The sequence below is a fragment of the Rhinolophus ferrumequinum genome, chromosome 9 (assembly GCF_004115265.2).
Source record: "Rhinolophus ferrumequinum isolate MPI-CBG mRhiFer1 chromosome 9, mRhiFer1_v1.p, whole genome shotgun sequence".
Classification (NCBI taxonomy): Eukaryota; Metazoa; Chordata; class Mammalia; order Chiroptera; family Rhinolophidae; genus Rhinolophus; species Rhinolophus ferrumequinum.
In genome coordinates this window covers 63,641,800-63,757,697 of record NC_046292.1, presented here as the reverse complement: position 1 = coordinate 63,757,697, position 115,898 = coordinate 63,641,800, and the positions used below count along the sequence as shown (strand labels likewise).

The 115,898-nt window shown below is 40.7% G+C and overlaps 1 protein-coding gene across 3 annotated transcripts; it reads left to right on the top strand.

The window, feature by feature from the left end:
- The first annotated feature begins 19,695 nt into the window (after positions 1-19,695).
- Positions 19,696-92,607, top strand: LPAR3 (lysophosphatidic acid receptor 3). 3 transcript variants are annotated; one of them, XM_033113275.1, is made up of 4 exons: positions 19,696-19,915; positions 24,629-24,741; positions 45,674-46,430; positions 90,857-92,607. In XM_033113275.1, the coding sequence occupies exons 1-4, from the start codon at positions 19,858-19,860 to the stop codon at positions 91,183-91,185; spliced, it is 1,257 nt and encodes a 418-aa protein (XP_032969166.1). In that variant the 5' UTR covers positions 19,696-19,857; the 3' UTR covers positions 91,186-92,607. The 3 variants fall into 3 exon arrangements, with proteins under 3 accessions (XP_032969166.1, XP_032969167.1, XP_032969168.1); XM_033113276.1 differs by lacking the exon at positions 24,629-24,741 and having other exon boundaries at positions 90,857-92,606; XM_033113277.1 differs by lacking the exons at positions 19,696-19,915; positions 24,629-24,741 and adding an exon at positions 19,978-20,086.
- The last annotated feature ends 23,291 nt before the right edge of the window (positions 92,608-115,898 follow it).

Below are 115,898 nucleotides of genomic sequence, written 5' to 3'. Positions count from 1 at the left end.
GGTAAGAATAATGGCAAATGTTTCTCTTGCCATCTGTCTTTGCCAGAGCACCAGGGAGTGAATGAGAAGCTAAGTGAGTTACATATGAACATTTGCTCACCACCTCACATAACAAGGACAGCGAAACTCTGACTTCTTAAAGACCCTTGGGAGCTGTTGGTTGTGGTGAATGGGAGAGACAATTTATTAGCGTGATGTATGTTTCTTCATTTCTAATGATACATAAATTATCCCATGAGCCATGATACATATGGTTTAAAGAGAATTTTAAATGAAAGCAATTCTTTTTTCTAGCAACACTAATTGCCTAGCAGCAGTAAATTACTCATCCCCCACTGACTGTGGGCTGTGGTCATTACTCTCTCCTTGAGGTTGAGCGGATGCCCCCCAAGAGGCATGTTTGCTCTGACAAAGTGAATTTACATCCTCACTTGTGAGCCTGCCATGCTAGGTCTGCGGGAGGAGAGGGAGAGAGATGGCTGTGCCTCCCAGATCTAGCACCGTGTGTTCGTGCCATCCTGCATGTGTTATACATGATAACAGGACAGTGAGTTGGTAGCTCCTGCCTACCGGAAGTGTAAATCAAGGCCTCTTGAGGAGAACTAGACAATGCTAGAAGTGAGACTTGAATAATACCAGGTGACCAGTTGTATTTGACCAGGTGACCTCCACAAGGTGTGAGGTGGAGGTAGGGCTTTCTGGTAAAGGGGCTAGTACAGCAAAGCCTTGGACATCTGAGAGAAAACCAGTCAGCTAGCAAAACTATGTTTTGGGATGGCCAGAATACAGGTTATATGTTAGGGAAAATGATAGAACACTAGAGAAGAGATAAGGGAGGGCTGACCACAAAGACTGGGAATCTTATAGGAGGGCTTTAAGACCTGGGTGCTGCATGACCAGAAAAGGCAGAACCAGGAAGGATGGAGTGGGGGCAGTGAGATAAGCAGGGAAATCAGTTAACAAAACTGCTGCAATCACTCAGATTAAAAGACAGAGAGAGCAAGAGAGAGAGAGAGATGTTATAACCCTGTAATGAAACACAATAACAAACACTGAGAAATTTGCCTGAAAAGTGTCTCTAAGGAATATACCAGATCTCATATATATGTTTTATCTGTCTGTACATATATATTTTCCTTCCTCAAGATTTCTCCTAAATACACTGTCATTTTCTTGGGAGTTCAGGCTTTTGGCCTATACATTTAGAAATGAGGGTCTCTTTTAAAAACTTTTATTGAGAAATAAATGTAAGAGGATGCCTGGGTTGAGTATGTATTTCTATCACATGAGTGTTACTCCTTCCCACATATTTAAAACAAGCTTATCGCAGACTTTCTGTTTCCGTATCATCCCTCCCCACCTACCCTACATGAACACATACTAAAGTCCTCTTACCTCGGCCAGCCACAATTTGTGTCTATAACTGTGGCAAGACTGTGGGTATAACGGCTAACAAAGCCAGCCTGACATCTGAGGCTTGTAGATTGCACAGAGACTTCAGGAAGAGTCCATCCTCCCTGCCCCCAACCCATGACCACCCTCAAGATTTGGGTAAGGGATCACAAAGGTTCAGAACTGAGTGTGGCTGCCTGGGAAAGGAGGGCGTTACAAGTCAGTGCATGGGGTACTGTGTCGATGTGTCTCCCTGAGGCTGGGGCAGTGTGTGGGGGGGTATATGTGGGGAGAGGTTGGGGGCTAGGGGACTGGGAGGTGAACGTATCAAGGGACTCTGAGAAAGCCTTGATACGGAGGGTGGTAGTGAAGGTGGTCGTGTTAGAGGAATATTCCTGGGCCCAAGTAGACTGAGATGGGGGGACGGGGCAGAGAGGGTGACACATGGCCCCTGCCTCACAAATGAAGAAAACATGAAGTTGTACAAGTGCCCGAGTGCACGTGAGCCGATCTGCCTATTTCCTTCCAGACCTCTGCAGAGAAGGTCAGCAGCTTGCACCAGAGACCAACCCCAGGGATGCCTTCTTTCAAGTTCTGTCTGCCTCCACGAACTCACCCCTTGAGGATTCGAAATGGTAAATCTAAACACTCCCTTAATGCAGGGAACATATGAGGGGCAGCTTGGCAGGAAATCTCATCAGGGGGTCCGGGGAGTCAGGCTGGGTGTCAGTGGTGAGGCAGAACTCTGGAAGCTCTTCAGGCTGACCATGGAGCAGGGCACCGATCTGCACCCCAAGGAGCACAGTGGGCAGCCTGGCACAGTCCACTGGGGGTTCGTCCTCTCAGTGTACTCAGAGCGCCATGCCATGGCCTTAGGGCAATCTACTCTAGCACCATGACCCTGGACCAGGAAGACACAATGTGGGGAAACTGTCATGTCCGCAATCATTTCTGGACAGTGAGACTGCCCAGCTTCATCTCTTATCTCCTATCTCCCAGAGTCCTATCTCTGGAGAAAATGCAGGTGAGCTTCCAGCCTGCATGGACTAACATGGACACTGCTTCCCGTATCTTTTCTGGAGTAGGTCATGCTCTTGGGACAGCTTTTAGGGAACCACAGTAATGGACTGAAGATGGGGTGAGTGGATCAGGGATGATTCTTGTACTAGACTTTTATCTCCCTCCCTTGCATAAATGGCTTCATAGTCCACCTGGGGAAGATGAGCAGAAGGCAGATGAGGGAGGTTTGGGTATGGGCATGGCTGTGGTTAATAGAGTGATGACCTGACGTCACCTCTCTCACACTGTTCTCTAGGCTTAGGGAGGCCCTGACCTTTAGCCCTTACACAAAATATTCTAAGTTTTCACATTTATATGATTGAGACAAAAGAACTGACATTTATTGTTCTGCATTAAAAATGTAGCAGCTCAATAGGACAAAGCCCATAGATACATAGTTCTACTCCATTGGCCTTTGTAAAGAACGGCAATTCATGTTCACAGCAGGCAGCTCTGAGAATAAGTTATGACAGAGATGGGTACAAGCCAAATGAGCTAATATCATCAACCAGTATCATCAAGAAGGTGTGTTAAAAAGATAACTATCCAGCACCTTACAACAATGTGGCCAAATAAATTCCAGATGGATTAAAAATGTGAATGTGAGAAACTAAGCCTGTAAAAGAACTAGAAAAACATGTAAGTGAATACTGATATGATCCAAGAAGTAGAGAAGGGCTTTCTGAGTTTATAGCTGCAAATAAACCATAAAAGAAAAAAATCAGATTTACTACATAAAAATGAAAATGAAAAATTTCAGAGAATTAAGAATGTAAACAAATTTTTAAATGTGCACTGGGAAAAAATAATTATAACATATATGACTGGCTTAATATCCTTACTACATAAAAAAAACAAAAAACATTACAAGTTCTTGGCGGGTGAGCCAATGGCAAGGCTAAATTTTCTGTGTTTCTGTATTTCATTCATGTACATAGCAATGTTCCTGGCAAGTAGCAAGCACTCAAAAAATAGTGTATATTTTTAAAGCTATGTTTGGTTGAATGCCTACTATGTATGTGTGTTATTGCTACTCATCTCAACAAATTTACAGCTTATGTATCAGGATTTCCATTTTACCAAAGAGGAAACTGAGCACAGAGTAGGTGGCAGAGCCTGGCTTCAAATCCAAAGCTTGTGACCCCAAAGCCCTCTCCCATCTTCCCTTTCTGCTGCCTGCCTTCTAAATAATGCTTACTGCATAGAATTGAAAGGCAGAAAAAAAAAGTGTTTAACCTACTTAATGAGAAATGTGACTTCTAATTTCAAACAGCACCTTGTAATGCCACATTCCTTGAACTCACACAATGCTGGTGCTAATGGAAAAGAATCCGTATCTTGGTGGGGGAGTTGAAAGCTCCACAGAAGGTCCCAGCTCTAATAATAAATTGCCAAGTGATTTAGACAAGCTGTTAAGCTGCTCCAAGCCTCAGAATCTTTATCTGTATACAGGGCTAATAAAATTGAGAGTACAGAGAGGTTAAGTAACTTTTACAAGGTCATACAATAGTAACCACCAGAGCTGGGACTCAGACCGAGGCAGCCCATCTTTACAGCTGGGTAGTTCACAACGCTGATGTAATGTCTAGGAGATAATGGCTGTACACAAGCTTTGAAAAGGATGAACTGGACATATTGGTGAATGGAGATAAAACTTAACATTATAAGCCTGTTTTTGTGTGTGTGCAAAATTGTGAAAATCAGAGCTTGATAGGGACAGCTCAGATGTCTGGGCGTGCCATTCTTGACCTAGTATCTATTTTTAATTTCTGTAGCTTCAAATATATGATGGCAGACTGATTATCCCCTCCCTTCCATCCCCTTTAGGTAACCCAGCATGGTAATACTGATTAATGGATCAAAGTCCACAATCCCCCAATTAGAATCTACCCAACTAGCTCCTGTAAAAAAGAAAGAAAAGAAAATGAAACTAAAACAGATAATTGCATCAACTGGGGTGGAGTTCCTGGCATGTGCAATAATGAATCACCAAATAATTGTGACTAAAAAGAGATAGCTACCCATGAAACCTTGACCCGGCATCTCTGTCATCTCACTGGCGGGAAGCCAGGAGAGTGGGTGTTAATAACGCGTTGTAATATTGCTCACGTACCTTCTGTGCCTCAGTGCAGTATTTGATCATGGACAAAGTCAGCAGTTGTATATGCATCTCAATTAGTGTACCTTTCTGGCAATGCCCTTTAAATTCTGTGTCTTTCTAACTTACATAATTTATTTTTCTGAACCGTTTGAGAGAAGGTTGACTATATTATGCCCCTTAATGCCTTAATACTTCAGTTTGTATTTCTTAGGATTAAGAATAGTCTCAGGAAATCAGGGAATTTAACATTGATGCAATGCTTTTATCAGAGCTGCAGTTCATAGTTCAATTTCTTCAATTGTCTCAATAATAATTCTCTTTATAGCATTCTTTCCCCTCTGGTACAGGATCCAATCCAGGGTCACCGCTGAATTTAGTTGTCATACCTCCTTAGGTTCCTTTCATCTGGAATATTTCCTCAGCCTTTCTTTGTCTTTATGACACTGAGATTTTTGAAAAATACTTGTCATTATTTTACACATAGCCCCTTAATTTGAATTTGTTGATCATTCCTTATGATTAGACTAATTCAGGTTATGCATTTTTGGCTGGAATACCACAGAAACATTGTGGTGTCCTCCTCAGGGTATCATATCCAGAGGCACATGATATTGGTCTGCCCCTGATGGGTGATCGCCCAGTCAAGATATTGTTTGGTTTCTCTATCACTGTGGTGGCCATAAACATGCACAGCTCAGATCTTCTGAGAGGAGGAGCACAACTGATGGCTGCCCCAGCTGCTAAGCTCAGAATCCTTCTGTGTGGAGACTTCCCACTGGCTGCTCCCAGCCAATGAGTGAATGCAACAGCAATCCTAAAGCAGACCCATTCCTGCCAGACACGGGGACCTCTCTGCTGGCCTCCCCATTAGCCTAGCTGAATCCCTGTTAGTGCTGCATCTAAGACAGGAGGTCCCGATCTCCTGCAGAGCAAGAGCAGACAGACCGAGCAGTAGACTGAAGACTCTGGTTAGTAGACTTTCTTACCCTTTCTTCAGATGAGAAGATGGAGGCTCAGTGCGATAAAATAACTTGCCTTTATTCATTCAGCTTTTTGCTAGGTCTGCCTATATTCAAAAGCCTTTATTCCTCTTGCAGTTACATTTGTGTGGGTCCATGGATTCGACAGAACAAGGCCAGGGCCTTGGGAAGGAACATTGCTGTGTCATGTCCACGGCATATTCCATGTCATCCCCATTTCACTACAATTTTGACTTTTTTTTTTTTTTTTTTGCCAGATTCATGTTCTCTACCTCAATATTTCAGGGTTACCCCAGTAAGAGTAATGGCTTAAGCTAGAGCAAGGCAAGGCAAGACCCTCTAATCATGCTGACAAGAGCTACAAAAACCCATTACTAAGAAAATACATTTCTTTAAATTAAACACTGAAACGAGTTTTCCTTCTCTTTGGGTATACACATAGCCTCTAGTTGCTGTCTCTAGTGAAAGAAAGGTGAATGGTAAGAACCATTACTGGGCTAGGATTTGCTTATATTTGTGTAAATATATAAATGGGAATAGTTTTACTCTTAAAGATTAGATAAAGTACAGTAACAGATCATTGAGACTTTATTACAGGCCTGTTCAAGAAATGGTGGGAAAAGCTTTTTAATACTCACAATCCATCTTAGGACCATGGATGCATAATAATCCTTTACATTAGTACTAAAAGGTTGGCAAACAGTTTTCACGTGTATTATTTAGTTTTATTCTCACAATAACCCTGCACTAGGTAGAGCAAGTTTTATTATCCCTATTTTACATATGGTAGTTTATATTCTTTCAAAAACAAACAAAAATTAAATAAAGAAAGTTAATTGAAGTGCCCATGCATTATAAGAGATGTATCTGAAACCTGGCATAAGAGGAACTCAGTTTCTGAAATTACCTACTGGTCTGCCTGGAAACTGTCATTTCTTTTATAATATTTAATATTTAATATAATTGCTAATATACTGGCGTCAGTGCTTCCAGCCTGCAGAGAACCCTCACTTAAATCTGTAATTCCTTTTGCTGCTCTTTGCATTCAGGATTTAATAAATAAAATAACACGAGCACTCAACATGAATCCTTTTCCTTTGATATTGCTAACAGTTTTGAGCAGCTTTAAACCCTTTAGCTTGCTATGGGGTTAATTGAAAAGGGGAGAGAAAAGAACCAAACTCACTAATTCTAAATCTGATCTATTTGGGAGGTGGGATATAGGAAGGTCTTATTATTTTCCAGTGGGAATGCTTCTCTAAAGGTTGCAATTGAAGTTGTGAGAAAATAGTTTTATAGACAAAACTGCTTTTTGGCAAAGTAGCTTCTTGGAGTGTTACTTCTTTTATATATGTGGTGGTTCTCTTTATCCCAAATAACACTTTGTGCCTTACAGTCTCTTTTGTTTAATATTAATAGAGTTACACAGGCTTTCTTTAGGTAAGTATTTGCTTAGTCTATCTTCCTTATCATTACGAGTAAATATATCTCATTCGCATAGCGTATAGCTGGAGATTTTGGTTCAATTTTAGTAGAGTATCCCTATTTGAATTGAATCATTTATTTTGTTTACATTGTTGTGATAACAGATATATTTGGACTTATTTCTACAGTCCTAATTTGTGTTTTCCATATATCATGCTCTTTTTTTCTTATTTACCCCCTCCCTTACTTCTGTTGCAGTAATGGAGTTTTTCTTTATTCTCTTCTATCTATTTTTCTTCAGTATATATTCTTAACTTTTTACCTGCGTTAGAAAAACCTAAAGTTAATCAAAATCTCTATGCTACTCTTCAATAATATAAGAACCTTAGATCTTTTGCCTCAGGTACCCTCATTCTCCATTTACTCTGTCTTACATGTTTTTCTTGTCTAGTATTTTAGATCCTTTTTCCACCTTCCTTCCCTCATTAATTTATTTTTACTTATTGTCTGGTACAGGCAATGTTTATTCAGATTTACTCATGTTTTTACCACTTACCTTAGTAAAAGTGCTTTTTTGCAAACCACTTCTTTCTGTGTTCAATTTCCTTTTTCCTTTTGTAGCTCTTTTGAGTCTCAGTCTTCATTTGAAAAACGGCTTTATTTCACCCTCAGTTTTCAATAATTCTTTAGCTGGAAATTAAATCCTAGGATGTGCACTATGTTCCTTCAACACTTCGGTAATGATATTCCATTTTCTACTGTTCTCTACTGTTCTTGAGAAGCGTCATCAGCCTAAGGGATCTTATCCTATCCTACCTCCCTATCTGTCCTCACTGCTTGCTTTTAAAATTTATTCATCTTTAACACTTCATTGTGTGTATTTTAAAATTTTAATTGTTTGAGTTCATTGTGGTTCTTGAATCAAAATATACATGTCTTTCTCCAATTCTGAAAAATACTGAATCATTTGTTTTTCAAAAATATTATTTCCTTCTGCCATTCTCTCTTGTATTGCTTTCTGAAACTCTGATTAGAAATATACAGATGTATGTTTAAACAGTCAAATAGGTTTTCAAAATTATTGTGCCGTTTTATACTCCTATTCGCAACCAACTCCTACTTGGTTCACTTTTTGCCAACATTTGGTATTATTAGTCTTTTTAATTTTAGTCATTATAGTGTGTGTGAAGTGGTATCTCATAGCAGTTTTAATTTATATTTCCCCAAAAGACTTGTGATCTTTTCATGCGCTTACTAGCCATTCATTTATATACTTTGGTGAAGTATCTGTTCAAGTATTTTATTCATTTTTAAATCGGGTTTTCTTTTTATTATTGATACGTAGGAGATCTTTGTATATTCCAGACACAAGTCCTTTGTCAAATACATGTGGAACAAACATTTTTTTTCCCAGTCTACGGATTGCATTTTCATTTTCTTAATGATATATTTTGAGAAGCAAGTCCAATTTATTAATGTTTTTCTTTACTATTAGAGCTCTTTGTTTCCAGTCTAATAAATTTTTTGCCTATATTATTATTGTCTCCTATATTTTCTTCTAGAAGCTTTATAATTTTAGCTTTTATTCATAGGTCTGTGATTCATTTCAAGACAATTTTTGGCATGAGGTTCATTTTTTAGGTGTGAAAGTACTTTTTTATTAATTTATTTTTAGTTATAATTGATATACAGTATTGTATTAGTTTCAAGTGTACAACATAGCAATTCAACATTTATATGCCTTACAAAGTGATCACCACAGTAAGTCTAGTAACCAGCTGTCAGTATACATAGTTATTATGATGTTATTGATTCTCTTCCTTATACTGTACATGACATCCCATGACTTATTTTATAACTGTTAAGTTTTTACTTCCTAATTCTTTCCCCTTTTTCCATCCCTCCCTGGAGGTTCATTTTTCTTTTCCATAAAAATATCTAGTTTTTCTGGTGCCATTTGTTGAAAGACTATGCTTTCTCCATTGAATTATCTTGGCTCCTTTGTTGAAAACCAATTGACTATGTATGTGGAGGCCTATTTCTGGACTCTGTGCCATTGATCTATTTATCTAATCCTGCATCAATATCAATATCTCAATTATTGTAATTTTGTAGCCTTAAAATCAAGTAATATAACTCCTCCAACTTTAAGCTTTTTAAAAACTGTTTTGGCAATTTTAGGTCCTTTGCTTTCTCATATGAACTTAGAATCAACTTGTCAATTTCTACAAAAAAGCCTGGTAAGATTTTGATTGGGATAGCTTGATTATAGAGATTGAATTGGGGTGAATTAAAATCTTAACAATCCATCAACATGATACATATAGCTCTCCATTTATTTCCAATCCAGATAGCGTTTTATTTTGTTTACTTGCCTTTTTGCACAGCTGGAATTTCCTACAGAATATCGAGTCGAGGTAATGAAAATGAATATCCTTGCTTTGTTCCTGATCTCAGGGGAAAGTGTTCAATATTTTGTCATTAAGTAGGATGTTAGCAGTAGGTTTTTCACAGATGCCCATTATAGTTTAAGGAAATTCCTTTTTATTTCTAGTTTGCTGAGAATTTTGTTAAAGTCATAAATGGGCGTTAACTTTTGTCAAGTACATTTCCTGCATTAATTGAAATGATCACATATTTTTTCTTCTTATTTTGGTAATGTGAATTACTTTGATTGATTTTTCAAATGTTGAACCAACCTTGCATTCAGGAGATAAATCTCAGGTGGTCATGATTTGTTATTGGTATATGCTGCTAGATTTCATTTGCTAATTTTTTTGAGAATTTCTTTTATATGTTAATGAATGATATTGGACTGTAATTTTTCTTTCTTGTAAACTTTTTGTCAGGTTTCACTATTAAAGCTAAAGCTTCATAAAATAAGTAAGGAAGTTTTTCTTCCTTCTCTACTTTCTCAAAAAACTTATGTAAGATGAATATTATTTTCTTCTTAAATATTTGATATAATTCACCAGTGAAATCATCTGGACCTGGAGTCCTCTTTGTGAGAAGGTTTTAAATTATGTATTCATTTTCTTTAATGGGATAGCACTAGTCAGACTTTCTACTGCTTTTTCTGTCAATTTTGGTAAGTCATTTTTTAAAGGAATTTTGTCCTTTTTATCTAAGTTGTCAAATTTATTAGCAGTTGTTCTAATATTATTTTATTATCTTTCTGATGTGTGCTGGATTGATAATGACCGTTTTTTAGTCTTGATATTGCAATTTGTGTTTTTTCCCTCTTTTCTTGACCAATCTACAATGGGGTTATCAGTTTTATTAATCTTTTCAACAGATCAGCTTTATTTTCCTTGATTTCTACATTGTTTTTTTCTATGTTATTGCTTTCCCTTATTATTATTTCCTTTTCCTACTTACTTTAGGTTTACTTTGCTTTGCTTTTCCTAGTTTCTTAAGTTAAACATTAAATCATTGCTTTTTAAACTTTATTTCTTTCTAATATAAGCATTTAAAACTATAAACATCCCGCTAAGTACTGCATACATTTTGATATGAAATGTTTTCATTATCATTCAGTTAAAATATTTTCTGAATCCTCTTATGATTTTTTCTTAGACCCACAGCTTATTTTTTATGTATGCTCCTTAATTTCCAAATATTTGCGGGTTCTATGGATACCTTTTTGCTCTTGGCTTCTAACTTACTACCATCTGGCCAGAGAATAGTTTCTGTCCTCTTAGATTTATTGAAACTTGTTTTATGATTCATAATATGGTCTATCTTGGTGATTGCTAATGTGCACTTAAAAATATATGTGTTTGGTAGTTGATGGATATAATGTTTCATAAATGCCAATTAGGTCAAGTTCATTAATAATGTTGTTCAAATAATCTATAACCTAATTTTTTGTCTATCTATCCTATACATTATGAGAAACAGATGTAAAATCTCCAGCTTTTAGTGTGGCTTTGTCTATTTCTCCCTTTTGTTCTGTTAAATTTTATTTAATATATTTGGAAGGACTGTTATTTGAGGAGTTGACTCTTCTTGTTATGAAACAACCCTAATTATGTTTCTGGTAATAAACTCATTTTAAAAATTACTCTAGCATACTATCTCTAATTTTTACTTCATTTGGAGGTAGGTACCTTTATTCCATTTATAATTGTAGAGACTGAGTAAATCTGGCCAAGTTTGCACAGCTAGTAAATGTGGCAGAGCATACTAAAGTTTTTGAACTTGACAGCAAATCTTAGAAGTCATCAGTACTTTAATTAATACAATCTTCTATGATACAGTCTATAACATGTCTTAATTGTATCCTTTTTGTTTTTATAACTTTTTACTTGTATGCTTATTCTTACACACATGGGCCATATTCTTTTTACAAATAGTTACACTTTCCTCCTCGTTATTTGCCTCCACATTATCTGTTCCCATCACAACAACATAATCAAAGCAAACCACATCCCAGTAATTAAAAGGAAACTAAGATTTGACCCTCCTAGAAAATCTTCTATTATAGCAAGAGAATTTATCATGACATGTTTTTTTGCTTGTAAGTAAAATATGCATTAAAGTTTGCAAAACCAAGTATAAAGTTATGTGATGTAATTATTATGATGTGCTTCTTTCATAAAATGATAGAATCCTATTTTACTTTATATTATTTATTTTGGTTTCAAACTTGAGTACGTTAAAAAGAGGACTGATCAAATATATGGTGATGGAAGGAGAACTGACTCTGGGTGGTGAACACACAATGTAATTTATAGATGATGGGATACAGAATTGCACACCTGAAATCTATGTAATTTTACTAACAATTGTCACCCCAATAAATTAAAAAAAAAAAAAAGAGGACTGAGAACTTCTTAGCTCTTGATCTTCTATTTTAAATGAATCAACCTTCTGTTTTACATGTATTAAAGGTTAACAGCTCAGATAGTTTGTATACTGCATTTGTGTCTTGGTCTATTGTGTATGTTATTCAAAATACAAAAGACATTAAATATTAATCTAGCCAGTATCCATCAAATCCAATTGGAAAAAAATCAATCCTAGAGATGAGAATGTTAGTGTCGGATTACAGCTTTCTTTTGCAAAACAAGGAAAAAAGTTTAGTGCATAGAATGCAGAAAATTCTAACAAGATTTATTTACAACTATTTTCTTTTTCTTTATCAGGTTTACCAGAATAAATATTTGTGCAGCTGAAAGTGTTGCTGGTAGCAGGTTCTTGGTGATTGCCTCAGGCGAGGTAAATATCTAGTTATAGCTGGAGCACCAGTTTTGGGAGAAGTCAGCGTATTATTATATAAGGTGTTATTATTGTCCACACGTGCTTTCAGCTTTGCCTGAGCAGATCCTCAGCACCCCATGCTGTTGACGATATGCAACCTCTATAATACTCTCTTGAAGTATTTTTTGTAGTATGTACACGTTTCTCAGACTGCAAACTTTGCCGGCAAACATATAACCATTTTTCTAAAAGTGGACCCAAATGCAATTCAATTTTGAACGTCCTATTTCTATCTGACAGAGAATTTAATTGTGTTATTTTCCAAGTAAACTCGGGCAAATGTAGCAGTCTTGATCATTTGATACGCATACTTAGGCTTCTGCCCTCACATTTTCTTCCTGTTGTGAGATCTAAGTTCTGAATGGATGGACTTTATAGTGTTCAGGTGTTGGGGTGGGGAGGGTGGGTAATGCCTCCCAGCTTCATTACATCCTTTTGAGAAGTGGCTCCCCCTCCTAATCATGCTGTTCTCTGTTTCTGCGGCATCCACTGCCGGTATTTCCCTTTAGGGACTTTTCCACAAAGAACTGACCTGAGTGCTGTTCCCATCACTCTGAAGCTCATAGAAAACAGGATTCAGTTCCTCCTATGTCTAGCTATGTCATGTCACCACTTCAATATTGCTGTTCTCATATCCCCGTGGCATGGAGCACAGATACATGAGTGTTTCCTATCCAAGTCTCCTGTGGACAGCTGGGTATAGTACTTATGGATGGAAAAAAAAGGGGTTCTATGGAAAGTAACCTCACAGGGTGATCTGATCATAAATTCCTAACTGGGCAGGTCATGGTGGACAGTCATGCCCCAGGCACATAACCTCTTTAGTAAAAGGTTTATCTTTGCCTTAAGTAAGCCCTGTCCATTGTTTCTGCCCATCCAGGTTAACGCCTTCAAGCTGTAACCACGCTCAGAGAGCACATAATCTTGTTAACTATGCTGTAATCCAATCCACACCTTGCTTTCTCTCCTCTCCTTGTAATCTTCCTTATGTTCCTTCCTTAATTTCAAGTGCATACAAGAAACTTGCTAAACTGTTATTCTCGGGAGCGAGCATTGAAATCCTGCTCACGCGTGTATGCTGTCAGTTGGGCTCAAATAAACTCTTATAAGAACTATCTACAGGTTTGGACGTTTCTTCCATCCACGTGCTCTATCTGTGTAAGTCAGGATAAGCTATGTTACTCTGTGGTGACAAATGCTCCCCAAACTTCAGCGGTTTAGGATGGACAAAGGTTTAATTCTCACTTGCACGTCATTCCTTGGTGCTGCTCCATGACCCCTCTTTACTCCTGGATCCAGGCTGAGGGCTGCCGCTGTCTGGGACATTGCTGATAATCAGGGTGGGGGAAAAGAGAACAGAGTGAACTTTGTGCTAGCTAGTACAGCTCACACTTTATTGGCCAAATGAATAAGCAGAGAAGTATAATTCTTCCCAAGGAAGGGTCAGCTTGTGTTTTTAAATAATACAATCTACCACACTGTTCCTGGGTTTTTAGCTTAAGGGAGGGTCCATGTTTCTCTAGGAACTTAGCCTGAGGAGTGGTGAAGGGTCAGAAACCTCTTGCTCATGGCCATTGTTGCTTCTTCTCCAGCTCAAGTTCTCCTCTCCAGTTAGGAAAACTTACCTCCTCTTCAGAGAGGGTGGTCTGGTTCTTCACCTGTTTTCTTCTAGTTGATTGTTTGTGGGAAAATAAAGTTTACATTCAGCTTCTTGCAGTGTTTAGCCCAAAGAAGCTCATGAGAACCTACCTTTTGCAAATCAAAAACCTTAGTGTTTAGATAATGTTTTTGTTGTTGTTGTTGTTGTTGTTGTTCTGTTATGAGTTTAAGAAAATCTATTTAGGAACCCAGGAGCTGAAAACTGATTTCTTTTATTCTTTCAGGCTTATTTCTCTTAAAGATTTGTTGTTTGTTTTGTGTCCTCCTTTATTAAATGCTCCCAGAAACAATGAATGCTGAGGGGTCAGAGGGGGAAAATAAGGAAAGGTAGTAGGAGAAACCTTCAATTACCTCCAAATGAAATTTTATCACAGTTGTAAAAGAAGTGAAATTGTTGCTAAAACAGAGTCTTCCCCGGGAGAGGAGAGATTTAGAACATTGTTATCCTGAGTGAATATCTAAAGGATGCTTTCCTTGGTGGTAGTCGATTTCCATTTCCCGTTCCATTATCTCCAAGACTCATTGTAAAGGATTTTTGTAAACAATGTGCAATTCTGGCTTCCTAGCTTTTGCTTAGGACCTTCCCTTTGAGAAATACAAATGTTTGCCCAGTGGTAGCTCACTAGCCAAGGCAACAAGTGTGAGAAATCAATATTCAAATAATTTACACGAAAATGAGTTAAGCAGAAAATGAGGAAAACTGGAAGCTAATCCTCTAAACTTGGATTCTGGTTTCTTGGACCCTATAAAATTGAACAAACCCTCAAATCTCAATTTAACTGTATGTGTTTTTCTTTATCTGTAATTATTTATGTTTGAAAAGTCATGTGATCCACATGACCATTCACAGGAGTTCACCATTTAAAATATTACTTTTAGAAAATTTGGGTTATAAATGTTATACATGTTCACTGGAGAAAATTTTGAAAAATATTGAAAAGTATATGCAAAATAAAAATATGCATAATCTCACCTCATAATAGCTACAGTTAACATTTAGGGGTATTTATTTGTGGAATTTTTCTTTCATACAAATAAATAAAGGTTTATAAAAGAGAAACAGATTTAGTTATATAATTTTATATTCTACTTTTTATAAAAATTTAATATGAAATGATGAATATGTTCCTATGTCATTATATATTCTCCAAAAACATGATTGTTAAGGCTGCATAATATTCCTTGCTATAGATGCAGGATAATTTATTTGATCAATTTTCTGTTGGATTTTTAGGTTGGACTTATAGATTGTTTTTAACATTTCAGTTATATAAATTATACTGAAATGTTGATATTTGTATTAAAATCTATATGTGCCTCTCATGGCACCTTATGGATAACTTTCTACATGTGAATTTACTGGGTCAAATAGTATGAACATTTTTAAGGTTTTTCATATATCATAGTACATTATACCCTAGATCTCATAAATTGTAAGGTACACCACTATTTTATGTAACACTAACAAAGGATATGATGCCAACTAAACATAATGCTTCCTTTGTTTGCAATTATTGAAAGAGCTTTCTGGGCTTATTTTAACATAAAATTAGCTTATATTTTATTCTTGTATATTCATAAAGGAGAAACAAAAACTCTGGCTAAGGTATTCACTCCTATTCTTTGGGGTCACTTTTTGACAATGTGGTCCTTGGCCTGGGTGCCACCAGGAGCATTTGGATGCAGCATTATTAAAAAAAAAAAAAAAAAAAAAAAAAGAAATGCTGTTTTTGCTCCAGGATTTTCTTCCAACAGCTGACATCCATTTTTCAAAATTTGGTGCATATGGGCAGGCAATGACAACTAAATCACAACTGTTGCCTGGCTGACAGTGATCATAATGCACATCTCAATTTAGAGATATTAACATGTAAAAAAAATTATTTCTGAGAATGAATGAAATATGCCATATCGCAAATTGTCCACCAGAAAAGTTTTACCAGTGTGTATTCCCATCAGCACCCCATGAAGTTACCCATTTCCCTTAAACTGTAGTCACTTTGGGGAATTTCTAGAATCAAAAACTTTGCCAATTTGATAGGTGACAAATAGTATCTCATTTTAATTTACACTTATTTTACTATTAGATCATTTGACATTTATTTTCATATATTGTTGGTCATTTATATTTCTTCTTTTGCTAATTTTTCATATACTTGATTTAGTTTTCTATTTTGATGTTAATCTCTTAACTATTAAAAGTTCTCTACACGACTCTCAATAAGTAATATACAAAGGGTGTTCATCTTTTCTGTATAATACATTGCAAATAGTTTTCTCCCTAAGTTCTAGTTTGATATTTTTCTTTTTTTAATTTCTTTTTGTTTTTTAATTTAATTAAAATTTTAAATTTTTATTTAAATTTACAGGATTATTTTTATTATGTACAGAAGTATCTAATTTACATGCAGTCAAGTTAGTTAATATTTTCTCTGATTTCTTCCATTGCTCTTATGTTTAAAAATGTTCACCCCAGACTTAACATGAAGTAAATATTAATCTTTATTTTCTTTTAATTGTTTTATGGTTCTTACTCCGTTTTAACAAATTAACTCTTTAATGCATATGAAAATTACTTTGGTAAGCATCTAACCTTATTTCTTCCCAAAAGTCAATGAATTGTATCAGGGCCACTGACTGAATAAGCCTTCCCTCTTTCCTGCTGATTTAAGATGCCAACTTCTTAAAACATAGACATTTTTTATACTTACTGTGATATGTATATGGGATAGCATTTGTGTTCTAATGTTTTTGTCTCTCTAGTTTTGCCCCAGTGTCATATTGTTTTAATTCTGAATTAAATTCACAATATAATGTATCAACCAAATTAGGATGCTTTTACAAGTGAATTATGCCTGGATGATAGGTACAAATCTGGGTCCTGGGGCACCCTGGTTATTGTGGTTTTATAATGAATTTTCATATCTGGTAGAACAAGATTCTTATCATGACATTTATTTTCAAAATTGGTCACTTTTCTCAAGCACAAAAATATGCAGAATTAAGAAGTGATGGGATGAATAGCTAAGAAGTATTTCTGAATGATTCACACACATCATATCAGATGGTTTGCTCAATTTAAATGAAATTAAGTTGGTTTTGACTTATTTATTTATTTATTGGTATTTGTTGACTCTTTCTGTGACTTCCTGTTGCCTTCCACTTGAAGTTACATGCAGTTAAGAGACTCTATAGGGCCATCACTTAGCTTATGCCATCTCTCTTTACCTTTGGTTTCTATAGAGTTAATCTTTTGCTCAGTCTTTTCTTAGAACCGGCTAGCTAACTAACTAACGGGTTATTTCAGGTGCCACTTACATTCTTACTTAATAGCTGCCATTCCCTTTTCTCACACTATTCACCTGCTGCAGGCATCCTCATTGCTAATTGGCACAGATGAACAAAAAGGAACAGAGATTCAGTTCAGATACTTCCCAAAGTTAACGCAAAATCTATGAATTCCTGCCTATAGGATTAGAGGTCCAGGTCAAGCCGGGCATGGAGGAACATGGGCGTCTTTCCACAAACCCAGAAAAGAAGAGGTCTGGCCCAAGTTCTACATTTCTTCTCACTGTGGCAGGAGGTGGGCCTGTTTCAATATAATTTGTTTATTTATTTATTTTGCAGCATTTATTCCCTGCAAAGTAAAATGCTGACTGACACACGTTCTCCAAGGCCATCACAATTTCTTTCCATCAAGCACTGTGGAAAGCCCCTTTTTTCCCCTTACAGAAACAATGGTATAAATCTCTGTGTCTCCAGGAACACAAAACACATGGCTTTGTATACAGGAAGCTGATCTGCAAATGTTTGTTAAAAAAGTTTTGAATGACTTTCCAGCCAGTGATCTTTAAGGCAAAGTGTACCCTTGGGCTTTGTGTTTACCATTTTTATGTTAATTTTAACTTGGTTTTACTAATACAAAACATTTGTTAGAGAAGTGAGACATCACAGACCCTAAAATGACTCGAAGAAGGTTCTGGTGTATAATCCTTGAGCTTCTTTCTAAAAACTAGGATTTGGGGCCCCACCTTTATTTGTGCTTGTCCTTTGCCTCTTGTCCCTTTTTTCCAGTCCCAACCTGTAGGTCTATAAGCTGGATGTTCCCCCTTCCCTCTCCCTTCTGCATCTCTTTCCTAGATTACTTTCCTGCCTTCTGCTCAGATCCGACCCACGTTTGTTAAAAACCATCTAGCTAGGATGTCTTTTTGTTTTGCAACACAGCTCACCATGTCCCCGTTTCCTTTCTCCAATCCCTGCCCCTGCTTTTTTAGGGTTCGTATGTTAACGGTAATCACATCTGGCTTTATAGACACCCTGTTCTGCTTTGCAATGCTCAAGTTCAGGAAGTCCCCAAGTTACAACATAATGTGTTTTGAAGTGCCTTTGCTAATAAGTTGTTTGGAACTTGGAATACATTTTTCCAGCAAAAGTCAGCTCTAACTGGTGTTTATAGTTCTCAGTCCAGCCTACAACTTACTCACTTGACATAGTACACATTCGTTGAGTCAAGCATTTGCTAAGTGCTGGTGGGTTGAGAATTCTTGTGTTCACCAAGTTGCCCTTTATCAATGTGCTGTTTGAGTTGAGCTGTTCATTCCCCTGACCTACTTTTCATGTATCATCTGCAAGGTTTTTGCTTGTTCCAGTAAACACGCTCTTTAATCTTTAGCACTAGTTTTGCAAGTTGTAGCCCTCTCTACACAGTTCATCTGTAAGACATCACAGTCACTTTCTGAACACCCAGGTGAAGCAACAATAATTTGTACATGTTGATCAAAATTTAGCCACATTGCTCTAAAGGTTTGAGGCACACCAGGCTGTCATGGCCTATGGGATGAGGTCCATTGCATAAGGAATGAAACATTATTAAAACACGATCTTCAGAAAGAGCAGAATTTCTTTGATGCTAGGGGGCAGGTTATTGTTCAGATTGTTTCCTGGGATATGGTTCCTAGTTGGCATACAGAAGGGTCCAATATTGACGTTTAATGAACGATGAATGAATGAACCAATGGATGGCAAAGGGAAGCTATCTGTGCATGTGCTCTGAGTGTTTCCCAAGGTTTTCAAGCATGAATAGGAAGGACCTCACATTGCAGTATTTCCTTCCTGTAGGATCACCAGGAAGGCCCGACTTTCAGCATTTCTGTGACCTATTTTTGCTTTGCAGAGTTCAGCGAGAACAGTCTTCATAACATTGTTTTACTTTTCATCTTTCTTCTTTACCAAAGGTGGGTCAGCTTTATATTTCAGCTTTGAAAAACCAAAATATCCGGGTCTATTTACCCCAGAAGGCCAAGAGGCCTCTCACAAGAACTTTATTTTCTGTTTCCTGTTTCAATGAAAAGGTGCCTGCCTAGCAAAGGCCCCAAGACAGATAAACGTGACCATCCTTGGCATCTGGCGGGCTGCCTGCACCCTTGCGTAGTTTTGGGGTTCAAGTTTTGGAACAAGCTTTTGACTTGGAAGTGAGCCGGCTTTCTACGGGGGTTAGGGATGGGTGGGTGTGGGCTGCTCGTCTCTGCTGCCTCTTCAAATAAATCTGTCCCCACTGAGTGAGGAGAGAGGGACAGAAGGACAGTGCTTTAATACACAGCTCTGAGGTATGGCTCTGTAAAGCCCGGGATGATAGCGGTCTTTTAGTGACCTCTGTCTCCTCCAGACACCCTCCCGGGATCAGCCCCAGGCAGCAGGGCATCTGCAGTAGAGCCCGATCCGTGCCTCGCCGGTGGGGGGCGCTCTCCCGTGGGAACGGTCGGACGCCAGGGGCAGGGCGGGGCAGAGCAGGGAAGCGGCCCCTCCGCCCCCCTCGGCGCCACCCCTCGCTCCGCCAAACTTTCCTTGGGCTCCGGGCGCGTCGCAGCTGCAGCTCGAAAGGAGGCGCGCCCCGGCCGCCCGCCCGCCGTGCCCTCCGCTGCTTCTCGCGCCCGGCTGCAGCCCGACACTTGGTCGCCCCGTCGCGCACGGCCCGAGGGCATGCGGCAGCCGCAGGGGATCCCGCTCCCGGGCTCGGCGGCGCGGGCGAGCGTGAGCGGTGAGTGGGGTGCCGGGCGCGGGGACGATTCCCGGAGCCGCGGCCGGACGGGGCGCGCGTGGGGAGGCCAGCGTGCAAGGGCCTCCGCCGGGCCCAGCTTTTCAGGGTTACCTGACGTCGGGCCCGGGTCCCAAACCCACTCCAAGTATCTGGGACAGGACTCTCCGGGAGGTGTGTGGCACATCTTACTCTTTCCCACTTCTTTTCTGGGAGTTAAAAAATGCAATGGGAATGTCAAAGCCGCGATGCGTCCGCCCCAGCTGTGGGCTGGCAGGCTGGGCACAGGGCGCGGAGAGCGCGGCGAGGCTCCGTCCCCTCTGCTTTGGCGCAGGTGCTTCTTTGCCAAACTTGATCTTACCGCGGTGCGTAGGGAGCAGAGGTTCTCCCGAGGAGCCTAGGGATATAACATTTTTCAGTCTCCAGTTATGCCTGGTACGGTGCTGTGTCAGGGAACAGCTCGAACCTTGCAAGGCATCTAAAAATTCGGGAAATAATTATTATTAACTAGTAACACTGTTGAGGGGTTGTGCTTTGTGAGTGACTGTCCCCGCGGCAAACAAAAGTGCTTTGTTCTGTAGCAGTGTTACTTTATTGCTTTCCCTCAGCAAGTTGAGACTACCCAAAGTTGCTTCGAAATTTCTCAAGCATGTAATTTGAGGAGTGACTGTGAATATTGGAAACAATTTAGTCTTATTAAGGTAATCATTAAAACGGCCCTCAGAAGCATTTGTAGGTCAATTTTTAAGTCAGTAATTTCCACGAAATGTTTCCCCGGTAATTTGTTGTCAATGTAACACATTTCCCTCCTCACTCCTTGGATTACCTGGTCTTGGAATGTGACCTTAGAAATTAAGGGCTGCTTAGCTTCTCATGGTTCCTACTTGATTTTTTATAATTTGGAGCCACAAATAGCCACAAACAGATGATACCTTTACAAGTAGGTTATTATTCTGTGCACTGTAAGGCATTTTATTAATGCATGGACTTTTGTATTGCTAAGGAGGGTTGTTGAGCTTTCCAGTGAACTAGCAATAGTTGTTAACCCTATTTCCAATGAGACACTGGATCCACTTCTGTGTGGTCTGAATCCAGTGAGTAGAATTTTCCTTTTTTCCCCAACCAGAAGTGATACAGTTAGAAACACACAACCTTGGCTGTTAACACCATGCTTGTCTAAACAAACTGGGCTATTCTAGAAAGACCAGCAAACAAACCCTGCCAATGAAGCTTACGTATTTGAGATAAGCTTCCAGAATCTTTTGTGCCTTGAGACTGTATGGACCCAGTGTCATGACCCAGTTTCTGGACATCTAACCTTATGGACATAACTTATATTGATTGTCACTATCATATAACTAGGAAAATAGATCATTTGGGCAGTTTTCTTCTTCTTTTTTTTTTTTTTGGTCTTTAGAATTCAAAACTTTGTAGCTTTAACTACAAATAACGCATCCTCTTTTCTAAATCTGACAAATGCATAAATCAACTACCAGGCTCTTTCTATTAGATTAGATCTATTTTAGATATCTGGGTGTTTTACAAGATGTTGGATAGAACAGATCCTTATATGTTCTCTGTGAATGAAGACTGAAATGAAAACAATAAAATGTGTGATTATTTTTCATGTATGTTCATCACAACCTGTTTGAGAGTATACAACATGTTCATTCTCATTTTTCCAAAATGCGCGCGCACACACACACACACACAAACAAATGCACACACAGCATTGTAGCCAGGCCGCAACTAAGGCATACTCTCAAAGTCAAGCACACACGCCTAAGGCTGGCTACTTCTCTCCCAGGTTTTCCATCTTCCTGCTGAAGAGCAGAAATCCAGCATAACTTAAGTCCAACCTCTTATTTCTTTGGGTTGGGGCAAGGGGGATCACTGTAACTCAAATGGGAATTACTATAACTCAAATTACCCATTAGCCTCTCTCCTGGGAGTATACATTAGTTCAAAATGTGTACTGGCCTGTGATTATACCCAGCAGAGTGGTTAAGTCTGATTGCAAGCTTCTAAATGGCGGAGCACAGGCCCAGGGCATTATGAACGTGGTATAAGGAGAAGAGCAAGGCTTTGCAGTCAGACCATCCTTTGTTCTAGGCCAGGCTTTGTGACCTCAGATACACTGCTTCGCCTCTCTAAGCCTTCATTTCGTTGTCTGCAAAAATGAAGATTATATCCACCTCCCAAGATTAAAAGAGAAAAACACTTAGCAGGGTCTTTGATATACAGGAAGTACTATTTAAATGCCAGTTGCCTTCTCTTCCTTCTAGATAAACATTAAAGTATTGACATTTCTGGAAATGGGGGTGCACATGTACATTGTTCCAGCAAGAGGGCAAAGATAGAGCCCCAACTGTCGGTGACTTTGGGATGTTCCGCACATGTTCCTTACTTGCCTACTCCTTTCCTGGTCATGGCCTTGGGCTCTTGCCTCCATCACGCGTCCTGCAGGAACTCAGCCATCTCCTCTCTGGCCTTGCTGATCCTTTGTCCCTCATCCTAGATTCTCTATGTATATGGAGGCCGAGGACTTAGTCCTGCCATGGATGGGAGAGGTGAGGTGCAGATGAGAGGTGGGGAGGTGTCTTCAGAAGCCCTGAGAGTTTATACTTTTATAATGCTGGGTTAAAGAGGCAGTAGGAGTACAGGGGTCTGGGTTGTAATCCCAGCCCCATTTTTGTAAGTTCTTGTATCATTCAATAAATCACTTGTCATCCTGGAATCAGTCTTCTCATTTACACAATGGGGATAATAATCCTTCTTTTTTTTCCTACCTGCATGATTTATTGTTGGGTCCCATTAAGTTGTATATGTGAAATTTAATTCCATGTATAAACATTGGAATTAAAAAGGAGGGGCCTCAGATCTGGGACACCCAGGCAGGCTCTGTAGGGGTGCTCAGATCTCCATGTGGGTGTCGGGTGTGCTAAGTGGATGCTACTGTGGTCCCTCCACATACATCTCTCCTGCTCTCTGATGTTAAATGAGACTTCAAGGAGGAAATCCTGCCAAAGGTTGAGAAACTGCTCTGTGAGGAATCCGAAAGGAAGATACATTTCAGGACTGAAATTACCTAACACTGCATGATCAAAGGTACAGGGCAAAGTTCCAAGGAAGCTTTAATTACCCCTTCGAATGACCTGTACTGTCTGCTCATCTCAGGTCTTCGTGGACAAAAACAAAGAGCTAACTAACCAACCAATGTGTTAGAGGAGACTGGTGATGGCGGTCATCAGACGTGGAAGTGGGGTGCCCTATACCCTCCTCACTGCCCTGTGCCTTCTTGTTAACTTGGCTCTTTAAGGTTCACTCTGCAAAGTACTAAACGAACTCAAAGCATCCCCTGACCCCAAACAGTTAAGCTAATTATTCCATTCATTCTGAAAGATGTGTGTTGCTGTCTGCCTAGCCTTCCTGGTGAGCCAGGTGAGTAGGACCCAGTGAGCGCAAGGTCCTGACTTCCTGGGTTGTACCCACCTGCTCCACTCTCCAGGCTGATGTCCTCCTCCTTATTCTTCTCCATCTCCTGGCCCGGCCTCCGCAGCGCCTGACCCCTTGCTTCTTGTCCTGTCTCCTTGCTGCCTTGAACTCCTCCTTTGCCTGTGACTCTGACACCGTTCTGCCCCGTTGACCATGCCTCTCCTCAGATGTGAATCGTTCATAAAACTCAGCCTGGGCTAGACTGGGTGTCGTTCTGGAAAACGATCTGCCCAGTACAGCCTGCCCCACCCTTTCCAAAAGATGTTCGTCAGCCCTGCTCGTTACTCATCGTTCAGTTGCTGTCTTCATTGTTCCCTGGAACTTTAGGCTGTAGGTTTTACTAGCCCTGGCCTTGACTCAGCCATGTGTAAATTCAGTGGTATCATGGCGGGTGGCTTGGCAGGTGGCAGGGTGGGGTCGAGGGCACTTTAACCCCTCCATAAACACTACCAGTTTGCTCAAAGGCCCTCCAAACCAACATGCCATGTAAATAAAAACCGTGTGCTGCTTTGTAAATGCAGCTTTAAGGCAAGGTCCCTAGGGTCCCCTTTTACCTAGGCTGCCCCAAAGCCCCTCCTCTACAGAAATTCTGGAGCTGCCCCAAGAGAAACTGAGATCAGGTAAGTCAAAGGTGGGCTGTGGCGTCAGAGAGGCATTCATTCCTCAACGAAGCTAGAAATCCACAGTTAAGGCTCAGGGTCATTGGGAATAACTAGTTGTTGAAGACCAAAGCAAGGGATCAGGTATAGAATGTCGTGTGTATCAGTTGCCTCCTGCCCTGGTTCATTTTTTAATAGATTGGTCCTTTGAATGGGGTTTTTTCCCTGGACTAAATTGTCACTCAGATCTAGCAAGAGAAAATAAGTATGATCTTATTCTATATCCCCATGGCATTTGGATTAGTCAGCGTTCTAGAAACAATAGGATGGATATATATATGTATGTATGTATGTATGTATGTGTATATATATATGTGCATATATGTGTGTATATATGTATGAGGATATTTATTGTAGGAATTGGCTCATGGGATCACAGAGGCCAGGAAGTCTCACAATCTGTCATCTGTAAGCTGGAGAACCTGGAAAGCTGGTGCTATAGTTTAGTCTGAGCCTGATGGCCTGAGAAGCAGAAGCACTGATGCCCAAGGGAAGGAGAAAATACAGGACCCAGCTCAAGCAACAGCACAAATTCACCCTTCTGCCTTTTTGTTTTATTCAGGCCCTCAGTGTATCACACGATGCCCATCCACACTGGTGAGGGTGGTCTTCTTTACTCAGTTTACTGATTCAGATGCTAATCTCTTCCAGAAACATCATCACAGACCTACCCAGGTAATGTGTTACCAGCTAACTGGGTATCTTTAACCCAGTCAAGTTGATGCATAAAATTAATTATTGCACCACAAGATCAGGAGATTGGCACTGACACCAACACTACCGTCCAATCCACAGAACCCATTCAGATTTCATCATTTGGCTCCCAGATGTCTTTTTTCCCTGTCTGATCTAGGATCCATTTTAAATGTATTTGTCATGTCTCTTCTGGAATGGTTCCTCAGACGTTCCCTGTTCCCTTGCAGTTGTACAGATCTTACATCCTGCAGGATGACTCAACCTGAGTCCAGCAGGCATTTCTTCAGATCCAGACTCAGGTTATGTGTGCTTGGCAGGAATACATACTCTGCTCTTCTTAGCTCATCACTTTAGACTACAAGATGTCAACCTGTCCCACCACTGGAATGTTGGCCTTGGTCACCTGGCTATGTTGGTGTCCATGAGAACGTCCCATCTTGAATGTATCATTTTTCCCTTTGAAATTTATTGCTGTTTGTGGGGAAGTATTCTGTTATGCTAATAGCCTCTTCCTGTATTAAACCTCCACCTACAGCCTTATTATTTATCAATGACTTCTGCCTGAAGCAGCCACCTCTATGAAGGCTGCCAAATGGTGATTCTTTATTTCTATCACTCCTACATTTATTGGTTGGCATTCTATAAGGAAGAACTTTTACTCTCCCTCAAGTATTTATTAATTTATATTAGGAAGTATTCATGGAGTTCTTTTGTATACAGTATGTTGAAATCTGTTACTATCACTATTTATTTTGATGCTCAAATTGTCCTATTTAGCCAGTGGGAATCCCTTTGAGGTGGTTCCTGTGTCCTTTTGACATAATTTCTGGCACCACATGATATTATTCCAGTCTCTTCTTGTAGTTTCCCTGACTTAGTCCTCCCTGTTGGTAGAGAAAAACTTTTAAAAACCAAGATAGGGAAGGTTGATGTGCTAATTTTTACAGGGCGTCATTTGCTCTGTATCTCTGAGAGTACAGAGCTAGGAAATAATATGTATATAAACATACACATTTATAAATTTTTCTACATTAAGCCATGTATTATAAAATCATGCATTCATACTGATACCTTCAATTCCAATCCAATACCCAGGGATCAGTCTATTCTTTTCCCTTGATTTCTTTGTACGTATCTTCTCTTGTAGTTAGAAACTTGACTCCCATTATCTTTAATATTTTTACTCATTAGCTCAAAATAGCCCAACCCCCTACCACAACAGCCATCCTCTCCCTTCTGTGCCACCCTCCCGTCCCACTGCCTCTTGTCCTTGGCTGCCTAGCTCCTGTGTCTTTGCAGCTTCATTGTTAGCCTCCGGTCCCTCCAACTCACTACTCTGTGTGGCTTCCCAACCCCAGCCCAAGCCTCTATGCAACACCCCAAACTCTGTTTCATATGGCATTGTCAGCCCCGTGCTCATCCCTCAGTCCTGGGGAGGGAAGGAAAAAAGAAGGCAAAGGAAGAGAGAAGATGGGGATGGAAAGCGCTCCCAAAAAGTTGTCCTAATTCATATTCTCACCAGCATGTGATGAGGGTGCCATTTTCCCTATACTCTTGCCAACACGGAATTTTCTCCTTGTGTTTAAATGTTGTCAGTCTGATAGCACTCCACTTTTGTCTCTATTACAGCTCATGCCACAGTCAACTCTGTATTATACTTCTTCTCATGGTCTCATCTTACCCTTTAGATCAGGGTTTCCCAGCCTTGGCACCGCTGACATTTGGGCTGGATAATTCTTTGTTGTGGGGCCGTCCTGTGCCATTGTAGCATGTGTAGCCACATCGCTGGCCACTACCCACTACATGCCAGCAGCAGCCCCCTGTTACGTCTACCACAAATACCTCCAGATATTGGGAGATGTCTCCAGGGAAGTGGAGGACTGGTCTGGCTGAGCACCTGCCTCTCTAAGATCATGAGCTTCCCGAGTGCACTTCACATCTTTACACATGTTTTTGTACATCTGTCTTTCTCCTGAATATGGTGAACAGTGGGGAAATGTTACCTGAACAGGCATGAGAGGAACCAGTGGTTGGGTAGAATCCACTATCGGGACCAGTGCGACTTGCCCATGACATGTGTGCAACTTTCCACATATGCAAATTCCATGAACGGCCAACAGAGGAAAAGGAAAAGGAATGTCAGCATGGTTAAATGTCCATGGATTGCTGCCAGGTCATCACTAGTGTTTCTCAGTTAATCTCCAGTCTGATTCCTTATAGGTACATAATTGAAGTCGGTGGCCTTCTTCAACTGGAAGACTCTTATTGGGTTGATGGAGAAAATAAAATGCTTTAGGAGAAGGTGTTTCTTCAGTTCCATTGTTCACTGTGTTAGAAGTAAACTGGGTTGCTTGCTCTTCTGAGCTTTCTCCAAAATAGGCAAACTAACTAATCATCGCTATTTTCTATCCTGTATTTAGAGTTTTATTTTGTCGTTTTCATTTGATTATATGGACTTTTCTCCCATAAACTCTTGTCAAAAAATTCTAAGTAGAGATGCACTTACAAATTTTTATTGACATTTACCATAATCAAATTATATTTCTTCTAGAATCAGTAAATGTTTGTAAGAGGCATTAATGTCATTATAGAGGACAAATCTGCATATTTCATCTCTCATGGAGACAAACACTTTATCCATTGAAAAAAGGCTCCACTACTCAGTCTGGTGAAAAGAGACCTGGGCCAGAATGACGAGAGCTGATCAGAGTAAATCAGTCTCTCCCAGTTCTAGTTTTCTCCTCTGTAAAATGGAAAATGTTACACTGCCCATTCATCATGAGAGCAAATGGAAAAAGAGATGTGAACTCACTTTGAAAACTGTTCAGTGGTATATCAGTGAGTGTATTTTAATGGATTACTCTAAGTTCCAGATAGAGTAAGTGGTCTAGAGGAAGTATGATAATAGAATTAGAAGGTTTTCAACCCAGCTGGCTAAACTTCTCTTACACATATTCATCTGGTACTAAATGTTTTCGATGGTAGTGAGAAACACCACTGGAGAGGGTGGTAGAGGAGAGAAGGTCTTGGCTTTGGGGTTGTTATGCCACGACCAACCCAACCTGAGGCAGTGTTCTCCCCCTGTGGTCTCCTGATAATCTCTGTTAGGACCCCTTCTCTCCCACCTGGTGGGAACACGCTTGCCCTGTTGTTTACTGGACTTGTCTGACTCCTCTGGACCTAGAAGTAGGTGGAGGGCGTTACATTGGCTATGTCATTCACTTTGTCTGAATAACCCAACAAGTTAGAGTTTGTCTCCCTTTTACAACAGAGGTAATTGAATCTCAAAAAGGTTAAGTAACTTTCCTCAGGCCCAACTGATAATAGTAATAATGAAATTAACATGGTGTCAGAGGCTATTCTAAGCGCCTTATTTAAGTCTCCCAACAGACTTAGGAAGAAGGTACTGTTATTCTCCCATTTTATAGATGACATTAAGGCACAGAAACAGAGACGTTAACTAACTTGATGATAAGCAAACCTCCAAACGTAGGCTAGCTATCTCCAGAGGCCATGCTTTTTCACGTGTAAATATCCAGTTTCCCCAACACCATTTGTTAAAGAAACTTTCTTTTCTCTATTGTATATTTTTGGCACCCTTGCTAATGATCAATTGACTGTATATGCATGGGTTTTTTTCTGGGCTCGCTATTTGGTTCCATTTGTCTATATGTCTGTCTTTATGCCTCTACCATACTGTTTTTATTACTGTGGATTTGTAATATGTTTTGAAATCAGGAAGTATGAGACCTCCAAATTTTTGCTTCTTTTTCAAAATTATTTTGGCTATTTGGGATCCTTTGTGGTTCTATATGAATTTTAGGGTTTTTTTTTCCATTTCTGTAAAACAAAAATGCCATTGGGATTTTGATAGGGATTGCTCTGAACCTGTAAATCATTTTGGGTCGTATGGACATTTTAACAATATTAAGTCTTCCAATCTATGAACACAGCATGTCTTTCCATTTATTTGTGTCTCTTAAAATTTCTTTCATCAATGTTTTGTAGTTTTCAGTGTACAGTTCACCTTTTTGGTTAAGTTTATTCCTAGGTTTGTTTGTTTGTTTGTTTTTGATACTGTTGTATATAGGGCTTTCTTAATTTCCTTTTTGAATTGTTTTTGTTCGTATATAGAAATGCAACTGATTTTTGTATGTTAATTTTGTATCCTGAAACTTTTGTATACCGAATTCATTTATTAGTTCTAACAGGGTTTTTTTGTTGTCGTTGCTCAGTCTTCAGGGTTTTCTGCATATAAGATCATGTCATCCGTGAACAGATGTAGTTTTACTTTTTCCTTTCTGATTTGGATGCCTTTTGTATCTTTGTCTTGCCTAATTGTTCTGGGTAGGAGTTCCAGTATTATGTTGACTAGACGTAGCCAGACTGGGTGTCCTGGCCTTGCTCCCGGTCTTAGAGGAAAAGCTTCCAGCGTTGAGTATGATCTAGTCGTGGGGGACGTGTTCTTTAACCACTCTGCTCACCTGCTGATCTGCTAATATTTGAACGCAGAACCTGAAGCCTGTGTTCTGCTGTTCCACGTGTCTGTCGTCTCTCTCCTCACCCCTTTCTCCGCTCCTGCCTCCCTGCTCTGTTTCAAGCAGCAGAAGAGGGAAGTGGCGGTACCTTAGCTTAGTCACTGTGGCCCTGGGCCCAAACTCAGGCAGGGGGAAATTCATTCCTGGACTGTGGTTATTTTAGTGGAGGTGTAGGAGGACTTTGTCATTGATCCTTGTTAAAGTAAGGCATTAAGACACGAGCCGTGAAACTTCCCGAATGGCAGCTGTATATTCCACTGACTTTTTAAAAAGAAATTTTGAGTTATTTAACTTTCTTGGGAAATACTGTCTACCATTTATTGAGTACTTCCTAGGTCCTATGCATCTTGCTAAGTCCTATAAACATAAATTTAGTGTAATCCTTTCAACCATCCTATATGGTAGTCATAGTTACTGTGCCATTTTTTTGAGAGGAAGGAAAAGGCTCTGGCTGGGTCAGCAATGTGCCAGGTGAGAGCCATTGCTGAAGGCGATGAACTGCCCTCTGACTCAGGTGACTCAGGTGGCTCCTTTCCCTTCACTGCCGTGCCCTTCCTGTGTGTCACAGCCCTCCATGCTTTCCTTGAAAGGGTTTAGTTTACCAGAACTCCACAGGTCTGGCTTTCCCTTCTCTAACCTCTGTTGTAAATACTCGTGCTAAAATGTTCATTTACTTTTTTTGTTCTGACCGAGAAACATTCATTATACAAGACAGGAGTACAAACATGAAACACACGCGCACACACACACACACCCCCCCACCCATTCAGAAGAATGGGAGATGTGTAGCAGCAGGAGGTACCTAAAAATAATGAAGCCCCACTGAGTAGGAATGATTCCGACCTCCCTGCCCTGGTGTGGAGTCAGGTCTGTGGTTGGTCCCTGCTTCTGCTCATAGGGGGAGGACTCCCAGGGGCACTGACTTTGACTCTCTCCTCCTGTCCGTTACCCTCTGGGGTCATATCTGAAATGGGTGTTGGAACGTGAGTGCTCCTTGGAGGGAGAATAAACATGGGCCTTTCAGGCTAAGGTGTGGGCGGCTTCCATGGCAATGTAATTCCTTAAAAAGTTCATGGGTTTCTTTCTGGTCTGTTTGCTTCTAGTCCCTTCCACTTGCCAAATACCACATCCAAATTCTGCTCTGGACCAAGTTCCTGAACATGCCTTATTTCCCAGCTGCTGTGCTTGGCCCACTTCTCTCCCCGTCTTTAGTAGTCTCTGCCTTCAGGTCCTCTAAAGTGTGGATTTGGGTGGGAAGCTATACCCTTCCTCTCATCTCGACTGTAGGCCGGTATTTGTTCCACTGCAACTTCTCACTGAGAGGTCTTTGAGAGGCTGTGAGCCTCTATTTTCTCTCTCTGTAGTTACAGAAGCACTTAAGTTTTCTAATCTTCCAAGGCCCCCAGTTTCTGGTTGCTGTCTGTTCTTTTCCACCCTTGCTTACAGACTTACAAACAATTCTCGCCTGAGCCCATCTCTTTCTTATAAAAGCTGCATGGAGCAACCAATACACACTCGTATTCTGTGTCTTTCCAACACCTTCACCTAGAGCTACAGGCTTCTTAGGCAAAGAGGTCCCCAAACACGACTTGAAGAAAACAGAAGTTTATTTTTCTCTTGTTGACAGTCCTGAGATGAGTGGTTCAGGTTTGAAGGGTTTCTTACATCTTGTTTCTCCACCACCCACAAGGGCAGTGCTTCTCAAACTTTCATTGTTTAAAGACTGGTTTTCTTTATTTCCAGTGTGCCAAAGACCCACACTTCTGGTTTATACTCTATGGATCAGACACTTGTATTTCACACAATGTCAAATTACCGTAAGCATTTCTAAGTGCTTATTTGCATTTTCTGTACTTATCTCCTCATTGATGGAAACTAGTTTGTGCACTATTTTGACTCATGCTTCTAGGGCTTTGCCTGGTCTGAATGATCAACGCTGGATCACAGGCCTGTTTGTGTTCCAACTTGCAGGAAGACGAAAGAGCAAGGAGCAGCACATTCAATGTTTTAGAGCTAACCCGAAAGTCAGAAGCTTCATGTATGTTCACATTCCATTGGCAAGGACTAAGTCACATGGCCACCCTAGCTACAAGGAAGCTGGGCAAAGGAGTTTATTACTCTATGGGAAAAGGAAAACACAATTTAGCAGTCGGTGCCATAGAACACAAAGCTAAATAATGATACAAACAATAATCAGAGGAGAAGTCGCAGGACAATGTACCATTTTTAATGCATTACAAGAATGGCTGTGTGTTCAGTGCCATACCACACAGAACAGGACTTTTTCGAAAATGGAGTCTGGGGTCCGGCTGGACCTTTTATTCAGCCTGAGGTTCAGAGGCTGGTTGTGTGGTGAGGTCTACAAGGGGAAGTTCCCATGAATAGAGGCCGAGAACCATTCTCAAGAGGAAGTCCAGGTACACAAATACCCAGGTTTGGAGCCGAGTTAGAATCCAAAAGGCTATATGCAGAGTACTGGGGCAGGAGCATCTGCAAAGGCCTGGGCCACTGCAGTAGTCAGGACCCAGTGGGGCACCGGGAAAGGGGGCCCCAGTAGTCTACCCTGAGCCCAGGCAAAGCACCAGAGATAGGGGGAACTAAAGGTCCTGGCCGTGTGAGTGGGACACAGCCTCTCCAATTCCAAACCTCTCTGCCAGATGGTGAATGCTGCACTACAAACAACGGGGGAGGCCTGAGGCCAGCGTCATCTCAGTCCCCTGCATTAAAAACCTGATGTTTAAAATTGAAACTTCATTCCTTACTGTGGCCTCATCATCTCCAACAGCTGACCTGAGGGAGACTGAGTGTTCCAACCTGCATGCATGCTACCCTCTTGGAGACTTTTTTCTTATTTATCTTGACAGCAGCTTGGGAGCTTCGCATGAGGGAGAGAGGACGTGAGAGGTGTCAGGACTTGAGATAATTGTTAGGGAGTCATCCACATAGAGGAAACAATTTTAGCAATAGTAGTGCTAGTGGAAGAGAGTCTAAAGGGAGAAAAAGAGAGGGCTGGGAACTGAGTATGGGAGTGTGTACATCTCAAGACTGATGGAAGAACAGGGAACAGAAATACTGAGCACCCGTGCGATAAGAACCAGGAGAGGGTAGAGTCACAGAGGCTTGGGAGGGGAGTTTCAAGAAAGGTATAACTATTTGTCAACTTCCACAGTGAAAGTAATGAAAAAGAGGACTGGAAACAGGATTGGGGGAATTATTCAAACAAATTGGACACATTTTTATTGTGTGCCAATTACAAGCAAGGTTTTGTGTTTTATGCTTTAAAGAACAGGGAAACAGAGGGATACCAGCTCTGCTCTTGACAAATTTAGAAGTGAGCTTGTGACAAATAAATGTTTAATAAAGTATGTTGAATACCATAAGAGAGGTCCCAAGAACTCGTCAGCCAAATTTCTTGAAAGAGTAGCTTATACTTTCTTTCTACTTCCATATCACCCAAACATTGTTCAATCCAGTGTGATCAGGTTTCTGTCTCATATTTCCAACCAGCTAACTTCTAACAAGCCAACCAACCCATGAACCAAATATTGGTTGCACATGGACTACATACATGCCCCTATATTGGGCACCAGGTACATGAACATGAGTAAGAAAGTCTTCTAGCCCTTAGGAAATTCACGATCTGGTGGTAAAGGCAGACACTGAGGCAGAGAATGTTTTACCACGCACAAACATGGGACCCCACCCCCCTCCAGTGGCTGAAAGAGAGTCTGAATCTAGTAAATAAAAAGCCACTTTAGGAGAATCCATGTATGCATGTGTGAAAGTTCTAATTGTATAGATTTGTATATGATAGGTTCCAGATCAAGGATTGCTCTGATCTCCCCAAGCAGGTTTGTACTCGTATTGGAAGGAGCAGGTGAAAAAAGCAGAGGTGAAGAATGCTAGAATAAAAATTTAAAAAGCTCTTGATGGAATAAGGACGAGCTTATTCGTGAGCCCTCCTCTCAGTAGTCGGAGCCTCCGAGCCTCTTTGTCTACTCAGGGACTTTGTCTACTTAGGGACTATGTCTGGCTCATGTTCCCATTGTCTAAAGATCATCTGTGCTTGTAACATCTCTACTAGGGCTGCAGGCTACAGAGCTTCTGGGAGAGCAGCACTTAGGCAGCGTCATCCCCGACAGCTATCCCTGCCACTGGAAATGCCACCGAGGGGCATGGATCAGTGATGCCCACTGAAGTGCAGCCCTGGTAGCTGTGTTGGTATTGCTGTTGCCTCACCTCAGGCTGCAGTGTCCCCTTGAGTCAGGCTGTCATTTTACCCTTCCCCTCGCCCTCCTCACAGGCATCGTAAAGAAAAATCTGCTTCCTTTTCTGCAGTGTCTTGTTTCAAGCCTGGCTAATCCTTGGGCCCAAATTAACACTTAAATCCATGTCATTTGCTTCCATGGCGCACAAGACTAGGAACGCAGAGAGACTTGGAACTAACTGATCCTGGATTACACTGGACATCTGAGGTAGACTCTCTATGCAGGGACCTGCTGGAATCGGATGCAGTCATCTTTGTTTTATATAACCATGTAACTGCGGGTAGAGTAATGTCTTAGGGTTCTGCTACGTGTAAGGGGACATTGAGGGCATCAAAAGAATTGTGCTACTGGCCCATGCCCTTGGGAATGTGGTTTATTCAATTTATTCCTCTTTCCTTCTCTGAGAGTTGTTTTATATATATGTTTGTGTTTTCCCTTGCCCCAATCCCGTCCCCCACCCCACTCCGAGTCAAGCCATTGTTGTTCTCAGTCTAGTTGTGGAGGGCACAGCTCACAGGCCCATGTGGGAATAGAACTGGTGACCTTGGTGTTAGGAGCACAGCACTCCAACCACCTGAGCCACCTGGCCACCCCGAGTTGTTATATTTATAACTAGAAAATGTTACATGTACTAGATCTTAGTAAAAGATTTAAGAAAATCCACAACACAGTAAAACCTTGCAAATAACACTTGTTGTTGTATTACAATACATTTTAAATGACATCTGGATTACTCCGAGTTCCATAGGAAACAGAGAATCAGTCAAACTGGTAATTGGAGGGAAGATGGTAACCTGGTGGCTGGGGAAGGGCAGAGATCATGGCAACCAACAAGCGACTTGCAGCGCCCAGAGCTAGAGACAGCAGAGCAGTTAACACCCTTCACTCAACTTGCAAGTTGAGGGGAGGGAGAGACAAGGCTGCAGTATGGAAATGCTGCTTGACGGGAGCTAACTCAGCCAACCCACAGCAATCTGGCCGGGAGGGAGCAGGGGAAATCATTATCTCAGCCTCCTCCCTCCACCAGATCTCTTGCTGCACCTCCCATTGGCAGGCGTTAGAAGGCAAGGAAACCTCTTGATGCGGTCCACAGAGCATGTGGAGAAGGTTGGAGACAGGAGCTGGCGGGGCCAGCGGATGGGGTCAGGCACAGACAGCATTGAAGTGCCTGTGACATGCATTTCCATGAGTTGACTGTCTGTACAGGGATGTGCTATTTTACTACCAGACTGGCCTGGGGTGGGAGAGTGAGGCAGCGTGGGGAGGGCTGTATGAGCCTCCTGCTTTAGTGATGCACCTGCTTCCTAACCAAAGTGTAGAATCCCTGCCAGGGAGCCCTCTGACTTGTTCGTTTAGCAATAGCAGCGCTCTCCTTTCAAACTTCTGAAGCCTTAATTAAAACAACTGTTTCCCACTCCAGCCACATGGTTTGAAAATATGATTTTCCTTGCTATGTAGAGTTTCAGGAGTCAGTCAGGCATTAACCTGGGCTGGTGTGGTCTCCAGAAGCATGGAAGGGGTCTCTGAAGATCACTATTGACCTTTTGCTGGTAACAGTGGGGGATTATTTGGAACAAACCATGTAGAGCAAGACACTCTTGAATACCTTTCTCAGGACTGGAGGCAGGAGATGGGGCCCTGCAATGGAGTAAACAAGGGAATGCAGTATCACGGTTAAGTCAGGACAAATAGTTTGGACCAAAACTTTGTCTATTGGGAATTTTACAACATAAAGAAATCTAATTTTCTTCTCGTGGGAAGTTATTTGCTGTGAGCAAATAACTTTGAAATTTCCCAGAATATGTTTTCACAGAGTGACAACGTCCTTTGCACGAGAAAATCTCTTTCAGCTAGGAAGAGCCACACTTTATATTTTAGCATTCTCTTCTTCAAAGCTACTGACATGAGATTACACAACGGTCTCAGGATTATTTGCTATATACTAGAACAGGTGGCGTTGCATTCTCTATAGATATTATTAATTTTGAGTCTTTTGATTGGCATCTTTACTTGTAAGAGGGTCAAAGGACAAAATGTATCTGTCATCTTTCTAGCCCAATGAATTAGATGAGACCAAAACTATATAACAGAGAAATGAAACACGGTGAAAGATTTACATTTGGATAAACTAAGCCAGGGAATTTCTGATCCACATAAAATCTGTGCGTCACCTCTTTGGTTAGTTCTGCATGTTTTCAAGTTTGCTTTCCTGTTTAACCAATAGGTTTAAGATAGTCTTCAGTCATCATTGACATCTAGGGAACAATAAATTTGATTATAGTTGTTTATTAAACAAGTCCCAGGGTAGAAGCTGCGTGTGTATACCGTGGCCTCCTGTAAATCCGCCCACTCAGTGGAAAGAGGAAAAGCGCTAGTTGAAGCAGCTGACATACGGCAGACGGTCCTCCCTACCTAACGGGCTCATTGACGTCCACTGGCACAATAACCTGTTTATTTTGCTAAGCACAGGCTGCAGTGTTCCTCTGTGTGCCACCACCTCTCAGCTAAAGCTGACTCGAAGCACAAAGTTTCTCATTTCCCGGCCGCCCCCAGGGGGTGCCTGCCCTTCCTCTTTGTGGCTGCTGTCTTGGGACCTTTGCTACCAAGTCGAGGCACTCAGTGTATTGTGGAGACCGGCTCCTACCTATGTAGAGAACCGAGGATCTAAATCCTCTGTTTCATGTGCCTGAGTCTACGATTTGTTCTTAAAACACAGAGTAACGAAACTCGAGCAAAGTCGAGTTTAGCTTTCTCCAGAGAAATGCTCTAGTGTATTAAGGTAGGGTGGCCTATTTGTGACAGCCTCACACTTAACAGGCACCTCTAAAGTGAACATGTTCGCCTTCCCCAAGATCATCAGAGGCTTCCAGTACTCTATTACAGACAATATCCGTTTAAATTGAATCTCAAATTGCTACTCCTCTGTGTGTTTTCCCATAGCAAAGAGTAAAGTAACCACATATGAAACATACAAGCTTTATTTCTTTTGAAACTACTGCAGTACAGAGTTGATAACATCTTCTCCCCCCGCATATTTTTAAAATGAAAAAAAAAAGATTTATAGAACAATGTTATAGTTACAGAAAAACTGAGCAGACGGTATAGAGAGTTCCCACAGTGTGCCCCTACCCTTGCACACAATTTTCCCTATTATTAACATTTTACATTAATATGGTACATTCGTTACAATTAATGAACCAACATAGACCTGTTATTATTAACTAACACCCATACTTTATTCAGATTTCCTCAGTTTTTACCTAATGTCCTTTTTCTGTTCCAAGATCTAGGATGCACATTGTATTTAGATGTTATATGTCTTTAGCTTCCTCTTAGCTGTGACATTGTCTCAGATTTCCCTTGTTTTTGATGATCTTGACAATTTTTGAGGAGTCCTGGTCAGGAATTTTGTAGAATATATCCCAGTTGGGATTCGTCTGAGGTTTTTCTCGTGATCAGACTGGGGTTATGGGTTTTGGGAGGAAGACAGCAGAGTAAAGTACCATTCTTAACTTAGCCTATTAAGATTACAAACTAACAACATGACCTATCCCTGTTGAAACTGACTTTGATCACCTTGCTGAAGTCGTGTTTGTCAAGTCTCTCCGTTGAAAAATGACTCATCCTTGCCCCACCTTTTCATACTGTCCTCTTTGGGAAGAAGTCACTGCGTAGCCCATACGTAAGGAGTGAGAGTTATGTTCCCCTCCTTTAGGGTGCAATAGCTACATAATTTATTTGGAATTCTTCTGCAGGGGAGATTTGCCTCTTCTTTCTTATTTATTGTTTTACTCAGTCACTTGTATTAGTATGGACTCATGGATGTTTATTTTATACTTTGGGTAATAATTCGATACTTTTTGGGTAATAATTGTATTTTGTTGCTTGAATGGTTCTAGCTCTGGCCATTGAGTTCCCCTCTCTTTTGAAGTTATGTTCCAAAGAGGAGCCATAGTTTCTGATGTCCACACTGGCAAGAGCGAGGTCTCCGTGTGCCACTGCCCTTCGGACCACTCTGTCTTGACTGCTCTGGTGAAGCCGCTGTTGAAACACCATTCTTCACGCCTCTCAGCCAGCGGGGCTTTGAGCCAAGACTGTAGAGGGAAATGAAAGAGTTGCGAGACCCAAATTAGAAAATACGCAGAAGAAGACACTAATGATGCTCAGTGTGGGTAAAAGGTTAGGGTGCATGAGGGCACAGGTACACAAAGATACACTGCATTTAATTCTCCATTTAACAAGCGTTTACCAAGTGCCTGCTACGTGTTGAGCAGCGTTCCAGGTACAGGGATGCACCATAACAACACAAAGTCCCTGATGTCTCAGCCCACGGGGAGATGGACCATCACCCCAAGGAGATAGCATCAGGCAGTGAGAGATGCTGTGAGGGAAAAAAAAAAGCACTAAAGGCAAAAGTGCAGCAGGGTGGGGCGAGGTGCTCTTTTAAAGAGTGGCAGGGAGGGGCTGTCTGATGAAGTGACATTTGAGCAGGAACAAGGTGTAGAAATGAGTCCTGTGGGTATCTGGGGGAAGAGGCTTCTGGGAAGAGAGGACAGCAAAGCCAAAGGCCTTGAAACTAATGGCTCAAATAAACCGCAGGGGTCATATGTGGATTTAAACCTCCCAGGCTATCCTGATTTTTCCATTAACATGAATTATTAAAGAGGAATTTAGTGAGCAAATGTGATTGCTTTTATGCAGGAGTATTCTCTTTTCTGGCTGTCAGCGTATCCACTAACCATAGCTTCCATCTCCCATCTGGCTGGGGTTTCCAGAGGGGAGAGGACTGTTCCGCATTTGTGGACCACAGGAAAAGAAAATATGCGCAGCACCAAGTGACCCTGTTTTGGCTACACCCTGACTCTCGCTAGGAGGGAGAGGACCGTGTTACTGAAAGCCAGCTGAAAGACCAGCAGCAACTTGTCTTCTACGATGTCGCTAGAAATAAAAGCTGCTTGAGTGGTTTTCAGATGTCTTAATTTTCATAATTGTTTCCACATTATGGTCTGGCTGGGCATTTTTTTTAGAGACTCAAGTTTGGGAGAGTCTAAATGAAAGCTTTGCTCATAAAGTTTTCATTTGGGTTCCACATATAGACTTTCTAAACCAACATTTTATGAAGTCTTAAATTACTCAAGTTTGAAGTTGTGGTAATAGCTCCAAAGTTTAGCATCCTTTGTTGCTGGCTCAGAACTATTCAAGCCCTCTATACTTTTAGTATAAAAGAAAAGACAAGAAAAAGAAAGAAAAAAGAAAAGAAAAGAGGAAAACAGCTTGGGATTTGGCAGAATTAAAGTTTAGCAATGTTAAAGTAGTCTTGAAATTGAGCATATTGTGTGGCCTAGTACTGTAAAATTTGCAAACATTAAAGTGCCTTTTCTATGCTTTTCAGGGCTATTAAAACAAAAGAAACAATCAAAAACCCCAAAGTCTATTTAGAATGCAACCATCCCCCCCCCGTTTTTGTTTTGTTTGTTTTAATTTTTATTGGGGAATATTGGGGAACAGTGTGTGTCTCCAGGGCCCATCAGCTCCAAGTCATTGTCCTTCAGTCTAGTTGTGGAGGGCGCAGCTCAGCTCCAAGTCCAGTTGCCATTCTCAATCTTTAGTTGCAGGGGGCGCAGCCCACCATGCCATGGGGGAATTGAACCGGCAACCTTGTTGTTGAGAGCTTGCACTCTAACCAACTGAGCCATGCGGCCGCCCAACCCAACATTTTTTAATGCAAGACAGTCTTTGAGTGTGATTTGATTGGGTCATTCTAATTTGGTCATTGTCTAATTATTGTAAGCGTGCCTCTTGGTCTGTCTGAGGTTTTGTTTGTCTGTAGACAGATAGTGTAGAGTTGTAGATAAGCATGTGGCACAGCTGTGTGAGTGGAACCCAAGGCCTTGCACTCACTAGTGTGTGACGTTGGCAAGGGAGCTTCAGTTTCCTCATCTGCACAATGGCTATGGTAATAGCATCCACGTCATTGCTGGGAGGATTCAATGAAATGACTCCTACAAAATGCTTAGTCAAGCACTAAGCACAAAGTAATCACTTAAATATTAGCAATTAAAAATACAGTATTACTACTGTAAGAATGAAGTGGAGATAGTAAATGACTAACTAACCCAAGAACACATAATAGTAAGTGAAGGAGTTCTCTGATTGGCATATTTAGTGGTGATGCATCAGTCAGCATAGGTGTTTAACTAAACCTTTTCATTTTACTGGGGGAAGAGAGAGTGTAGGACAGAAATTCATTCATTCATTCATTCATTCCATAAATGTGGATTCTATAGACAGGGGCATGAAAGGCAAGGTGCCTCCTTATCAGCTGGAGTAGACTGGTCTAGTGGTAGGGGATGGACTACAAATGTGTAAATACGAAAGAAAATACGTAGCAGGTGACAGGTGCTCTGGTGAAGGTCACACAGGGATCTCTGAATGTGAGAGCTGTGGGGCTGCTTTTTTCCTTCTTTTTTTATTCCCATCTTTTCACCCCTTTCCCCTTTGGTCACTATGAGCTTGTTCTTCATATCAATGGATCTGTTTCTGTTTTGTTTTGTTTATTCATTTGTTTTGTTTTTTTTTAGATTCCACATATAAGTGCAATCATATGAAATTAGTCTTTCTCTGTCTGACTTATTTCACTTAGCACTATACTCTGTAGGTCCATTCATGTTGTAGCAAATGGTAAGATTTCATTCTTTTTTGTTGTTTAATAATATTCCATTGTGTATGTGTGTGTATATAGAGGGTGCCAAAAAATGTACACACATTTTAAGAAAGGAAAAAACTATTAAAATTGTAATATTCAATATATACCGATAACAAAAGATGAATACAAGTCACATTTGACTTCTGCAATTACAAGAGGTTTTCATTAGCATCCAAATACTTCTGATTATGGCGAACTACTGCTTGAGCAACATTGACCAGAATGTCCACCTGTATATATTTTTTTTGGCACCCTAGTGTATATATTATACATACACACACACATACACACACTGGGCGCCAAAAGAATGTATACACATTTTAAGAGATGTTATCTATGTATTACTTTTCAAAGTTGAATTGAATCACATTAACAATGTGTAGTATGACGTTCGCTCAAAAGATGGCGTTAATCAAATGACTGCTAGCATCACCATGCATCAGGCAGGACAGTCAAAGAAAATGGCAGAAGCCCGGTTGTCGTTCGTGGAGCGCAAGATCATTTTGAAGTGATGTTTGAAATTCGAGAACGTTGTGGAAGTACAACAACAATGGAGACGTGCATATGCAACAGAACCTCCAACACGCCTAACAATTGCATGCATTTGTGATAAGTTTAAGACACATGGCACTTTGTGTGATGAGCACAAGGGAAGGTCCGGGAGGCCTCGCTCAGCAGCACGTCCTGCTGCTTCTGCTGTGGTGCTGGAACAGTTTACATGCTCGCCACAGAAGTCTACCAAACAATGTGCGCTGTAATCAGAAGTGTCTGGACACTGATGGTAACCACTTAGAGCACCTCTTGTAACTGCAGAAGTCAAACATGACTTGTATTCATCTTTTGTTATCGGTATATAATGAGTGTTACAATTTTAATACAGTTTTCCCTTGCTTAAAATGTGTATACATTTGTTTTTGGCACTGTGTGTGTGTGTGTGTGTGTGTGTGTGTGTGACATCATCTTTATTCATTCAACTATTGTCGGACATCTAGGTGGCTTCCATATCTTGGCTATTACTAGCAATGTTGCAATGAACATAGGGGTGCATATGTCATTTTGAATTAGTGTTTTTGTTTTCTTTGAATAAACATCCAGAAATTGAATTGTTGGATCATATGGCAGCTCTATTTTTAATTTTTTGAGGAACCTCCTATTGTTTTCCATGTGGTTGCACCGATCTGCAATCCCACCAACAGTACATGAGGGCTCCCTTTTCTCCACATCCTTGCCAACACTTGTTGTTTATTGATTTATATATGACAGCCATTCTGACAGGAGTGAGGTGGTATCTCATTGTAGTTTTTATTTGCATTTCTCTGATGATTAGTGATGTTCAGCATCTTTTCATATGTCTGTTGGGCATCTTATGTCCTCTTTGGAGAAATGTCTATTCAGGTCCTCTGCCCATTTTTTAATTGCATTGTTTGTTTTTTTGGTGTTAAGTTGTATGAGTTCCTCATATATTTTGGATGTTAACATACACATATTTATATGTGTTTACGTATGTGTATAAGTATAGGTATGTGTATATAAATATATTGGATATAGAATTTGTGAGTATCTCCTCCCATTTTGTAGGTTGTTTTTTCCTTTTGTTGATGGTTTCCTTCACTGTACAAAAACGTTTTAGTTTGATGCAGTCCCATTTGTATATTTTTTCTTTTGTTGCCAGAGGAGATGTATCCAAAAAGTGCTAAGAACAATGTCAAAGAGTTTACTGCGTATGTTTTCTTTTAGGAGTTTTATAGTTTCAGGTGTGTGGGGTTACTTTGGATTGGTTACAGAAGGTATCTATCTCTATGAAAGGGATATTAAAAGCTAGGGTCACAGAATCATATTCTAAGGTTTGAGAGCAGTCAAAAGACGATAAATCGATCATTTGTTGTAAGCGCACCAAAGTTTTTGGTAATTTCCAGCTAAGAAAATATGATGATCTGTAGTTTATATGTACTGGGGACTGTCAACAAGCTTGGCAGCATATGGCAAAGAAGAAAAAAATCAAAAGTACTAATTCACAAAAACTTCCAGTTATTCATTTTTGGAATTCTGGGGTGATTGCGTTAGGAAATGTTTTATAGGAGAGCTGAGGAAAATGGTGTCCTGATTTGGTTAGTTGTCAGCATATAAAATTTTATGGTTACATGAAGTTTTAAGTAGAAAACCATTTCATTTTCATTATCACTGAAAAACTCTAAAGTGTGCGTTGCTGGTGAGAGTAGTAACAATGAACATAAGCAAATCCTTGAGGCTTTTCTTTTGAACACTAATTTTGATTTTTCAGAGCTGTAGATATCAAAGAAAGGTAGAATACATTAAGTAGAATGTGTGCTCCAAATTCTATTTGCGTACAAAATTTGTAAACAAAGACAGAATTTGTAAACTAGCATTTAAAAGTCTATTTATTACAGAAAATGTAGAAATAGAAAAAGACTGGAATTTAAAAAAATGACCCATAATTCCACTATTTTTAATTTTACACTTTGAGATTTTTTTCTTTTTCCTTATCTTTTAAAAATTGTCAAGACATATACATACTTATATGTGTTTATATATGTATATAAATATATATGTGTATACACACATATAATTATTTTTAATTAAAATAATGGCATATGCTTTTTCTCATATTACCACAGCTTCATGGTAAATATGATTTTCAATGGGTGCATAATATTCTACCCTGTGGGAATCTCTTTCACCAATTCTCTGTATGAATTTTCTTTGCTCTTATTGTCTGTTTCTCTCAAAAAATAGGATTTAAGACCGAGAGGTAGGGAGCTGCTTGGTGGATGTTCCGGTTAATCATGGTTTTTCTGTGGTTTCTCAACTTTGTAAGACAAAACTACTTCTCAATCTGAGGACAATTTTTTTTTTAAATATGTCTAAAAATGTGCCATTTTGGTTTTGATGGGGGAAAGCTGAATTTGAAGATTTTTGAAGGAAAGTTCATTGAGGTTTTAGGGTATCATACAATTACAAATTCAACCAAATTGGTGAACCAAGACTACAATGTTAAGAACTCTTCAAAAGGAAATTAGGAAAATTAAAATATTTTTGGTAGTATAATGATTCCAACATCTTTCTGACATATTATCTTGCTATTGCTGATGAGTTAATCAAGGATAATATTTTAAATTAGAAATGTGTTTCTCTTAGCTATCTAGAACATACAGCAAAATAAAATACATTATTTTTCATTAGTTAAAGGACACATAATAATTGCATTATTAAAATTTCTCATGTGATTCTTAGATTGTTAGTCTTGAATTTTTATATATTTTCAACACTATTGAAAGCTGAATTTTCTTCTTAGATATTTAAATTAAATTTCACTAGGTTAATATCTTCTATTCAACTCTCATATGCTACTAGTAGTATTAGAACTACAGTCTGTTCCCAGGGCAGTTTGATAATATGTATCAGAAACCTTTAAGTAAATTTATGTCCTTTACTTCATCAAATTAAAATCTATGGGTTAATCTTAAGGAAATAATTGGCCAAGTATGTAAAGATTAATGTACAAGAATGTAGCCTCTTTATAAAAGCAAAATATTGGAAACAACCTAAATTTTAGGGGTTAGTTAAGTAAAGTGGTACATTTATTCACATGCTGGAATATTATGGAGATATTAAAATTATTACATATATCTATATGTTTAATTTGGGAAAATTATCATAATATATTATAGATATATTGGCCTATTGCATGGAGCTATCTGATATTAGCAATTCAATATTGGTGAATGTCTTCAAAAGATAGTAATTTTTATTTTGTCATTATTAAAATTGAGTCCTTCTTCCTTGTAATTGAAAGGCACTAGAACCATTTGTCTCTTGAGACCACTCCCAGTTTATTTGTTTTAAGCATGTAGAGTGATATTCTTATGCTTCTATTTGCTATGGCAGAGAGACATGTGTCTAATTCATTTAAAAGTATTATCATACCATTAAAATATGAATTAAAAAGAGGACACTCTGAGATATATTTCTCTTTTGTACTACTTCAAATTGATATCTGATCTGCTTAATCTGATTCTGAATGTGGTATTGGATTGCAAAATTTATAAGAACCTTAAACCTGGGGATTTCTTTTAAGCTTTCGCTGTTAGAACCAACTCATTTCCTCCAGTGGACTGCTCAGTGACTGGGCCTCCTGGATATCCAGCGGATATATTGCAGCATTGTGAGGGAGCCCATGGTTATCGTCCCTAGAAGCCTGAATTCCTCGCCTTCAGCCACAGTCTCCTTTGATTGGAACTTTCCTGGCTATGGCCAGACCTGTGAGGCAGAACCCCTTACCTTCCCACCAAGCATAGATGGATGGGCACTCTTAGAGCCCCTGCCTAGCCCTTCCTTGGCCAGAATCCCTCATCCCTTGGATCTCTTGGGGGTCCAAGAGATCTTGTCCTGAGATTAGTGTCTTCTCTGTTTGTCTGCTTGATTCCCCAATTTGGGGTTTACTTTCAGACATGTGTTATGAGAACTTGCCCTCACGTGGCAGATATGTTCCCATATCCTTGGCCATCTGCCCAAACTCCAGCTCTCAGTCTTGACCATGGAGGCCCACCCTTCAACACCTGCTGTGTTGAAGAGAGCCCAGGAAAGGAAACTGACATGAAGTGATTGAGTTGGAAAATCCAGTCAACACATTCACATTAGTACCATTTGGATTAGGAGAATAAGGAAGCAGTGAACAGAAAGGTAAGGAAGGAATATGGAGACCAGTCTCCAGCCCTGCACTACATGCTTAACAAGTGAGTGTCGTCACTGTAGCTTGAAACCAAAAGATGGCCAAAGGAGCATCGGGAGTAGAATCACAGTGTGGAAAAATGATCTGTTGGGTAAATCATTTGGTCATGTGAAAAGAAATTCAACACCCATTATCTTGGCAAGAATGTGCCTGGCATTGCCAACCTGTTTTGATTAATGAGCAGGACCCATAAATAAGAAATGAGCTGGAAACCACCAGGAGAAAGCGTTCATGTGCTGTACTGTAATCGTTGCCAACGCAGAGTGAATATTGCGGGGCTCCCGATATTTAACTATTGTTACCTCCATGACTCATTCATTCATTCAGCCAACATTCAGCAAATACCTGTCGTGAGGCAGCCAGGGCAAATGGGTCCTGGGGTTATAATGGTGAACAAAATAGACACATACCCTCCCTCAGCGAGCTTGTAGATAGCCTGGGAAACAGACATCAATTATTGATATGAGATAAATGCTGTGACAGGAGGTCACGGGCTGGGGTCCTGGAGTAAGGGACCTTTACTAAAATCTGAAGGATTGACAGGAGTTGGCCGACAAGGGGTTTAGCAGTGGAGGTGCAGGTAGTGTGGTGGTTTAGTGATTGATTTTGCAAAGAGTGATATTTGTTTCTTCTTCAAATTTCTTTCTAGGATGTTCAGTTCTTCTCCACAATGAATGAGTGTCATTATGATAAGCAGATGGACTTTTTTTATAATAGGAGCAACACTGATACTGCCGATGACTGGACAGGAGCGACGCTTGTGATTGTTTTGTGTGTTGGAACATTTTTCTGCCTGTTTATATTTTTTTCTAATTCTCTGGTCATCGCAGCAGTGATCAAAAACAGAAAGTTTCATTTCCCCTTCTACTACCTGTTGGCTAACCTGGCAGCTGCAGATTTCTTTGCTGGAATCGCCTATGTATACCTGATGTTTAACACTGGCCCTGTTTCAAAAACTTTGACTGTCAACCGCTGGTTTCTCCGCCAGGGGCTTCTGGACACTAGTTTGACTGCCTCCCTGACCAATTTGCTGGTTATTGCTGTGGAGAGGCACATGTCAATCATGAAGATGCGGGTCCACAGCAACCTGACCAAAAAGAGGGTGATACTCCTCATTTTGTTCGTCTGGGCCATTGCGATCTTTATGGGGGCAGTCCCCACGCTGGGCTGGAATTGCCTCTGTGACATCTCTGCCTGCTCTTCCTTGGCCCCCATTTACAGCAGGAGTTACCTCATTTTCTGGACTGTATCCAACCTCGTGGCCTTCTTCATCATGGTTGTGGTGTACCTGCGGATCTACATGTACGTCAAGAGGAAAACCAACGTCTTGTCTCCACATACAAGTGGGTCCATCAGCCGCCGAAAGACGCCCATGAAGCTAATGAAGACGGTGATGACTGTCTTAGGTAAGAGGAACCGGGTGAGCCATTATTCCCATTCATTCAGCAAATACTTATTGAGCACCTACTGTATACAAGGCACTTACTAGGTTGTAGGAATGCGCCAGTGAACAAAAACAGACATAAATCCCCACCTGCCTGGAGTTTATGCTCTAGTAGGGAAAGACAAAATAAGTATTCTAATGGGGAGAAACAAAATAATTTTATAATACATTTTATTACTGTAAGATTTATAAACTAAGAGGTTGGTGAGTCTTATTGGGAAAAATAAAGCAGGGAAGGGAGAAAAGGAGTGCTAAACAGATATAGTTTGCAATTTTCAAAAGTGTTGTGACACCTTCCTTTAGAAGACGACTTTTGCGCAGAGATGTGAAGGTGGTGAGGGAGTGAAGCCAGTGTCTGAGGAAGCGTGTTCCAGGCTGGAGACGCAGTAAGCATAGGGGCTCTGAACAGAAGGAGGCCCATGTGGCTGGAGTGGAGGGAGCAAGGGGAGCGGACGGGGAGATGAGGGCAGAGAACTAAGGGGGTAGGATGGGGCGATCAGATTATATAGGGCTGTGCGGGTATCGTAAGGACATTGGCTTTTCTGGGTGAGATGAGAAGCCATTGGAAGGTTCTGAATAAGGGAGTGACATGATCTGACTTCCATTTTAGTGACATCTCTCTGGCTGCTGTTTGGAGAAAATACTGTAGTGGGGCAAGGGCAAAAGCAAGAGAATTGGTTACGAGAATATTTTACTACTCAGGAGAGATGATAGTGACGAGGACCAGAGGGCAGTTTGTTGAGGTGTCACTGGATTCTGGACCTTTCTTAAAGGATTTGCTTACTGGTAAGGAGGAGGAGAAGGTGGGGAGTGTCCTTTACAGAGATGGGGAAGACAGAAGAGGAGGAGATTCGGGGGGAAGGTCAGGGCTTTAGTTTTGGACAAGCTAAGTTTAGGATCCTATTTGCCATCCCAGTAGAGTTACTGAGAAGGGAGTTGGATGTATGAATCAGGAGTTCAGGATTTAGGTCCAGGCTGGAGATCTATATTTGAGCATCACTGGGGTAAGAAATGGTATTTTAAACCACACTAGAGGATGAGCTCGCCGTGGAGGAGAGAAGACAACCAAGGAATGAGCCTGCAGCACTCCAGTGTGAGGAGGGGGGAAGGCAGGAGGTAACAAGTAAAGGATCCCCAGAAGTAGCCAGGACCCCTGGATATGGTGGCCTAGAAGCCAAGAGAGAGAAGCCGTTGAAGGAAAGTGAGTATCAGCTTTGGTAATCCTCCTGAGAGGTGGAGTCAGGCAACCTTACTGGGTTTAGCAGAGTGGTAGTTTTTTGGTGACTTTGAGAAGACCAGATTTAGTGTGGCCAACAGCACCATCAGAATAAAGTGAGGAAAGAAAAGGAAGAGAGGACAGCGAGTCTGAGCAGCTCTGAGGAGTTGGCTTTGCCCTGTGAGCCGTGTACCAAGAAGACACATTGGGTGTGAAGAATTTTCCCTGAGTTCTGTTTTCACTATTGTAGGTATCCTGTTGTCCCCCAATTCCAGTTCTGGGTTACAGGTAGAATTTGTGATGAGTGGGCAGACAAGAACTTTTGTGGTTTCACAGGCCTTGTGTTTTCCATTGCAGGCCTTTCCTCCCCCTGTGTGGTGGCTACAGCAATGGGGACTGTTATTGAGAGACATAGGGGTAGTTTTCCTGTCAAGTCCCAGGGAAGGAATTATAAAATGAATTCTTGGGGAACAATTCATATTAAAAGATGCAGGGAATATATGATATGGTATGGGAACCATCATCATGTCTCTAGGTCCTGAAATTGCTGGTAAGATTTAGAGGTCAGCAGACACACAGCATGATTGTTAAAATAATTTCAAACTCAAGGTTTATTTTAGTTAACAAATACATATATTGTATTTAGTGTGTGTCAAGCATTGTCCAGAGTAACTTATATATGTGTGTGTGTGTATGTGTGTGTGTGTACATATATATATATATATATATATATATATGTATATATATGTATATATATATGCTTATTTAATCCCCATGGCAACCCTGTGAGGTTAGTACTACTATTACCCTATTTACCAGAGGAAGAAACTGAGCAGAGAGTTTAAGCTGTTTGCTCAGGTCACTCAGTTACTCAGCTACGACTGGTGGAACCAAGACTGACCAGTTGGCCTTGGTTGTCCACATGTTGAACCCCACACTCTGCAGCTAGTTTTGATTTGTTTGGACTTTTTACTGGTCTCCTCTTTGTTCTATGTTCTGCTTTGACCACCTCCTTCCTCTTTGAATGCCTTCACAAGAACATGGACAAGAATAAGAAAAGGAAGGGGTCACACTAATCAGTTTTTTCCACTCTTGATCTAAAGAGGATACTTTTGGTAGAAAATAAAGTATGGTATTTATTGGTAGTGTCAATGAACTTGACTACTCTTCTTGTTTAACTTGCAAACATAATTGTTTGCTTAGCTATGTGTCTTGAGAAATTACCTGTCTGATTAGGGAGAAAACTTTTTTTTTTTTTTAGCATATTATATAACATATACAGCGTGAGATAAAGAAGGCTTCTGTAATCCTAGGTGGAGAGAATAGGCCTCTTTGAGAGATAGTCATGGTCACTCGCTTCAGTTTCGTATGTAACTTTGTCTGGAACATACGGAAGGGTTTAAAACAAAGGAGCCGTGTGGTTTTGGTCAGTGTGGTATTGGATAACGGAAAAACTGGAATAAACAGTGAAATTGCCAAGTAGGATAAGAGAAGTCGTGGCCTTGAGATGGAACAACATCAGGGAGTTGGTTAATGACAGGAAGACAGTTTGGTGTTGAGAATTTGGGGAAGTTCCTCCGTGGTGAGACAGAGGGATCTGGTGGAAGACAGGAAGTTTGGGCACAGGGGAAATGAAACTGAAGAGCTAGGTGGTCTGAGGTTGTTAGACTTCTAGTTTCCGATTTCTTTGGATAACAGAAGGTTTGGGTTTTAGCCCAAACTCTATCATTTTCTACAAGGGTGACTTGAACCACATTAGCTCACCTTTTCTTGGTTAAACTTTCTCTTCTGAGGTGGACTAAAAATATTCTTTAAATTCTTTCAAAGTTATAAAATTCAGTGGTCCTATTATAACAATAAGTAACCAAAGCCAACACAGAGTTCTGTGGATTGATTGGTATGAAAGCAGAGCGTCTCCTTCCATGAAAGCATCTACCATAGTATCTCCTTAGGGAGGAAGCCCCTCAGTTGCTCTGAAGCATGTCAGAATTCAGTTGCCTAAGACAAGTGTCTCCTATATGTGATAGTATATCAGAAAAATCAACAGTGCTGGCATCTACCATCATTGTTGTCACTGGTTCTGAGTATATGGAAATAAATAGCTTAATACCTATTTCTGTAATGATTTCCTGATTTAAATATCTTCATGATAAAATGCTAAACCTTTCTATTTATTCCTTGATATGTATGTTGTTGGAAACGTTAATTTAAGATTAAAGGTTCTTATAAACACACCTTCTTTTAAATATTAGAAAGTCAATCAATAAATATATATTAACTGTTGGTTAAACAGCATCTAAGAGATAAAAGGTTGCATGAATTCAGTGAGCTTAATCACATTCCAGGGAAGGAAGAAAGGATGGACAGAGGCTAGAGAGCTTGAGATGTGATCTGAAAAGATGGGTGGGATTTGCATGGCTAGGAGGGGAAAACAGTCTAAATAGGAGAAATAGTATAATCAAAAGTGTGCTGGTAAAAACATCTGAAGTTTTTGCAGTACCACAAGGAAGGTCCTACAGAGCACAGATGCATGTGGTGGTACAAAGGGAAATAGTCCAACTGTGAGCCAGAAAAGTTTAGTTGGCCATCGTCTTTGGAAGAGAGAGGTAGACCAGATGACCCTTTCCAGCTTTAGGATTTTGTTTGAACACAAAAGTATGTGGAGCTGGATGGGGAGCAGAATCTTTCCTTGTTGAGAGAGGTGGTGGTAGTGATGGTGGTGGTGTGAATTTTAAATCTGTGCATGATTGGAAAGGCATCTAGTCATTGTGTTCCCATTTCAGTAGCCCTGAGGCAGAATACTTGCTCACTTCTGGGTTATGATGTGTGATGAGCCTTTTACGTGAAAGAAGTTGTTTATTGAATGTTCTCATCGAAAAGACATTGGAGACATATAATCCTACTTTCCACAGAGCACCAAGTTCCTGCTTAAGAGAGAGCCCTGTATTTTGAAAGTGTGCTTGTCAACATGTCTAATCAAGTGCAACCACCAAACACACAAGAAACTCCACATGGAAACCTCTCATTTATTGTCCAACAACACACCATGTAAACTGTGCACCCACAGATGTTTTGTTTCCTAGGAAATGGGCTGGACTTCCTTCTATTTTGCAATGGCTTGAAATGCAAAAGAAAAGAAAGGTTGAAGGGATTTGTGAACCACGCTTTTGAAATCTTCTGTGAACCTTCCTGAGTCGTAGGGTGTTTTTCAAGCTGCAGGTTGTGACCCACTAGCAAGCAATGAAATCAATTATGAGATCGTAACTTGACACTTGTTTTAATGACAAAATAGAAAAGAAGAAAAAATATCTGAGTGCACTGAATGTAGTAGGTATAAGTATTGTTTTAAGCATTGTTTTATAATGTGTGTGTGTGTGTGTGTGTGTGTGTTTACTAAATTATGGTATAAAATGCATTTCTTTCTGTGGATTATGGTCAACAACGTTTGAAAAGCCATGGTCTTAGGGTCAAAGTTTCTTTCTTGGCCAGTAAGAACTGAACTCTTTTCAAATACGAGAAACATTATAATTAAGGGACTTTGAAAAGGTTTGTGGCAATTGAAACAAGGAGCTGAATGCTCCCGTTTCTTTCCTCCACCTCTCCACTTAGATCAATGCTAAATCTTCCTGGCCTTCTCCAGGGAGAGAGGAAGGAAGCAGGGTGGTAGTGGTAAGAGGAAAAATAATACCTTGAGTTCTCATGCTAGGAAATAGGTGAAAATTAAGTACTCTAATGAGCCTTGCTAGAATACTACTAATAGTCAGTCATACCTGTAATTTCTGCAACACTAGGTCTTTTTTATTGTTTTAATATATTGTTTTCATTCAGTCTCATAGAACGCCTGCAAGGTAAGTGGGGAAGATACTATTCTATTTTCCTGCCACTCCCCTAGATGTACCCTGTACTCAGCTATAATTAATTATTTACAGTTCTTCATTTTGCATCCATAAGCCTTTGCACTTGCTGGAATACCTTTCCTCTCGTCTGCCTGGGAAACTCCCATTCATCTTGTAAGTCTCAACTCAAGGGCCTATCGTCTTGCCCTACGTAGGTAAACCCAATACTACCTCCTTTGGGTCACCTCTACCCTGTCTATACCTCAATCAACACTTAATTGTTCTCATGACTTTATTTCGAACTAGAATGTGTACTCTTTGAGATTAGGGACTGTACCTTATCTCTCTTTGCACATCTAACATGTAGCACGCTGTCTGGAACACACTTGTTGATATTATAATAAATGAGGAAATCAAGGTTTAGGGAAGTTAAATGGGTTTTTCAAAGCTGGAACTACACGTAGGACCCAAGTTCCCTCACATCCAGCCTGACCTTTGGCAGGCATTGGCTGGGACGTGCCTGTGAGGTCACAATGGCTGGGGAATGAGTGGGTATCCCATTTTATAATACGGGAGGCTGAGGTCTCAGAAGGGTAAGTGACAGTGCTAGCTTGAGAAGAGGAAAACAAATGAACAGTTTTTGAGTGCCTATGTGAGGAGGTCCACGTGTTACATGCTCTTAGGATTATATTTCACTTCGTCCTCATAACAACTCTCTGAAGATCTGTTTTATAGATGGGGAAACTCAGGTTGACGTAAGCATCTTGAGCATAGACCCATGCTGGTAAAAATAATAAGAGTTAACATTCATTGTGTGCTATACGTGGTTCTGAGCACTTTACATGTTTCATGTCAACCTTCATGACAACCCTGTGAGGGAGGTGCTGGTACTATTACCAGATGAAGAACCTGAGGCCCAAAGGGCTTCAGTGTCTTGCCCATGATTAGAAGCAGAGCTGAGATGAGAGTCCAAGCAGATTGGTTCCAGGATCCTACTTTTCAAGGTTAATAGCAGCATCTTGTAAGCGATGGGGCTAGAACAGCATCGACTCTAATAATGAGGTTTATAACCTATATCTCTCTTGATTTCTAGTTAAGTTCATTTCTGTAAAGTCACTGGATCCCTCAATGATTAGCTCACTCTTGACTGATTTTAAAGATTTTGCAGCATAGTAGTAACAGTCATGACGACATCTCCTGGGAAAGGACAGCTTCACACTCTTCAAACTTTATGTTCATTAAAGTAAATGGCAGGAACAGAGGCTTTGGAGTAGGGAGAGAACCAGATTTAAATGCTGGCCTTGCTGCTTCTAAGTTGTGTGACCCTGAGCAATTTACCTAATCTCTCTGTGACTTAGTTTCTCCATCTGTAAGACGTACCTCTGGCCTGGCAAGGTTTTGAGGATACAATGAGAGAATGCACATAAAGTTCCTAGCTCAGTGCTCGGCACATAGTAAGTGCCAAGCAACTTACACAGAAAGTACTAAGGAGAGTAGCAGCTCTTGTTAGGCTTTCGTTTGACTTTGAAGAGCCTTGCTCTGTATTCAAGAAGAGGGCCCATTTTTCCCCAGTAATGTCACAGGTATCGTAGAGACAGGGACTAGAGGCTACCGTTGATGCCATCGTGAGGGCAGGTTTTGTAGTGTGGACAAGTAGCCAGCATGAAGCTAACTGGGTGTTTCGCAGAGGCTGTCTGAAAAGCTGGCAAATGGCACCAGCTTGGTTCCTGGGGACCCAGGCCAATCTGAACACGAGGTTACCACAGAACTGAAAAGCTCTGTGCTTGCATTGCTGGTCCCTATACACTGCCACCTCCCCAGCCCCAGTGAAATTCTGTTAATGATTCTTGTGTCTGACAGATGAGCTTTGCATTAATAATTCATTTCACTTTTATAACGCTTATGAATAAAACATTATACACGCGATCCTGACCGTCAAGTGTGAGCTTAATAAGAACCCTGTAACACAGCACCCACATTTTGTGTGTAGATCTGTAAGACAGTGCTCAGAAGAACCTGTTCCCATCTTACTAATGATCCTACCAGGATGCCTAGTTAGTCAAGTACTACCATGTTTCCCTGAAAATAAGACCAGGTCTTATGTTAAGGTGTGTTCCAAAAGACGCACTAGGGCTTATGTTCGGGGATGTCCTCCTGAAAACTCATGCTAGGGCTTATTTTCCGGTTAGGTCTTATTTCCGGGGAAACACGGTATTACCACCTTTACTAGGATTGGGAAATGTGCCCTTTGTCTGAAAAGAATTGGGATCAGAACCCAAGACTTTTGATATTGTTTCTGTTAATGGGTTTCATCAACAAAGTGTCCTTGCTCAATTTAAAAAGGGGGTGGGGGAGGGTTACACACACACACACACACACGCACACACACATACACACACACACACACACACACACAAACCAGGAGTTCAGAGAAGCTTATGAGAGTCCCTGGGAATTCTAAAACATTTGTTTTCAGCTTTTGTGGCCTTGTAGTGGCTTCTGCATCACAGAAGCTTGCTTTCAATGTTTGCTGCCTTGCATGCCTTAGTAATCGAATATCTGTTCAGAAAAAAGAAAAAAGTCAAAGCTTTGCCTTAAGAAATGCTGAGTGAAATGATCAGATTGTTGGCATGTAAGAGCTCTCTTGTTGCGGTGCAGTCGTATCAGAATGGCCAATTCTTTTCAGAGTCAAGCCTCCCAGGCACCAATACTTAGTACACCGAGTCCAGGGGTGTTCGTACTTTTGTCTGGAAACAGCTAATCAAAGGAACAGCTTTGTGCAGACGCTTTTCCTATGCGCTTCAGGACTTTGCCACAGGGGCCTTTGCAGAGAGAGGTATTTATTTCAGGTCAAACTGTAAATGATCGAGAGCAAAAAAATAATTGCATCCTAGTTGTTGCCCCTCAACCCCACACCTCCACAATACCGTTTGACAGACCCTTCCATTCTGAGAGGGATGGTGGTGATGGAGAAACCTCATTGTCTGATATTAGAAAGAAGACAGCTTCAAATTAAAAAAAAAAAAAAAAGTCCCGTCACTGCATCCCCCTCTATCCCACCTTTTTCAATTGTCTCCACTTCTTGACACCTCTTCCACCGTGACAGTTTTAGGAGGTCTGTCCTTCCCCTTCTGCCTCTGCTGTATGTAGCCCTTTGTTATCTCAAGTCTTGTTCTTTATTTTTTTCTTTTCTTTTCTGCTTCGCTATTGCAGATGCCTTCCTTTGCAGTCAGTACAGAAGTCATTTTTCCAAATCATTGTCCTTAGGTTTAGTATAATCACTGCTCTGCCTTCCTTCTTCCATGTCCTTCACATACCTCTTCAGTTCTGTGCATGTCAGCTCCTTTTACCCCCATGTCACACTTCCTCCTTCAGAACTTTTTTTCTTTTTAGAAATCTGAAACCCTCCTCTTCAGCTGAAACAAACAATTACTGAATATTTCCCGAGTGCAGGGTACAGAGACACTTCTCAACTTCTACCTTGTTTTCCCTTTAACGTTATTGAGAAATAATTGACAAATATAATTGTATATATTTAAAGTGTGCAACATGATGATTTGATATACCGTGTTTCCCTGAAAATAAGATCTAGCTGGACCATCAGCTTTAATACGTCTTTTGGAGCAAAAATTAATATAAGACCCGGTCTTATTTTAATGTAAGACCTGGTCTTAATATTATCTTATATTAAAATAAGACCGGGTCTTATATATAATATAAGACTGGGTATAATATAATACCGGGTATTACACTAATTTTTGCTCCAAAGGACGCATTAGAGCTGATGGGCTGGCTAGGTCTTATTTTTGGGGAAACATGGTACATTGTTGAATGATTACCAAGATCAAAATAATTAACACATCCATCACCTCACATAGTTCATTCTTTTTATCTTTTTTTCTTTTTTTTTGTGGTGATAATTCTTAGGATGTACTCTCAACCAAACTTTCAAGTAAGCAATACCATATTATTAACTATGGTCATCATGTTGGACATGAGAGCCTCAGAACTTATAACTGAAAATTTGTACCCTTTGACCTACATCTCCCCTATTTTCCCTCCCCCCACCCCTGACAGTCACCATTCTGTTTCTTTGAAATCTTTTTTTTTTCTTTCTTACTCCACGTGTAAGTGATAGTATATATTTGTCTTTCTCTGGCTTGTTTCAATTAGCAGAGAAGTTCCATTACCCAACTACATCCAACATCCGGGAAGATTTAGAGTTCCAGAACTCAGTGAGCCCTGTCTTAGGGCCTTGATTTCTGACAAAGGAGAATGTGGTTATTACCTGTCACACCTCCAGGCTAACACCTGGAATGGCAACGGTGTGCTTACCCATTGTAGAATTTTATCAAATACATGTTAACATTGTTTGTATTTTTTAAATTTTAGTTGGGGACTGCCGCATTTAGTGTGTAGCTAAAGCAAACAAGTTGGGTAGGAACAGGGAGTAAAGGGTGTTTGCTGGAATCACAGCCCGTCACAAACCTAGAGATCAACACAGAAGCTGGGATAAAGGGTAGGTGAACCGGTAGTATTGGTTGGGGGACCACAGGTGAGCAGCCCTTCCTCCTGCTCTGACAGTTGTCCTCCAGTCCAGCCACCCACTTTCCCTGCTCACCAGATTGTCATTATAGCTCTGCAGAGTGTGAGAAGAAAAGATCCCATTACCTTGAAGAATCAATATCTGTTGAGAGATTTGTCCAAGTTCACCTTGTAAATCGTTGCTAATATTGTGGCCAGACCGCTGCTCTTCCTAGTTCCTGCTGCTTCTAGTGGGTCTCCCTTCTTGCCTTGGTGAAATATACCTGTCCTTGGTTGCCTGAGGGACAGTGATACACAACAAGGGTTGTTTGTTTCCATCAAGTCGGAGAGTTTGCTACCCAACAGTGGGCCTGTTTTATCCTTTATGTTTTCAGAACAAGAAGCAATTGCTGCTTTTTATACTTACTCATCTGTCATGCAGGGTGTCATGCGGGGTCTCAGCTTCCGCTCCCCACATGAGAATGCAGGATGTGGCTAGGCCAAAAAGGAACACCCACGGAGCCATAGGTAGGGGAGTCATACCGCTATAGTCTCACTGGAGGCTGGATTCACATGATGTGTGACCTGCTGTCCGCTTTTCTGCCTGCCAACAGACCGACGACTCCGCTGCTTGCTAGCTCAGCCACCATCTTCTTGCTAGCCCCCATTTTCCCCTAGTGTAGCCACGGAAGTTATATTAGTGGCCAGTGGCTCACTGGTTACAGCTGACGGCCAACTAGTCACAGCTGATGTCCATCCAATCATAGTTGATGGCCATTTACTACCTGAGCCAGCACCTTTTCACATGAGGCCGAGAGTCGGAAAACTGCACTCCTGGCTCTGTCCCCACACTATCATAAACATTTCTTGAGTACCTACTAGGTTTTAGGCAGTATACTAACGAGAAGCTGTGGCCTCCGCCCTTCAGCGCTATGAATCTGTGCTCGCTCTAAAGTGCTGTGGTCATCCGGAGACAACCACGGTTTATGAGTTAAGTGGTTGGCTCATGTGCAGGATGGATTACCCAGAGCCAGACCTGCTCTGTGGGGCTTTATGAATGTACAACTCATAAGGAACCCTTTTTGTAGGCTTATCTGAGGAAATAGGAAACTTACAAAAAAAAAAAAAAGATAGCAAAGGAATATACACAGGGCCACGTGAGGGGATCCAGGCAAAAATGCTATGGATGATCTTTAGAGGCCTCCTTGAAGAGGTAGGATTTGAGCCAGATCTCAGTATGACAAGTGGAGAGGAGAGGACAAGGCATTGCAGATAGGAGGAAAGGTGGGGTGGGAGCCAGGCATACACACGTCTAGGGAGACCAGACCAGGGCTGGAAGTGGAAAGGCGTGAAAGTGCAGACCGATTTTTGCAATAAGGGATTTGCATAGTAATGATAATCTGGTTTGAAAGGCACCCTGAAGCCAGAGAATGGAGGCCTTGCATCCTAAGATTGTGTGGACTTTATTGTCAAACACCTACAGAGAGCAGGTAAATATCACTGGTGTGTGATTTGGACCTGGGGTGAGTATGATGCAATAGGGAGTGGGGGACACCTGTTCACTGGACAGATTCAACTTCTATCAAAACACTAAGCAGGCCAAATTAAATGGCCTACAGCTAATGGCCTCCTCTAGCAATGGAGAGCCCGGTAAGATCTTGAGGGTACTGATGGGTTGAGAGAAGGCGGGAGTTGCTAAGTGCAGAGCAGACTCTTAGAAAGATGGGAGGTGGGTTGGAGAGGAAGAGATCATGGAAGAAACTGCTGGGGTTGGCCCAGGGCTCTTTGCCGTGTAGGTGGCTCACATGCCAGAGAGAGGCAGAGCTGGCCTGTCATAGTCGGTGCTGCCGAAGGGACATCTGTCAGCAGCAGGCTGAGTCTACGTGGGGTGGGAGGGGCAGCCAGAGAGGTCCACCTCGGGCTGCAGGGGAGCAGGCTGGTGGAGCATGAGCTGACGGAAATCTGGCAGGAGGCAGAGATGGAATAAGCAGGTGGCCAAGGTCAGAGAAACCTGAAAGCTGGAATCAGGGATCCATCCTAAAAACTAAGATTCCTGAAGCCTTTGAGTTCGGCCCTTTCTCATCTCCCAGCTGACCTCACCTTCCTTGTTTCCTTCTAAGAGAAGGTATGTCATCTGGCATGAACACCCCTAATTCTCCTCCCTTCACTGGCTTAGCCAACCTGCAAAGGCCCCCATCCCTACCTTCTACTTTCTAATAGAGCCTATTCCTCCCAGCCTCGCCGGGAGCCTACGCTCTTCCTTATTTTTGCTCTCCCCTATATTTGACCATTAAAAAATACAGACCCTGACCTTACCTCCCCTTTCTAATGACTGCTTTGTCTCTCTCCTTCCTTTTGTTATCCAATTTTCTTAATATTGCAAATCGTGGAGGGCTAGCTCTGCCCCTACCATGCTGATGAAACCGCCATGGCCCTCCCAGGTGCCGAATTTAGTGATCTGGCTTGACCTGCCTGTTGCACGGCTGTCTGCTTCATGCTACAGTTTGATGGTTTCTTCCCCCTTCTATTCCTTCTCTACCCTCTTGTCTAGTCTCTACCACTTCTGTACATCACTGAAATGCCATTTGCTCCTGTCTCCTTTGGCTCCCCCAGTTCTCTTGAAATGATCATACTCATTCCTGTGGAGTGGACCCACGCCTCTATGTGAATGTCTCCCCAAAACAGTGTCTCCTTCCTCAGCCTCTCTCACAAGATCCAAATCTCTGTTTCCAGTAGCCTGTTGCACACACAGCTGGATATCCTGCAGGCACCACAACCTTCATCTTCCCCTGTAAACTTGCTCCACGTACTGTACTGGATATCTGCAGCAGAGGTCCCATCTGCCTTGCCTTCCAAACTGGAAAGCTCGGGATGGTCATCTCTCTCACCTGTATCCAGTTAGTCACCAGATCTATTTGAGTGGTGTCTCGGATCCTACCTCATCCCTTAGACAAAGCCTTGCCATTCTGTTGCTTACCGTTGTCTCTGTCAGTCTTCCCTCCTCCTACTTTTTGCTGTTCCAGGCCCTCCTCCGTAACACCAGCTGAGTCATCTTCCTAAAAAGCACAATCAACTGTCTAATCTTTTCTTGGCTCCTCTTGCATATAGATAAAGCCCGGATTCCTTAGCTGGGATCACAAAGCCCTTCTCACAGTTCTACTCCCAACCTTCTTTTCCAAACACTTCCCGTCCCACGCAGCCCATGCTTCTGTCATACCAACTGCTCACCATTCTGCAGGTGTGCAGAAAGTGCCTGATGCTCCTCTTAGCTTTTCTTAGTATGGCAAACCGCTGTCCATCTTTTAGGATCCTTCTCTGGGATATTTTCTGACTCGCGCAGGCAGCATTAATTATCCAGTGCTTCCATAGCACACTATTTACGTGCATAAAAGTATTTAGCACACTTAATTATAATTTATCCAGTAAATGCCTGTATCTCTTGCTAGACTGTGAGCTTTTGAAGGACAGGACCACGTCTGTCTTCATCTCTGCAGTGCCCGGTCCAATAGGAACTCAACAAATGTTTGTATAATGAAGTGACAAACTCATTCACTGGGTGAGTCTTAGGACAGGAGCTGAGCGGCTGCCCCAGCCTCTATCCTGCCCTGATTAAACCACAGGGATGGCCCCATGGCCACTCAGGACCCTTCTTACTAACCTGTGGTGTCATGACATGATTTGCTTCCTGGAATGCACTATGTCCTGGTTCTCACCAGTGAGTCTGAGTCAGGGGCAGTTTGAACAGGATACCAAGTAATCCTGGGACAGGAGTTGACTTGGTGAGTGACTCTAAGGCATAAACGATGTTTTTGGTAGTCTTGGGCCTAAAGGTTGAGGAATCTCCAGAGAATACCTGGTGATTATTATGTCTTAATTCCCTTCTTCATAGGTTAGCTGGTTGCTTGGGAGGCAATTATACATCAGGGCTGCTGACAGGACTGGCTACATAATTTGTGGGCCCCTTGTAAAAAAGGTGGGGGAAAAAGTGCCACTAAAGGTACTAAGATATAAAGCTTTTTCCTTTCTTCTGAGTATCTCATTTGCTCGCACCCATACTCCATCATCCCATCAGACTTCACTTACAAAAATCAAGTTCAAACATAAAATTGTTGAGGATGTCAAGATGGCCACAGCAGAGCATTAAGCCAAGCGCAGGCCCGTGAGTGCCAGCCCTGTGTGAGGGCATAGGGCACACACATGCCCACGAGGCCAGCTCTGGCTGCTGACTATTCCCTTGGCCTTAAAAGCTACTATATCCAGTGCACTTTGGGAGACTTAGGTCTCATTGAATTTGCTCCCTCAGGATTACAAGGGCCAGCCAGGTGCGTTGTCTCATGATCAGTCTCCTTGATTGCAAGAGGTCTTTTCTTAAAGGCCTCTCGTCTTCTCCAGGGCAGGTGCCTGTTTCCAGGGTGAGGCTCCTTATCGCCAGCTCGAGCACTGACAGGAGGTAGACTGAGACTGTGTGGCTGAGACAGTCCCGGGGCTCCCACTTACGGCTCATACAAACGGGACTCACCGGCGAGTCAGGGAAAGTCTGTTCCTGCTCTGCCTCTGTCTGCGTGTGCCTGGCTGGTCCAGGACAAGGCTCATGCGATACGTGGTGTCTCCAGAACAGCCCTTCTCCTGACTGGGCTCACTCCGAGAACCCCACGTATGGACCTTGTATGAAAGGTCAGGACTTTTCGTGCAACTTGAACAATTCCTCCCTTGTTTTCTTCCCCATGGTATGTTCCAAGCTCCTCATAATTGGACCTGATGTTCTGTCCAAGACTCTGGGCTCCAGGGGCATTCTCCTGAGTTTATTTCTGAGGGTTCAAACATTGGAAACATGTAGCAAAATTCGTAGGATCTGTATGGTCACTTGATTGTCCTGCTATCACTCCAGAGACATGTGGCAAACTCCTGAACTCTGTTTCAGAGTGACCTTCAGTGCACTCTGCTTGGGCGGGGGAACAACTGAGGACGCCGAGTTGGCCCGGCAGACCCGAGTCCTTCTGGGTGTGCTAACTGTATCTCTGTCCAGCTTAGAAGCTAACACTGTGTCTCTTCAGTAGCGTGGAATGGATACTCAGAAGGCCATAGAGGCAGTCCTATAAGAGGTCGATGCTAATTTATGGGGTAATAACTGGACTCTCCTCTATTTGTTCCAACTTGGAGGAAAAATATTGTTCTTCTGCTTTAAGGCAACTGGCAGTTCAGCGAGAATAGCATTGGCGTGAGCCTGGAGAATCTTAAGGCTTCCTGATTCTTCTTTGCTAGTTTCTGTATAATAAGGGATCATGTAGACCCTCCTGACTCAGGGAGTCTCTCTGAATGTGGACCCCACAGTCAATGCCAAGAACCAGCCACTGGATTCTGGACTTCTGTCATTTGGGAGGGATCGTGGCCAGCCGGGGAGCCCTGCACGGACAATCCAGTTCTTAAGTTGAGGGCTTTCTTGAATTTCTTTAAGCTCAGGAATAAGGTAATATAGGAGAGTTCTCTGCTGGAGGTGAGAGTCAGGCCTACGCCTGCCCGAGATGGAAAAGCAACGGTTGGGCTCAGCCTCAGGGGTCTCGGTGGTTGTGGAGTGCAGGGGCCGTGGCTTTCAGGATCTGGTGAAGACGGATGGGGATCTCTAAACTGAGGAGTTCTCTGGGACCTGATTCTGCAGGCCCTCTGAAGCCGCTAGGGGTAGGCTCTGGGGACCCAGGGATTTAAGGGCTTCCTCAGGAGGCTTCAGGGCCTTAGGAGAAAGCAGGCTTCTTGGATCATTTAGAGATTGGCTTAACTAGGCACTGGACGTTCAGAGAACACAGCTGAGCCAGGCTGCATGGGGCTCGTCAGCCAGATGCAGACTTGGACGAAGGAAAAGAGAGTAGACTAGGGCGTCATTCTCTTAAGATCCCTTAAAGACTCAGTTGAGCACACTGACGCATGTCCCATATTTATCAGTCAGGGGCAGTGGGCTGAGACAACGTTTCATATGGTGAGTGTGAAAGGTTAGATGCAAAGCTCACAGCACTCGTGTCTCCACAAGAGATACTGTGTTTTCCTGAAAATAAGACCTAGACAATCAGCTCTATTGTGTCTTTTGGAGCAAAAATTAATATAATAAATAAATTTATATTTATTAATATAAAATAAGGTCTTATTTTACTATAAGACTGGGTCTTTATAATATAATAATATAATATAATAATATAATATAATACAATAATATAATATAATATAATATAATACTGGGTCTTATATTAACTTTTGCTCCAAAAGATGCATTTAGAGCTGATTGTCTGGCTGGGTCTTATTTTCGGGGAACCACAGTACATTTTCTAGCATCTCTTGGCTCCTTTTGAGTTTCTTAGAGAGCACTCTGAGCATTCCCTTGCTGTGGGGAGAAAATGGCCCCCTGGGGTCCTGTGCGCTTCCTGGGTAAGCTTCTCCAACAAATCCAGACAATGAAGTAGCACGAAGTGATGGCAGGACCTGCATTTTGGATAAAGAGCTAGTAGAGGTGGGGGCTGGCCACATTCAGATGGAAGGCACTTGTTCCCTTCAATCTGCCACTGTCTGAGCTCAGCAGCAAGTGACAGGCTAGGGTGGCTGGCAGGCTGGGGCCCAGGTTATTGGAGAACACGCTACGGGGAAGGAACTGGCTGGATGTGGACAGGCTCACAAAGGCCTGTGCCTGCTGTGTAAGGCAGTGCTGAGAGGGTGCCACAGACATCAGTGTACAGTGGCAGATCCTAGGTGACAGCACAGCAGCATGAGCCCTAGAATAGTGCCACTATGGAAGGGTTGGGATCTAGGCAGGAGATCTGGAGACTACAGATGCCATTTCCTCCAACAACCAGGTGTAGGAGGCCACCTTGGGATCCGCACGAAGTCAGGGTCAGGGAAGCCTGGCTGCAGGTAATGGGAACCTGGTTACTGACCTGGGTCAGGCTGGGGTCAGGATGGGTGGATGAATCCTCTGGTGGGCCGGAAGGTCGCTGAAGGACTGACAGGAGTTGGAGAGAGTCCCAGCCTCAGCAGACCAGGAGTGCCAGGTGGGTTACCATGGAGACCTAATTAGCCAGGTGAAGATAAAGCAGAAGCCAGTATTAGAGCTAAACTGAGGCTTGGGGCTCTTTAGATTCCTCCTGATCAGAGACGGACTCTAACTGGCTCCAAGTGCTTGGTTTGGAAGGCTGCGGAAAAGAGGGCCAGACAATTCATTATAGAAACATGTTTTCTGGAGGTAGTGTGGTGCTTTGTATCAAGATCCCCTGGGCAACATTTTCAACACATGCACGAGTTCTCCCTCCCCTCTTATACACACTGACCAGTTTCTAATTCAGTGTCTGCTGGTAGAGCCCTAACATGCATATTTTGAAGAAACTACCGAGGTATTCTGAAGGCCCTCATCCTATGCACAGTCCCGTAAGAGGCAAGGTTTACTGTGATAACAGTGAGAAAAGAAAAGGAGAAAACAGATTTAAAAGACATTGAAACGATAGACACCTCAGCAAATGGAGACATATTGGGTATAAGGGGAATAGCAAAATGATGAATCCAGCTTCAGAGTTTTAAATTTGGATGACTGAAAGAACAAAGGAAAATGGTGGTTTAGAAATGGAAGAAGTGCAATGAGGTAGAGGCCCAAAGCAGAATCTCTAATTCCTAGAGAACATAAGATATCATTTCCTTTACAACCTTTGGAAAATACTTTCCCCAACCCCAATCTATAGGAGAATAAACCACAGGGTAGCCCCTCAAAAACTCTCAGCACATTGAAACTGTATACATGCTCTGATTGGACTCTATTAATAATACATTTCTTCTCTTCTGCCTGTGTATCATAAATAGACAACACATTTTTTTTGTCATTGTCTTGTTCTTTTAGTTATTAGGAATAAACTATATTTTGTTAGGTTGAAATTAGCCAGTTTGAATTTGTTTCACATCTCATTTGCTCTGACGCAAGTAATCCCATTGAGGGTAATGAAAACAATGTAATGGTGTGGTCTGAAGGAGAAAACAATATTACTCAAGCGATTAACACCAGGGGACATCTTGCTGACCTCTCCCAATGACCTACCAACTGTGCTTCCAGTATTATTGCACTCTTGAGGAAGCAGGGAATGAAATCTTGCCCAAAAAATATTTTAGAGAATGCTTCATGTGAAAAAGTCACAAAGGGGTGGGAGGGGGGGGGCAGAAAAATATAAGTAGCTATAGATGAGAGGGGAGAAGGGACTTCTAAAATTAACCGGATGACAAGGTTTACTAGTTTGGAGCAGTGTGTCTTCAATACCAGTATATCTGAATTGAGCACAGGAGCCTGTTGTTCTAGCATCTTGAAAGAAAACATTGCATGGGGTTCTGCAATATTGTGTTTTAAGAGTCTTTAATAGGACTGGGGCTTTCAAACAAGTGTCAACTAGGCATAGCATTTCTAACCTTGATTCTCTGCATTAGGTGAACTTTATATTGCATGATGTGCTGTACGTGGTTCAGCTCAAGAAATGTTTGTTGAATTGAATTATCTAAGTAAAGAATTCTTTAAGAAGAGTCTTTTACCGCTACGAAACATCTCTGGATGACACCTTCAAGGAAGAGAGAATAATTATTATTTAAGAAATAATGCCTAGGGGCAGTGTAATTGCCTACTGTTTCAGTTATATAACTGAAACATCTTTAAAATGGCTTTTTTTTTTGATATTTACAAAAATTTATGTGGGGAGCCTTGCTGACAGTCTTTTATGATCGATAAACGTAGTATCTTGAATTTGTTTATTATCTTACTCGACCCCTGGGGCTGGAAATTTGATAGAACTTCGTAATATCGGACTAAACGTTGCTTGCTTAAAGCTGAGGGAATTGGAGCCCACCTGCCTTATGCAGAAATGAGCCCTCTTATTCGAAGCCTTGGTAAGAGCAATAACTTTTAGGATTCTGGCTGCAAGGAACTGGTAGAACATGTCGTCCTGCCCACTTGTTTGTACACCTTGTTTGTATATAACGGTAGCATTGCCACAACAAGCAAACGTTTAGAAACTTCCTGATGGATAGTCTTCCTTCCCGCAACTTAGTGGAATCACTACCTTTGCTTTCTATAAGTCTCAGATTTCCTTCAAGTAAAGACATATTTGTTTTATCAAAGCCTGTATTTTTTCATCTCTTTTTTAAACATCTTGAATATTTATTTTAAAGAGGTTTTCCTAAACGATTCTAGTTTCTGGCTTTGGATGCATAAAAGCATTTAGTTGAGCGTAATTAAAACGTTAACTGGCCTTGGTGATGATGGACCAACATACTTTGCAGGGTGAGAAACATACAAGGGTTTCACTGCAGTTTTCTTTTGTAGTTCCAGGGGTGCGTGTGACTGCTCCTGACTCTATCCCGTCACTTTCATCTTGGAAGGATTCCTAGTTCACAGAGCTTGTCACCTACCTTCGCTCTGGGTGATGCATGAAATGGCATGAGGGCTGGAAGTCTGAGCATTTGATTCCAATTCTGCTATCGGAGGGAGAAATTTAATTTCTCTCCTCCCCAGTTTCCTCACTTATAAAAGTCATAACACAAATGCCTGCTAGAGTGTGTTCTTAGGAGTAAATGAAATATAATACTAACAAGAAGCTTAAACAATAACATAATGGCTTTCTTGGAATTTGCTTAGTGATTTTTAAATGTTTTCAAAACTCGTCCCATGAATTTGATTTAGCCACCCGAGAACCCTGAGCAGTAGACAGGACGAGAATGTCGATCCTCATTTTAATGGATCAGGAATAAAGCCTAGAGAGGTGACAGCATTTGTTAATCTGAACATCAAGACTAGAGCTCAATAGTAATGAAAATGGTTTTATGAATATTAAAATGCTTTGGCTCCTGAATTGAAATGCTGTTTAAAACCTTTATTAATTTTGTTGTTATGAATGTAATACCTGCTTGCTACTAAAATTTGCACATTACAGAAATGTATGATTTAGAAAATGGAAGTCCCCTTTAGTCCCTCTCTTTATAGAAATCAGAACTGCGGTTAATAGTTTGATGCTCCGTTTAGCAGGTGTTTTCCATGCAGATCATAAAAGTGTGTGTGTACTACTTAGACACACATGGTAATGATTTTTGTACAGAAATGTGTTCTTAATTGTCATAGTAGTTCTCCAGCTTGCTTTTTTCATTTGACAATACAACTTAGATATTTTTTTATATGTGTCTAATTCTGTTCAGTGACTGTATAAGAATACATTGTATTCCACGCTGAATTGTTGATATTTTATAGGCTACGTCTAATTTTTTGCCATTGCAAATAATGCTGCAGTGAGCATCCATATATATATATATATATATATATATATATATATATATATATATATTTATGGGACAATTTTTATGGACTATATTATTTGAGAATTAGTAGGTCAAGAAAATGCCTGTTTAAAATTTTTGCTAGATATATCTAAATTGTCCTCCAACAGATTATATCAATCCACACTTCCACAAACAATGCAGTGCCCTTCCTCTTTATTCTTTCCATCAATGCCAAGTTTTTATAATTCACATACCTTTAAATGAAGTATTTCTGCTTTAGCACAAGACATTTGAAAGAGTGAGAGCTATCCATCTATCAACCCCTGTCATCAAACCAAGGGCAGAAAGCATAGAGGAGTAAATTAAAGCTGGCAGGGATGTGAGCACATGTTAAGCTAGAAATTGAGATATGTGGCTTCCATTCATTCAAATGGGATTTACCGCAGGCCAGGCCCTATGTAGGCCCTGGGAATAGAGTGATAAACAAAACAAAATGTCTGCCTTCAGAAGCTTATATTCTAGTGTGGGTGAACCGTAAACAAATAATTTAAAATATAATGTCAAGTAGTGTTAAGATCTCTGATGAAAAATAAAGCAGAGAAAGGGATAAGGAGTGACAGGGCAGAGCTGGTGGGAGAGGAAGCTACCTTAGATTGGATGATACTGGGTGTTTTCTCTGCAATAAGAGCTGAGCTCAGCGATGATCTGGAGGGAAAGTTCCACATAGACAGAGCTGGCAACAGCAAGAGCAAAAGCCCTGAGAAAGAAGCAATTTGGGGGTTCCAGAAATAGCCCCAAAGCTTCACTGAAGGCCCCGTCAGGTGAATGAATTTGTAAAATGTTTAGGTCTTTTTGGAAGAGCAATGCTATCAGAGTAGGCCAGGATTTTAACCACTAAAACCTATCAGTGAGTCTCTGCTAATGTCCAGCAAATGCGGACTTCACACAGCCTCTTTCCCTAGCAAAACGACTGCCTGTATTGAAACTTACAACAGTGCAAAACAGACCCACTGCACCTCAGCATGGAGAAGGTGAGGCCAACACCCTTTTATGATTGACGGGTCCTTCTTCCTGCTTCTTGGCTTCATAAGAACCCACTTCTCTACTAAATTGTGTTTTAATACAACTGGAGAGAAGAGATCACAATTTAAAACGAAGTTTGTTGGAAGCTGCCACTCTCCAGGCCTGGAACTAAGAAGGAGTCTTACACCTGTGTCTAAGAAGAGGTCACTACCCACCCTCCTGCTGACTCAGGGACTCCAACATAGGCTAAAAGCAGCAGCCAGAGATTGAGGGATAGCTGTGGGAAGGGGAAAAGAGGACATGGTGAAGAAAAAAGGCAGGATGAGGACAGGAGTTAGAATTTTCTGCAGGGCATTGCCTCCACAGGCACTGGGCTGTAGGCTAAGCCCTGTCACTCACGCAGGCTTGGTTGACTTTGAGCAGTGTGCAGACCAAGACAGGAGTTTGCTTTTTCTTCAGCCCTTGGTCCCTCCTTTTAACCTTATCTTTTAAGGCAAGGATGAAATTGACTTGATGTAAAACTTACAGAGGCTAAAACACTCCTTACTTACTGGGCGGTTTACGTTTCCTGCACACAATTCCTCCATGTCTCAACATGTAGGGAATCTTTTTTCTGTGCTCTCCTCCAAGAGTCTTATGCAAGAGGGCTCAAACAAGAAAAACCTCCCTGTGAACAAAACAGCACCCCTGGAAGACTTTGAAATCCATGCCAAGTGTGATATTGAACTTGAAATTCTAACACAGAACTGTTATTATTATCTTCGCTTCTAAGTGGAACTCCCAATGCTACCCTCACTTACCTACACAAAGAAAAAATGTGCTTACTCATAAGTACTTTTCACAGACAGTTTCTTTAAATGACAATTTTTAAAGAGTGCTATGAATAAATAGACTGAGGAGGTTTATACTCTGCACAAATATTCCTCGTTTTATCAAAATGAAAGCTAATCTACTTAAGTGCATGTCTTTAATACATCTCTTCAAAGCTCTAATTTATGAAGCTAATGGCAATATAAGGAAAATGATTTCTGCTAGTTCATTTACATCATTAAAATCACTTGCATAGCCATATATTATGTTTAGTTGGTTTTTTTTTCTTCCCCAAACTCTCTGGGAACTTTTTGGCTGTTGTCCAGTGACTGAACTTTTGTCTGAGACTCTAAAATTATAGTAAGTGATTGATCTAATAGTGATGATTATATCATATCTGAAAGAAGGTATATATTTCAGTTTTTGGTCCTATACTTAAATTTAGAGTTCTAGTCATGTATTAACTATTCTTTTGACTGCAAAAACAGGAACTAATTCATGCTGCTTAAATGAAAAAGAAGAGGAACAGGAGTGTCAAAGAACCCGAGGGTGTGTAGATCACCATGCCTAGATAGCCTGGAACCAGGGATTGGAAAGTCCTGTGTTATCCAGGAAATTTTAGTCACTTTTCATCTGAGTTTCCCCAGTGTGCTTGTTTTATTCTCATCTCCCTCTACAAACTGTTTTTCTTCCCCCTCTGCTACTTCTGTTTATGTGGCACAAATATGGCAGCCTGTAGTTCCGAAGTGTGTATATCAAGGTCTCTCTCTTTCTCCCATTTACAGATTCTCTTGGAAGGGACTCACCTGTCCCAGCCTGGAGTTAGATACCAACCCTTAGACCATTTACATCTGGCCAAAAGCTGGGATCTAGGGAGAGGATTATGATTGGTCCATTCTGGGTCAGGTGCTTTGAAGGAACCAATTTTGATCAGGAGTGGAAACGGGTGTACCAGGAGCCTCACCTGTGTAACCATGTGGCTGGAGGGTGTGTGTGTGTGTGTGTGTGTGTGCATACGCACATGCGAGAGAGACAGAGGCAGAAACAGACAGACAAGGAGAGACTGAGAGACAGAGTCAGAGTTAGAGACAAAGGATGTGATACTTAATTACTCCAAATTTGTCACAGAAGCAGAGTGATTGAGAGGGGTGCAGGTAGAAGCAGTCGCCAGAGAAAAGGGAATCTTTGACTCGTAGGTATCCATTTTAATCCCCAAACATGATGCTGTACACACTGAATGACCTGAAAGTGTAGAGGTGGAAGCTTGGAGAATGATAGAGTGAGCCATTGAGAATTTTCTAGAATGCCATGGGGGCTTCATCCATTATTCTTTTCCACTAAAAGGCAAACTCCAGTGAAATCTAAGGACTCTCCAGCTTTTTAATTGTAATGGGGTTTTGTTGTTTCAATTTTTTTTATTAAATTAATGAGTAAACATACATTTGTCATAAGGCACCATTTTATTAAATTAATGAATAAAACATTATTTGTCATAAGGTACCATTGTCTTTGCAAACCTCTCAGGCATATAAAGATTTTCATGATTATGCTTTATTTTTAGTAGGATTACATTTCTATCACAAAAATGGGAAATGGAGCTTGAGGCATTCATTATTGACCTGTAATCTAGAAAGAAAAGACATGAACCTCAATGAATACTATTTTCATCACCAAGTATTGCTAAAGGATGGATCACTGTCGAGAACTGAGGGATAACATTTTTAATAAAAATTTGGGTGGTTTCTTCACAAAGAAGTCCCAGCGGGTATTGAAATGGGCCACAGACATGAGGACAAAAGCTTTTGGTTGCTCAGCAGAGGGTCAGCTCTGAATAAAACTTTTCTATATTTCTGTGGCTGCAGCCACTGTTTTCAGCAAATGGGGTCTCCATTCCAGTAATCCCTGAGCAAAGACAGTGTTCCTCACAAGGTATGCAATACTTAATTACGCCACAAAATCCTGGCAAGGTGTTTACGCCTTTGGTTGTGCCTTTTCTTAAACAAAATTGTTTTAATAAGACATCTGCTTTGCTTTTAAGAGCATACAACTAAATCCCCTTTCAAGGTCAGAAGACACCAGTTTTTTCACTCTCAGTGAGTCAACTGTACAGGAAATTTTCCCCATAAAATGGAACTTTTTTGGTCCTAAAGATTCTCACAAATCTGAGATCGTTCTGTTAGTCTTAGGATACATTTTTGGGGTGAACTTTCTTATACATTTGGTACTCATGCATAGGAATTTATCTGTTATATAAGTAAATGCTATGCTTTGACTCTTCTGGATCATTTCCTCTTTAGATTTGGTTAGCGTTCATCTGCTGTGTGTGTGTGTGTTTGTTAAAGTCTACTGCTAGGATATTTTGTAAGCAACCATTAAGCTGTTTCTCCAATGCTTTGTAACAAATTTTTGGGCGATGTTTAATTCTAGGAGCAGCATATATTTGAGGATTATCATTTTCTCTTAGTCAGGTCCTCTTGCCTGTAAAGTTGAGCTAATGATAATCTTCCCATTTTACAAGTGCTTTTAGTTCCTTCATTATCACTAATGCTGATTAAGGTTCACTTAACCCTTCTGTGTCTCACTTTCTTCCTCTATAAAATGAGATGATTAGAAACCACAGAAATGGCTATTCATTTGAGACCTGTAGTTTTAAGTTTTGTTCTAATTTTCTAAATTAAGTCCTAAATAAGCTACTGTCGTTGGTTGAAAATGAAATGCTATTATTATTCCCTAGGAGACAATGAATAAGTAAAAAAAAAAAGGAAGGTAATAGTTTTGAACTTTAGAACTTTACATTTCATTTTCTGACTACCTTTAGAAAACTTTTGAATATTTTATAAATATCATTGGTTTTGTATGAAGTCAGAAAATAAGTCGTGAATTTATATTGCTTAATTATTTTAATGTTTGATAAAGAATCGTAAGCTCAGCAAAATTGTAGAATGGATTTTTAAGTAAAAAAATAAGAAGTGGTGTTCATAAGACACCACAAAAATTAAATAGCAAAGTAACCACCCAGTTTACATTTTGTGATCAGGTTGTTAGGCAAGTAGATAAAGAGAATGCTATAGACAGTACATACGTGGATGCCAAGCAGGCCTTTGATAGTTGGACATAACATCCTGGTAATCAAGAAGAACTGTGGGCAGGGTGATAGGACAGTCAGGAAATTCACCAAAAACAGGACAGTTACACCTGAAGGCTGGTGATTAGGGATAGGACTGGTGTCAACTTGGCAAGAATCTCAAGGACTGCCTAAGAACTCTGTACTCGGTCTGTATTCCCTCAGCAAAATGACAATGACTTGGAGAGGATGTAAAAAATGTTTGTAGGTGGCAAAATATGTAGGGGGCAAAAAGAGGGAAGAAGAGCCAATATGTTAGATAGGAGGTTCCAGATTCAAACAGCTGTCAACAGAGTAGAATGATATGACAAAACAAGCAAGAATAGCACTTTATAAGAATAGGTACGGTCATTAGGTTTAGATAAAACACATGCGCATGCACACACACGCACACAGCAACTACACAACCACAAAGGTAAGGAAGACCTCCTTAGAAACAGTGCATATCTGGGGGCGGCGGGGAGAAAAAAGACCTAATGGTTTTTACTAACCAGAAGTACTCTAGTATAGAGGACATCCTGCTGTGTGATTGTCAGAAAGGAGACTGCAATCATAGGCGTATTAATCAGATGTGAAGAATCCAGGGTTAGAAAAGAAATTGTCCCACTTTCTCTAGACACAAATAAGTCCCCAGTGGCACCATAAGGCCAGCTCCGAATGTCACTGTACCTACAGGAAAGTGACTGGGGTTTTGAAGGATGCAGAGCAGATAAAGGAATTAGGGAAGTGTCACCAACAGTTACCTTAAAATAGTTTAAGAATTGTTACCTGGGAAAGGAATTATAGTTTAGAGGTTTACAAGTTACAGCTAGGATCAAGGTGTGGAAATTACAGAAAGGATATTTTAACTCATTATCAGAAGAATTTTCTAGAAATTAGAGCTATTTTCCAATGGAGCTGGCTGCCTACTGCCGTTAGGGTGAGCTCCCTCTTGTTGGAGGTGTTAGATAGATGTTAGATGACCCTCACGTACAGTGTTAGTTAGGGATTCCTTCACCGGGTGGGAGGATAGATAGACCAACTGTAAGAGTGCTTGCAAGCCTCAGAGTCTGTGTGAGTCTACAAAAAAAAAAAAAAATGTGTTACTAGATTTATCGATAAGATTTTTTTTATAAGCATGGGAAGATGACTTGATCTCATTTGAACGGGCACAAGCATTAAATATTTTAATTTCATGGGTGTGTATCATCTACATAAAGCAAAACCATCCTGCCAAGGGCCTCATGCGATACATTAGCGCTGGCTGGGCAAATTAGAATTGCCAAACAAACAGGATGAGTCAGAATAAAAGCTCTGTAGGGTAAAAAGTAGGAACTGTGAAACTGAGGTTCCAGGTTATGGGAACATAATTACGGTTCATCTGTCTTCTCGTTTGCTATTGGCTTCTACCTGGTGACCGAAGAGTCAATTTCTGTTCTGTCAAAGGTCTCGCCCTTGGACAAATATCTGCACCTTTCTTTAGAACATACTTTTTTATTCACTCATTTGATCATTCACGCACGAATACATATTGATTAGGTGCCTGGGAATGCAAAAGTAAATCAGCTCTGCATACTCCTAGCCCCTGAGGTACATATGGTCTAGTAGAAAAAACCAGGCATGAAAATAAAACACACTTGCAGCATTACTAGTGCTGTTGTAGAGATGTGCTGAACGGAGAAGGCTCATGCTGCTTCGGCCACTCGGGTCTTTTTCACTTAGTTCCATCCATACCGCTATGTCCTAAAAGACTACATTTATTTAAAAAATCATCATCTCTCTGAGATTCCTTAGAAAACAACAGCTAGTTTCTGCATCTCAAATAACTGGTTTCTTAGTATTTTTCCACCCCTTCTCAGACTCTTGACTTTGATTCTGACCATCTTTAGGGCTGGAGGGCAGGGTCGACAGCAAGAATGGCCAACATGCCAAGTCGTACTGTGCCAAGCGCTGCTCTGAGCGCTTAATGCATCTGGGGTTCCAGTCACGAACCCCAGGAGGTGGGTATTCTTATTATTTCCATGTTACAGATGAGGTAACTGAGGTACAGGTGAGCTTAGTAGGTTAAATAAAAAGTGCCCAAGGCTACCCAAAAGCAAGCAGCAGATCTGGGATTTGAACCCAGGCTGGTGGCCTTAGAGGCCATGCTGTTAAAACACTCTGTCATATTGCCTCTCTGAGTAGTGTCGTTGTGGGTTTTCTGAACATCAAATCGCCAAAGGCCTTTCCTGGAGTAATCATAAGACGACATGGTCCCGTACTAAATGCTGCACCAAATGGCCTTAGGTCTGTTCTCTCACTCAGGCCGCACCAACCCCGGGAACGGGATTTTACTGTCTGTCCTACAGATGGGAAACAAGGAGATGCTCTAAGGAGTTCCAGTAAATTACCTAAGTTTACCTAACTAGTAAATTCTTCAGTCTATGTATATCATTAGGTAAAAATACCAAAGTGGTCATTGTGCACAGTAATAAACAAATACATTTGCTTCGGGAAAATAAAAATGGATATGTTGAAAGACGAAGTGTTTTTCGTATGGGCGAGGGGCTAAGGGCTAAGATGAGCTTTTTGTTATTTGAGTATCATGATATGTTTAGTTCCACAGTTTGAGTGAGACAATGTCCCAGTCTCCATGTATTCATCCTTTATTAAGTTTAGGGTGTTTGATTTATCCAGTATCCTGGACTAAGGTAAATAGATGGTCTCTAATTCAAAAATGGACTCCTTTCAACTTTGAATGATCTTTCTTAGCATCTGTGTATATATGATTTAGATGTCTCTTCTTCACTGATTAACAACTTACAATTTATTGTTGTTTACACATGTTGACTTACTAATCTCATTTGATTACTAGAATAATAAAAGTAACTTTTTAAACAGTGGCTTCTTTCAAACTGTGATATAGTTTGGTTTAAATGTGTTTGATTAACCCAAATGTGGAAGCACATGGACTGTAAGAAAAGCCTCAGACTCTTCTGTTTTAGATGATAATAAACCATCCCAAATCAGAAGAGGAATCCTTGGCTTCCCTAGTACCGCTGATAACATGGTTTTACCGTTCCTTTGGGTGAAATGTGTGCTGGGCGTTGTCCCAGCTTGCTGTTATTCTAGCACCATGGTATGCTGCCTGATCTCAAAAGCATTTGGTATATTTATATATCAAGTGTTTGGCCAGCGGGTGGGGGGACAAACTGAGAGTTTTCTTCCTCCATAATAATTCCATTTTTGCATTTCCTTCATGACCCCTCAAATCCTATCTTCTCCATCAAGTTTTTTCACTTCCCCCAACCTGCAGAGATTTCTTCTCTGAGTTCCTTTTTCATTTGCCTATTCCATTCATTTGATATATGTCATTCACTACCTTACAATAATTATTTTTATTTGTGTGCCCTTTTTGCCCTCCTAGAGGGCAAACAGTTTGAGGGCAGGAATTGTCTCGTAAACCATTTGTTTTCCCAACACTACCATGTTTCCCCGAAAATAAGAGCTAGCTAGACCATCAGCTCTAATGCGTCTTTTGGAGCAAAAAATAATATAAGACCCGGTATTATATTACATTATACCCGGTATTATATTATATTATATTATATTATATTATATTATATTATACCCAGTCTTATGTTATATTAAAATAAGACTGGGTCTCATATTAATTTTTGCTCCAAAAGACGCATTAGAGCTGATGGTCCAGCTAAGTCTTATTTTCGGGGAAACACGGTAGCATTTTGTACTGGTTCTAAGATGAGGACGGGACCTATTTATGATTGGCAATAGAGATTGGAACCATGATTGTCCTCACTCACAGGACAATGTGATGTTGGCAATACAGCAGTTAGCATAGGCCGTCTTCATATTTAAACTTGCTGCTTTCCTGAATAAAGTGGTGGAAACTGAGTTCAATCTAGTTTTCAGTAGAAACAATGTCTTAAAAGGGGACTGTGTTCCCACCCAAGGGGCTGCAATGTTCAGTCTTTCTCTTAAGGAAATTTTTACAATACTGTATTTTATCAACTCTGAATTAAATATTTGTACATAACATAAAACACGGGTATGTATTTAAAGCGTGCCTGTATGTGTATATATATGTATATGTATTATACAGGATAAATAGAGTAAGCAATTGTATGTTTTAAGATTTTATTTAGTTTGTTTTCAAATACAGAGGGGTAGGAGGTATATGGAGTTCTGGGAAAGGACTAAAGGGTCTTGAAGAAATAACCAGGAAAAACAGAGACTTACCTCTAACGCCCTTTGTAGGAACTGGCGGGGGCCTTAGGCAAGAAAAGGCTCACAGTTTGGGAGGAGACCGTTGGAAGATATCTCATGTATTAGCTAGGGTAACAAGGGTGTAACTGGCCAAGAATAAATCAGTGAAAAATCACTGCAAATCAAGTTGCTGTGAATCCAGAATTGCCTATAAAGTAATCATCCATATGTGGGTGAATAGGCTTTTATGAGTGACCTGGAGCCATATATATCAGTTATGCTCATGACGAAGTGAATTTTGAATTCCAACCAACCACCTTGGAAAGTTTGGAAGTAGAATTGGCTGTTGAATAAGTTCCTAAGGTGGGTCTCCTGTGGCACCATGGCCTTGAACGTACCTTGATGGCACAGAGAGGGGTCATCCACTAACGGTGTCTGATGTGACAGTAAGCCTGTGAAGAGCGCCATGGAACCGTGGAATGGGGAATATCTGAGTCAACCTGAAGGCTGTGACTGAGGAAAGCTTTACAGAGAAGGTAACAAATGAGCTGGGCTTCAGAGAATGAGGAAGAGATCAGCAGGCAGTAAGGGTGGCAGAGGGAAGAAGGTGAAGGAAGTGTGGGTGTCAGAACTAATTTGCCTTCTTCCTTCCTCCCTTTGGCCTGCCCTCTCTCTGGATGGTGTGTGTGTGTGTGTGTGTGTGTGATGAACTATTAGGTTGGTGCAAAAGTAATTGAAGTTTAAAAGGTTAAAGATAATTGAAAAAAACCACAATTACTTTTGCACCAACCTAACAGGATGCCAATGTATTTATTTGAACTGAGGAAATGTAATTTCTAAGGGATTTGATACTCAATACCTGCCAAGTCCGGTTACAGTCTGAGGTTGCCTTTTGAACAGAATCAGTACAATAGAGAGAGCCCAGACATGAGGATGGGGACAACCCCTTGACCACGACTTTTCTCCCTGGCAATTGCATAGGGTTGTTCTAGACGTCCTGGCTCTGATGACATTCTTTTCCTAGTATATTTTTGCCTTCAGTCAGATTTCAGTAAAGGTGTTGCAGGTCTAGGGACTAGGATAAGATCCCTTTAAGGTGACTTTGGTTTAGGGCTTCACTCAAAGAGCAACCTTTTTTTCCCCTTCTTTCCAGTTTCCTGTGCGATACCTTAATGGCTTCTCCTTGTACTGCTTTCAATGTCTGTCTTCTCTTTCATTATCTTTTACACACATTCTATTTTCACGTCCTCCAACCTTCCTTTGCTTTCTTCTGTTTTCATTCTTACTATATACTTAAGGCACTCATTCCCTCATATCAAATTTTGAAAATTTGCTCAATGCAAACTAAAATTATGTTTCCAAATAATGTAGTTTTTTTTTCTGTTTTCTGATTGCATAGCATGTTCATTATAGTAAATTATTAATCAGGTCATGTTTTACCAATAGTTTTATTTTTCTTAAATATGAGCCTGACTGATAACGTTCAGATTCTTGGGCCCTACTCCAGAATCAGAACTTCCAGAAGGGGATCTAGAAAGCACTGTATACGTGGAAGATATCTGTAGGGGAATTAAATGGTGAAGTTCCCATTTTTATGCTTACTTTCCAACTGGGGTGATGGACAATCAGTAAATTAATCAGTCAGCCAATCAACCAGTAAACAAAGTAAGTGCGGACAGTGACGTGAAGAAATCAAGCAGAATTATGTTTTAAGGACTGGCGGAGCTGGGCACTGTGTCCTATGGCACAATGGAAGCCCTCTCCCAAGGGCACACCTGGGGCTGCGACCTGAACTTTGAAAAGGAGCTGGTGAAGTCAGGAACTGGAAAAGAGCTCGTGTCTAACATGTTTATCTCTGTGTCCTGGCTAATGAACAGTGTCATTGACTCCTCACAGGGGCTCAATAAATATTTGTTGAATGATGCATGAAATGCTGGGATAGCAGTGTTTATACCCAGGATGTGTACAATGGAATTAAAATGAGTGCTGTTTAAATCGGAAGGGTTCACTAAGTTAGGTGGGGTTATCCTCACAAAGAGGATACAAGCAGAATTCCTGAAGAACAAGAGAAAATGAAAGAAAACAGGAGAACAAAGAGCATCTGACATTAATAGAACATGGTGCGGGGGAGGGTGGCAGCTAAGGGGTTGAGGAATAAAGAGAGTAAGAAGATAAGTCCATGTTTGCATCTCAAGCAGCACTGTACTGCTGGTTAAAGGTTAATCAGTAATTATTGCCATATTGTTGGGATTTGAGCACTGTCTCTTCCTAGCGTTGCTTTGTATATGACAAAGTAAACCAAAAAAAAGTCTTTAGGAAACAAAGCTAGTGTCACATTACTTTCCTTTAAAGAGAATTATGGTAAATACCAATTCTAACTAGTTTAGGGAAAAGTTAGATATGATCAGAAGTAACAAGTGGAAGCTATTTCAGCAGAATTTTAATGGTGCTCTGATTCATACGCCTGCCAAGTTAAAATTATAGATGTTTGTCATTTGGATTGTTTTCCCCTCTTGGCAGGAGAAAGCATCAACAATGCAAAGTGAGTTATTGGAGAAGCTGGCTATTTAATAATTAGCAGGGTGTACTCACAACAGAGTATCTCCGCATCTGTGTGTACGCGTCCAATGCGTGCTTACTCTGCTTTCATGTGAGGGCTTGAAATGGCGGGTGGGGGGAGAGATGAACCTGTTTTCCTGTGTCCTTGTACCAGTTTTCAGATCTCAGATGAAACTTTGAAACTGAGCTATAAACAACTTGCTTAATAACCATTTTGTGTTTGCTTGCTTGTTATCTATTTATTTGTAATAAATATGGTGGTGAGCTAGTTTTCATGTTTCATGGCAGAGAATGAATTCTTTAAAGTCGCCCATGCAGATATGAATTGTGTTTTCTTGGTGTCCCTTAATTTATTTAATCTATAAAACAATCTCTGGCACTTACCCCCATAGTGGAAAATGTCCTCGGAGCCCTCAAAGCCTTTTAATATGTTTCCCTCCCTCCCCCCATGTCATTCTTCAGAGCTTTATTGACTTTATTTGGCTGCCGTTCTTACTGAACTTTCTGAGCACACAGTACCTTAGAATCAGTTAACTGAAGGGCAGGAGGGCTTGTCAGAGCCACAGGGACCTCTGGCTCTGGGTAACTGACGGGCTCCATCACGAGGGCACAAGGGAAGGGCAGCTGTCCAGTGATGTCACTCACTCTAGGGGTAACGGATGTTCCCAGTGAGTGACACAGTTATCAAGAAAAGGCAGAGGTGTGATTAGTAAGCTCCCTTTCAGGAGGAAAGGAGGAAAGGCTTTGGTTGAAAAGGTTTTTAACCTTCTGTTATCTGGAAGATAGACTTATATGGACCCTCATTCTATGATAATAGATAAATGAAGGAATCCAGGAAGCCTCACTCCCATAATTTGTAATCTGTGGTGGCTTCCACCTCCCCTAGCCCTTGTTTTTAAATGGAGACCAGTCGTAAGTGTGCTCTGTGGGTAGGGAGACGTGATCATTTGGGACCTTTTGTCTCAGTGGACGGCACAGTATATTTCTCTTTCTTTCCCTTTGTGCTTTTTGTGATTAATGTACAACTAATGGGGAAAAATTTAAAATAATACTGCAATAACAAACCTCACATTTTACACAATTGGTTTTTATTGATTCCACTTCAAGGGTTATGGCATGGCCTTACCATTTAATGACTTTCTCAGACTCTTGCTGTGCATTTCCCTGTTTAGTAAACTACCTCTAGGTAAAATGGAGTGAAATTGCCATTAAGAGATTTGTTGGGAAAGAGAGTTTGACCTTCTCATTTCTCAACTACATAGGATCAGTCTTGTGGTACTTCTTGCAGTGGAAATCTAGTGCATGCAAATATATCTGTTCCCAAAATGGAAACAGAAATAGCTTTAGTGGAGCACATTGTTTAAAATATATATATATATATATTTTCATGGCAAAAAATTAAGACAACAATAAAAGATGTAAGGAAGAAGGAAACAGTCAGTTAGATCATATGGCCTGGAGCTTATATCTGCTAGGATATTTGGATATTTTGGGATCTTTTCCAAGTGCACACATGTACACACACAAATGCATGCTTAATTTGTATTTTTCAATGAGAATGGAATCACATTATTCACAGTCTTTTGCAATCTTTTTTGTCAACTCAGCAATATATTATGAACATCTTTTATAAATGTTATTGTTTGCAATAGCTGTTTTAATAATCACTATTACAATTGTTTTCAGTAATATTATTTTCAATCAATATTGTTGATTTCAATATTATTATCGTTTTCAATTATTTCAATATTATTTCAACAATACTGTGACCAATGACCGGCGACCGACTGCCTCAGCCGGGGGAGCGCAAGGCTCACAATACCAGCATGGGCCAGGGACCTGTGTCCTACACAACTAGACTGAGGAACAACGGCTTGAACCGGAGTGGGGGTGGGGGAGGGAGGCGGAAGAAAGGGGAAAAAAAGATATAAAAGGGCACTTCTCTGAGGATGTCAATCTAACAGAGCAGCCAAATGCATACACAAATAAGATATAGTGTAATAAATTTGTGTGTGTGTGTGTGTGTGTGTGTGTGTGAGAGAGAGAGAGAGAGAGAGCGCGCGTGCGCGCTTGGGTGGGTATACAACAGCAACTGCAGCGCCCTCCCAGGTGTGTTTATATGTTGCCTAAGGAAGTACAGCAGGGGAAGTAACCACTGGGCGGTCAGAACTAACATGTTCTGAGTGTTTTCGGTTTTGGGCACTCTCTACACATTCTCATAAAAACCCTGTTGGGTTGGTATCAACATCACTAACAAAATGGTGGGAGAACCAGGAAGATGAACTGATTTGCCCACGGTCATCAACCAGGATTTCAACTCAGGGTCTGCTTGATCTCAAGCCTACACTCTTTTTACTATACAGGGATGGGAAGAGGATTTCATGTCCAGGACAAATTCCAACTGATTGCTAGAGGCCACTTGGAGCATTGTGCTGTGAAGGATTTTAGGCCATATCGGGTTCAGAAGCAAGGAGTGTGGTGGATTAATGATGGTGGCCATGGGTGTAGGAGGGAAAGCGGTGACCGTTATGTCAGGACTTTGTAGTTCCCAAGCTACACCATGTTGTCACTCTTCCAGGCCCAACTCTCTCTAACTCAAGTCCTCCAGCTCCTACTACTTCTTGTTTCCTTCTTCTGAGCTTAGAATGGTGATTTGTGCCATCTGGGTGTCCAGAATTTTGTGTCCTGTTCAGGTCAGCATGCAGTGTTCCATGCTGTAACCCTTTAGAAAATTTTCAAACCCACCAAAGGTATCCCTTTTACATTGCCCCAGGACCCTACTCTGTGCTAATGGTAGCTTATGTGATAAAATATTACATGCCTACAGCTTAATATGTTAATGTTTCAAGTAAGGGGTAACGCAGGCCTCCCTAATTTAAAGGAGTGACTCCAGCAGGAAGAATTTCAGATCCTTTGGCAGGTTAGCTGGGATCTGTCAGTAAGATTATACCAGGCAAGTAGTTGCTACTCTGCCAATACACACAACTGACCTCACACCTTTTCTTAGATGCTACAGAGCCCTTCATGTAGTAGTTAGTGAGGTACTGAGGTGTTGTTGGTCCAAACCTACGATGCTTAAAGAAGAATCTGGAGGAGGAGATGGTGTTTTCTTACATATGCACTTTATGATCACCAGCTGTTGCCCAGAATTAAACACTAGAATTAAGTCTAGGCTGTGGTTTTAGCTGGTATGCCTCTGCTTTAAATTTTATCTCATAACCCCTTGGCACCAAGATTTTTAATTTTCCAGAGCTGGCCATAAATTTAAAGCAAGTGTTTCTAAAACCAGTTGTCAGAGTAAAAAGATCCAACAGTGGTAACAATAGTGTTAAATGAATCATTTGTGGAATGCTTAAGTGCTCCTCATCTATTTGAAATGTCTTAGTGTTTTCTTGTTTTCTGCAGTAAAAATAAGTCAGGTTTACTAAAGGTATAAATTTTCATTCCTTTCACATATGTGACAATCTATTTTCTGAATTATTGCACTTCTAAAACACTGTGGGTAAATGACTATGAATTTGAATGCAAACCACATCTGGAAGTGTTATTTTTAAATTATTTAGTGTGGTAAGAACATTTTCACTTGAATATTCTATTAATGTGTAACTTACTCATTATAATATTTCTAACAAAGAAAAGCCATTTACTTTTAAATTTTAGTTTTAAAATTCTTTTCAAATAGAAGACGGCTTCCCTGAGATGAGTTTCACAACCTGATTTTTATGTAGAGTTGCAATTTTCTATTTTAGTAAATCAGACAGCTCTGTGGCTTACTAGGTTAGCATTATTGCTTGTGCCCTGCCACTTTTTCCTGGACTAAAAACAAAGAATAACAGAGTGAACATATTTAAAATATATCTTCCTCTTTGATGAAATGAGTAGTCTGTGTGCCAAAGTGAAACTATTTTGTGGGAGTGATTGCTTTTGTTATGGATGCCTCATTTGTGTGCCACTCACATGACAAGATTTCTTTTTAATTGCATGTGTGAATTTTTGAACAGATGAAAATAAGACTAACTCGTTGGAATAGAAAAGTATGAGTCTTGAAGAACAGGCTTCATGCAACTTGAGGTCTCAATCTTTTACACATCCTGTCACTAAAATCCCAAGAATGCTGAATTATCTTACACACATTCCAGTGAGGGGCCCTTTTTCCAGATAGACTGGTATTCTTTCTTATTTCCTATAATGTGGGGCTGAGGTATTCACCAGAGTATTGTTTGAGATATTTTGAAAACTTCCAAATAAGGCGGGGAGGGTGACAGTTATATATTGACTAGGGACTTTTGAAAGACCTTTTATTTCACTTGTCACCATATTTTCATTTGTAATTGTAGCTTCCAAAGTGTTAGACATTCCTTAATTTGATGTTTCTGACTATCTTAAATTACAGTCATTTCATTAAATTACAGTCATATCATTTCACTACTTAATTGAATATTCTAGTATATGATTCACTATACTTTAAAAATTAACACTGAACCCATGATATTGGTTTTCGAGTATAGCACTAAAACTAGTTTATTTAATTATTAGAGGAAAGCTCATTTGTAGTCTATTTGGACTATTAGTGAGTCTCTTAAACAGATACTGAAAGAACATACAACATCATTAAAATAAAAAATAATTGCTTCTTATCAATGTAACTGAACTGTCACTAGGCACTAGGAGGAAATGAGAATTGTTACCCAAATGTAATCATGAAGACATTCATGTTTAGTAGCTGGCACATGGTAAATATTTATTAATGGAGGGACATATGGCTTCAGTACCCACCTATGGCCGATGTCTCCCAAGTCAGCATTAGCATTTGGAGCTCTCAGAGCTCTGACTCACATGTCTGGCTGCCTTCTTCATCTCTCTGCCTGGAGGAGCCACAGATCCACTGCCCAATGCCTAAAACAGAACCACTCTCTCCTCCTTCTAAACTGGTTCCTTGTCTGTCTCTCCCACTTGATTATCAGAACCACATGCTACCTAGTCACCCTGGATTCTTTCCTCTCCCTCATTTCCTGGATCCAGTTCTCATATCAAGTGTTACCATTTTCCCTCCTTACTGACTATCTAACCCCTCGATGTCTCTCCAGCTCCACCACCACTACTTTTTCCAATCCTTATAATTTCACCTAAGTTTTAGCCCATCTTCAGATGAGTCTCCCTGCTTAGACCAGTGACTCTCCCCAGGGAGCTGGTTAAAACTGGAGATGCCCAGGTCAGACCTTCATCAATTTCTCATTTGGTAGGTCTGGGTGGGGCCCAGAAATCGGAATTTTAAGCAGGCATCTAGGTGATTCTAATGCAGGTGGGAGCAAACTTCAAGCTTCACTTACCTCAACTCCATCATGAGCACCCAGACAAAACTTGCTCTAAATGGAAGACATCCATGTCCTGATTAAAAATCTTCAAAGAACTATCATTCTATAGCAGTAGTTTTCAAACTATGCCGAGTGGGATTCCCAGGGGTTCTCCAGAGGTGCCTCAATGTGTGTATGAGTACGAGGGGCAGTGGTTGTGGTACAATGATGAGAGTGAGTTCTGCTACCAAAGACTTTAGTCAATTCCCCCACCCCTCACCCCATTTCTTTCTTTAGTCAGAGCAGATCTGATTTTGAAGTTTAACAACAGATTTCCTTTGGGAAGTGTTCCTCTACTTCCTTTGAGAATGACTTGGAAAAAAAAACCACTGATATATAGAAGTGGATTTCAAACTTAAAAAACAAACAAACAAACTTGGGACCTCCATAAGAAATAGTGTACGTTCTATATCATGGCCCACTGCACACACATATTTTTGTATGTAACCAAAACAATATTTTCATGAAACATACCCTTACGATATCTGATGTTTTCTGATGCACTCTGATGTTTCCTGTTCTGTTTTATTTTTTAGAAAATTGCTGGTTGCAATTTTGCAAAAATTGCAAATTTGCAAAATTGATTCCATGACCTGTTAATGAGTTGCAAGTGAGTCCGAAAAACCTCTGATCTAGTCTTTCTCTGTGACATTCCTTTATGAACCTGGAACATGGAAATATTTTCTTAATCCTCCTACGGATGGCATATGACTCATACCATTCTAGGCACTTGGGAGAGAGGTTAATTCATTACTTACAATGGAACCCTGTGGGCATTCAGGCTTAATTCTCCTGATAAACTCCTGGTAGAAAAAGGCTTTTGGGTCTAACCTAAACAACAAATCCACACTCCTGAGTGTGCCCACAGGATCCTTCCAGATCTGACTCAGGTCTATCTCTGAGATGTCATCTTACTTCCTCAATCACCTATAAGGGTTAAGAACATCCCAAACTATCTGGAATTCCCCCAAATACATTCTATTTCTTACCTCCGCACAGTCATTCTTGACCTTCCACACTCAGCTCCATTGTGTGTCATTTCACTCGGAACCCTCCTTAACAGTAGTCAGAATCATCGCATCCACGTCCTGTGCCTGTCAGTGCCTGAGGGGCAGGACTGTACCCTGCTTGCATTAGCTGGTGCTGCAGCTAGTACAGTACCTGGTCCCATGTGGGTGCTTCATAAACTTCAATCAAGGTCAACTGACTCATCTCCTCTCCATACTTAGTTCTAAGGATACAGACAGGTATGAGGCACAGCTTAGGGAGCTTAGGGAGCTTAGCATATGAGAGATCTATGTATTTAAAACTACGGCCAATATAGCACAATGCTCAAAAGGTTGCATGAGGGAGTCAGGCCTGGGTTTAAATTATGACTCTTCTATTTTTTGGCTTCTGGGCCTAAGACAAACTCTTGTGCCACTCTAAACTTCAAATCTGTCGTAGGTAAGACTGGAATAACAAGAGTGGCAACCTCATAGGCCTGCGAGTTTTAAATGATGGATACATATAAAGCCCTGAGCACACTGCCTAGCCCAGAGCTCTTGGGAAATATTAGAGTAAAATCAAGCAGGTAATGTGCCCCATGCCACGTGGATATTGTAGGTGGAAAGTGCTGCAGGAGTTGAGAGGACGGACTGGTCACTGTACGTTGGGCATATGGGAGAGGTCCGGTGGAGTAGGTGGAACCAGAGCTAAGCTTAGAAAGAAAAGTAGATCTTCGATTAGGAATTCGAGGCAGTGAGAACCAGAGAAACAACACAGGCCAGAGGAAGACTGTGGGTGCCTTGTCCATAGATGAGTTTCACTGCTAGTGTTTGTGCATTTATTTATGCGTATCACGTGCTCAAACATTTGTCCAAATGAGAGCTGAAGGTATTGATCTCTAGTGATGCTTGTTTTCTTATTTTAAAGAATTTTGCCTCCTCTCTCTTTTTCATGACTCTTTGCTAAGTCTGTCCAGAGTCTACAGTTTTGCTGATAGGGTTAGCCTGATGAAACCATTTTGGGTCAGCTTAGAGAAATGGTTTACAAAACTGGCTGCATATCATCATCACGGAGGGAACTTTCTAGTCCTACAAATTTCCATGTCCCACCCCACAGATTCTGACTATTGGGTCTGATGTGGGACGAGGGGATCTGCATTTTTTAAACAAGTCTGGGAAACAAACAAGTCAAATGTGTTTGAATTTTATGGGGAGTTGAAACGTAGTTTTATAGAATTTAGCCATTTTTTACTTGGGAAAGAGTTCAGAAGCCACTTAACACTACCTCTCATTTAGGAAAAGTCCTTTCCACATCTCCGGAAGATCCAGGCAAAGGAAATACCCTGCTCAAGGGAGGCTCTCTACCTGCCGAACAATCAATTCCTCTTCTAAAAAGCTTCATTTCCTTAAAGAAAAAAAAACTCTTACATCCATATTCTGCCTCTTTGTTCTTTTCCATTTGTTTCAGTTGGCCTTCTGGAATGGCCCAGGATAAGCCTGTGCCTCTTTCTATGTGATGGCCTTTCAGGTTTTGGAGACAGTTAACAACACATCATGTCTTTCCTTAGCCTCTTCTTCTCTAAGAGAAACATACCTGATTTCTTCCATTGGTACCCAGATAGACACCTCAGATCTACTCCTATCTGTTAATTTCTGATTAAAAAAAAAAAAAAATGTGATTTGGGGTTGGCCTGAGCTCTTTTTGAAAACTCTGCTTGTTCCCAGCTGTCATGGTCTAAGCATTGAGTCTAAATACTAGAAAAACACTAGTATTAATTTTTTTCTTCCAAAATTATTGGAAATTGGTAGGGGACTGACTGATATACATTTCCCAGGATCCATCATCTGCTGTTCTTTTAAGAAATAGGCCAGTTGCCCATTTGTATGTTTCTGACATTGCACACATTCTCCAAGAATTCTCCAAGATTACAGTTTCCCAAGGCCATACCATTCCTGACATATTTTTCTTTTAAATTTTTTGGGGAGGCCTCATATGTAGCTGCTGACATACAGTGAAATCCCCAAAAGAATGAACTGTTAGCTAAACTGTGCAGCTACTCCAAGGTGTGTTTGGAGGGCAGCTTTGTTGCCAGGTGGAGGAGTCGTGGATCTGCGTGTGGTGTTTCCCAGGGTTACTGCCCAACTGTAATCATCATCTCAGACAACACCGCTGAAGCACCCTTTCTTTACTTCAGCAGTTACTGTGTTTGGGCTGTTCTGTTAAAGAAGACTTGCCTTTTGTTATTCTTGGAAACAGTAGAAAGGAAAGGTCAGCAAATTTGTGTTTCTCTTCTTACTCCCATAACCAGCACATATTTTTGTTGGAATTCTTTCTCCCTTTCTTCCTCCTCTCCCTTCCTTCCTTCCTTTTTCCCTTCCTTCCTTCCTTTCTTCCTTCCTTCCTTCCCTCCCTCCTTCCCTCCCTCCTTCCTTCCTTCCTTCCCCAGAAAATCTTTCTGTTAGCAAACCAAAGAATGACTTAATTGTGACATATGCAGCTTCACAGTCAGATGTGACATACTATGATTGGGATTTTAAGCCCGTCCTCCCACCTCCCACCTCTTCCATCACTTACTTCGTAATAAGATCCTTTATGGCCCTCTGCTGAGAAGCCTAGCATGTGGACAGAAGCATAGGCTTTGATGCCAGGTTTCTGGGTTCAAAGCCTGGCTCTTACACTTATCAGCTGTGTGGCTTTTAGCACATTACCTAACTTCTCTGTGCTTCAGTTTCCTCAGGTTTAAAATGAGGGTAGTATTAGTACCTATTTCCAAGGGTCGCCATGAAGATTAAATGGGTAATTCATATAAAATGCTTAAAACAGTGCCTGGCATGTAATCTTGCTCAATGAAAAGTTTGTCAGGTGTTCATTGAGTGAATTATGTAATTCGATACAAAGGGAAAATATATGAATCACCACCACATATGACAAACAGAACATCAATTTGAAAATTTAGAGTGTTTCAGTCCCCTTACTAATCCAAACCAGAGGAGTTTCATCCAGGGGGGAAAATAGTTTTCATGGTTTAAAAACAAAAAATCCCATTTAGAAAAAACAATTTTTAGGAAAACGTATTGTCAACTTGCTCTTATCTTTTTTTTTTTTTTGATGTGTATACTGTGCGTCCCCAAAAATAAGACCTAGCCAGACAATCAGCTCTGATTCATCTTTTGGAACAAAAATTAATATAAGACCTGGTATTATATTATATTTTATTATATTATATTATATAAGACCAGTCTTATACTATAGTAAAATAAGACTGGGTCTTATATTAATTTTTGCTCCAAAAGACGCATTAGAGCTGATTGTCCGGCCAGGTCTTATTTTCGGGGAAATAGGGTATTGTGTGTATGTGTGAAATACATAAAAAAAGTATATAAGATATATGTACAGATTAAAGAATAACATTTAAATAACACTTTTTAAAAAAATACCTATGTACTTGCCACCCAATGTAACAGAACACTACCAGTGTCTTTAAAACCTCCTGCATGCCCCATCCCAGTGGCCCTCTCACCTACAAAAATAACCATATCATAAATTTTGTGTTAATCACCTTGCTTTTCTTCATGGTTTTACCACTTTTGGATGCAATGTTAGACATCACATTGCTTGGATTCACCTGCTTTTTAAAAACTATACCACAATTAACGCTGAGTTTGGTTATCAGGATATTTGGACTCATTTCCAGCATCTTATTTTGCTATTTGTTTGTCCCACTTTTGTATGTTTCACTCCTCCCTCCTTTCTTTTGATTTGAGAACTTTTTGTCTTTTCTTTATAGTTCCATTCTTCCCTTCCCATTGGTTTGAATTTGCATACTCTGTTAAATTTTGGTGTATGTATTTACCAATATATAAAGTTAATCAATATTTTTCTCTCCTTCTCATTAACACAAGGACCTTGATCAGAATTTCTTTGGAATTATGGAATTTCACACCGAAAAAAATCTTCACATCAAAGTTGGTAGCTATGGCTTTTGATGTCTGGTTCATTTAGTTCTTCCCTCTTGACAACATAGTAACCCTCTCTTGGGAGTAGCAGACAGAACAAAAGTGTTACTGTCATGGGAAATACAAACCATTGAGAGCTGGATGGGGCCTTAAAGATGATCTAAACTAGTGTTTTTCAAACTTTTTGACTTAGCCCAACAGTGAAAAATAATGTTTTATTTCATAACCAATACACACATAAATATGGCATGTAAAAATGAAACAGAAGTTTTATGAAATAGTGTTTCCCTTAGTCTATGTAGGACAGTCTGAGCCTTTCCATTCCATTCTTTTATCAAAGGGGCGGCAGGGGGTGGGGAGTGAGGGGACCTGGGGTCTAAACCCATTAAATTGATTGTTCATCCACTAAAGGGTCCAGACCCACAATTTCAAAACCCTAGAGCTAGCCTAAAGTCCCCAGTTGACAGCTTAGGAAGCTGAAGCCCAGGGGAATGACATGGGTCTCCCACAGTTGTACAGTAAGTTAAGACTTAAGATGCAAATCTCTGCATTCTTGTCTCCAAGTTCACTTCTTCATTCACATAGGTCAGCCAGACCAAAAATAATACAGGGTAGAGAAAAACAGGTGCCACGGGTGAGCTGTAATTATGAAATGGGAAGTTAAATTCTCCTGATACCTCCCCGACGTCTGGTTTTGGCAGATGTCTTTGACAAAGCATCTCAACATAACCAAATCAGTGTGGGACACCACTTTCCATTACCTGTGCCTTTCACAACCAGCCCTCACAGTCCTGATTATTATCCTCGTTTTAGAAATGAGGGAAGGAAGGCTCAGAGATTTGCCTCCTTCATGTAGCTCATAAGGTGAGGAGCTGGGCATACCTGTCTAACCCCAAAGCTTATGGCGTTTCATAGCTTCACACTGCCTCTGTATAATTCTTGACTTGACTTGCTTATTACTATACCTCACAGAAAGAAGATAAAACAACAAGAGGACTACTGTTCTGGACTAATTCTTACCAGTAAGAGTAACTACCATGTTTCCCCGAAAATAAGACTGGGTCTTATACCGTATTTCCCCAAAAATAAGACCAGGTCTGATATTAATTTTTGCTCCAAAAGACACATTAGGGCATATTTTCAGGGGATGTCTTATTTTTCATGTACAACAATCTACATTTATTCAAATACTGCCATGTTATCTTCTTCTGGAACATCGTTATAACGTACGATCTTAACTGGGGCTTATTTTCAGGGTAGGTCTTATTTGGGGGGAAACATGGCACTGGTGATGTGGTTTGCAGAGTAGCGTGTTTATTCCGTCTCCTGAATTAGCACGTTAGGTCCAGGGGTGCATGGTCTTCATTCACTGTCTAGTACAGCTCCTGGCACATTGTAAGCTCACAGGGCATATGTATTGAATGGATAAACAAAGGTGTTTAGAAATGAGAAGGACTTTGGAAGAAAGCAACCACATCACGGTATGGAGGCAGGTCATACTACAACCCAAAGCACAGCCTATAGTGAAAGATGGCCTAGGTTCCAAATTAGATGTCCCTCACAAGCTATTTGATCGTGAGCAAGTTACTTCACTTCTCCTGTGCCTCAGTTTCCTGGGGATGGTGACGATGCCTACCTCCTTGTGTGGTCCCATGAGTTACTAAAGGGAAGCATTTCATCGGTACCTGGCTCGTAGTAAGTTTTGTATAATCACTGTTAGCTGAGGTTATGACGACTAAGTGGGGGGATTTTGAACCGATGTCTCATATTTTAGGAAGAACATGTCAAAGTTTAGAGGTAAGGTAAGTATGATCAGATGGCTAGAGACTCAGACTACCTTTCATGTGCAGTTGGTGCTAAAATTGTGCTAAATAAATGGGCTAAAAAGCACTTCTCTATCTCATTATGAAAGAGATTTATTTATGACCAAAAAATCTCAATCGAGAGCAGATTCTTAAGCATGTGGCCTGTGCCAAATGTGTCAAAAAGAACCTAGTGCTTACTAAGCACCAACATGGATTTAGAAAGACTAAAGTGTTTGAGCAGGTGACTTAGTTAAAAGACATGGAGAATGCCATAGATGAAATGTGTCTTATATTCAGGAAAACATTTAGAAAATCTGATGAGAGTGTATGGGTAATGTGTGAGGCCTCCCCACAAATGCCTCTGGGCCTCATTTTTCTCATCTGCAAAATGTGGACAGTGACCCCAGCAGCCTCCTACTGTGGTTCATAGAACTAACAGGGATGAGGTATGTGTAGTGCTTAGTAAGCAGGCGGTAAATGTAAACCCCTAATTACGAGACCCGATAAGAAGGTGAAATAGAATGTGGCTAATAGTCAAAGGGTTCTTAGCTGTTTGCCTCTAACATACCCAGGTCTCAAAATGCTCAGGTGAAAGGTGGAAGTTTGCTTTGCAGTTGTCAAAACAAATTCTAAAGGTCTCTTGATGCCGCTGACTGAGTTCTGGGCCAGAAGAAACCTAAATGAGCAGCCTGAGGTCTGAGCACCTGTTGCTTGCTTTTCTCTCCCTCCAGGGGCCTTCGTCGTGTGCTGGACCCCGGGCCTGGTGGTTCTGCTGCTCGACGGCCTGAATTGCACGCAGTGTAGCCTGCAGCACGTGAAAAGGTGGTTCCTGCTTCTGGCACTGCTCAACTCCCTCATGAACCCTGTCATCTACTCTTACAAGGATGAGGACATGTACAGCACCATGAAGAAGATGATATGCTGCTTCTCTCCGGAGAAGAACCCAGACAGGCGCCCTTCCCGCATCCTCTCCACAGTCCTCAGCAGGAGCGAAACGGGCAGCCAGTACATGGAAGATAGTATCAGCCAAAGCACCGTCGGCCAAAAGAGCAGTTCCTAAGCCATGGATGCCCTCTGCCCACCCCAGCCTCCACTGGGAAAACAGCTGTAGAGAATGATTACTTGTCTCTAATAAAGCCCTCACACAGTGTTATTTGAGGTCTAAATTAATCATTGCTAGATTAAATAAAAAAGAATTGTTTTACATAGTTGAAAAGCATGGGCCGTAAAGAGAGGACACAATGCATGTAGAGAAAATGCACAGAAAGAGGGAAGAAAGCACAGTGGATTCCTTCCTGCTTGCTGTCCTGTGAACGCTTGGAGCACCGCCCGCCTGGCCATGCATTCAGGGCTCTGCCGCCGTCTTGTAGCCATTCTCTCTGTGTTTTAAAAGATATTGGTAAAGGGCTAAGGCCAAAATAAATAATAATGTTACTTGAAATAAATAATAATGTTACTTTGAGTAGCTGCTTGGAAAGCCTATGTAGTTCTTTCTGCATGCAATGAAAATTGTTTAAAATGTTTCAGCAATGATATTTTTTTTCCTCAAAGAAACCATGGCCAGTAGTTCGGTGTTCAGTAGGAATATCAGAATAACAAATCAGTAAGGGCTCCAGATAAAACTTGATTTTTAACTGAAAGACCATTTGAGGAAAAATATTTAAAGTAAGAACAAAAAAGGTAAATGTTAAAAATCTTCTCTTAAAGCAAAAAAAAAAAAAGAAAAAAGTCTAATGTGGTCCTCTAAGCATGCATGTGTGTATAAACGCGCCTGTATATTTTTATACATTTCAAATTTGTGTTTAAATACATCAAGGATAGTGACAGTGAAGTAAATTCACTGGCCACCTAGACTTTCCATTCTAGGATTATAGCTGTAGAAATGACCTGTTGTGCTCTAAAAAAGAGAAAGAGGTGATTCATTTGAAAACAGACCTACAGCGGAGTAAAAGGTATAGTGACAAGCAGCCTGAATTCTTTCCATATAAGATCAAATACGACCTCGACTCGAGTCCTTATTTTCAGTTACCTCCATACCACTGGTGGCTTGTCAGAGTTAGTACGTGGAATAATTTTCACGTCTCATATTTTGCCCACAGTTATTGACATGCTTCTGGTACTTGTCTTACTTGTGGACTGAATTTTGATGTGGGTCCTATTTAAAATATTTCTCCTTCAAAGACCTAAGTAGGCAACCTGAAAGGCAAGTCAGTAAGAAAAAAAATGTTTCATATACATAGGCGACTGACCAAAGTTTTCTATGTAAAGCATTTAGAGTATATTCTGATTTTAAAGTAAGAATAACTTCAAGGCAGATATTATAGTATTTATGTAGTTTGCAAAAGAAGTTTACATTTTGTTTTGCTATTGTAATATAACATTTATGTGCAAGAACTACTTATAATAAGAGGATTTGTAAAGTCATGCTTTTAGATATAATGGCCTAAAATAGAGAGTATTATGATTTGAAGGTGTAGATTTCACAAACTCTGTGTAGTAAGTGGGTCTATTTGAAGCTTATATCAAAGCTACCTATAAAATAAAATTTTGAAAACAATCTCTTCTCTCTTGTTGAAGTGCATTACTGCTTTGTGTATTTTCTAAGTAAAAATATAGTTTGTATTAAGTATAGCACACATTTTTATTGCAAAAGAAAAATCACGTTTGCCACGAAGTATGTACTCTCTCTGTTTTATGTAAGCATCTTGAAGCTACAGCTGGCCAAAGGGTGCGGCGTTGAAATTGAATTCTCATCCCTGAATAGCTACTAAGGGGTCTTTGAAGGTTTTGTTTTGAGGAAAGGACTGTTTTTAGTACCCGGCAGTAGAGTGTCATGTTCAGAATGGTGTCTGGAGGGGATCCAAGCACGTGAACGTTTGTGGTGGAAATATATAAAGCTTTTGTTTTTATGCACACACATATCTCAGCATTGGTGCAAGAGTAGAGAAGTCACGTATATTTGGAAATGACAAGGGGCAGCAGCAGCCGCAAGCCTCACCGAGAACATGGCTAACCCCTCTCTCAGTTGGAAAAAAAATGAAGAAAAAAGGTTTCTCCTCGAATTCTAGGACCCCAAGCTTATCTACAAGTCACTGAGATGCTGGTTCTAAAAATTTGATCTGGACCTTTCCAGACCAGTCCTTGTCTCAAAATACAGGCTTCTCCGTGACCAAACAGGATTTGATTTTCTTCGATTTTCAGCACCATCCAAGGTGTTCTGATAAGTCTGTGTTGGTGGGAGAATTTAGTCCTTCATGAAAACTGCCTGCTTGGAAAGAAAGATGTTGTTGGAAATAAATTGTTGAAATTTCTTGGTGAAATTCTTTTAAAAGTGGGTGGTCGGCCTGGGGCCATAATATGATCTTTAGAAGCCCAAGCACTGAAACGATTATGGCACCACCTGCCCCCACTTTGTGTAATTCCAAATTAGAGCAATACTAAACCATAGAATAAATGTAAACCTCCATCAAAACTCTAATTTCCCTCACAATCCACACTTGGATACTTTTTATAAATACTGAAAATCAAAATTTAGAAATTTCAATGTCCCTGCTTCATTGGTACCCGGAGCATGGGCATAATCCACAGTTGGATGGATATCCAGGATTGGATAAAGTCAGCTGCATCAGCCTCAAGTGGGGGGGGAAGGGGGTTAGGAGGTGCAGCTCTGTTGATGGCCCCCACCACATAGACTACAGGGCATGCCCCGCCCCATGTTTGTAGGCTAATTTCCTCAGGAGGGTAAAAGGATTTTGCGCTTATTAGATCCTCTAATCATTCAGGGAGGGGGCAATAAGCATGCTTGGCCCTCTTTTTTAATTGACTGAGTAAACATAAAGTAAACCTTATTGTAGACGCCCCTGAAGGTGACTTAGCAACAAACCTAAGCCCTGTTAGTGCCTGGAGTAAAAATAACCAAAGCGTTATTCTACACAATGACACCTCTCACTGTGTACTGAAAAGAATTAAAAACACGCAAAACCAGATCTGACTTCTGGGATGCTTACCAGAGAATTATATCCCCTTGGTGGACCACTAAACAGGATATTAAATTGTAAACCCTTAGGGCCCCTTCCACTTTTACATTGTCTTTCAGGCATACAAGTTGGTGTTAGAATCACTTAAAGACACGATGCATTGTCAAAGGGAAAATGCGTTTTGTGTGAGGGTTGCTCTCCTGAACACATGACATAATTTAAAATACTTATAATTTAAGACTAGTTTTCACAGAGGAATCATGTTAGGATGGGAGATGCTGTTGTTATGGGTTTTTTGGGGGGTGGGGGGGTGGCTAAGGCTATATTTTATCTTTGCAGCATCCTCTCCAGTGCTTTCTAGAGTGTTTTCTCTCCTAAATTAGCTGATGGTAAACTGTTAATGGTAGTGGTTAGGGGTGCCGAGTGCTTTATCATATGTAACTGCAGAGCTGAGGGCTTACAGTACAAACAATAGCACATCGGTCACTAAGGTCAATGTGGAGGTTCGGCGCGTATCAGTAAGTGTGTAGGTCACATCACACTATGTAATGCGGCAGCTCCGTGTGCTAGTCCGTGAACCGGTTTGAAATTCACTGGGTCAGCCAGTTTTGGAATTTGCAGTTCTTGCCAGCTTTTAAGAGAGTTGCAATTTTACGCAGCAAAACTTTATAAATGTGTTCTATGTCAGCAACTTCAAGTTTGCATAACTTAAATTTCCATAATCGGCATCTGTATTGTATTTGTTATTGAGATTAGTGCCTGCACATTCTATATTAATCATAAAGTTATATTGAAGAAAACGGGGCTGCTGTCATAAGCCCATGTTACACCCTTGTGCATATTAGAAAACAATATCCCTTCCTCAAGACACTTTATTTACATCTATTGGGAAATCACCGAATACACTAATTTTGTTAAAACTTGACTGCTGCATTTCAGAAAACTGTACTAATACATATGCATGGCCTCTCAGTATGACTGGCCCACGTAGAGGCGCTCAGTTCACCACTCACACAAATGCATATGACAACCCTCTTAAAGATAGCACAAGTCTGAAAGTCAGAAAACTTAGGTTCTGGTTCTTGTTCTGCCCTGAACTGCCTATGAAACTCTAGATATGATTGCTGACTTTATTAATGAGGGTCTCACATTAAATGATCTGTAAGGACCATTCCAGCTCCAAAATTCTGTGATTCTATACATCACCTCCCAGATGTGGATCCTAAAAAGAACCCTAAGTCTTTAAATTCTTTGAATTTCACTTCTTGCATAGGGGTTCCAAGGAGAAGGAGCTCAGTTTTCATTGACTGCAGTGGTTCTCAAGCCTTAGTGCATAAGAATCACTGTGGGGACAGAGTCCCAGAGAGCAGTTTCCAGGCTCTTGGCCTCACGTGGAAAGGTGCTGGTTCAGGTAGTAGATGGCCATCAGCTGTGACTAGTTGGCCATCAGCTGTTACCGGTTAGCCATTAGCCACTGATACAACTGCCGCGGCGAAGCTAGCAAGCGCGGATTGTAGAGTGTGGAGTGTGGATTGCAGAGAGGCGGATTGCAGTTAGCAAGTGAGGTTGGTTGGCAGAGAAGAGAACGGCGGGTTGCCGGTCCTGTGGCTCCTGCTTCCTGTGTCTCCAACCCAGCCGCCAGCGAGACTATACTGGTATGACTCCCCTATCGATGGGTCCGTGGGTGTTCCTTTTTTGGCCTCACCATGTCCTGCATTCTTATGTGGGGAGCGGGACCAGAGACCCCACATGACACCCTGCATGACAGTCACCTAGCAAGACCATCTAAAATCTATGAGATTAAGGCAGGTGGGAAAAGTATAATCGTAAACCCATCATCACCACGGGGTGGGTGGAATGAGGGGAAAGATTTCTGGAACAAAATGAAACTGCTAATCAAAATGGAGAACCTAAGAGGCTTGAAGATCTGCTTATGCTTGCTAAAATGAACTTAAATTCAAAATGTGTAAGCTGCTGTTCACACCATCAAGGCAAATAGAAAACCACACATTTATTGTTACATTTAATTTAATCAACATGTTTGAACATGTCCTAGATGCTAGGGAACAAACAAAAAGTCCCTGCCCTTAAAAGATTAGCAAAATCATAAATCAAACATATATACAAATAATTGACAGGAAATAAAGTGAAAAGGAGCTGAAAATACTAAGAATAAACGTGTGGATATAGCCATCCTCAAGGTACCTCGGAACATTGGTGATATTGGTGGTGCGTTTTTTAGATCTGGTCTCTGTAGTATGTAGAATTTCCAAGACCCCGGGGAAAGAAAAGAAGTCACATAAATGTGTTACCTTTTGGGTTAGAATCAGCTTACAATTTATGGGTCGGGGATCTGCTACTGATAATCTAAATTAGAATTGTGTTTTTCTCAGGTGAATGCCTGACCACAGGTTTATATAAATGAGGAGATGGGACATATCAGTCTGTCTTCAGTTAGAAAAACAGAAATCAAGTACTTGAAGCAGGAAGGTATTTAAAACCAGCAATTAGGTGCTTATAACACAGTTGAAAAGGCTAGAAGCACCAAAGTAAGGGAAGCTCAGAGCTCTCATATTTGCAGCTAACTTTCAGGGAATTATTGCCACACAGGTCAAGAATTTCTGGAAACTGCCGCCCGAAGCAGGTGAGTTGTGGAGGGACACCCATAGGCCACTGTAAAATAAATCTCCAATCTGCTGCTATGGGAAGAATATGTATGGCTTCCACTTCCCTTCTGCCTTCTGCATCTCTCTCTCTCTCATAATTGACTGCCATTGGCAAAATCTATACGGGGATATTTGTTGGCTTTGTATTCTAGAAAATATGGTGCCCAGCCTTCCAAATTTTTAGATTCAGGAGAGAGCATAGAAATATAGCTGACTGCCAACAGATAGTCCAGCATATGGAGATAGAAGAAAAGAAGGTGAGGGGTCTTCTTGACTTCTGAGACTTTTCCCTCCCTAAGATGATATAGGTCCTCGTCATCTGTGTGTCTATGTGTGTCTTTTATCAGTTGTGTGTGTGTATGTGTGTGTGTGTGTGTCTTTTATTTATTTATTTATTTTGAGAGCAGATCATATAACTACTTCTAGAATAAGGGGTGAAAAAAATAAAGTGTTGGGTCATATAACTTACAGATGCCACATGATACACAGATCTTCTGAAGGCTGAATGGGAATAAGACAAAAAAACATAAGTGTATAGGTTGCTTATTATAGGCTATTCATTATTCAAACCTGTGATATTAAGTTTAAGATTAGGACATGATAAATAAAATATTTGTGCTCACAGTTGATATACAACCATGGTAAATAAAGCTCTACTTAATCTTTCCTTTAGATCCAGACGGCGAGTAGAAGAGGATCTTGAAACAATAATGAGTGAGACAAGGTAGGTGTCAAATTCAGATGTGTGAAGTTATTTAAAAGCAAGAATTGACTGTTTCATGGTCTGGAAAGATGCAGTGGATCAACCTTTTTGTATTCTCTATTCAGAAAGTTTCCTAATAACTGTACATAACTTCTGACTTCAAAGAGCCAATGGTCACTAATAATACGTTAGCCATTTTAGAGATTAAGAATGTTTATGCTCTTTGAACAGTTCAACTTCTAAGAATATAAGATAAAGAAATCATTGTAAATTAGGAAAAGGCTTTGCACACAAAGGTGGTCAAACAACATGATTTCTAACACTAAGAACTTCTAATCAATGTAAATATTCAAACACATGATAAATGTAAAGCATTGTTGTCAAGCACATGACTCTGCAATCAAAATGCCTAGACTTATATCTCAGCTCCTTCACTTACCAGCCATGTGATTTTGGGCCAGTTCCTCTGTGCCTTAGTTTTGCTCCTATAAAACGGGGTTAGACATCTACCTATCTTGTAGGGTTGTTGTATGTCAAGCACTTAGAACAGTGCTGGGCTCTGTGTATGTGTAGTTATTGGCAGAATGCTATTTAGCAATTTAAAATTATTGTTATGGATAAGCTAATCATATTGAAAAATGTGTAGGATGTAGAAATCGATTTGCTAGTGGTTTGGACATGGTAGCAAGAGAGGTGTCTTAAGGTGACTTCCAGGGTTTTGGACCGAACTACTGCAAAAGTGACATTTCTTTTTACTGAGCTAGAGAAGGCAGTAGGAATAGCAGATGTGGGGGTGGGTGGGCATCAGGAATTCTGTTTCAGTGCGACATTTGATGTTACAGACACAGAACCAGGTGGAGATGTCCAGAAGGCAGCTGGGTAAATAAATCCATGGCTCAGGGGAGAGGTCCAGGCAGGAGATAATTAATCTTGGAGTCACCAGTACAGGAATGATATTACAGCCACAAGGCTAGACTAAGTCACATGGACAGTAAGTATAGACAGAGATAATAACATGTCCGAGAACTGACCCCAGGGCGTTTGTAATGAGTGAGGTCAGAGAAATGAGGAGTCAGTTGAGGAGACTGAGAGTGGTGTAGAATGAGAACCAAGGGTTAGGGGGACCAGAGCAGCGTCAAACGCCACAACTTGAGGCTTGAGAATTAACTGTTGATTTGGCCTTGGCGGTTTTTGCTGACTTTGATAAAGCTGTTTCAGTGCAGTCGTGAAGATGAAAGCCCGATTTGAGGGCATTCAAGTGAGATTGGCAGGAGAGGATTGGAGACAGTAAGGACTAGCTATTTTTAAACTGCTATTTTCTTTTCTTAAAAAGGGACCTGAATAAAATAAGGATCATAAACTCTGCTTAATAGTAAATAAGCTGAGACTCAGACTGGTGATATGAGTTGCCCTCAGCTCCATCACTAACAAGTAGTAAAGCCATGATTTAGATCCAGAACCAATTTACTCTAAAGTTTCTGCTTAAGATTTTATGAACGATGCGTTAAAAGAGGATTTTGATTTTGGAGATTCAAGAGGGCGTCTCAGCTGGAGGGATACTCTGAGAAGAAAATGTATGGAGGCAAAGAACAAACATAATGAATACAAAAAATATTCGGGGAGAAGGATGCTTTTCATGGCTAGGTGGGTTGAATATATGAAGGAACAAATGATTCAACCAACCAGCCAACTGAATGAATCGGCGGAGTGTCTGTTTTCAATGTCCAGATAGCAGTGCTGCCTGCCAATGTACTTGGGGCCTGAGGAAGCTGCATTGCAGAACTGCTAAGCAAATGTCCCCTGCATTGTTTGTACAATTCATTATTTTTAAAAAATGATAGCTCTTGAGCTCTATTGAGATAAAAGATGGCCTCTGAGTATAATCTCGTTATCATCTGTCACTATGGCGGGGGAGCTTTATATGTCCACAGAATCTTAGAATCTATATTTCTCTAGCTTTAATCTCAGGGTTGATATCCCAACACAGCACAGCTCATAATAAATAGCTGGTAGTAAATGATAAAGTTGGCTACTGTGCTTTATTTTATTTGGCTTTCGAGCCAATCAGTTTTATAGCTGTCTGTCTGAGTACTGAAAAAAAAAAATTTCTGGAGACAGCAAAGAATCATACGAAAAATTAGAACAAGCTGACAAAATAAATTTCTATCTCTCCCGCTTCCCTGACAAAAAGAGTCCCTGCATAAGTAGACTGTTGATTATGCATCTAGTAAGGTGACCGCTCATGAAATGGTCCTTTTGATTGGTTTCAAGTAACTCTATTTTATGTCTCTTTGGCCTGTGATGCAGTCTTTCATATGCACCTGTGTGGTATACTCAGTGATAGTATCGGTTTGCTTGCCTTCTCTTTTTTTTCACTTTGAGAATATGGAAAATCATAATTCCTGATATGGTAGCAAAGAAAAAAAGAGATATGAAAAATAAAAAAGCATCCGTCCTCAACAGTAGTGCTGGATCTCCCCAATCTCTGCTTAGTTATTACTTTTTGAAATATATGTGGTCCAAATAAGGTGGAAAGTATCTCGCCTGTCCTGGAGTAGAAAGCCTACCCTTTTAAGTTTTTGTTATAGAAAAAAGAAAAGTATAAGTGATCCAATCAAAAAGTATGCAATAAATTTAACATAAAAGACAACTTCTAAGTATAATTGTGATGTTTGTTTGAATTTGTTTCTGACCAAGAAAGTCTTTTTAGTTCAAGTCATTCATTAATATAGCATGCACTATTCATTCATTCATTCATTCATTCATTGAGCAAATTTTATAGAGTATCTACCATCAACCAGACAATGTGCTGCACACTGAGAAAGATACTGAGGAAAATAGGATGAGCTCAAAAAGAGCTTCCACTAGTGACTAAAGCTCTTCCAATAGATATTCATGGGGTAAGAAAGGGGCTAATCCTCAGTGGTTGCCCACACTGTCCAAAATGCATGACCAGATTTATGACTATCCAAAAGTGTCATTTGGATCGCCTTTGCATAACTTGCAGGGTATGGTGTAAACTTTACTATTGCTATGGGACCAACTGGAATTTTCCTAAGAACCAATGACTGCAAGGGCATTTGTATGTGATGTGCTCATTTTATGTGGATTATGTAAATTAGTTACAAGCATACTTTTAAAAAATTTTTATTGCTATCCTGAGGTGTATTTCTTCATTTTTATTTCCTTTATTATTTTTTAATTATTAAATTCCATTTGATTCCCCTACCAAAGTCTATGCAGAAAGACAAAAGATATTTAGCTACAGAGGAAGAGTTACAGGAAACTGGGAGGGCTATGGCAGTGTCACCTAGAGTACTCAGGAGCTCACCTTCATCCCATTGAGGACAATCCCAGAATTAAATACAGACTCTAAAATCGTGGAGGATAGAGCTGCTGGGCTTACAGGGTACTACATTCTCTTAGTTTCCCCTTCTCAATCTCTTTCGCTGGTTTCATTCTTCTCCCTAGCTTCTTAATGCTGGAGGCTCTGCCACTGGTCCAGTTATCTCTTCTATCTACTTTCACTCTCTTAGTCATCTCCTCAAGTCACATGGCTCTAAATACCATCTATCTGCTGACAACTCCCAAATTTATATCTATAGCTAAGACCCCGCTCTCTCACTCTCACACTCTAGAGGCAAAGAAATATAGAAAATTCCCCTTGAATATTTAGTATTCATTCCTTCCCACTCCAATCCTGCTCGACTCACAGCCCTGACCATCTCAGCTGATAGTAAACACAATCCTTCAGGTTGCTCAGGTACAGAATGTTAGTGTTTTCCTTCTGTTTTCCTCACACCCCACATCCAGTATGTCGACAAATTGCCTTGGATCTTTTTAACATAAAAGTAGAATCAGACCAGTTCTCATCAGCTCCAGGGCTTCATCCAGGTTTGAACGAGCTTCGTCTCTTGCCTGGATTCCTACAGACTCTCTGATGGGTCTTGCTGCTTCTACGCTTCCCCTCCTACAGTCTGTTCTCCACACTGTAGCCAGAGTAAGCCCTTTAAAATTCAAGTCAAATCATGTCAGCCTTCTGCTCTTAACCTTGTAATGGCCTTGCATCTGATTAAAGTGATCTCAGTGACCTTCAGGATGTACGCTGTCACCTCTCTACGTCTTTGCCTTCTATCTCTCCTCACTCACACCACTCCAGCTACGTCATCCTCTTGCTCACCCTTGCACATGTCAGGGTGCTTCCATCTTAGGGCCTTCGCCTGAAATGCTGTCTCCCCTTATATTTGCATGTAGCTCACTCCCTCACCTCCTTCAGGTTTTTACTCAAATGCCTCCTCTCCATTTGATCCGCCCAGACTATCCCATCTAAATTGCAATGCACCCCCCTCCGAGCATTGGGCAATGGATTGAATGGTGGCCCCCCAAAAGATATATCCATGTCCAAATCCCTGGAACCTGTGCACATTACCTTATTTGGAGAAAGGGTCTTTGCAGATGTAATAAAATGAAGGACCTTAAAATAAAATCATCTTGGCTGGATTACCCAAGTGGTCCCTGAATTCAATGACAAGTGTCCTTGTAAGAGACAGTAGAGGAGACACACAGAGAAGGAGATGTGAGGATGGGGGCAGAGATTGGAGCGATGTGGCCACAAGCCAAAGAAGCCAAAGAAAGCCAACAGCCACCAAAGCTGGAAGAAGAGAGGAAGGAGTCTCTTCTCGAGCTTCCAGAGGGAGCAAGGCCCTGCTGACACCTTGATTTCAGATTTCCAGCCTCCAGAACTGTGACAGAACAAACTTCTATTGTTTTAAGCCCCCTAGTTTATAGTACTTTGTTATGGCAGCCCTAAGAAACCAATACAGTAGTTAAGCATCACTCAACCCCAGGCTGGTTTAGATTTAAGTATTAATGTGTTTAAGGAAATCAACCTGTTTTATATTAATATTTTGTGTGAGGGAGAAGCACATGTTGGGTATTTCATGTATCCGTAATGTTAAAGATAATTTGGCCTAATATTAAAATTAACAGATTTTTAAACTCAGGTTTATAATGTGTGAATAATTGCTTTAGATTTTTAAGTTATATTATAATTTTACTAAGTTTATATGCAGTATTGAAATATTTACAAAATGCTAAGGTTAGTCCTATTTATAAGTTTGATTTTTTAGTGTTCTGTGTTATTCGAGTACTCAGAAAGTTATGTTAGTTCAATCAAAACATTGAAGTAATAAAAAAGAAATAGAATACATTGTTTTATAAATGCAACTTAAAATGCTGGAAGGTATTAACTTAGCTAAGCTTAGAAATAGGCCTTTCACACACTTTAAAAAATATAATAGGCTATATATAATATACAAAGCACAATGAGATTTGACGTAGAGTTTAAAAGCTTCAGGAAAAATTAGTTTTCTTTTAATCTGTAACTTTAATAAATTGAATATTAATTTTTAAAAGCAACATTAACCTCTGAATAGTTTTTACTGCCTCAAAACCACTCGAGGGCACCAAAAAGCTCACACTCAACAGAAGCAACATAAAGGAGACTTTCTAACTGTGCCATCCTCAAGAACAGTGCCAAGGGAGGCAGCCAGCAGAAGTGAATTAGTGTCCAGGCAGTGTGAACGTGATCTGTGCTGTGGTGGGAACAACAGGAGACCATGAACTTCGCTGGTGGGTGCCTTTGTTCTGAGTCAAAGCGTTCCTTGGCACGCCAAGGAACTTTAGGTCCAAAAGCCTCCAGTGACTGAACAGATAACGTTTTCAGTTCCATCAAAGCCTGACTCCACTCACCCCTGCCTCTCCTCGCCAAGACAGTGGGGTGAGTGTGGCATTCGGGCAAGCATTTGATTTTCTGTTTCTTTATTAGTTTACTGTGAGGAACTAACTTTGTACCCACAGAGAAAACCACAGAACAGTCATTTTGAAGTGGTAGCCATTTCTGGGTTTAGTATTTTACTTCCCATTCATTGCTGTAGGTACCAATTGTTCAGGTGTGGTTGCTGGTCCTGAAATATCCATTTGCTTCCAAGTTGGCCCATTGGTCAGGTCCGAGTGAGAGAGCCCTGGGCAGCTGCTCTCCTGACCTGGCATCTACAGTGCTGGTCTCAACTTTACCATTATCAGTCTTCAGAAGAAATACAGCAAATGACTTAAGGCCTATAACATGGAAAGTATAAAGAAACTCTAAAGAAACAGTCATGATTTTCATATGAAGAAAAACCTAAAAGGAAACTCGATAATGATCTTAAAATGGATAACCAGTTTTAATACTGTCCTTACTTCTGTCTACGTCCATCTTATATTCACTCCTGAGCTCTCAGGGCACTCCAGGGGCTAGTAGTAGGGCAGGAGCGAGGTTGTGGGAGGGGCATGTGGCTGGCACTGTGAGATGGCATCCCTCAGCAAGCCGTGCAGAGAGGAGCCCCAGAGCTGAATGCTCTTCCAACTTGGACTGCAGGGACCTTAGCTCCCTTTCTCGGCTCTGAGCCCTAGTTGCCTGTACCAGAAAAATAGGAAACATCCCACTATCATACTAAGAGAACAAGGAGACTAGTTTTTACTGGATTGGATCAACAGGGTATTTTTGTTATTATCTCCCCGGGGATTATTCAGTAGGAAACCAAAGCACAATAAACCACGATTTTTATTATATCTCATTGGAAATTGTTTCTGAAGTCTCTTTAAGGAATTCAGCTATAGCTGAGTGACAAGGAACAGCATACATGTGCCTTCTCTGTGAAGTTGTCCCCATGCCTACCCCGGGCTACCCCAAGTGAGCTGCTTGTGCTACCATCTTTCTTCCACGTATTTGACAAACACTCTTTGGCATCTGCTATACTGGGGATATAAAAATAAATGTTTCAGCCTCTTATTTCAAGGAGCTTTTGGTAAGTGAAGAGAGAGAAAGTAAACAGACGATCACAATGTGTTGTGTTGAACTCTATGATGGAAATGGCAGGACTGCTGTGTATGGTTACGAAAGTGGTGGACTACACACGTTTAGGTGGGGGCAGAGCGCCTTTCACGTAGCCGTCAGGCGAGTGCACACCCACACGTGGCAGCTTTGGTGGCTCTGGAAGCAGAGGAAGAAGAGAAAAGAGTGTTGGGTGCACAGACTCCAAGCAGTTCCTGTACTTTCCATCTCCTGTATTCATGTCTTCTGTAACCCCTGCCCCTTGGAGTATGTGGCCAGACCTGTGACTTCATTTGAATGAATATAATATGGCAAAGGTGATAGGATGTCCCTTCTAGATTGCATCACATCAGACTGCTGTGCCCCTCTTGCTAGGAGGCCCTCTTCATTGCAGGCTTTGAAGAAGCAGACTGCCATGTTGTGAACTTCCCTATGGAGAGGGCAACATGGCAAGGAATTGAGGGCACCCAACAGCTGACAGCCAGCAAGAAACTGTGGCACTCAGTCTGACAGCCCACAAGGAACTGAATGCCATGGACAACTATAGGAGCTTGGAAGTACATCCTTCCCCAGTCAAGCCTTCAGATGAGAATCCAGCCCTCACCAAATACCTTCAAGAGACCTTGAAGCAGAGCTTCCAGCTAAACCATGTCTGGGATCCTGATTCCACAGATATCGTGAGAAAATAAATGCGTGTTGTTTTAAGATGGTAATTGGGTGGCAATATTGTTATGCAGCAATAGATAACTAACACAGATGATTAGGGACACATATGCAGGTCACATGTTCACATATACACTGTGTTCCTACTGTGCTTTGGAAAATCCTCAGAACTCTGTATTGCAAATGTGTGTCTTCCCTCTTGAAGTCATTAACCATGTCTTCCCCACCTCTGAGTTTCCTCATCTGTAAAATAGGATAATAATAGTATTTACTGCTTCAGGCTGCAAATGAGATAATTTAAGCAATGTGCTTAACACTGTGCCTGACTTAATAAGTGCTCATTAAATACTACTTCTAAATCTCCAGGGCTTAGCACATGTTTTGTAAGTGTTTATTGAATGAATGGTTAAATGCAAGAATTGATGGAGAAGGCCAGTGTATCAGTACTTTATGGAAAATGGAAAAGTGTCAGAAATTTGGCCATCATCTCGCAAGGTCTGCCAGAAAGAACCAAAGATGTATAAAACAGTGGTGCCAGCCTGACTAAGCAAACCAAGGCAGAAGCAGACCTAATTAAGCTGGTACCTGTTAGGAATACTGTTAGGAATATCTGTTAGGAACAGCTGCCCACTCTGGACATGTAGAAGAGAATAGCAAATTCCAATGTGACTTTTTAAGGATCTGATAATAACTTTTAATACTCCCTTCACTACTCTTTCATTCATTATGCATTCATGCATCCCACCCTCGAAGGACAAGTCTATGCCAGCTACTAGATTAAGCACTGGGAATACAACATGAGCAAAACAGATGGTGTCCTGGGGCTCGTTGATGGCATATCTGGTTGGAATCTGTTCTGTATGTCCTGAGCCCCCAGCCCTACCCCCTTGCTGGTTGTACTACGCTGGAATCTCCTCCTCTTGTTTTGGCGTCCTTAGCATTCTTTGCAAAGTATTTACCCTCTGTTTGCGCTTTGTTTCAGGAAGAGTCTTTAGAAATTGAGTGTTCATCAATTAAATTTTATGGAAGGCTTCTCTCCCTCTGGTGAGCTTCTTCTCATGGGACGAGGTGAGTGATTTTGCAACTAATAGCCTCTTTAATCTGCATGTTCTTTGTGATCTCTTTTTAATGTTTTCTCTGAGGAAGCTGGGGAGATAGGAGGGCCCTTTGGTGGTTAAAAAATCTGTTATGGCTTGGCACAATAGCTTAAAGTGGATCCCGCGTTGCATAACACCCCACACTTCCAGACACTGTGAACGGAAGATGGTGAGATAGCCCATCTAATTGATTCCAACTGCTGCTATTTAGCTGTGGGATGGGTGAAGTAATCACCAACAGAAGCACCGAGAAAGCAACAAGGAGAAAGCTCCACCACCAGCAATTTGACACATCCCCAGGTGGCCGAGGGGCTGACACCCCAGCCCAGCTTACAGCTACTGCTGATGTTTTAGCAAAAGCTTGACATCCACCAAGTAGAATTATAAACAATGACAGAGTTGCTTTCAAGTTTGTTTGTTTTTTTTTAAATAAAACAATAAAATGAGCGATCATGCACCTACCACCCAACTTAACAGAATTTTATAAATATCGTTAAAGCTTCCTATGAGCAGGATTGCCAGATTGAGCCAAAAACGAACAGCAACAATAAAAAAGGATATCGAGTTAACTTTAAATTTCACAGAAATAATAAAGTTTTAGTATAAGTATGCCCCATGTACTATCGGTGATATACTCATACTAAAACTTTATTCATTGTTTAAATTCAAAGTACTCTGGACCCGCTGTATTTTATCTGGCAACGTGTTCCCCTGTCAGATACCCATTGCCTTGACATTTAGCTTTATCATCCTTTTGCTGTTGTTTATCATTTACCACATGTATGTGTATTGTTAAACAAAATATTGCTTTCTTTGCTTGTGTTCTAAGTTTATAAAAATGTCGTGTTTCATGTATTCTTTTCCTGCCAACATTCTATTTCTGAGATTCAGTTATGTAGTCGATTGATTTACACTGTTACAGCCATTTTATGACTATACCACAATTGATTTGTCTATTCTCCTGTTGGTGAACACTTGAGTTGTGTTCAGTTTTTTAATACAAACAGCCTCAAACATATCCCCTGGTGCTCACATGCAAGAGTTTTTCTAAGGCACATGCTGAGGAGGCATAGGAGATGTGCAGTGTCAGCTATACTGGATCATGTCAAATTATTTTCCAAAGTGATCGTATCACCCGTTACTAGTATTCGGGAGACCCCATGGTACCCACAGCCTTGTCAACACTTTACATGGTCGGACTGTAAATATGTACCAATCTGGTAGGTATGAAAATATCTCTCATTATGATTTCCTTTTTCTTTTCCTTGACTACTAATAAAATTAAGCTACATATTGTATATTGATTGGCCATTCATGTTTCCTCTCCATTCCTGTTGCTTATTTTCTATTTTGTGTGTGTGTATGTGTGTTACTGATTTTTAGGAGTTGTTCATGAAGTCTGTATACTGATCTTTTGTTAATTATATGCATGGCAAATATGACTTCTCAATTTTTGGCTTGTCTCTTTTTATGGTGTCTTTTGCTAAAAATAAATTAATTTAAATTTCTCTAATTTATCAATCTTTTTCTTTATGGTTTATATTTTCTAGGTCTTGTTTAGAAAATACTTCATTACCTAAAGTAATAAAATATTCTTCTATGTTGACATATAAAAATTTTTCAGTGTTTACTTTCATGTTTAATTCTTTATTTCACCCCTACTTTATTTTTTTTAGAATTACATAAAAGTTCATTTGAGCCAAACTGAGGATCTATGCTGGGAGCAAAATTTCAAATGCCCCCCTGACTTTATTTTATATATGCAGTGAGGAAGGAATCCAATATCATTTTTCCCAATATAGATAAACTCTTATTCACACGCTATTTATTGAACAGTTCATTCTCTCTCTGTCTCTCTCTCTCTCTCTCTCTCTCTCACACACACACACACACACACACACACACACACACATTGGTCTACCATGTCAGTGGTTCAGTCTTCATATTTTTATGGATCCATTTCTGGGTTCACTATTATTTCTTCAGTCTATTTGTCTATCCCTGTTTTTCAATACTACATTGTCTTATACATAGATTTATCAATCCTGCTATTTGTCAGGGTAACCCCTCTCCTCCCCATTACACACACACACACACACACACACACACACACACCCCTTGTTTTTATTCCTGAAAATATCTTGAGCATTCCTGGGTCTTTGCACACCCATGTAAATTTTGGCATCAATATAGTAAGGTCTATGATAAACTATTCAGATATTGTGTTGAAATTACATTGAATTTGGGGAGAGTTGACATATTTATGATATTGAGGTTTTCTACCTATGAATATGGTACATCTCTATGTTTAAATCTTTAACATTTTTCAATAAAATCTTTCTTCATTAAAGATCTTGCACTTATTATAGTTTTGTTTCTATTGTAATGGTATCTTTTAAAAATTATATTAGTATGATTTTTATGGCTGATGTATGGAAAAGCAATTGGTTTTTGTTACTCAGCCACTTTGCTAAATTCTCTTCTTAATTCTAATAATTTGACTATAGATTCTTTTGGATATTCTTTGTAGGCCATCATATCATCTGCTAATAATGATTATTTTATTCCTTCCTTTCCTATTTGTTTACCTTTTATTTATTTTTCTTTTTAAATTTTACTAATGAGAATAATGTTGAATAGAATGCTGATGTGGGCGTCCTCAACTTGTTCCTGATCTTAAAGGCAATACGTGGAAATTTTACCATTAATAATGGTATCTGTCATAAGTTTTTGTTTTTATCCTGTTAAAGAAGTTAGTACCTTCTTAATTATTATTTTCAGAGTTTCTATCACAAATTAGTTTGCTTTTCTCAAATGCTTTTGTCTGAATCTATTGAGATGACCAAATGTTTGTCTTCTGTAATCTGTTAACGTAATGAATTACATTCATTATTTTAAAATGTTAACCCATCTTTGCATTCCTGGGATAAACCCAATTTAGCATGATGGATTACCTTTTTCATATTCTGCTGGATTTGATTGATAATAGTTTATTTTGAATAGTTTGTTTTTGTAACTTTGGCTATGAATAAGATTGCCCTATAATTTTCCTTTCTAGTCCTATTTTATTTGATTTTAGGATAAATGTTATACTAATCTCATAGGATGAATTGGAAGAATTTAAGATTGGTGCAAGATGTTCAATTAAGTTTGATTTGAAGCATCAAGATTCAAAAGATAAATTTCCAAGGTGAGATGAAAGGTCAAGATAGCCTTTCTGAAGGAAATATCCAGAAATTAGTTCCTTGATATTATCAACTCCTCATGTAATGTAATGGCTTGAGAAAATGGAGTTTAATGGAGACTTTTCAAGAAAATTTTTTTGGAAAGTATTACTGGTATGAATTGAACCAATTGGGGTGGGATTCAGTAGCTCCTCTTGAAGAACTCCACATGTGTCCTCTGCAGCTAGGCGGGTCCAGTGGACTCGTCTGTGGCTCCCATTTAGAACACAGAAGGCAAGAACAGAGCTGGCTAGCTGCTTTGGTGAGGGAGTGAAAGAAAGGTGCTCCTGGGCTTGAATCATTCTCCAAATTTACCTGGGCAAAGAATATATGAGTGTTTCCTTGGCTCACATACAGCGAGATATGCACAAAAGAGTTGGCATGGGGTCATCTTAGATTGTCTCAAATAAAGTCAGGTTAGTTGGAGAGGTGAATAGGTTTCATTACAGGGGAAGCTGGAGGTGAATGCTGCTTTTTTGGCATTAAATGGGGATTAATGAGCAACTTCCAGACTGTAGTGCATTCATTCAGATCAAAGGAAATCAGCAGTGATGGGCAAGAAAATAGGTTCACAGGAAAGCACTCCATGAAAAAAAGCAGCTTTAACTATCTTGCAGGTCCAGAGAGAGCAAAACATTCTAATAATACTAGCACCAGTTAACTAAGGACTTTCTGTTCCCCTTTATTCCCCATTTCCCAAATCTGGAGAGGATCAGAAACAACAGTGAGTGAGTGGAGGTGTGTCAGTTATTGATTTATTGTCTTTCAGCTCCAAACCCATCCTTTTACTCTCTGCTTTGTGATGCTAGGGCCACAACCCTGCAAACCACATTTCTGCTTTGCCAGCCATGAGCTGCTGCCAATCCGGGTGCTGGAGAGAGACTCCTCCCTGCTTCCCTCCTGTGGACTTCTTGTCTGCTGGTGGTCCCTACGCCTGTTACTCCAGCACCACTCCTTCACTCCATCAGTGGTAGTTTCTTCCAGAGCAGCTGGCAATCCAATTTGTAGTTTCTAAAAAACTTGCAAGACTAGACTCGTCCTAAAACATGACTACATGCTGGCCAGCACCTCCTTTTCGGAGTCTGGGTCCCGACCTCACAGTCTCCTTTCTCTGAGTTCAGAGACACCAGCATCCGCTGAGCATCACTTCCTTTTTAGTGTCAGGATCCCTTGTCTAAGCTCTGAAGTTTTAAGAATGGAAACCTCTTCATTTTATTCCCTCCGCCCTGGGGATGGTAGCTGTTTCTTGAAATTGCTACATTTATGACACCTTAGAATTCTCTTCTTGTCTTCACAGTTACATGGTTAGTAATTTTACATTTAGTTAAAATTCTTTATATTAAATTCTTCCTCAAATAACTGGTGTGTTTTCTGTCTCTTGACTGGCCTCTGACTGATAGAGGGGAAGGAAGGGTGATTAGAAGGTGGGAGAGAAAAAGAGAAGACACTGACTCCATTTCCTTCCCCCAAAATAGATGGTCAGCGTGCCACAGCCACTCATTGGGGGAAGAGAAGGTGGAGTGGAGAGAAGTCTCTACATTTAAATTGAAAGCCTAGCTTTTTCTGATAGACATTTTAGGTTACTAATTTGAGTCTGGGTTTATGTCTAAAAGTAAGTATAGGCATTTCTATTACTCAATAATAGCCATAAAAATCAAGGGGCTTGCCTGAGTTTTCATCCAGTGGCAGGGGAGGGATGACCTTTAGGGGGAAGATTTAAAGGGACAGTAGGAGACCAAAATGTAGTAACTTTCTTGATCATATCCCATGATTCCTGCTTATTTAACAGACTGGTTATAATCTGAGGCTGCAACTGAAATGTCTCATAGAAGCTCTCAAAGCCTAGGATTTCTTTTGTGGAAAGATTTTTACCGCTGATTATGTTGGCTTTCTATTTCTTTTTTACTCAATTTTGGTAAGTTATATTTTTCTAGGAATTTTTCCATTTACAATGCACATTTTCAATCTTATTGGCATAGGTTTTCATTTAGTATTTCTAGTATCTTTTTGACCTTTGTATTTTCCTTTCTTATTCTTATTATTTGTGCCTCCTCTCTCTCTAAGATATATGTATATATCTTATTTCCTTATTCAATCTTTCCAGGGGTTAGTTGTTTTTTTGTTTTGTTTTTTTTTTTTTAGTGTTAGTCTTTTTCAAAGAACCAATTTTTGACTTTCTCGGTCATCTTTATTGTATCTACTATGTTTATGTGAGATGATTTCCTCCTTGTTACTTGGGGACTGTTGTCTTATTTCTATTCTGTTGTTTTATTTCTACCTCCCTGTGTTTGAGGCTTGACTCATTAACTTTAAGACTTTCTCCTTTTTCCACATAAGCAGTTAAAGCTGTACACTTTCTTTCGTGTGTACCTTGGAGAACATCGTCCTCTATTGTGACTAACCTCCCTCAATCTGAGTGAATTCACTGCATACCGTAAATTTTGACTATAGTGTCATGCAGTTCTTGTTTTTTATACTTTATGATGTTTTTCTTTTGACCTATCCGTTATTTAGTAATGTGTTTTTAAATTTTAAACTTTTTATTGAAACATAATATAGAAAATGTAATACATACAATACAGAAAAGTGCCCATGTCATAAATGTATAGCTTGAAAAAGTTTCACAAACTGCACACCCATGTATCCACAGATTAGGATTTAAAGACAAAAATATGAGCACTTCATTTTATTGAGGTGAAGTTCACATAACTTGAAGTTAACCATATTGAAGTGTACAATTTAGTACACTCAAAATGTCATGCAGCCACCACCTCTATCTAGTTCCAACACATTTTTCATTGTCCCAAAAGAAAACCCCATATCCGTTAAGAAGTCACTTTACATCTCTCTCTCTTCTCAGTCTCTGGCAACCACAGTCTGCTTTCTGTCTCTGAATTTTTAATATAATGTGCTTTTACATTTCTAAATGTATGCAGGGCTTAAGTTATATTTTTTACTGACTTCTAACTTAATTGTGATACAGTCTTATGATACTACTTCTTTGCAATTTATTGAGATTTGATATTTGCTTTATGCCCTAATGCACCACCAGTTTTCATAAATATAATGTGTGATTTGGGAAAGAATGTGTATTCACCAATGGTTGTGTGAAGTGCTCTGTATAAGTCCTGTACATCACACTTGTTGATCATATTGTTAAAAATCTTTATAATTTTACTGAGTAGTTTTGGCTGTTTGATCTATCAATGACTAAGAAAAATTGTGCTGAATCTCCCACTCTGATCGCAGATTTGTCAATTACTCCTTGAAGTAGTGTCAGTTTTTGCTTTAGTGATAGACTTTTCAGATAACACAGAGAGGCACTAATCAAAGCAGAAACTTCAAATGTGCTTCGTGTGCAAAAAGACTGTCAGATGCCTGTCTTTTGTGCCATATTAACGCAGTTTGATCAAAGTCTTCCACAAACAAGGTGGTCCTTGCTCTCATTCTCTTTCCCATCCTCTCTTATCCTTCCTCCCATTCCAGAAATGTATATATTTAAAATCAAAGGATTAGTCTAAGAAGATGTTAAATAAAAATATTCTAGATCCTTGGGATTTCTTTATTTCATTTTAGCAATAGAGGCAAAAGTATCTCTAAATTATTGTTTCACTAGCTACCATCAACATGGTTCTTTTTCGTTTTCTACAAGGGTCACTGTGCCTCAAGGGCAGCGTTGGCCCAAGGGTGGCCAGAGCCCTGTTGGCATCTCATATTTGTGTGGTCTCCAGGGTTGTGCTGCCTTCTCATCAGGCGACGCATGATGAACTGTAATTCTGTCCACGTCGGGGAGAAAAGCCTATCACTCCACAGCAAATTCACTCTGTTCATTTGCTACCTTAGCTAGAACAGGAAAGAGAAGCCTGTGTAGTGTATCACTGGTCTGGGTCCAGCATCTTTACTCCTCATTACCTTCTACATCTAATACAATTGCTAATTGAAATAATTACTATCTTTCCCTGAGAGTAACATTCTATTTTGCTTAGAAGACAGGCTGACTGATGTGCTTTGAACGGCAACAAAACATCTTTCGCTGAGCTTGGGTTCATTTCCCTTAGCAGATGATTTCTATAACTTCACATCATTTTTCATCTGGCAAATCAAGGGGAGCCAAGTTGTGAGAAAAATAGAGCTTGTTCTTTGGAATGGAACAATGCCACAGAAGGTGAAACAACTTCATTTTCCACACAGACATGTGTGCCCTTCTAGTTTTTGCAGGGAGAGGTGCCTGGATTTGTTCAAATCAATTTGTGGTCCTCATACTAATTGACTGTTTGAAATGGGCTGCCCAGCTGGCAGCCGTCTGGGCTGCTGGAATGGCCCCGGGGTTGCTGACTCATTTCTCTCCCCAAGAATGAATGGCCTATTATTTGAAAGGGAGGACAGGAGCCAACCCAGTTTGCCCCAACGTGCTGTGGACAACCTGGGAAGGGGGCCGCCTCTCCAGTGCTTCACAGCCTGGGGAGCTGGTGCTGCATTCGGTTCCGTGAGCCTGGAAGTCAGAGAAAATCACGATGATTAGAATAAGCTGGGGTATACGAACGGAACCAGTCAGGGGCATAATTTGCAGTCCTTTGGGTTCATTACCCCATCCCAAGACCCTCATCCTGCTCATTTTCCTGAGGACAGAAAGAGTGACAGAGGAAAGGACTACAGAGTAGATAATCACTTGCTAAGTACTGTGGTGTTTAAAACTTTAATATTTATTTATAGAGCCCTGTATGCAGCTAGTCAATCTAGATATGTTTATTGAGCATCTATTACTAATAAATTGAGCATCTATTACTAACCTCCAACCCCAGCAAAGGCATGTCCTTCTCTGGGGGTGGGGGGACAGGGAGGGTGTAGACCTAGGCCTGGCACTCCCCCCATATTGGTTAACAATAACAATCACAGCAAAAATAATAAGCTCTAATACAGGCTTACTAGAAGTGAGGCATTGTTCCGAACACTTTATATATGAATAGCTGGGGGGAAGGGTCGATCCAGGTCTATGCAAGGGGTCCTATAAAACATGCTGACTTTGCAGAGAAAAGGGAATTGGCAGAGTTTCAAGCACCTCCTCAGGGGAGGTCAAGATAAGAGCAAAGGAGAGAATGTGTAACCCTGAGGTTGGCCTTAAAGAATTAGAGAAGCCACCGGTCTGTGCCCCTAACCAGGCCCAGCAGTCAAGCCTCTGTTAGGGGATTTTGGGGGATCTCACTTCCTCTCTGCGGCCTTTTCTGCTGCATATCCTGATGAGCTCAGAGTAACCCCCTATGGAATGGCCCTGCCAAACCCTGGTCCCTGGGATCTGCCCTTTGTCAAGATCCCACTCCCTGCTGGGAGGAATATAAATATGCATGGAGCTTGGCATCTTTGAACAGTGTACAAGAGCAGAGGGACAACCAGATCTAAATGATAATATTTTGAAAAACCACAGGGAGCCTCTGCTGCTGTTGAGTTAGAAGTGTTCCTCTTTCATGTGATTAAAGAAGCCCTCCTGGGTTCTTTCTTTTCCTTAGAGACACACCAGAGTTTCTCCCCTCCTGCTATAGCACTGAATGATTTTTAAGGTTTCTAAGTGCACTGCATTTACATTTACTACTCATTCTCTAAATGAGAGGCAGGATGAACCACATTAATGAGCCTCCTGATTACTGCAGCCCTTAAGAAATTAATTAACGACAAGGCAGCGTGCACTTAACATGCCTCCCACTCTCTGTGACTGGAGAGGCAAGGAACTGCGCTTTCATCCGCACCCAACCAAGAGCCACCCGTGTGTCTTCAGCCAAGGAGCATGCTGGGCATGCTTTGGATTGCTTTTCCTAGAGAATGTCAATCCCTGGATATTTAAGTGATAACATCTTGCTCATGGCCTGGAATAGTTTTCCCCTAAACTAGTTGGTTTTAGCTAGAAGGCCCTTGATTTTGTTTCTTCTCCTTCCTCTCCTTCCTCTCCTTCTCCTTGTTCTCCTTCTTCTTGTGTCTGTTTTTAGACACCAGGCACTTAGTTGGTCCTTTCCTTAATAATAGTAGCCGACACAACTGTTGCTTAATTTGTCAGGGACTCTGTGTGTGTGTGTGTGTACATTTATTTATTAAATCTCACAATAACCCTGGGGTAGGTGGTATTATTATCCATTTTACCAAGGGTGAACTAAAGGTACAGAGATGTCAATTAAATCACTTAAGGTCACACAGCTAGTAAGTGAGAGAGCCATGATTTGAACTCAAATGGATTGGCTCAGAATCCATACCTTAACCACTAATCACATCTACAGCCACCCACACATATATTTGTATTTTGGGTCATTTGGGTTTTTTTAAAATCCAAACTGTGTGTATTGAGATGGTTTCCCATTCATTTTGATTCAGGGTGCTTTCTGTGCTGCTTCTGCCTGAAGGGACATCTTTCAGGGAACTTGCTTTGCTTCCCAAAGATGGTAAAAGAGCCAACATTCAAAGCTATTGTTTGAACATGGATAACACCAGGGTGATTTTATAGCATCCAGACAGTTCTCATCCAGGATCCAGGAGATGGAACTGGGCTCGGTACCACGTGCTTCATCTGCGTTTCCTCTTCTGGG

Excerpts from the sequence above, each read along its gene's own strand:
- LPAR3 (XM_033113275.1), top strand. The coding sequence starts at position 19,858 with ATGCGGCAGCCGCAGGGGATCCCGCTCCCGGGCTCGGCGGCGCGGGCG. Across the intron at positions 19,916-24,628 it reads GGCGCGGGCGAGCGTGAGCG|GCCCTCAGTGTATCACACGA; the intron begins GTGAGTGGGGTG and ends TGTTTTATTCAG. Across the intron at positions 46,431-90,856 it reads GACGGTGATGACTGTCTTAG|GGGCCTTCGTCGTGTGCTGG; the intron begins GTAAGAGGAACC and ends CTCTCCCTCCAG.